Source organism: Haemaphysalis longicornis, unplaced genomic scaffold (assembly GCF_048455015.1).
Source record: "Haemaphysalis longicornis isolate Haplotype H1 unplaced genomic scaffold, Haemaphysalis longicornis Haplotype H1 scaffold_10, whole genome shotgun sequence".
NCBI lineage: Eukaryota > Metazoa > Arthropoda > Arachnida > Ixodida > Ixodidae > Haemaphysalis > Haemaphysalis longicornis.
In genome coordinates this window covers 75740053-75884231 of record NW_027526204.1, presented here as the reverse complement: position 1 = coordinate 75884231, position 144179 = coordinate 75740053, and the positions used below count along the sequence as shown (strand labels likewise).

General features: G+C 47.1%; 3 protein-coding genes and 3 long non-coding RNA genes across 6 annotated transcripts; all 6 read right to left on the bottom strand.

The window, feature by feature from the left end:
* Positions 1–22417: 22417 nt before the first annotated feature.
* On the bottom strand, positions 22418–23669 carry LOC144157809 (uncharacterized). Its single transcript, XR_013319872.1, has 3 exons — positions 23608–23669; positions 23346–23425; positions 22418–22516 (listed from the first exon to the last, which is right to left on the bottom strand). It is a non-coding gene; the product is annotated as an uncharacterized LOC144157809 (long non-coding RNA).
* A 2407-nt stretch (positions 23670–26076) lies between these two features.
* LOC144159904 (peroxynitrite isomerase THAP4-like) lies at positions 26077–27925 on the bottom strand. Its single transcript, XM_077691560.1, has 2 exons — positions 27651–27925; positions 26077–26247 (listed from the first exon to the last, which is right to left on the bottom strand). Exons 1-2 carry the CDS (start codon positions 27810–27812, stop codon positions 26077–26079), a joined length of 333 nt encoding a protein of 110 aa, XP_077547686.1. The 5' UTR covers positions 27813–27925.
* A 4947-nt stretch (positions 27926–32872) lies between these two features.
* Positions 32873–56693, bottom strand: LOC144157808 (chitin deacetylase 8-like). The gene is made up of 4 exons (XM_077688555.1): positions 56368–56693; positions 53710–53895; positions 44398–44643; positions 32873–33259 (listed from the first exon to the last, which is right to left on the bottom strand). Exons 1-4 carry the CDS (start codon positions 56562–56564, stop codon positions 32896–32898), a joined length of 993 nt encoding a protein of 330 aa, XP_077544681.1. The 5' UTR covers positions 56565–56693; the 3' UTR covers positions 32873–32895.
* Positions 56694–62443: 5750 nt separating this feature from the next.
* Positions 62444–63945, bottom strand: LOC144157807 (uncharacterized). Its single transcript, XR_013319871.1, has 5 exons — positions 63854–63945; positions 63502–63600; positions 63152–63250; positions 62798–62896; positions 62444–62543 (listed from the first exon to the last, which is right to left on the bottom strand). It is a non-coding gene; the product is annotated as an uncharacterized LOC144157807 (long non-coding RNA).
* Positions 63946–66261: 2316 nt separating this feature from the next.
* Positions 66262–124564, bottom strand: LOC144159903 (apical endosomal glycoprotein-like). Its single transcript, XM_077691559.1, has 9 exons — positions 124395–124564; positions 109291–109440; positions 107680–107957; positions 102396–102474; positions 88334–88486; positions 79531–79734; positions 76538–76638; positions 71893–71986; positions 66262–66401 (listed from the first exon to the last, which is right to left on the bottom strand). Exons 1-9 carry the CDS (start codon positions 124510–124512, stop codon positions 66262–66264), a joined length of 1317 nt encoding a protein of 438 aa, XP_077547685.1. The 5' UTR covers positions 124513–124564.
* Positions 67704–69514, bottom strand: LOC144157806 (uncharacterized). Its single transcript, XR_013319870.1, has 3 exons — positions 69431–69514; positions 68409–68507; positions 67704–67802 (listed from the first exon to the last, which is right to left on the bottom strand). It is a non-coding gene; the product is annotated as an uncharacterized LOC144157806 (long non-coding RNA).
* Positions 124565–144179: the final 19615 nt, after the last annotated feature.

Genomic DNA, 144179 nt, shown 5'->3' with positions numbered 1-144179 from the left:
TATTTCTCGCACCCCAATGCTACTTGTCTCACCACATCCGATTGCCTTTTCTACCCATGCTACCTGAATGCCTTAACCCCGTTCCTGTGTTTATTACATTGACGTCATTTGTAGCTTCTCGGGCCATCTCTTTGCCACAGCAGCCGTGAGTCCTCGCTCGCGGCGGTCTCACCCCACCGACACGACATCACCCAGATGCAGGCGATACTTGACGCTATTTACGCCATTCCCAGGCTCCAACCTGCCCCTATACCGATGGCCTCGCACCGCGTATTACCTAGGGCCCACCCGTAAATACCAGAGTGAACTGTAAACTTCCACATACGTCATGTAGGAGTACTTACTGGCTAACACACCTAAAATAAGCCTAAGACAAATATTCACTCGTCGCGCTAGGAGCTTGTGATAAAAAGCACCACCGACCGAATCGCAAATCCCAACGTCTTCTTCGACAGCCACCCAGTACCCCGTGTACCCTCGGTAGTTATACCGGGACCACACATCTCCGACAACCGTGGTGGCTTTGCGATTGTGTAACGACTCGAGTCGGCATTAGACAAATAACTCGACTAGTAGTTCGTATTGCCCAGCACCAGTTGAGACACGACTGCAAGTATATCACTCGCATTACAGAGAACTTGCCGGATTTGTAGGCTTCCGCACGTGACCATCAGGCCTGTAGTGTTAGGTGGAGGTTATGCACGAATAATTGTCACTCGTGTATCGTTGCGCCCACTGCACCAAGCTGTAGACTACTCCAATCAGAATTCCACAATGCCTGCCAGCACCATCTAGACGATATTGAGTTCTTGAAACAACAGTGCCCCCAGCTTAAGGGCACGGGGAACTGCACTGTACAAAGCTTCGGTTATCCCAGTCTTCAACCTCAAGACTGTGGGGCCGGCAAACCACCTCCCCTACAAAAGTACTTCACGGGGACTCGTGTATCCTGCGGTACGCCTTCGAAACACATCGTTCGCAGGAACACTCATTACGGTCACTTTGAGGGAACTATATGCGAGTCACTACGCCTGTCGATACAAAACTCGGCCCCCGGTACCCGATGAAGCTGGTATTGCGTTGTCAGTCATTGTAGCCCGAACTACGTTTGCAAACTCAATGACAAGCAAGAAGCCTTTGCCGAAATATTCACGGCCACGCTACTCTAAGAGCTATGCGTACCCTTTAAGGTCACCTCATCTTCCGCAATAGCTACTTCACCTAGGCGCTTTCCACGCTATTGACCTCCTCGAACTCCTGGAAGCATACAAGCCAGAAGTCACCGCCCAGCAGCTTCTTTGTCCAGGCAGTCATCCCATCTCGATATCCCGTCCCAAATCGCTTGCAAAATCGCTCCATGTGGTTAGCGCTTAAGTGCAGCGGGAGAGTAAGCTGGCGAGCTGCCACAGGGGATGAGCTACAGCTGGTATGCCGGGCGCAGTTGGCTGCAGCTACTAGGGATATTCTAGACTGTAAACGACTCCACCATCTGCAGTTTGGCTAAAAATAAATGTTCATTCTCCTTATCCTGTCGCAAGCTATCACCACCAACGCTGCAATACTTAGTCACACCGAGTAGATGGGTTGTGCAGTCCGGGCATCCACAGCGCCTCTTATTCGTCTTGACACAATCTTCATGTTTGTTGTAGGTAAACGACAGTCGCTGTACTCCACCTAGTGTTCGTTCATTCGATCGTGTTTCTCTTGGGGTCGTTCATGTCTTTGTGATGCTCACACCAATCGTTACGCGCAAGTGTGTAATCGATATATTGTACCGCTTAGGCATTGTGTGCTGGCGGGCATCAACTTAGGCCGCCTAGACTTGGTCTTCATTTCTTCTTAGACCTCGTCTCAGTGAGGGCAGGATGCATCTCGGCCGACCTTTAGATAAGCAACGATGGGTGTGTCGACTGCGTTTTGAGGTCCGTTGTGCCGGAGCTCAATTTGATACTGTTCGCTTGCCCACGCTCATAATTGATGCATTATGTTGCAAATCTAAAAATAACTACTGCTCGCGAAGGGCCTTCGCATACGACCAGTTATCTTGAAGGACTTCCACTGTTTTTTTCTGTGGTGCGTACCGACAATAAAAGTGGAGCTCTCACGCGTGGCGTCAGGCGTGTAAACCACGCTCCAAGAATGCACTCTTGGACTCGAGTTTAACTACGACTGACCAAGAGGTTTCGGCCATGCCTTGTGTTTTTAAAGAAAAAATAGCATGTCGCGCGAGGCAGTTGTTCACTAGCTTGTTTAATGTGCATCGTCATGCAATACGAGGAAGCTTACTATATTTTGGTGCCTGTTGAAATGATGGGGTAAAGAAAATATTCCAGGTAGCAAAGTGATAATTTGAACACAGACGTTTGGCTTCTGCAAACACAAGGGTTGAGCTAGCAAATAAATTGCTCGCATGACCTGAAGGGCCATGAGCGCGACTCCTGCGTTACGGGTGTGGCAGGCTATTTTCGTTACTTTTTGTTAAATTAAACAACACCTGGTTAACTCAAGCCCTCTCGTACAGTGATTATCTCTTTAGTTCTTTCGAAATTAAACCACTGTTTTGTTAGTTTTCCATCTAGATATGCTGGTTTCAATTTGTAACATTTCAGAACAAACCACTTCGCATTTTTTTAAAGCAGCACTGCTTCCGTCTGTCTTCCCCCTCATTTGTGCACAAACATTCTCCTCCTGAAATTATCTGGATATGCATGACCCGCGTAACCTGAGCTAGTATTCAGGTATATCCTGTACACGAACGCAAAATTTGTTTGATAATACAGTGAAAACACAAGTAAATACCTTTTCTCGACAACAAATATTCGCCCATAATTTTTCAGCTTTATGCCCTCAGGCTACAACTATAATACGCGGCGCGGCATTGCGGGGGACTGCGGTATAACATAAACGACTAGGGTATTTTGAAAACGACACTAAACACTAAGTTTCTTTCTAGTTCTTACTGATTGATAGCACTGCTCAAATCCGTTTCCACTACTTTTTGACAGAAAATGACGCTTTATTTTGAATTAAAAATTCTAAACTGCCATTCTATTGTTTACTTTTATTTTCATGTTATTTGGGGGGAACTCGCACGGGAAGAGAGAACAGATACGAACGATTTAAAACACGATGCAATGGAAAATCTGCCGCCTCAGAGAAGCAGTTTAAATTATTTGCGCTGTTTTGTGCTACCGTACCTGAGTTACGGTGCTTCTTTTAGCTGATGGAGCCGGTAACTTAGGAGTTTCGCAGGTAAGTGTTGTATGCAAATAATTACGAACACCAAAAAGCGGCAGTATAGCTCTCAAGTTGACTCTAATATGTTTTCTAACGCTACTTTTTTTATGCGCAACACAGTGCGCATAAATTCAAGTTGAAACTTTTTTACCAGATAATGCAGTGAAACAGCCACCCTAATTATATTTTACGGCTAAATTTCATTCGTTGTTGAAATCTAAGTCCTCAGCAGGTATTCCTCACATACCGCTTATTTGGAGTTTCAATGTTCCTGCTTTCATGATTCTTTTAGAAACTGGTTTAATCTCCACAAATCTTGCCATTTCCCAATTCGCGATTCGCGACGTCAGATAAAGTAGTGCTGGGAAGTCCACAATACCATCCCGTAATATCGCACATGAAAAGAGCTGCAGAATGTGAAGAATCTTTTTCGAAGTTGCAGCGCAGACTACGCAAACGGTTGGTGATAACTTGCGCTTTCGGGACCGTAACCAAAAAAGGCGCCCATTACCTGTCACCGGACGTGGCGTAGAGGAGGGAATAGAAGGAGACGCTAAACTGCCGGCAGCTGCTCAGAGGATCCTCTGAACGTCAGTGGGAGGTAGCGAGTTTCGCATTGTTGTGTCCACAGAAAAACGGCCACCGTATTTTAGTGAAGTTGTGGGCTGTTATAAGCGTGACTTGGACTTCATACCAACCGAGGTAAAACAGACCACGCTACAGTTATATTTGCATTAGTCTGGTGGGTTTGAAAGCGTATTATTGCGAGGTAAAACATAGTACCCTGAGTGACAAAGCTGTTTGAGCGTAACATATTGATGAAGTCTACACTTGTACGATGTGCCATAACACTAAAATGAAACACAGGTGAGTGACCAAGCCACAAAATAAGTATTAAGTTTAGAGAGCGCAATTTCGTATTGTGTTCAAGGGAGCCCGAGCGATCCAGAAACTTTCTCTTTGGTGTTGACCCGGTCAGTGACCTGTCTATCATCGCCCGCAAGATATCGTAGAGGAGCCTTGATCAGCTTATGCCTTAAATATAATCTCGCGTTTCCGGTGAAGGAAGCTCGTTCGGGTGGCGGCCAGTCACAATGTGTACTACCCTACTTGACAGTAGCTTTTATTTGTCAATCTCACCTCAGAAACTTTGACCATAGCCGCACATTCAGAATCGAATTGTAAAACATTGAATGCATATGACAGCTTAGAGGGCCAGATAATGCGCTACAAATAAAACGCGAAAAAGTTGCCTGTCTTCCCCAATTTGCGGACTGTTTGGCGTTTCCTGTAAATTGAATCTACCACCTCGTGCATTTAAATTACGTCTGAAAGTACGTCTGAATACTTAGGAAAATGTGTAACATTTCAGCAAACGTTAAACTCGCAGCTAAACAAATATCGCGAAACATGAATGCGTCCCGGAAGTAAGTTTCCACAAGCAGGCACATAAATTTTTGGCCAGCTTCAGTCCCTACTGTTTACCTTTGCATGTCCCGTTGCTCCACTGCATCCCCGTTTCACAGGTGCAGTATTCCCAGGGCTCCTTGCAAGTCGCGCCTAGTCTGGCGCAGGCCTCTATTTTTTCTTTCGTGCAGCCTGGTAACAAGTCAATAAATGAGAGAAAGCAGTGGCAGTCACAGCCGTGCATTTCAGAGTTCGCGACAAATTCTGGTCTACGGATCCGTCGGTTAGGACAGTGCAGTTTTGAGGTGGTGGTAGGTGCACCCGCCAAGCAGGTGATAGCCTCTATATTACAATAAACTCCTTTTTTCTTGGCAACTACATCCAATCACGAGTACGGTTTCTCAGCAAATTGATGTTGTACCGCAGAAAAATTCCAGTGGACGAGGACAAGATAAGAGAACAGAAACAGCACGAAGCGCTTTGGTGTTCTCCGCGGTGTCTCCGCTTCGTGGTGTCTTTGTTCTGTTCTCTTGTCCTCGTCCACATGCGCTACGAATTTTTCCGCTATATCCAATGAGACAACCGAAAATAAACGTGGTTAAGGAGTTCCGGCTCTTTAAAATACGCCCACTTCGAGGTGAGATGCGTGCATCAGGACGCAGCCAAAGAGTTAGTTTAAAAAGCGGAGCGCTTGTTACTAGCCACAAGTTCGCCATTGAAAGCAAAATATTAAGAAATACCCAGCGCTCGTGAGCGCGTGCGTCGCCGCGATTACCGAGCATCCTCGGTGCACGCATGGCATTAACAAGAAAAAACTGGCCGAAACACCGAGGAGCGAGAGAATGTCGAGTGGTCAGAAGCGCATGCCTCGCGCCGACCGCCGAGTCCCCGGCTCGCGCAGTGGCCTTGGCAACAAACAAACACTCCACCACTACCCTTAATAAGCGCTCCCACCAATGAAAAAAAAAAGGTTCAGCGCTAATGCTAAAGGTGAAAAAACACCTTGCTTGGAAGAGGCCACCATGGGCTCCGTCTTCATTAATACTCAATATGGATAATTGGCGACATAATTACGAGTGCGCCTGTCCTTCGAGAAATGACTCGCAGATCCCGCTACCGGTGCCTCTAGTCGATGAAGAAGAGATGGTGGAAGTCTAGAACGCTGGGGATGACTTTGCATCTACCAGTCAGTGCGAAGAAGACGACCACATCTTCGATGTATGTGACGACCATTACTAGCACCGGAACTGAGCAACTAAATAATGACTTTATGTGCCCGGCAATGCTCACTTACAAAAGTAACGTCAGTGAAATCTTGCGTGCGAGCGCAAGCTTCTCCGATTTTTCACAGCGGACACACAAATTTTAATGAGCAATAATGCGCTTTCGTTACGCAGAAAATATGACGTTGTGCATCCAGTAAATCCACTATCTGGCAGACGACGTAGTTTTACCGGATATTACTTACGGTAATAGCCACGCAATAACCATGATGCCGCAAAGAGGCCGCGAGGCGGAGGAAGCATGCTTTCAATGAGAAACATTTTTTTTTTGAAAAATGAAAGTAAATCTAGGTCGACAATAAAATTATGCAGGTCTGACCAGTCTCCCCACTGAGGCTGCAATCACATTAATTTCCACGCCCCATTTCCCCATTCAACGTTATTTGCACGCTTTGCCATTATAGAATGTACAACCCGCTCCTAAGAAAGCAGTCAAAATTTGTGATCCCTTCGGGCCACAAAAATTAGGTAGGGAAAGCAACAAAAGCTTCATGTATACTTCAATGTTCACCAAGGCTCCCAATCACAAGGCTTTCCTCCATTTTAAACATAGGCACATTGCCGCATATAACATCTCTTTTACCCAAAGCAATTAAAGTTTATACAATCTTTGCCTAGGAAGGCAGGTGAACTTTGCGATCCCTTTCGGCCTCATAAATGAGAGAAAAGATAAACAAAGTAAGTATAATTTGTTCCAAGTGATATTGCTGGGGCCGAGGCTTCTATTTCGTCTCGCTCTAACAACACGTAATCATTTCCACCATAAAGCAAATCCGAATGTCCGATCTCAGAAATACAGTTTTCAGTCGTTTCTGCTCAGGTACATCAACCTACACATATTTTCTAGGTCTTAAGGACCTGGCGATCATTATAACGGGTATGTCGAGACGTTCAATTGCTGCGACAAATATCAGAGTCTTGGCCCACTTATAGGAACCGATTCGTTGTCAATCATGGTGCAATTTGTCCTCATGGAGGTTTATTACTATAAACAGGTCTTGAATAAAATTGCAATGACCCTCACCTTACGCCCTATGAAGCAGCGCAATTACAATAATTTATGCAGAAGTAATAATTTCTGGAATATTTCACTCACATCGCCACCAAAAGTAGGGCAGCCGAGGAATTAATGGGCAAGGTGCTGATGCGAATGGGGTTTATGAATTTAAATTTTCAAATAACTAATAAAAAGCCGCACATCTAGATGGCAATGGTTTTATTGATGGCACTCTCTGCATGAAACAACCACAGGCTCTCCGCAATATGTGATTCAATTAAACGTTTTGCTTTATTCATGTATATAATTTTCCATTAGAGGGAGAACAAACGGTTGGTTCCTAGAATAAATTATAAAGCGAGATGACATCACGGCTGTTTACCTATGCATGTGCCATTGATCATCTGGAGCCCAGGATTACACACGCAGTCTCCTTCAGGCTCCTGGCAAGTGGCTGATTTTCTCCGGCACTCTTCTCGTTTCTCATCCCTGCAGGCTCTTTCTTCATTCAAAAAAAGAGAACGGAAGTGACACAACAAAACACCTTTATGATTTAGCCACGTTTTGGTCATTTCACAGATCAATGCTCCAAGCGTCAAATATATGTTGCATGAACTTGCTTAATCAGATAATAGCCACAAAACATTTCTCTTAAGACTGATCGTGATCTCAAAAGCCAAAATCAGAAGAGTCACGTAGTCATGGGCGCTCTAAAACCAGGTATAATTAGCCTATTAAACGTGTAAAAGAATCGAGCTATCAGGGCAAATGTTGCAGAAAAGACTCAAATTGAAAATTATCCAGCTACTGTGCATGCGAAGACGCATTATAAAATACTGAAGACTAATTATCGCGATTGCTCCACCTGCAGTCCACGCGTAGCAGCAATATTAAAAGAACGAGTAATGGTAATACAAACTAGACGGTTTAAATGGGAAAAACACGGCTCAGCAACAAACGTGACAACCAGAAAGAGACCCAACATAAGCACTGTTTTTCTTGGTGGTGCCTTTCGTTGGCGTCCTGTAGTTTTACCAAAATATTATACCGACTTTCCAAATGACTTTACCCTTCGTTTTTACCCAATGAGCACCCAGGATAAGGCACAAAGAAAGTCTTTCATATCTGTTCTTACCATTTTCGTTCGCCTGAGCAAGTGATAAATGTATCAGAATCCTTTGATGTAGCCCTCGGCAAGAATCACGAAATGGCGAACGTGAATGAGTACCTGGTAGCTCAAAATATGTTCAGCCAAGCATACTCATTGCCTGCTTACCTTTGCATATTCCATTGATCCACTGCAGGCCTGGATTGCAGACGCAGTATTCCCCGGGCTCCACGCAGGTTGCATTTAGGGCAGTGCACGCGTCGATTACTTGTTTCGTGCACCCTTGCACTTCTTTATTAGATAATCAATGAAAAAAAATGAAGCAATGAGAGACACGGCTTAGAGCTTTTGTCGCACGTTTTGTACTATACAGTACAAAACGTGCGACTTTACCCTTCACGTCAATATTTCACGTCAATATTTCACGTTCAGAACACCTTCATAGATACAGACTGTTCTTCCGCTTCTTAGGAGTTTCGGATGTCGCTTATGCCCTTACGGATGACTTCCGTAAAACTCTGTACCTTTAAACGAATAAATCGTGGGTGCGTGTGTTCGATTATTGTTTTGTCACCTTTACTGGTACAACGTGTTGTCCACCCTTCTAGGCCCCTAGTTACTCTCACCATTTGCACCTTCATCTCCCTCTACATACCTTTAACCGTTCTTTCTACGTCCTTCTTAGTGTTTAAAATCAAGAACCCAGCTAGTCCTTTGTGTATGTATACCTCCCGCAAGATCACTAGCTTATATCACAAGATAATGGCTTCTTGTATCTCTGAATACGTCTGTCATTATGTTCCAACGTGTTAAGATGTTGGCACACCGTGGTTAGCTGGTTAAAAGCTTTTTTGTCATCAATAAACTTCCTCCTTTGTAAACATGACTTCCTTCAGCATAAATGTCACCGCATGGCTTTTTATAATAAATTTTGACTATCTTTTCAAATAAATTTGTTTCTCCAATCTTGGCATTTTCTAATTCTTACGTTTCCCCAAAAGCCATTTTGTTCCCGGAGATATTTTTCCTGTCTCATTTCTAGGTTTTCGCCCCACCATAACCAGACCTACCTCATTATAATACTTTGGTGCTCAGTAATTATGTCGACGATTTTTTTATGCCCTCCTGTCAGGATAGCACACTTGAACTGAAACGCTTTTCTAAGCTCTGACTGCGTGTGCCTTACTGACTGCTAGCTTAGTCTCGTTTTCACCAAATTAGTTGGTTAAAAGCTTAGATCAAGCTTCGGTCCACCACTTGCTATCATTCGGTTCTTGGCCTTGACCAATCCTTGAGCACAAACATACTGAGCAACGCGTTGATACACATATAAGGAAGTCGGTTTATTTTTTCTCCCGTCTGAAGTGCTTTCTCGCGGTAATTTTGTATTTGTTTTTATATTGACGCCGTGCTATGGCTAGAATACAAATGATCGTCTCCAGCGACAGACTGAGCGTAGGCGAACAAGTTTAAGTAAATAAAAAGAAATTCATGAAAATAATAAAGGTACAATTGCTTTTACATTTTGGTGCAAGATATTTCGATATGGGACGGTTTATAGTGCCCCGGTTATGTATCATCACAGCAATGCAATTGGGTATAGACATTATACTGTCTTTGAAGGTATCGGTTTAAGCTTGGCCTTTGCAACCTCATTTTCCCACATGTTGTGTTGCACAGTGAAGCATAGACCCCTCGGAGGCAGTATGGTTACAGCCCCACTTCATTCCCCACTCCAATACGGCCGCCTTTGTGCCGAGTGGTGTCTACTCCTCGCCACGCGGTCGCCTCTGCATCCCTTAACATTGCGCAATCCAGCGCGCTCTTCGGCGGCCACCTGTTTGGCGCTCTTGAGCCTGAACTGTGACTCACGTGGCCAGGCTCAAATAAAATATCATTGATGCTACCCACCAAACGGGAGTGCTTTTAGTCTGTGATGTCAAAACCACGCCGCCTTGCGAGTAATTCGATTTAGCAAATGTTGAATATAGTTAAAAACCAACGTGGCTTATTCCACCATAGCACCAGCTTCGCTGGACCTCCCTCTTCAGGGTTTGCAAGGGCTTTGATTTCACTTTTAGGGAAGAATGCGTTCGTTGTCCTCTCGTTAGGTCTTTCGGCCAAACCAATTACGCACTTGCCTCATCTATTCCTACAACATGTTCCAGACGTTTTCTACTGCCCGTTCACGGAATGTCATCTCTACTGAATTCACACTGAAGTCTCCATCACGTCCGTAAACGCTGCGTTTTCCGTAATTATTCCCGAATTTCTATACTCATTGAAACGGTCGGCAGCTAGAAAGGACGCATGCCCTTGTTCTCACCATAACATAAAAGTCTACTAGAAAATCTTGATCAATATGACAATGACCATGTTGGTAATGCTGTAGAATTCTTCCACATTTCTTGCTATTTGTGTAGTAGGCGCAGTTAATTACTTTGTCGCTGCACTGAATAGCGCAGGACGTGTGCGCTACCAAGCTCCTTATACACGCTACCAGTTACACTTCACCGAAATATATGCTTCACTCCGTAATGCACCAGAGCTTAGCTAACGGCCCTTAGATGCTGCGCTCACTTGCATAAAAAGTCAGATGGGCTAGTCGGTCTCATGTCAGCTTGAACGCAACACTTAAAATACTGTAGATATCCAGAGAAGTGCAGAGGAAACAATTAAACGTTTCGTGTTCTTGTTCTTTTGCGTGTGTCCATGGTTATGTACAAAGTATTAGGCGTTCCTAGGTTCAAACCCCACAGGCGGTCTGTCACGAAGCAGAAATTATCATCACCCGATGCTCTATTTTGGACCTGATCACTCCAGTGCCCATTTTTAGGCATTATAAAGGCGTGTTTTACACGCCATGAACGGGCAGGCAAAGCAACGTTTGACGCTTCTAAGGTCGGAAATATAGACACCATAAATGTTTACATTGATGCAAATAATTCAAATCGAAGCCGTGCGCGAGATCTATCTTGGGCAGGAAACACAAAATTGTATTGTTTATGCGCCCACACTTGAGAAAAGCCGTCCAATCGTACCGCAAAACAGCTGAACTAATGGCGATTGATCGGCTTGCACACTGCTCATATTAATGTTCAATGGCCACCCGCGCTTTCGCCAGCCTCGCATGTAGTAATACAGGCAAGAAAAGAATAGTTTAGAGCTGGGAATACTGACGCATCAAAGCGCTATACCCCGGTACAAGTCAAGAACAGCAATAGCTCGTGCAGTGTATCATTCCCCCGAAGTGGGGGACTCGGATGTCGGCGAGAGATTCAGCGTGGATATCAGCACTGGTTAAGAAGGTGATTGCGCTTAGTGCGTGACATTTCCCGCTTTTTCTCACGCAGTTTATTGTCGTCGCTGCAGTAATTTATAAGAATATTAAGTCTGAAAAACCACTGAAACGACATGCATCATGCTTAAAACACTCGTAATAAGGAGTTCTTTGCGCCACGTGGAGGAACAGCAAGCTGCGGTGATGAGGCGCGACGGGAACTTGCGTTCTCGTTGTTAAGTTGTACGTGAGTATAGTTGTTGCCTGCCTGACGATATTTAATTATGACGCAACGGAAACAAGCACAAAAAATAAGCGCCCATGTGTATGAGATTTCGGCGCACGTTAAACATCACCAGGTGGTCAAAATTAATCTGGATCCCTTCACTACGGCCCGCCTCATCACCTCCGTTGCGACGACGCGTTAAACCCCACAATCAGTCAACAAATAATAAGCGGAAGAAAACTACGGTTTATCAAGAAATAAGTACGATTTTATATGAGGACTGATAGGTAAATTAGCAATCTTCTTATATACAGTGATATCCGAATTGAAATACGCGACGTCTCAACACTGCTAAATACACTTCCACATAGTTTGAGTGTTTTCAAAAATTATTTAGCAGCATAGCAAATTTCGTGTGGAAAAGCGTGTTTTAGAGCCCATCGGCAGGCTTGCTCCACCGCGATGCTTCGCCGTTGCCTCTTGTATATGTAGTGATCTGGTAACAAAGGCGTGTTCGATTCTCAGCTGTTGCGTTGAAAACGGAGTTTTATTAAGGTATGTTTCTAGAAACAAGGACTTCACTGATTACGTTTGAAGAAATCTCTGGAGAGGACGGGGAACGTAGTGTAAGAATCACCGTGGAAATTGTGGAAACAATAGCAGACCACCACCATTTGGAAACGTTTTTATTAAAAATTGTACCTGTTGTCACTGATAATGAACCCCTCATTTTACAGGTGCTAGCGGTTGTTTTCTGGGATTTCGGTGAACTGAGGACTAAGTGGAACCACATAGAGCCCTGAACAGTCAGTGGTGTCCCATAACGTGAATACCGATCTCCAACTGTACCCGAATGCAAAACGTAAAGATGTATAGTTTTTATGTAGGCGCCGGTATTGACAATAAGCAATAAAAATTGGCATTTATAGTCATTTAAAAGATATTAATGTGGCAATTCCAAAAGAGGCAATTATTGCTACTGTAACACCAAGAAAGCACTTCTTAACGTGTAATTTATGCTCTTATATCAAATTGGCATGACAGGAGCGCGAAGAACAGTATAGCCAGTTGCCTAAAATACAGTCTCTACTGATCACCGCCCTTGCTGAGGTTATCTACAGCAGCTAGGAAGGGAAGGCAGTACAAATGCTGGTCGGTTTATAAGAAGTCTGTTACCGAACACAATACCAGAAGTTACAGATCCTTGAGCATGTAAATACACCCATAAAGCAAAGCAGTTGACTTTCAGGTACACTTCCCGCAATTACAATAACAAGAACCCGGATAGAACTATGAATGAAAAATCAAGACAAAGTGACAAATAGAAAAATAAACTGTATGGCTAATGGTATAATAAAAAAATTTTATTGATAAGGTCTCAACAAAGCAGTCACCCTAGACTGGTTGAGTACTTCAAATCATGGAGACCTTTTCATTCTAGGCGTGGAAGGTCTACTGCTACCTACAGCAGAAAATGGCAGAGTTATTGACGACAAGAAGTCAGCGCTTCCTGGATCATAGCAACTGGCCGCCACTGTCACGCTTCTTGGTTTACTCAATCACCAGTAAATCTTCGTTACCTACTCGGGCACTAACGATCGAGATCGCGACGCTATTTCGGACACTAACTGCACACGCAACATATATTTCCACTTTAGCTAACATTTCACAAGGCTATACTCTACTATTTGGTGCACGGCTTAAGTGTAAATATTTTTTTAGGTGTACAGTGTTCAGCAAGAAGACAGTTTTCTTCCACTACGACCAAAGCAAGCACCATCCCGAAGGTGCAGAGGCTACGACATGACCGATACTAGATTACCAGACAGTAAATGTCGTCTAGATCTTGCTCAAATGTGCCAGTGGCTGAAACTGCCACTGGTGATCAACTTGGCCTAGTCGAAGTGGGCGCGCGCATAGAGATGGATTAGGGCAGAATTAGTGCCGCATACTGTATTGTGGGATTCATTAGAACTAAGTAATCTTGCTGAGAAAGCGTGCTCATTATCAAAGTATTCTCAGTATTTTTTTCTGCGCGAGTCCACATGCCGCCTTCGAACATTGTTGCTATTTCTTGTCGAAACATTGGTTCAAATAAATGGCATTACTTAGCATGGTCTTTCCTTGGCCTTCTTGAAGACTTATAAGAAGTCTGTAACTGGGCTTTGCATGCGTCGGGGTGACTGCGGCTCACATTACTTTGCAAGCCTAAGGTGTCAGACAGGCCAAAATAATGTTTCAGTCCTCAGCTCCGTGACCTCGTCTATCGGTGTTTCCGTCTGGGCTACATTCATTATCCAGCCTTCCTATTCACTCCTCGACATAAATCGCCTAGAATAACTTACTTGCTTTGGCGCTTTTACACTTTCAGGAACACTAAAAGTAGTATTGGCATGGAGTCATTGGATCTCTAAACATTGCATTGTTGTTTGAAAATACGCCTATAAGTTGCAAATTATCGACCTATTGGAGAGAAGACACAAATTTCTCTGAACGATTTTAAAGTTCAACGCGCCCAAACATACACCTGGGCTATAAGGCGCACCGTAGTGGAGGATTCCAGATGAATTTCGACCACTTCAGTGTTTCTAACGTGCGCGAAAACTCGACACACGCGTGTTTTCCCTTTTCATCAAAAGAGTAGTGACCACGGCCCGGAACAAACCCGCGTCCTTAGATTTAGAAGCAACGACTACAATTTATACTGCCAGATATTCCAAGAGTTCGGTTGACAATGCATTCGGCTGACAATGCGAACGCGATGGAGCGGAATAAACACCGCTCCTAATCCGCTTGCCTTGTGCAGTCACTTTCAAACAAAATAGAGCACTTGCGCTATAAACGGAGCTAGACGTATTCGTTTGCCTCCTGAGTATTGTTTCTTGGCAGGAAATACCTCATAAACAACCCCGCCTGTATTTCCTTGTTAAGTGTTTGTTCACTTAAGCAAATGCACATCTCAGCTCCAGTTACACAGGCTGGTAAACATCTTACAAGACGTTAAAAATGTGGGAGCTACCGTGCATAAATATTCACGCGGACGAAAGTCATGAGTGCTTACCTTTGCATGCACCGTTAATCATTTGTAGCCCCGCTTTACAGACGCAAGATCCTTCGGGCTCCTGACAAGTAGCGTCAATTCTACTGCACTCATTTTCTCTTTTTTCGGTGCAAGCTTGTGCTTCAATGGGAAAAGAGGAATCGAAATGTGTCAGTTAAACACCGCTCAGATTGCAGAAGGTAGCGTCGGCTGCGAATAAAAATAATGACGGAACCTTGGAGGCGTTGGTTGCTACTTTAACCTGCTGCTTTAAGGACTTATGCGGTAGGGCAGTCATCGCATCTTCAGCTAGCCGCTTTTAACCTTTATATAATAGTGCAACATTCGCATCTTTCAACATTTATCACAAACAGTATCTAGAAAATTTGTGATGGGTAAAGGTGTTTTAAATCCACAAAGTGGTTTTTGTATCACAACATACATTCCCACTTGCGTCGCCGGAATAAGTAAAGTTGTCATTCGGGAGAGCTCAGACGTATTTTCATGGTATTAAAACGCTACGGGAAAGAACAAAAAAATGTGGACAGACACACTAGCGCACAAAGCGCGTCCCCGCGTTTTGGTGCCTTGTACCTCCACACGACTTTTGAAACTCTAAAAGTAATCCGGTAAATTTACAAGAATACTGCAATTTTACTAATTGAGGTGGTGTGCATTCTTAAAACATAATTTGAGCATTGAAGGCAAGTTTTTGAGTAAAATACTCCTCCCCTTGTATCGTGCGTTACATCCATAGAAATGAGCGGTTGCTGTCCAAGCGTGGATGCAAAAATAGTTTTATCGGACATAAAACTAAGAAAAGTGCCTAGATTTTAATTTCTTAGGTTTTTCTTTTAAGAGCAGCAAACGTGCACAATATGAGCCTCCGGTTCACCGCACACCTAAAAACACTATGATAGGAAAGCTTCCGTTAAATATTCATAAATATTCTATCAAGCTACCGGCATTACGGTTTGCATTTGCATGTCCCATTGACCCACTCTATCCCGGTCTCGCGGGCGAACTATTCCCCGTGCTCCTCGCAACCGGCGCCTATTCTAGCACAGGCATCTATTTTTTTCTTTTGTGCACCCTGGTAAACAATAACTATAGAAGGAGAAATGAATGGCATTCACTCCCCCGCATTTGGCACTTCACGATAGGTTGGTGTCTACGCACATGTAGATTTAGAGGTGCTACGTTTGGTGTCGTGAGTTATCACTTATCTAGCCTATCCTAGACTATAACTAAACTACAATATTTTTGTGCTGAAACTATAGATCCCAGTACCAAACGCAAAAATCAAGATGGATAGTGGTTCCTGGTGTTTAGAACCAGATTCTGTAGTAAGATGCGCGGGTGAGAAGGCGGCTTTCCGGTTGATTTTTCACGTGGTCACTCATGTTTAGACTTGTAAACGCCATGACCATTCCATGACTGTGTTTCAATTTTAGAAGCAATAATGCGCTTGTATTCACCAGCAATGAAGATTCCGGGCAAAGTGGCAAGTAGTGTCACTAAATAAGGTTTCAGAGTACCGTCACTGAGGTACGCAAGTGAGCAGCGGTGGCCATTTTGGTGCTTATCAGTGTTGCCAGATTGTCTCTTCTACCTTCTCGCCGCTAACTTTGACCGGGTCGCCGGGGTCGCTTGTAAACAACATGGTGGGGCTGGCGGGGCCGTGCGGCCGGCGGTGGTGCCTCGAAGTCAGAAGCTACTAGCTAATGGTCTCAAAATAATACTTCATACGCACAATCTTTTCATTTAACACGCCGACGCTACACAGGCGAAGAGGCGCGTCGTAGTGTAGGGCTCCAGATTAACCTTGAAAGCCTGGGGGATCTTTGACGTGCGCCGAAATCTAGAACGCACGGTCGCTTTCGCTTTTCGCCTGTGCAGGATCTTTCAAGTGCACTGCAAGTAATGTATAGTAACAGAGTGCCAACACCGCGCAAGCATTTGTAGTAGCTCACAGTAACCCTTTATCTGCCCGGTTTCTCCGAACTTTTGCGGCAGAAATGTCGCATACGGGCGCTGCGAATTAGCGAAAAACGGTTATTTCGGCAAAGGCAACCGCGCCTAAGATAAAATAACGCTCGGTGCAATGACGAGTGATCCACCTAAACGACCGTTTAACTTGGAGGCGAGCGATAACGATCCGCAAGCCCAAATATTAGCAACTTAGCCGGTGTACGTCACCATTCGATTTGTAGCGTCAGTTTGTGCGCATGTAGCTAATTTTCCGGTTGATTTCCGAAAAGCAAGTTTTCCGCGGATTCTGCCAGTCACCTTGGAAATCACTTTCAAAAAGCAGGCATTAAAATTATCAAGAACACAAAAGACGAGCTGAACCCGCCCCATGCTTTGGATTTTTTTTTTCGGGGGAAACTGCGAATTGCATCCGCAGGTATGTATTCCGGGCACAATCCCTACTCTTGCTAGTCACTAAATAACCTTATGCAGTGAAGCTGGCTTTTACCCAGCAACAAGCGCAGGTTAAATTTCGGTTAGCAATATTAGAAACTCATAAACATAATTTAGAATAGCTTGGTAACGTTTTTCTAGTCTGCAACTTAGAGGACATACCTAAGATTCTTCTCTTATCCCCTCACAGCCTCCTCTTTCCTTCTGGAACAGGATGGCGATTCGCATGGTATCTTAACTATAGCTGCAGTCTGTGTATGCATTTATTCTGAGGGCCTGTTAAACATGGTAAATGCATTCCTGGTTGTACTAGTGTCACTAGCTAGTAGCACTATATAAAGTTTGCGACACCACTTGCGGCTAAATTTCGATGAATTGAATTCAAAGGACTTGAACATGTTTCATTTGTCAATAGTTTCCTTTACAAAGAAAATGCAACTCAGTCATCAAGTGCCAAAATGGATGCTTTCAGGAAATAAAACTCACCAGTAAACCCTACCTGATGACAAAACCCCCATATAAGTGCTGGTTTTTGTACGCACTGAATTCAGTGAACTTTAGTGAGCGGCTATCATTTAGCGACTAAGAAAAATTCAGTAATGCAGCCACCTCTTTTTCTGATAATGGACGTTACTAGTGTCACTAAATAAATTTAGTGACACTAGACGTTACTAGCTAGGTGATGCAGAAAGATGCTTGAACTCTCATTTGGCTCGAAAAGTTTTTAACACTTCAGCCCGTTCAGCACAAACGCCCAGGTCATTTGTAGCTCCAGTTAATGGAGTGCAGAAATGGTTCTCATTTTCTGGGAGTATTCTTTCATTGCTGAAAATCAAAATACTATCAGAAGGATATCAACGATGAGCAAATGAAAGCAGAGCGGGCAAAAAAGAACAACTGAATGTAAAATCAATATTTATTGAAGACAACGGCCTCAAAAAAAGAACACAACCAATCACAGTTCAAAAAAATCTGGAAAAATTCATTATGAACTCTAGCAAGCCTTTCCGAGGACGATGAGGACGATTCCGAGGACGACTTATGCCAAACGGCATACTATCGCAATAAAAAGAAGAATGCCTCGAGATCACAAAAACTATCATAGCAGCAGAAAAAACCACACTTTCCCCTGAAAGAAAGCAAAGTGATTGCCATGTAAACAGGAAAACTCTGCTGTTTATTGCATAACTGAACACAAAACTGGTACAAAAAGTAGAAAGCAAAGACCCCATGACTTGCACACACACACAACGCATTTATCCAACAAATATTCTGTACACAGCACACATTTGGGCGCACATAACAAATATATAGGTTCCAACATCCAAAATGCAACACACCGTGAATACACAGGGGAACCGAACGAGTTACTAGACCGCCCTATAACGCTGGCTGAAGTCAAACAAGGACTTGCCGCTCTCACCCGCAACACAGCTCCGGGCATAGATCAGGTTACAAACCAACTCCTAAGAAATCTGGACGACTCTGTTCAAGCTCTAACGAAATTTTACAACAAACACTGGGAATCCGGCACCCTACCAGAAGATTGGAAACACGCCCACATAGTACTCATCCCGAAGCCCAATAAACCTACGACCCTAGACAACTTGAGACCGATATCGCTCACGTCGTGCCTAGGGAAACTCCTCGAGCACATAATTCTGAACCGTCTACAGCCATACTTGGAAGATCGCGAACTTCTTCCTGAAACAATGTTTGGTTTCCGACCGAAACTATCAACCCAAGATATTCTGCTACAACTAAAGGAGGACATCATCCAGCAGGCCTTTCCACACGGCGTCAGGGCAATTTTGGCGTTAAATCTGAAAGGAGCCCTTGACAATGTAGCCCATCATACTATCCTCGAAAATCTAATGGAAACAAACTGTGGCGTACGAACGTACAACTTCATCCGATCCTTTCTGACGAACCGAACGGCCACAATAGGAATCGGAAATCTCCGCACAGACACCATAAGAACCCCGAACAAAGGCATGCCACAAGGCGCTGTACTCTCTCCAAGCCATGATGAAGCTCCCATCGAAACTGCACGAGATTGAAGGCATCCATCATGCTATTTATGCCGATGATATAACGATTTGGACCAACACGGGATCGGATGGCGAGATAGAAGAAAAATTGCAAAGAGCCGTACACACAGTGCAGCAATACGCACAAGCGAGTGGGCTCCAATGCGCGCCAGAAAAATCGGAATTCTAGTTAAACACCGGCGACGAGGGTTCGCATATGAGCAACCCCAGATCACACAGAGTTTGGACGGGCAAGAGATTCCCATTGTCGATCGAGCACGCATCCTTGGCTTGCATATACAGCAAAATGGGGAGAGCGGATATACAGTTCAACGAATCACACAATCAGCAACCCAAATATTGCGAATGATTGGCCGAATTACCAACAGACATCACGGGCTCAAGGAATCAGACGTGACGAGACTTATTCAAGCCCTAATTATCAGCCGGATCGTGTACGCAGCTCCGTATCTCCAGCTCAAGAATTACGAAAAGGAAAAGCTTGATACCATCCTCCACAAGGCTTACAAACAAACAAGTCTACCACCCAGCGCAGCAACTGGCAAGCTCCTCTCCTTAGGCGTCTACAACACGGTGGAGGAGCATATCGAAGCACACCTTGTAAGCCAGCGGGAACGTCTCACGCTCACTCCTACCGGAAGACATGTACTCCGTCGTCTGGGATATTCAACCAACGCTGGAGGGCACACCGCGAAGACGGAGACTTTACGCCTCGAGCTCAGAGAGAAACTGAACGTGGCACCAATACCTCGGAACATGCACCCCGAGCATCATACAGGGAGAAGATCGGCAAGATCCAAATATATTCAGTGCAGATTCGGCAGTCACCCAGATTCGAGGTTCACGGACGCAGCCAAATATCCGCATCGGTCAGCGATGGTAATTTCCGTCATCGACCCAGACCTGCAGGAGATAGCTTCGGCCTCCGTCAACACAAGCAGCCCAACTGAGGCAGAAGAGGCAGCTATAGCCATGGCCATAGTATCCAGCGCGTCAAACCAAAAACACGTACGCGTCATCACCGACTCTCAGGCCGCCTGCCGAGCTTTGCAGGGGGCAGGGTCTCTTCTATAGCGCACCGCATTCTCGCCAGCAAGGCGCCAGAACACCTCCCAAGTGTTACAATATTGTGGACTCCTGGACACGACTCTCTTTGTGGCAATCAGCGAGCTAACGCTGTCGCCCGAGCCCATGCTTCCCGGGCGCCACTGGAGAATTATTACCCGGAGCCCATAATGCTGCAATACAACACAATTCTACAGCACCAGCGACTCACCCGACAAGCCTTTCCTCCTCCGCACAAATCCTTAACAAGAGAAGAAGCGACATTCTGGCGTCAACTGCAAACAAACACCTTCCCGCACCTAGGAAGGCTCCACGCCATGTATCCTACAATTCACCCTTCGAACAAATGCCCTTTTTGCACAACTCAGTATGCCTCCCTTAACCACGTTACGTGGGCCTGCCCCGACATTCCAAACATTCCCCGAATACCCAACCCAACTCTTGAGCAGTGGAAAGATGCGTTGCTCAGCTCGGACCCGGAAGATCAGCGACGGCTGGTACGACGGGCCACGAGTGCAGCCAGAGCTACAGGGGCCCTGTAATAGGGGCACCTCCCCTCTTCAAGCAAACGACACCCTTACCTAACCAGCGTAAAATAAAGTTATTCCTCCTCCTCCTCCTCTACCAAGTGAAAGGCAACCAAGTGAAAGGCAGAATGCCCACCTGTGGCCATCAATCTAGCGAACAATGCAGACAACCAAGGAGTTGTCTCTTTTTTTTTACCTTGTGTCGAACACTGTCCAGTCAATCTTCACACTGTGTTTGTGCGCGTCACATGCGCGCAAGCGACATTGCAATGGCTTCTCCCACACCAGCCAAAATGACGAAGTACGAATGAGGACTTGGCAGCGAAGGTAAAAGTATTGAAGGCGCTGAAAGTATGAGAATCGCGAAAAGAAGTGATGGAAAAGTTCAACATTGAGAGGAGCCTCTGAGCCCTAACGTCAAGAACCAAGACCAGATTATGCACCTGGTTCGAACTTCACGTCTTCAATACGCCTCTGCAGCGTGCGCTCTGAAGGCAAGGGAAGGACATCTTCCTTCAAAAAACTCCGTTGCCACATGCCAAACGGATCTGCAGAAATTTCTGGACAGTTTCATTTGTCCACCTGTTGCCACGTGCGTCAGATTTGGCAGCATTGTGTACCTGGTCGGGGGCCAGGTGTGGAAGCTTGTTGCCTGAAAAACAAGAACAAGTGAACAAAGTGTCCCATACACTTAGTTTTATTTTTATTGATGACAAACTACTGAATTATGTATGCGTGCCAGCAGTGCAAGCTAGGACATATTAAACCAAACAGTGCCAAGATTACAAACTACAGTAGACTCTCGATAAACGGAACTTCAAGGGACCGGAAAAATTAGTTCCGTTTAACAGGAGTTCCGTTTACTGAGAGAGATGTTCTAAGGTGCAAATTTATGTGCGTACACACTTCTAAGGGCATTTCATGGAACTCTTACCACTAGAAAGTGACTGTAGCTGATAGTTTTCAGAAAGCAAGAAAACTACAAGAGGCGTAGGCACAGCATTCACAAAGTTGATTTGGCAACAATGAGTCGCTGTGCACTACAAAATGCGTCAATTATTTTTGTTTGAGTCCTTGGAACTGCATCTTCACAGAGGCTAGAGGCCTCAACTTCACGAGTGCTTACGAGCCACCGAATTTAGAGTCTATAATCGAGACCGAACAACTGGAACAAGAACTGCGATGTTGCATTCGTTGCGCTAACACGGCTAACCACTTACGAGACGAGGCTTACGAGGCCAACAAGGCTAAAAAAGCATGGAGGGAAAAAAAAAACAAGAACGAAACAGCCGGAACCGTAAAATGCTGATTCTCATGCCAGTGGATTTCACAAGTTTCATTTCTGGTTCCGTTTACACGGTGATGCGGAAATTTTAGTTCCGATTACCGAGAATATTTTTACATTATCTGAATACAAAACCAACCAAATTCCAGGCGACTGTTCCGTTTAAGTGGCAATTCCGTTTAAGCGATTTCCTTTTATCGAGATTCTACTGTACTCAAAAATACGTCAACAGCATTACAGCCAAAGTACCGCCAAATATGATAAGTCCAGACACTGCAAGTTTTTCGGCACCAAATTATCGTTTTCATTGCTACCATAATTAAATTTGCTGCTCCAAAATGACTGTATCGAGTCATGCCCCTGCACACCCTGTTTACAGCTTACCTGGTTGTACCAGCAGCATGCTAGCACAGTCACTGAGTCATAAGGACAACATGCAGATGCAGTTTAAAATCGGATGCTCACCAACAATCGCTTCTAACTGCGTTTCAAGCTTACGAATGTGTTTTTGCTGCAAATCCAGTTTGCGCCTGAGGTGCTCCACGGTATCTTCGTGAGAAGATTGACGTCCACTGCACGGGTCTTCCTGAAATGTTAGCACGCAGACTCTAATAAATGCACACTGAATTGCTGCAGAGCTTTTAAAGCGAAAGCTTTCGTAGCGCGACCGATGGAGGCCTGTGGAAAAACCAATGCAATTCCCCATACACCGGTCGATTGACCAAAAAGCTGTGATCAATGAACACACGGCGTGGGCGTGAAACTGGGCTTCCACTGGGTCAAAATGGTTACTTAAAAACCGTGAAAAAGTGATGGTTCCAGATCAGACAATACACGCATTGATCACAAAGGAGGAGTACAACAGCATACCTCTATTTCATAAACCACGTTATCGGTATGCATTCAGATCCTTCTTAGATGCGGTTACTTATTGCACAAAAATTTTTCCATGGGTTCATTCTGTGTTCACGATGTGGGTCTTTGAAGGTTTCACGGTCCATTGGGCGTGCTTTTAGCTTTCGCGCTTGTCTCAACTTTAGGAAACGATGGTAAGTTTATTTTAAATTTTAGCATGCTTGGAACTTCAATAACTGCGAATAACAAGAAATGCGTCAGGAGGGAAAAGTTTTATATCCCTGTTTCAACTTTAATTGAAAGTGGGATGTAAATATTGGCCACGATACTGAAATGTATCATCACAACACCGTGGCAGTGCGTACCTGCTGAAGTGATAGACTGCGTCAACAAAGTGCAGCCCTCCTCCTACCAGTTAAAATGCGAGTAGCATTTGCATAGCAACTCCAGGTTCTGTTGTACTATATATATATTATTAGGTATTGAGAGTGCATGCTTTGCAGCTGCCTTATGAAGTCATCTGCTTTTAGGCAGCTAAATTAGATTACTTGTTTTATTACCGTTTGGGTGCCTTGGTTCAGCTTCAAGGTAGCATGTTGGTTGTCGTCACGTCCGGCACAGTTGCACCTCACTCCACTCACTGAAAGTGCAGAGTGCAAGTTAGACGCTTCTGTGCACATAAACATAACTTTTACGCAGGGATTTATCCATGCAACACAGCGCCGATGGCACTCAGCTTGACACCATCGACATTTATTGCCATTTTTCGTACTCAATCATTCTGGTTATAAGCCATGGGCCTTGCATGCTATGGTGCCTTACCTTGCTCATCAGGAATGGTCCATGCATCCTGATACCCTGTCTGCGGGGCAAGTTCACCTGTCAAAGGTTTGCTGTTAGAATTCGATTTCTGACAAGCAGAAAATCAATGGTTTATAAGTCGTGAATACTTACTAGTCGAGCTTTCAACCTCTACTTCCATTGCCGGCAGTGACACACCACTTTCGTCGGAACTAAAGCACGGGGATGAGGTCTTCGGGTACTGCACTTCAGTGATGCATAGGGTCTCTGAAATGCAGAAAAAGAAGATCATAAAAGTAAACTCAGAATATTCATTTTCATGCTTTTTTAAACACTTCACGTCGGAACTATTAATGGCCGGGCCTATTAATTCAAGTCAGTGCCACGGGCCGGGCCCGTGGCACTGAGCCCGGGCCCGCCGATAATCGACTTCAGGTGGCCCGGCCCGGCCCGGGCCCGTGCGGTGCTTTAGTCAACATTGTTCTGCTCGCATTCATCGACGCGCAGCGAGGCGCCACAAACTCTGAACTCCGAGCCGGCCGGTGTCCCTCGGAGGGTGAAACATGCGTTTTGTGTTTGTTCTTGTCTGTGCGCGCTTCTCCTTCCCTCTCCGAGCCGAAGACAGCCGGAAAAGGAATTCGGCCCGTTTCTCCCGCTGTCGTGCAAACCCGGAGAGGTGTTGAGTTACGTTTCGCAGAACCGTGCCGCGCCTGGGTCCAGAGACGCCACGACCAACTGTGTGCTGTTACCAGCCCTCGAGACAGCACCACTTTTTTTACGGAGCTAAGCAGAGGAAGGAACCTTTCTTTTCTCGGCTTTTTTCGACCTTTTCCTGTTTTTCATGTATCCTTAATTGAAGTTTGCCTTTAAGCCTTCCACTGTTTACCCGTCATCTTTATGGATAGCGGACGCATCGACCCCGTCGAACAGCGTACCACGAGGCCAGAATAATTGTTGTCGCTTCATAATTTCAAAATGCACTGTTCATGCTTCCTACAACTGCAGACCTGAAGTAAGCCGCACAACAAAAGCAAGTTTATCTTCTTTTCTTTTAAAGCAAAGGCTTCGGCAGTGCTTGAAGATGGTCTGACTTCATGCGAAAAATTAGCAAAGAAGTTACCGATGATGGGGCTAATTAGTAATGAATCAGTGGCACCTGTTTCATTTCAGGTTGGGACGATGCAGCATTGAAGCTTTTACCTCAGACCTCTTCACATGCTTGAACTAGTGTCACTAAATAAGGTTTAGTGACACTAGCTTGAACCTTTAACAGAGTGCTTGAAATTTTCACTAATTACGCTAGCTGGCATACTTTACGGACAAGACGAGCACGGCTAGGTGCCCAGCCTTAACCTGGACTACTTTGGTTGTTTTGAGGTGAACACACGTACATGGAATGCCACGTGCAAGGTACACCTTCAACTGATGTCTAATGATCAAACGTGTACCGTGATAACATACTAAAGCTTGACATTCGGATAGTTAGGCACCACAATTTGAATATTTCTAAAACAGCGCTGAGCGAAGGTGTATGGAGTGACAAACTAGGGCGCTATGATTTGTCAATTGTTTCTGGGCTGTTTTTGAAGCAGTCAAAGCGTGTATTGTGCTCTTGTTCTGCTTATAATTTCTGCTTCGTCTACATAAAAATGAAACAATTAAAATCTTCGGTTGAATCTTTGTCGTTGCCACGCCTAATTTCATCCTGTACATACCTCGTGACTGCTTCCACCCATACTGCTTGCCAAATCGCTTAGCTTCATTGGGGCTCAGGTGAAGGACGGTCATGCATTCAACGCCTGAGAACACTGTCGCCAGAGCACATCACCATCTCTTATACTCCTCAAGAAGCGCACAGCAGGCCTAGGTGGCATGTAAAACCACCGCCTCATCTCACACGCCAGAGCCACATAAAATATCGTCGCAGCCTTGGGTGGAGACGTTTTCCTAACTCAAGCCGCAGCGGTTTGAAGCAACGCAAGACATAAGAAAATCCCCGCACAGCGATGATGCTGAGATAGCAAGAAGCAAGCCGCGTTATCCATGGCGCTGTACGCACCTGCCCAACCGTACAAATGGAGTTGGCGCCATTGCGCAGGTAGTGCCGCCGTGTGCACCCTCCAGAAAAACATTTGTGGGCAATTCATACTTCCTGTTCACTGGACAGAAATTACACATATGAACAGAGTACAGCCTGCGAGACAATGCCATGTCTCCTGCTCCATTCCTCCATTCCACACATACCTACATCTTATGAAGCTATGTTCACTTCCACACACACATATGCTTACCTGTCTCAATTGGCTGAGCTTCGCCATCCAATGGAGGAGGCCATACTCCATGTGCTTCACCTGGGAATGGGCTAACGGCAACAGAGGCAGCAGAGACAGCAGGTGCATCGGCGGCATCCAGTGTGTCTGAGGTGCCAAAAAAATAAAAACCACCATACATGTCATCGAGATAATGCATGGTACAATGCTCAGCAGTGCATCAGCTAAGTGACATACCGTGGGCTTGTTCACTGCCTGGCCTCCTCGGAACCTTCCCCTTGGCCCGTTTCTGCTGGTTGTTGGAGGCTTCGAGCGTTGGCACAGCATTCCACTTGAGGAGCTTTCGGCCATCAGCCCTGCCCGCTTCAAATTGGCTGTCTTCGAAGTGGTCCTAACAAACAATTCAATACAATAAGCAAACAAGAAAAGTCAAATGCAGAACATTGTGCGAATGCTTTCTCGCTTGAATGTCTCTCTGTCAACTTCACATGAAATTGAAACTGCTAAATTACGCCCCACAATACGTCTAACAGCCTTATTCGGCAGCATCATGTCGTAAATTCCGGGTTTACAAGCCACAGAACAGATCGCAAGCAGTATACCTGCAATTAGTGATCAAGGCATTTTAGAACATGCCAGAATGCTAACGCTCAGTGGCATTATAAATGTAGGCTGCGAAAATGTCTTGAAAATTTTAGTGTACGCGTAACTTAGTGCACACAGAATGCTTTTCTTTTGTTCTTATTTGTTCTGAGAGTTTCATGTTATACTACAGAATGCACAACCTAGTAGAATTTATCTAAAGGGAACAGGCCAAGCTTTATACCAGAATTGGCAACAGAATGGGGTGAAGGCGTTTGTGACATTAATAACACATCTGTGGGGCCTACTTGGTGCCGCATAAATGAGTGGGAGAGCGCCTAAACATTAAAAAACGAATGAGGACGAAAGAACACGGCGAAACAACACGCGCGATTTGTAAAGTTTAAGCGCTTTCACTCGTGACAGTTCGCGGTGTACATCAAACCAAAACTTCCAAAATCTTCTGGGGAGTTCCGCACTAATTCCCGTGACCCCTCCGTGAACGCTAAACTGCCGAATTAAAATTTATCCAACCATTTTGGATTCTCGTAATGGCAGTCGCCCAACGGGATGGAACGTCCCACGACATGCAAACGTCCGGGGCGGGGACGAAATAACTTAAACGGATGGCGGTATTTATTTTGGCAGGCGCCTCGTAGGCGTTGGGAATTCCACCCCTCCATATCCTGAGACTATGTTAATTCCCTGCGAGGCCACATGCGCGCATTTCACCTTCAATTTCCGCGTATGTGAATTCTATGCCTCTATGAACTCTAAGACAGGCGTCGTCATATGCGTGCCGGATTGTGAAATTGCCGTACTCGCTCGCTGGCGCGCGGCCCGAACTCTCTCACCGTTTCCTTCCCTTGCATACTATTTTCGCCCCCCTGCACTTTGTAAATTCTCATCTGTTTAACTACACCTCCTGCGTCCACATCTCTTGCCTACTTTTATTGCAGCACAACTCCGCGAGCACCCGGCCGACGCGTACGTTGTCGGGCCGCGTTGGCGAGCGAGCGAGTACGGCGATTTCACGACGCATATCGCGGCCCGAAGACCGCGGTCGGACGTTCACGGCGGCGGCGGCCGGTCTCGCGAGTTCATTAGCTGCGAAGCGCTCTGCACGGAATTCTCGGGTAGGGGGGGATTTCACAACGCCTACGAGGTGCCAGCTTTTATTAACTATCGCGAATTCACTTCAAACAATCTCACCTCACAAATCCTGGAGTACGGGGTGGGCACGAATTCATCGCGGCTGACGAGTTGCAGCCACACGCGTAGCCGCTCGCCGTCCTTTTTCCCCAGCGGGAAGCGCATGAAGCGTTTGCCATCATCCTCGGAGTTGTAGCAGCCGAGTACGCAGCAAAACGGCATCTCCGGACACACTTCTGCAGCTAAAATGCTGCGAAGCGTGCCAAGCGCGGGATGGTTTGGTTCACGTTCGGAACGTCGGTCGCGCGCAGTCACAGGGCAAACAGCTAGGACTACCACAGTTGACCGACTGAAAACACACAAGCAACAAAATGGCAGCGCCCATGAACCGTCGCAGTGTAAACAAATGTCACGTGGCGCGAACTGACCAATGATCTTGGCGGCGGCACGGAACAATGGGAGAAAAGAGTGCCGATACTCTAAAACCTTATTTAGTGACTCTAGTTGGGACCGCTTTGAATAAACGCCCTTGGTTGGTGTATTTGCCTCTTAAGTTTAACCCAACCAGACAGAGTTCTATCGAAGATGTTCACATTCAAGTCCCTACTTTGCAACTATTTGTAAATTGAAAGCGATTCTCCAACCTTTGGAAAGTGAACTGGTATAACACGTGAGGCCGAAGCAGCCTCGACATAGGCGCTATTCCGGCGAAATTCAAAGGCAGCGGAGAGGGACCTTCCGCACACACTGCATCAAGCACTGCTGTCAGAAGACATCCACTGAGTAGTTGCCACCCTCACTTGCCCAGTTTACGTGGCTCCGTCCTCACATGCATCAAGGTAAGGCTAGGCATGGCAAGGCTAGGAAGGAAACTTTAAGTCAGTAAAAAAAGGTTTCCATCTATCTAATAGCCGCAATGTGCAGTAATTGGAACAACACATCCCGGGACAAATACAAGCAGATGACATGGTGCACCTAGCAGATAGCGAGCAGCGTCTGCTACACCTGACGGATATGTGCGGGGAGGAAGCCACTGAGGTGGGCGTATGGTTCAGCACAGCAAAGCCGCGAGTTCTGGTCTTTAATGACGACGCTCGTAACAAATCCGTATTCGGTTAACGAGCAAAATTACCGCGGGTAATTTTGTTGTGTGGGGATATGGATAAACGAAGACCAGGCCTATCTAAAAACGCATGAAGAGTGTTTAAGAACACAGGGAAAAACAAACGCCTTTGTCCTAAGACATGGGCATTATGGGGATATAATAAATATGAAGTAGTCAGAAGAATATAGAGGGCGTAATGGTGCCGGCAGACACATTTTGAAACGCAGCACTGTTTATAAAAACACATAATAAATCTAAACTAGAAGTGAACCAGAAGGTGGTAGTTCGATTGCCTTTAGGAGCCAATAATAAAAATACAAATTGTGCAGTGAACGGAGTCATGGAATGGGCCCCCTTTGAAGTGAGAGAAGAGATGAGCAAAATATGTTTTGAAGGACGACTTCGAAATATTGATGACCAGACAAGGCGGTCAGAAGGTTAGGGTATCCTTACATAAAAGCCTGCACACGCAGTGGACAATAAGAACCAGAGGGCCTATGGCCAAATATATAAAACCTGGAAGCGCTGGGTAAACGAAGAAGCCAATAAAAAATAAGGCAAAATAATCAGACACAACTACCTGGGAACAAAGGATGGACGCAAACAAGTGCTTTAGTCATCATCTACATAGTGGGGAAGTGGGAGATCACGAGGGAAAAGTTCTTCGATAATACCTAAGGGAGTGCACTGATTTTTGAAGCTCGGGCGGGTTGCTTGCTGGCAAAAACGCTAATCCGTCAGCAAGTACAGCACGAACTGTGCGCAGGTTGCTCAAGGGAGCCAGAAACCATGCGACATATTGTAGCGGAGTGCAAAAGTCTACAAAAAAAATTTGCGTCGCCGATGTCAGTTCAACAGGCAGGTGGCGTATGGCTCTTTGAGCTGTAAAAATCTTCACACATTGGGCTTTTTCGAAGTAGGTTGCACGGTTCTGATATCGCAGAATAATTGTTGGGAGCGCAGGTTCACAGTGCTTCCGGCACTTTTCATGAGTACTTCATTCTGTAAGTACTATGCGGTACAGTTGTTGGTTTAGAGCAAAAATTTTAACACATGGTTTTAAAACAGTCAGAAACATCATCACACACTCGGAACTCACCAATTGAAAGTTATGTTTCTTGAAGAAATGAAGCCAGCCGAGCAACGATAAACTGAAGCCGGGAGTATTAACATTTGTTGCATATGATTAGTGTAAGGTCCACTTATAAAGTCATCGACCACGTGCCCAGGCCACGCGTGCGGATGGAAAGATCCCCGCCGCTCGGTCTAGCGGCACAGCATTGCCACCGCTACGCTGGGCATCTTAGATTTCTCTGTGCCCCCCCGTTATGAGCATTAAAAGCAAACTTACGTGACGAAAAAGAAAGCGACATTTTACAGCCGAAATATTTCGCAGAGGGGGGGAGATGATCTGAAAACAGACACCAGCAGAATTTGAGGTTATGAATGGAGCTCGAAGCAAAAATTCTCTGGTGTGGCATCCCGAAAAGCGGATACGCAAAAACGCAGACAGGAGCAAAGTGCAAGAAACTGCCTCCATCTCCAATCCCCCCCCCCCTTTTTCATTGGAAATCCGATAGCAATTTTCACGTGGAGCCAAGTTTACGTGCTGGAACACGCATGTGTTGTGGAGAATACTGCCCGGGACATCGCCCATAGTACATGGCCCAGAGAACGGTACATAGAACATGGCCATGTTCTAAGCATGGATGTTATTCGAAACTTAACGGGACAAGTATTTTGTTTTCACACAAAGACGCGCGCACAAGGGAGATATCCGAAGCCTTCTTTATCAAAAAGAATGGTGATGACTGCATTAGTTCCCCCTCGGTGTGCTTGCTGGATTGTGAAGTTGATTACCTTGACCGCGCATGAGCTACAACTTTTAGTGTGAGCAAGAGTGTTGTGCGCATGGCCTATGTCACGGTGTGTTAGTACGCAGGCTTCTTTATATGTTTTTCCAATTTCTAATAAAAACTTCGGTTGTTAGTAAGCGCTCGTGTTGTGTCCTACCCTTTGTCCTGTCTAGTTTGCGCTGCTCCCACAGAATGAATGTATACCAACTGGCCCAGTTCTCGACCTTGTTGAAAGTCGCAGTGTTGTTATCCTCCCAGATTAAAAAAAAAAGTAACGAGATGTGGTCAAGTTGGTATGGAGATATACCAAAATAAAAAGCCTGAAATCACACAGACCAACAGGAGAACATTACAGCACAAGCGCTTACTATCAACATATGTTTTACTTAAACAACAACACATAAACAGCAACATCGTGCGTACTTTTCTTTTTTAATATGTCGAACACATATAGTCCTTCGCCTCCCCCCCCCTCCCCCTCTGCTAACACATCCGGTCTGGCTGCGGAGCACTGAGGAGAAGCAACTTCTGCAAGGGTAAACACGGGCGGACGGGGAAATGCGGTGAACAGCAACATCATCCCAGGATGCGACTGCAATCGATCATTGCCTAGATCAGGAAGGAGGAGAGAGGGCAAGAGTTACAGACGTACGGACGCACACGTCGGCCTCGATGAGCTCGCTATACAAAAGCCACCCCATTTAAAACCACTGACGAGTGGCCAAGAAATAACATTTCCAGACCAAGAAGCGAGCAATTACCAAACAATGGAAAAGTTAACGGTCGAACGTTACTCGCAGGCAAATATTCTAGTTTAAGTCAAAACGCAGCCTCGAGAAGTTCACATCTTCCGCCCTCACTTCGCATTCATCGCTCGCGGGAAGAGGCAGCCAGCCGCCACTCCACCCAGCAGCCCTATATGCGCCTGCGAAACATGCCCACTGTACACGGCCCGATGCCACCCGCATTTGAGCCACCATTGCCGTATTTGAGAAACGCGCGTGCACGCACGCCCGTTTATTCTCGCTCAATTCGAGGCACGCAACCACGCCGGAGCTTCATAAAATGGCGGTCGGGGGAGGGTGATAAGAGAGGTTGCCTAGGCGAAAGCGCGCGAGGGAGGTTCTTTTTTTCTTAAATGACAATCATATAAAGCGCCCAGGAGGCACAAGCGGCAAACAGCCGGGAATCAGCGACGGAAAAAACATTCCAACCGTAGCTAGCTGGCTTTCTCCATACGTCCACTTCTCCAACCTCTTCTTCCTCTTTTATAACCCTTATCAAGCCGAACGAAATTACCACTGTTTTATTTTCTCTACATGATAACTCCAATCTCACCTACAAACTTACCTTGCAAGCCCGCATTTCTTATTTCGCCCTCGAAAGCACCAGCATTCTGACAAAATTAATGCCATCGTTTGCCAGAAAAAGAATTTCAAGTATACATTCTGTCTGCAACTTTGAACAAACTGGCGCAACCAGCCACATGAATTGCTAAGACATGATAAGGCTAAAACCTACGGGAAAGTTTTTTTCGCTGGCTTCTTTTTCTGCCCTGTGTGTCACGCTACAATGTTTGTAATAAATAGTTTGTGATAACCACTGAAATTTTCCGGCCTGGGTTTAACACTAGAATTTTTCCTTTTGCATATTTGTGGCGTCAGGAGATTGAGAAGCAAAATACCGTATTTACGCGATTCTAAGGATTCCACGATCACGATGGCCAAAGTAAGGGAGGATGCTTAGATACTGAAAACCTAAATTACCCCCGCACCCCCCTGCCACATTTTTAGCTCCCGCATCACGACGAAACGGGTGCAAGTAACCATGTATTATTTGGCGAACATTCAAAAGACCATTAAATACAGACAGTGAATCGATAAATTGCGCATGATAATCAGTCGCCTTCACTACCATTGGAGTCCTTGTGCCAGTTGGGCCGCTGCTTTCAGTATCCCCAGCAGGTCGTCTTCTGAAGGGGCTTGTAACTGAAAACTTCATAAATGGCTTGGCCACAACGCCAACTCGGACCCGCTTGCACGCATCTGCAGTCAACCTTGCGATGGTTGCTTTACGGCTTATACCAAAAATGTCACTAGTGTTGCCTCAAGAGATGTAAATATACAATAGATGTCACTTAAATGGAAGAGATGTAAAATAGATACAAATATACAAAATATGTCAATAGCTTGCATTACGTCTGTGCATTCACTAGACCTTTATAATGTCGTGTCATATCTTCGCAGTGCACATTTGACACTTAAAAGCGCGCGTGAATACTGCACTATTACTTTTTTAAATGTCAGACAAAATACTAAAAAGACGTCTCAAAATATCGTTTATTTCAGTTTCCTAAGGGGTTGTTCACCCAAGGGTAATTTTTTGGACACCGAGAGCATGTCCTCATGTAGCGCTCGCCTCCTGGTGGAGTATTCTTGTACGAGCACGTCGTCGGCCTGGCACAGGTGCTCGGTCTACGGACGTTCTGTCCTGTGCATGGGTGCTTAGCGTAAGCGCTCAGCGGCTCCGGCTCCTCCATAAAACGCAGGACCTCGGAGGCGGTCACCAAATACACGTCATCCTTCTGCAGCAGCCAGTCGACGAACCGCAGGTAGCCGGCCTTGCGCTCGGGGTGTTTCAGATACGCCTCGTGGAGAAAGACAGGGAAGGGGGCCCGGTTGGTGGTGTAGAATTCCTCGAAGTTTGACCTGCACGTAAGTATTGTGGTATGGAATTTAAATGGTGAATGTAGATGGGGAATGCCTACCCGATGTTCCCGCTGAGCAAACTAAGCTACTGTTTAAATTACTGAAAGAAGTGCACGGACGTACGCTGGAAAGTACGAAATTTCAATCGGAAGTCACCGCTTACATAAAAGCTATCAAAAATGGACAAAAAAATTGTGAAATCAAAAATGACCGCCATCCAGCACAAGGAGCTGGAATAAAAATGTGAGGATTTTCCCTTGTTTGAAGAGCAGCTATCGCAAATGAAACAATCCCTTGCAGGCCTACCCAACCCCACCAACAATCTAACACCGCGTGTCGACGATCTTGAAGATAGATCCCGTCGTAACAAGTTATTATTTCATGGCATTCCATACGCTAAAGAAACTTTGGAACTGATAGAAGCAAGACTAACATCTCTGTTATGTTCCGTCATGGATTCTTTTCAACCCGACGCAATAGAACGTGCGCATCGTTTACGACAAGTCTCGACCTGTCATTGCTAAGTTTTCAATTTCAAACATAAACAAAAATACCCAAGCTTAAGGACAACGCTGTAAATGAAGATTTCTCTGTTACCACTCCTATTTCCAGAAAAAAAATGATCGAATTCGCTAAAAGTCAGCCTGGATCCCGTTCTTTCCAACTCAACTACAAAAGATTACTTAAGAAAAGAAATGTTACATCTACAACGCTAGCATTCACACCTCGCTGGAAAGTGAAACTCGAGACGTCCGCTCCAACCGTACTATCAATGGACCCTCCCATGCCTTATCGTAGGAAAATGAGGGAAGTGGTAATCTTTGTTCATCGTTTTCTTCACCTAAAATTTACAATCCTTTTACCAATGTAAGAATCGTACTTAACGAACATGAGTCATTGCCATCGGCGATGGGCCCGTGTTTCGCCGAAATTATTGCACTAACAGAAACATGGCTTTCCTCTGATGTGCATGACACGGAAATTTTATGCAATGCCCATCACTTTCCCATCTATCATTGCGACCGTACTGAACGTCGAGGCGGGGACTTTCGTTTAGCTGTATCAAAATAGAGAGAATGGTTTAAGGATACTGACGAGGTTTGTCGAGCAAAGAGCCTGACATGGTATGTCACGTGAAAAATGAATCGTGTGAGAAAAAAAACAAGAAAAGGAAAAGAAAAGCAAGAAGAAAAGAAAAAAGATGGAAAAATAGGAAAAAGAAAAAAGTATCGTGAGAACTGGAATCGCAACCAAGTTCAGTAGTTCGGTATAAAAACAAATGTTGAAGTATATTCGAGGAAAGGTTCGCTTCAAGTTGAAAAGAGTTCAGAGACCGCTGAGTAGCATCACGGGAACGCGGAACATTCAGCGTTACAATAGCAGTCATGCTGAACACACACACGAGAAATGTTCACTTTGATATTTCACGGAGATTAAGAGTTGAAACATAATGAACGCGGTCCTATATCATACGTATCATCGATGTTCAGCAGTGTCAAAAAGTGTTGACTAGACCTGAACTACGGAGTAAGCTTGGAAAGACTTTTCTAACACCTCAGGCCATTTTAGCACATGAAAAAGGTCCAAGCTCATCATGCAACGTAAGACGTTATGTGGGTAGTTTGCCCAAAGTCACTGTCAAGGAGAGTCTGGGTGTACCATACCGTTGACACACACAAATGGCATGGTGGATGTCTTCTGGACATTTGCAGTCTTCGCACAAGGGTGAGATGGTCTGCTGAAGCTTAAAACAGAAAAGGCGTGTGTAGGCGACGTTCAGACTTATGCGGTGTACTACAGCGGCGTCGTGCTTGTTGAGACCGGACGGCAACTTGAAAGTACATTCTGGGTCGAGGGAGCAGAGCAGTGCATAGCGACGTAATGGAGAAGCCCATATAGAAAGCTATACCTGGCGCGCAACACGGGACGGCAATGCGGCCACATCTTTCCTAGAGAACGGCACAGCCGCAATAGGAACCTCGTGATTGTGAGCCCGGGAAGCTGTAGCGTCTCTTGTGGAATTCCCGATACACCGCAATGTGCCGGAATCCACTGGAGTTCGACGAGCTGGTGAGCACTGACGGCGTGGTAGTGTAAAAACCGAATGTCTCAGTGTAGCTGTTGATTACGAAAAGACTGAAGGCATTGGAGGGCTGCGCGGGAGTGTGTAAAAATTGCCCATTGACTGGCCGGCTCGGTGGTGATGTATTGAAGAGCCGTACGCATGGCGTCGAGCTCAGTCGCGGTAGATGGTGTCTTCTGGATGAGTTTTTCATGATCGTGGTTCGCAACGCCGGAATATAAACCACAATCGTGGAGGAACCTTCGGTGACTGAGCCATCAGTATATATGTGGGTACGGCAGGCATATTTGCTGTGTAGCAGTTGCAGAGTAAGAAATCTTAAGAGCTGGAGCAGGAAAGTCTGCTCTTCGCCTCATTCCTGGAACAGTTGTGTGAATACTTATGGGTGGGAGCAACCATAGCAGGTACAAATGCACATGTGGGGCCTTGTATTGTTGCGGCAAGAGGTCTTCAAAATATGGAGTACGGGTCTCTGCCAATGGGTGGCTTAGTTGTATCGTCACAAAACGTAAACACGCACGAAGCAGTTCCTGTTTACGCAACGCTATCGGCATCAAACGTCGACAATAAATTATAGTCCCCACAGTGAATGTGGTTTTTGGGACGCAATACACACACGCAGTATTCGCGCCTGCATGCTTTCCAAAGCCTTTATTTTTTCTGCTGGAAGGGGAAACAAGGCAGGAAGGCTGTAGCGTAGTAGAGGTTCCCAGAAAGAATCGTAGAGGCGAAGAATCGAGTATACTGTGCAGCCGCCACAGTTGCTAGAACTCATTCAGAAGGTATTCAAAAATGATGAGAACTTTTCCTTCAAACTTGGGATGTTTGGTGTCCATGTCAATAATCGTTTAAATGTGACGCCTAGAAATTTGCGATTTGCAACGTACGGTATTGGGATTCCCATTCCAGTGAGCTCGTACCGTGTAATGTCTCGCTTCGTGAAAGCGAGTGCCGCTGATTTTGTCGCGGATATTTCTAGTCCGCGCTCCGCAAGGAACGATGAGATCGAATCTATTCCCCGCTGAAGCCTCGCATGGAGCACACGCCGATTGCGCCCAGAGCACCATATGTAAATATCATCTGCGTATACGGAAATCGCAAAAGGTCATGGCAAAAACTTTTCGATTCCGATGAGGGAGATATTAAAAAGTTCTGGACACAATACACCACCTTGCGGAACGCCACGAGTTACGCTGTGCTTCTGTGTGTCGCCGTCAGGCCTGGTCATATAGGTGGTTCTGTTGCTGAGATAATTCGACGGCCTCCAATACCTAACAAATTCATTTGAAAGCAGATAGCGTCATGCGTGGCAGAGTCATACGCAGTCTTGACGTCCAAAAACACCGCTATGATGGAGTTACGCTGTGCTTTTCCGCGCTTGACACAATTTACAAGGACGACAACATTGTGAATGCTGCTCCTGCCTTTTCAGAACCCGGACATCTGTAGCGGGTGCATATTTCTGTTGGTGAAGTCCTAATCTAATTGAAGCAGCCCCATTTTTTATATGAGCTTGCCTACACAGCCCAAAAGTGCAATAGGTAGGTACGACTGAATGTCTGTGAAATGTTTGCCTGGTATTTATATTGGCACATTGCGAGAAAACTTCCATGTGGGCTGAAGACGACCAGTCATCTAGTAGTGGTTGAAAATAGCCAGGAGAAATCTCTTGCCCGCATACCGTAGATCAGCGCGTGCAGTGTAGGTTATGGCTTCTGAGCCAGGGAATAAGACTTGTAAACCGATGATAAAGCCATGACGAGTTGCGACATTGTGAGTGGGTCATAAAGAAGGGGATTTTTATCGGATGGGCGTCCACTACCCGGTAGCGAAAGTAGCGGAGGCGATGTTAATGCAGCCGCAATTCTTGTACAGAACATCTCCGCAACGTGTGAGATTCCATACGTGTGAGATTGTGAGCTTGTTACGCAATGAAATCTAAATAAATTGGTGGAGACACGTCTGTGGTGTGCGAAGACTTCCGGTCAGGCTCAATATTCCAGTAAGCGGATTCAGGGCGCCCAACTTTGAGCCGAAAGACTTCTGCTTAACTCAAGCTTAGTCAATTTGCACATGGGCCGCTGAATGCGCTTTTGCACGCGCCTGGATGCTCGAATGTCCTCAAGTGCCAAAGTTTTCCGCACTCTTCTTTCTGCTCGCCAGCGTATGGCACCAAGCCTTTCAAACTCTACGTCGGCGACGTTGTATGACTTGGGTTATATGAAAGCCTTCGTGCTCGTTTCGCGCCCTAGCCATCGTGCTTACGAAGTCGTCGTAGGAGAACACTGATCCCAGGCCCTTTTGGACTGCTGTGGAGAAAACCTCCCAGTTTCGGAATCGAACCTGTGTCTGCATCAAAATATATTCCATCCAAGTGTGTACATGTAACAGTCATTTAGAAATAATTTGGACCTCCATGATGCCTCACCATCAAAATATAGTCTGGTATTTGCTATCGACCTCCTTCCTCAAGAACGTTTGTGAACGATCTACATAACGCAATCAACTTAATGTCCACACATATCCTTTCCTGGTGCCTTTTCCTACTGGGTGACTTCAACTTTCCCAATATTTGTAGGAGCACACAACCGCCCTACTTATCGCCATTTTCGACTGAAGCAAGTATTTTTTATATTTCTGCTCTGTATTTTTTTCTAAGCCAATTGATAACACAGCCGACTAGAACAATAACACTGCAAGTACTTTCAACCTTATCTTAACGAACCGTCGTAGTTTTGCTTCATATGTCACTTATTCCCCTAGACTGAGTGATCATTTGCTGTTGACTTCCAGAAAATGCAAAAGAGAAAAATATATTCGTGACTACAAGAACGCTAATTTCAAAGCCATTAACAACGAACTGTCAGCCTTTACCGAGACATTCTTGCTGCACTTTGATAACCAATCTGTTCAATGTAATTCGGATTTATTCTCCAATAAAATTCACCAGCTAATGGATAAATACATTCCGAATCATATAGTTACATGTTATTCCCACGCACCATGGTAAAACTGGCATATCAAGCGCCGGTCTAGCCGTACGAAGTCCTTTTACATATTAGCCAAAAATTCCCCCACGTGAAATCGCTGGTATACTTATCGCGTCGCTTCAGAAGTCTACGTCCGTGCCATAAAAATGCTAAAAAATCGTTCTTATCTAAACTACTGCCATGTATGTTAAGAAGTAACATTAAGAAATTTTGGCGCGTTATAATTCACCCGCTCATGATGTCATTGCCCTCTTGTGCTCCTGTAACAATCCTGTGCTTTTTCACGTTTGCGCGTCTATCTTAAACGACACCTTTGTAGAAAGCTTTTCTACCACTAATGTCGTTAAGCTGCCGGCCGTCGAACATTTCGGATAAATTGTCCTCTCTCAAATGATTGTCGATACTCTTCGCATTTCCAAATTATTTGACGGTTTACAGAATCATTGTTACCCTGCTTTGGATATAATTACTGCAAAGTTTCTGAAAAATACAACTGCCTAATGTTCTATACTACTAACAAAAATTTTCCAACAATCACTGGATACATTTACGTTACCCGCTGCGTGGAATATCGGGAAGGTGATTCCTCTGTAATAAACTGTAAATAAATACGATCCCGCCAATCACCGCCCAAATTCACTCCCCAGCACATGTTGTAAAATGCTCGAAAATGTTATGTTTTCTAATCTGGTTAATTTCCTTCAATCTAACTCATTTTTCACTTCGGCACAACACGGTTTCCCGAAATCATAACCTTATTAAACTCAAATGGTTACATTTAAGCAAGGTCTTCACCGTATTCCTGATCGTTCATCTAAACAGATTGTATGTTTTTGGACTTTACCAAGGCATTTGACAAGGTCCCTTATACAATTCTCCTTTATAAACTAAGCCAACTAAATTTCTATGATAATCTTCAAAATGGATAGAATGTTTTCTTACTAATCGTTCACAATTCGTTACAGCAAATTGCTACAACTCCCCGAAATGAGACATACACTTCGGTGTACCTCAGGGGTGAGTCCTTGGTCCGCTGTTCGTTTTAATTTACATAATTGATCTCTCCATCCTGGTAACTTATTAAATCCACCTTTTTGCTGACGATTGTGTCGTCTACAGATGAATTAACGTCGACAACGATTGCGCAATTCATCAGTCTGATCTTACTAGTATCGCTAAATGGCCTCATGATTGCCGAATGGAGCTCAACACTAACGAAAGCAAAGTCATGCATGTATCCCGTACAAACACCACTCCGTCACTTGATTTTTTTTAATAATTCCACTTTAGAATTTCTTGTCTCCTATAAGTACATTGGCATTCACATCATATCTAACGTGTCCTGGGCCCTCACCATCGAATACGTTGTGGACAGTGGTAACCGTATGCTGGGGTATATCAGGCGAAAGTTTTTAACGCCCCCTCTGAACTTAAACTGGTGCTTTTTACAACACCAGTAAGTCCAAATTAGAGTACGCCGTGCGGATATGGGATAGCACTCACGAAATACTAACAACTGCACTCGAACTAGTACAGAACAATGCAATTTGCTTCATTCTCTCTAATTATATCCGACGTGCAAGCATAACAGCAATAATAAAAACACTTGGCCGACCTAAGTTGTCTCGTCGAAGGTTTTTTCGTCTAACCCTGTTGCATAAATTGTGTCACTACGCGGAGCTCTGGAAAATAATTCCACCACCTCAATACATTCCAATCGCATTGATCGCTCTCACAAAGTTGGTCTTGAATCATGCAACACAAAAACCTTCTGTCATTCATTTCTTCCCCATACATCCGGCAAATAGAACCCGTTTTCCCGTGACATTGTTTATATTATTGAAGACCTCAATTTTCGTGAGAAATTAGCTAATAATATATATTCAGGAGCAATCTAATGTTTTTTTGTTATACTGATTCCACTGTATTATTTTTTTTGCTTTGTAACCCACTCCCCCCCTATAATGCGTCTGGCCCTGAGGAGTACAAAAATAAATAAACTCATAAAATAAATAAATGCTCTCGTGTACCCCATTTGAGAACCACTCATCAAAGCAGCAGCACGTCAGTAGGTACTCTTCACGGATTCTCCGGTGGTATTTCAGAGCTTAACTTCTTACGCAGACCACGAGCTCATTTTCTAACTTAATACCTTGCGCCTACAAGCTCAAAAGACACATTAAGTGGGTCAAAACATACATGCAGCTTCAATGGATTCCTGCTTGTTGTGGTACTACCGGGACCGTTACGGAGATCACTGCAACATCGATCGCGCATGATTTACGCGGGACAGTTTTACATTGGCCGTTATCTAGACAAAATGCTTCCTGTCTTTCGTCAAAAGTTACCTGGATTATTCTGCGATCACGGAGGCTGCTGCGCCGCAGAAATATACAGATATATATATATATATATATATATATATATATATACATACACATATATATATATATATATATATATTAGTATATATATATATATATATATATATATATATATATATATATATTGCTCACACACTTACCAAGAATGACGACGCTGTTTTTTTACCACGTGCGGCTGAATGTCCCTTACACAAGCGTTTCCTATCAATCGCGAGGACCTAAACTACATTATATGTGGTTGCGTGCGGTATACAGCATCTTGGGAGACCCTACTACTGTGCCTGGGCCAGTCGTTTTCTAGAATACCAACACTTAGTGACGTGTTAGGCCCTGGTATACCTCTAAACGACAATCGCGATCGACAAAACCTTTACTGAATTTCCTGCGAAATACAGGACGCCATTACAATTTTCCAATAGGGCTTCAAAGTGACCCCATCCATCGTCATCACACACATCATATTAACCTCATCGATTTCCTTTCTTCTTATTCATCTCGTGGGGCAAGCTTGACGCATTTGCCTGGATAACCTCACCAGTGCCGATAAAGATCATTCTTTTCTCTTCTCTCCCTCTTTCTCCGGCGATGTTAGTATGAAGGCAGAAAGTACTCAGCTAGAATATTTGGAATTCAATTGGGTGTTCTGTCGTAATTTAATACCATAGTCCCCTTGGGGCAGACTTTGAAATACTTGCTGGCTTTCTTGCTGCTGTCCGAGGTGGCTTTCTTGCTGCTGTCCTGCAACACTCTTTGAGCAGTGCAAGTAAACCTGCGCGACGTTTAGATTACACTGCCAGGAGTACCTGAGCCAAATATTACACGTGCACGTGAAGCGGTGAGCGCGCAAATCGATGTGAAAGACGCGGAAAAACAAACCGCTCTCTCTTCAGTTGTCCTCATTATGCATGGCCTAAGGGACGTCACATAGGCCATGGCTGCCCGATCGGCTGTCACTGGTCAACTTCGCGGCTAGATTCTCCCATTTCCGTCGTCGTCATCGCTGTGTACGAACCTCTTCTATGCCTGAACCTGTAGGCACAGTTTTGCCGTTTATTTTGTATTTTGAGTGCGCGCGGAGTTTGAGTGATGAGCTCAATACTTCCCTTTCAACGGGATTACTCGATTACAAACGTTTATTGCTTCAAAAACGCCCTACCAGCCCGAGCGCGCACTTGCGAGCAGGCACCCATGCCTGCTTTTTTGTGGCACCAGACCGGAAGTAGGCCCCTCCGCGTTGCTCGAGAAAAGGAGAAAACTACCCGGCATGTGATATATCGAAGACCGCCGAAGAAAACGCCGCGAGCCGCCCCCCTCTCCGGGAGAGAGCGCGCAGCTTTCGTCGCCTTGTCCGCGTTCGGGTTGAGAGGGAACGATTATGCGGGATTTCTCATCGCGCGTAGTTTCGTTAATTGTGAACGGATTTTCATAATTATTGCGGGAAAAGATTTCTGGGACAATAGACTTTATCTCAAAATACAGTACTAGTAGTCGATGGCAAGTGTTGCAGGGTCGTTTTAACTATCTCTTAATCCAGTATAAAATAAGCCTAGGCTGTACACGTATACCAGTGGACGCAAAATCGTGTAACATACAGATCAAACGTAGTCAAAGTACGGCTGAGCAGATATGGAGTATTCGATGAAATACCCATGAAAATGAATGTCGGTCTGGTATACCCTCGAAGTATACCCTAATGTCCATCCTTTACCTATATGCATACGCTGAAATTTCATTTTAGGTGATGCCCGCGACCGGTGGGTTGGTATTCAGTTGCCAGGAATAAAGTGGATTCCATACCAAAGAAATTTTGCGTCTTGCTCTCTCCCTCTTTCCATCTCGTTGCAAGGAGCACAAAACATAGCAACTTAACATTTCTATCTCCAAATAAAACTAGAAAAACGGCTATTTTCAAACGAACAAAATCTTTCAAAGGAACACAATATTCATATGAATGTTGAAAATCGCGGAAGACGAAGAATATAACCTATAATTTCCCTACAGGTGGCTAAGGCGTACCTAAGGTATTTTCAAGTGGAAATTGGAGCACAGAAAAATTGACAAAGACACAGAAAGACCAGACGGGACTAGCGCTCACTTACAACTGTGTTTATTTTGCAGAAAGCATCGAAGTATAAGAGTCGACGGAGCCCATTATCACGTTTTTAAAAGATCTAAAAACGCTTGCTCTTTGCCACGCAAACATACCGAAGTGTCGCTAACACACTTGTCAACCATTCTTCTGATGTGATAAGCCTCCATTAATTCTCGCGCTGTCTTATCACGGCTTCTGCCTACAATCTTAATCTCCTGAAACAATGGGGTGCATTTTTTGTTACTACACTCACTGCAGTGGGTGGGGAAGTGTGCCCCCTTTGCGTTTGTTAGCGAAAGATAATGTTCCCTTGCACGGTCATTTCCGCATCTTCCCGTCTGACCGATGTACTCTTTGCCGCATGTCAGAGGAATGCGGTAGACCACTCCAACTGCGCAGTCCACGTACTGATTAGCATGCCGATGCTGTTTTAAAGGTTTTTAGGTATATAGACGATTTTCATATATTTTTGAAAAAACAAGATTTGCCCACGAAGGACTCTTCAATAGACAGCGTTTTGTCAACGTTCCGACGAGTGGGCAAAGGCCTATCCTTTACCCACGAACTTCCTGACCAAGATCACTTACAGTTTTTACATATTAACATCACCTTCTCGCACAACCATGTCTGCTGGTCTTACCAGCCTAGAGCCCGAAAATAGTTTCTACCTTATGATTCAGCTCATTCAAAGACCATCAAGAAGACAATAGCGGCGTCATGCTTACAGTCATCCCTCCTGAAATCTTGCATCCATTCCGCAGACAAAAGCTTCAGAGTACAGGTTACTCGGCTTGAAAAAGCCGGTTTCCCTTGCACGGTACTAGTCGCAGTTGTTGAAACCCTCCTCCAGAAGCTTAACGGCAGAACTGACCGCAGAACTGAGCCAGCCACGAAAGAAAAAATGGCGGCCGTGGTGCCTTATATCCACAAGGTGGTTCATAACTTGAAAAAAGTCGCCACCCGGCACAACGTACCCGTTGTGTTTTCTGCTCCCAAAAAGCTTGCGCAGATATGTCCACGAACTTGCGCCCGAGGCGACAAGAAAAAAGCTTGCCAAAAGCGGCATGCTAATCAGTACGTGGACTGCGCAGTTGGAGTGGTCTACCGCATTCCTCTGACATGCGGCAAAGAGTACATCGGTCAGACGGGAAGATGCGTAAATGACCGTGCAAGGGAACATTATCTTTCGCTAACAAACGCAAAGGAGGCACACTTGCCAACCCACTGTAGTGAGTGTAGTAACAAAAAATGCACCCCACTGTTTCAGGAGTTTAAGATTGTAGGCAGAAGCCGTGATAAGACAGCGCGAGAATTAATGGAGGCTTATCACATCAGAAGAATGGGTGACAAGTGTGTTAGCGACACTTCGGTATGTTTGCGTGGCAAAGAGCAAGCGTTTTTAGATCTTTTAAATGCGTGATAATGGGCTCCGTCGACTCTTATACTTCAATGCTTTCTGCAAAATAAACACAGTTGTAAGTGAGCGCTAGTCCCGTCTGGTCTTTCTGTGTCTTTGTCAAATTTTTTGCGCTCAAATTTCCACTTGAAAACATGAACCAACTAGCCCAACAACACGTTTTATTAAGTACCTAAGGTAGTCGAAGGTGTCATTAGCGGTCACCGGCTGCGGCAGGCAGGCGTCAGCCATAGCGCAAGGCAGGATTCCCTCTGTGTGCTTCGGGAACAGCACGTTAATAGGCAGCACCCAGAGTCCAGGGTAGGAGCCTTCGGGACACGGCCACACGTTGCAGCTTCGTCGGAAGCCAAAGTCCATGGTGTACGGGTAGAATGGGCGCTCTCCTCGGACACGTTGGTGGACAAGAGTGCTGTCGTACCTGCACGCAAATTCAAACATTGCTATGAACAAGGGGTTGTTCTGTACGTTTCAAGTGCGAATGCACTGTATAAGCGACCCCAAACCATCCACCGCCGGCGGCGGCGGCGGCGGCGGCGTCGGCGTCCGCAGTGCTCCTCTATATTATAAAAGAAACAGCATCCGGCGCCAGGTTTCGATCCGAGGACTTTGCGGCCGCAGCGCGACGCTCTACCGACCAAGCCACGGATGCGACGGTGATATCAGTGTTAGTGACCGCCTTATATCTTTAACGCATTCAAACTACGTCGTCAGCGGCGTGCGTTGGCGACTCAGCGGCGTTATAGCGGCTTGATAACTGCGTGGTGTACACGTGATACTACAAACCCGATGGAAGAGATGGAAGAGAAGGCGGCTAGGCGGTGGGCTGCGGGGGCCGAGCGCAAGCGCCACAAGCGGGCCGACAACCGTGCATTCGCACTTTCACATTCTCCCCCTCGGGGAAATGCGGGGGAATTTTTGTTTTTTATTTTCAACCCAACAATATTGTTTGAAACCGGGCTCTTTGAGGTCCGCAAAGATAAAATAGTTTTGTTGTGAACTGAACAACTGAAATGCCCTTCACTGAATGCTGATGTGGTAGTTGGTACGGTGCAATGGTGTGGATGAACCTCTGAGGAGTAGCTCTATTCAGACAACTAAATGAAAACCTGAGTGTCCTACCTCGCCTTCAAAATCACTCATTTGTCGGTGACCGTAGGAGTTTGCAGCGCGTGGAACAATCAAGGAGGATTGGCCAGGAATCGGGCGTGAGAAGGGCTAATGCACCCGCTTAAAGGAGTACTGACACGAAATTTCAAAGCTGAGATCCTCTCTAGCAATCAAGTACAACGACAACACAAATAGGTGTCTGTGAATAAATGCATCTTTCTTTCTTTGTAGTTGTGTGTGTGTGTGTGATCTCTCTTTCGCGAACATTACCGAACCGCGCAAATTCAACTCGTGCATTCGCACTTTCACATTCTTCCCCTCGGGGAAATGCGGGGAATTTTTTGGCGATAGTTACTTTCCACTGTGATTCATTCTATACCCACTCGTTCCATTTCAAACCTATTTTTTTTGGTCGCTGAGGTGCACCAATTTTTCAGCGAGAAAAGAGGGACATCTTTTTTTTGCGGTATAATATGGCGGTATAATTGTGATGGTATTGGGGACAATTCCCCAAGACGCGCATTGCCGGAACTGGACAGGCGGTTGGGCCGAGCGGATAAGACGGAGGCGGCCATTTATCAAGACAGGACGAGGAGATGAGAATAGGGGTTCAGGGTAAACAAGATTGCGATAAAAAACTCATCCTAAAACCGACAAAGTTTGGCGAAAGCCCCTAAAGGGCCCATCTCCCCGCGAGGGGGACTCGAGTAAATGCGTCGCATAGGGGGTGGGTGTATTGCGTTAACGTTTAGTGTTTGGGGAGTTGGTGGTAGTGAATGCGTTGTATCAGAAGCTTCTTGACGTAGTTTGAATGAGTCAAGGATATAAGCAACATTCGTAGCCTTTCATTCTGTGTCGGCTTTGTGGCGCAGTGGGTAGAGCACCATGTACCTTGCGTTCCGCCCGCTGGGTCGTGGGATCGAAACCAGGCGCCGGTAAGTATTATTTTTTTATATAGTGTAGGGGGAGGGGTGCGGACCTGTTGTTGAGAGCGAGGAGGGTAGCGTGATGCGGGAGAGGAGGAGTGGGGGAGAGGGCGCGCCTGCGCGCTGAGCTGTTGCGGACGCACGGCGGACGCTACATGTGAGTTAAAGAAATGCTCTTCATTTAAAACTAGCACGCCTAAGTTCAATTAAAAAAGAAACCGGTAAACCCCGAAACTTCTCTCGTGCTGTGGCACCCTTGATGCAGTCGATGCGAATACCGTCTCGGTTATGGGCGGCGTTTGGTAGCTCGGTGCCGGGAACACAAGTCGCCGAGTCGATACCGGCGATTCATGGCGCGGCCGCCTAGAAGCACGTAGATACGGCTGGCGCTGCGACCTGGTTCCGTTTCCGTGCGTACTCAACAACGGCGTCCGCAGACCACGAATACCTTATCTTGCGCGCAGCCCTCAGAACTATACTCCTTCTGATGCACTGTGCTACGTAAGCCAGTCACGATCCCATCTTTTTCTTCTCCTCCCATCACTGGTATGACTTGGGCTATTCTGCCGGTTTGCTTCTGGCGGCATCTTGCTGGCGCATACCCACAGAGGCGGCTGTCCAACTTCGCTCATCTTTCTTCATATTAATCTTCGTCATCATACTTGATGAACCTTGGACGCATCGCCGCAGTCCTCTACCTCATCGCAATGCTCCCCCCTTAAGAAAGTTGTTGAGGATGACCGACACTCTTTCAAAAAAATATCACACAGTGAGATGAAAAATGACACACATTAAGGCATCGCATACATCTAATCATCAAAAGTTCAGTGGTAATCCCAAATAATCACCATGAAAAACTATAGACGCTTGTTACGAGTAAAGCTACACTCTGCTAAGTAATTCCATAGCAAAATTTCTACTTCCCCGAATGCACTGGGAAAGAATGAGTACTCTTGCGAGACCAGGTGAGATTATTCCATGCGAAGTGTGAAGTTCATTCATCCGTCTGGCGTTTGGAAAACGTAAACCGACGGCGACACCTGTTCAAATATGCTGCAGGCCTGTTCTTGCTCCGGAGGCCACTATAGCGGGTGCTTCACAAATGTGACATGATTTGACCTATTTGTTCACGGCGGAATAGATGTTCGGCCAATAAAATTTTCACACAATCCTGGCGGTTCTTTTCCGAAAGCATTGATTCACAGCTGCCATATGCAAATGCGGAGAGGAAAGCACTGGTTGTCAGGGATTGCCGGACCATAAGCTGCTGCGCACTGTCTGCCGGAAGGTAGTTGATAATTTCGGTAGGCACGCCCTTGCCTTTTAAAAACTTGTAACGGTTTCTGCTCCTTGATGTAAAGTCAATAGCCGCTTTCTGGAATCACTTCTTCAGCGCGGGATCTTCTTTTTCTGTGGCTTTAGTTACTCTCTCAATTTCAGTGATGGCAATGACCTGTCAGGGGCTTCTCGCTCTTCGTTACGGAAATCACCTTGGCGCCTTCAGAAGTCCTGGCGTTGATTAGGCATGGGTAAGTTTCTTCTGGGGTTTCAGAGGTGTGTTTACGTTAAGTTTAATAATGCTACCAGGTAGGCTCAGGATCACTCACATCTCTGACACCTGCTACATTACCTCTCATAACACAAGAGATTCTGGAATACCGTTGGTGAAGACTTTTCCCTTGTGGTAGGTCGTGCGCACATCTTATTTATTTATTTATTCAAAGTACCCCTAAAGGCCCTCACGCAGGAGGGTATTACATAGGGGGTAGTCAGTGCAGCAGAAACAAACATATGAACAAAATATATACACTGGGAAAAATAGAACATAAAAAGGACAACGCATGCGCGAACACAAATATGATATATGTAATGTTAGCTCGAAATAACGCGTAAAAAATTAACTGTGTACAAGCAACAACAAACAAATTTTTTTAGAAAAAGAACAATCTGTCAGAAATTATACAATAAATAAGCGATAGTTTTGTTTTCAATTCACAACTTCAGTGAGTATTAGTTGATTAAAAGTCAGTTAGTTGTCTTCTGCGAGAAAATCACAGTCGTTGCTTGCAGTCGTTCTTTACAATAACAGTGTTGCTGATATAGTCTTGCAGCAACACTGATATTGGTTTTCCGGTGCATTCCCCATCTACGACTGGCAAGTCTCTACCCACGAAAACAGTTTCCGTTTGTTTCTTGGTAATTTCAAGCTTTCCGCTCGCCTGGTCTTTGCAGAAAGTGACCTATGATGAGAAAACTGGATTCGCCGTGCACGGTTCCCATCAAGGGTGCACGCGCTGACTTTATCAAAGCAGTTCCACTGCCAAACTGGAACGCCTAGGCATTTATGACACAGCTGAAGAGCTCATGGAAGCCCACTCTGTGATTCAACTTTCCCGCCTTTCTACCACCCCTGCAGGCAGATGTATGTTAGATTCGCTCAGGCTTCATGCACCGACCTTTACTGACGAGATAGTATGCATTCCTCCCGACTTACACCATCTCCTACTCCTTCGGCCAATTCCCCGTAATATGCACCCGGAGCACAAAGTTAAACGCCGGGAACATCGTGCATGCGTGCTCGCCCGTAAATACACCATGGTCCCGACCACCGCATATGTGGACGCCGCTAATTATCGCCACCACAATGCTTATGTAGTCACCGCACTCTTCGACCTTAAAGCACCCCCTTACCAAACATTAACTATCGTAACGCGCTCCCCTGCCACTGTGGAAGAGGCGGCCATTGCACTTGCGCTCACTCACCGGCCTACATCAACAATTGTTATTTCTGTTTCAAAAAAGGCCATTCGAAATTTTGCCAGTGGTAACATTTCCCCGCAGGCTCTCAAAATTCTTCCCCAAAATCCTCCCACCTCCTACGCGGAGCTGATTTGGACTCCAGCCCATGCGGGGCTGGAAGGTAATGAAGCGGCTAATCTTGCAGCTCGAGAGCTAACCGTCCGAGCTGGGCCAAATCGCACCCCTTCTCATGGAGCCCAATCCGCCCGTGACAACCTGATAACTTTCCAGGAAATGACCTGCCACTACCGCCTCTCTTGCCGGCGCTACCCTAGACCCCACTGGTCGCTTTCTATCGCAGAGGAACCATACTGGCGCCTTATACAAACCAATGCCCTCCCTTGTCGCGCCAGACTACCTGAAATTTATCTCTCAATATTTCCTTCTCCCCATGCCCCGTCTGCGGAGCCACCGAAACAGTATCTCATACCATTTGGCAATGCCCCCACAACTCATTCCCTCTCAAATCTTCTGAAGATCACTGGGAGGCGGCGTTACGCAGCTCGGACCCTGAAGTCCAGCAAGGACTTGCTGAAAGAGCAGCTCAGGTCACCTGCACCCTCCAAGCGCTGGTCACCACTAGTCCTTAGCCCAACTAGTGCTCAAATAAAGTGTTTCTGTTTCTCTCTCTCTGCGGGTCCCTTCGATCGGCAGTTTTCAGCGTAATGGCCGGGCTTGCGACATTTAAAGCAAAGCACTTGTCGTTCCGACATGCGCCTGTAAAGGATGTGGACGCTTTTATGGAAGGTCCAGATTCCTCACTCGTCACTGGTTCTCTTTTGCCGCCTACCCTACCTCGATTCAGGTTTACACAACCGAGCTTCCAGATAATTTCAGCATACACCTGCCATCGTGCACGGCGATCTTTGGCCGAGTAGTAGTTGCCCTATGAAAAATATCAGCACAAGGAGCCTCCTCTATTGCAGCGCCACCTAACATTTTTTAAATGAGACAGTACAAAAAATTCTCGGAGACTCCGTCCGAATAGACAGTTCAACTAAGCAGCAACATTAGACACCCGAATATACCCTCGCTACCCTCGCATGGAGCGAAACTGGAAGGCGAACAGCTGGCAGTGTAAGGCCCGTTTGAAGCGCTGTCCTCGGCGGAACAGATATCTGGAGACTGGGTGTGACCTTTTGACTTGCATCTGAAGTTCCTATCGCAGAAATCGGGTTAGGGTTGGGGGAAATCAGGAGCGGGGTGCTTTGTTCGAGGATCAGAAGCGGACGCTCCAGGCGCCATGGCAGGAAGCCTTGAAGTTGGGTAACTGCGTAGTAGCACTAAATATGAATTTTGAGATGCAGAAACGAGACTAAAACTGTTGTAAACAGTTCGCGAATGGTCCTGGTACAAGTAAAACTACCACAGAACTTAGAACAACGTGCGCAAAGGCAATAAAACTGCCTAAAATCATAAAGTAGCTTTGCAACCAGGACTGCTTGACATTTTAAGCCGATTTCTTGGATTACTACTGTCAGACGCGAATCTGACGATTGAAAATCGTTTGCTTGTTAACCATTCACGCCCTGATAACAAAAACACAAACGCTGGTGCAGAGTAATTACGAGTGGCACGCATTCTTCGTTGGTAGCAGTGACGCGCGATGACTACGCCTCTTTTACACACCCAGGTGATTAAAAAGCGTGTACAAAATCACTTTTCTGTTGCAAACGTGAAAAAAAAACTGATTTTGAAAGGCCATTTTCTGATCTAACTCCGAACAGCTTTACTTGTTCCACCAACAACACCTAGAACACTATAAAAAGGCGCTCCCAAAGTATCAATCAAATTGATCGATTTTGAATAGCCGCGGTAGCGAAAGTGTTAACATCGTGTTCCTTGAGACATACGACAAGCTTAGAGTGCCAGCTTTTCAAAAACTGTTCTGCGATAATTTTATCGCGGACTCCTTCAAACGTCTTCGTACCTCTACTGTTTTAATCAACGGATAAAAGTAACGAACAAGGAGGAAAATGAACTGCGTTCCTGTTTCTCCATCTTCGGCCTTAGTATTGAAAAACTTGTTCTATCCATGGGTTCTGAATCTGAACCGGAAAAGGAGGCGCTATCTTCACTTTGTGAGAATCGAGGGAGTCCTCAGGACTTATGCTACCGATTACAGTTAGCGCTTCGCCAGTCAAGCACATGCTCAGACCAACTGCCCATTTGTCATGAGGCCATACCTGCGCAAGCGCAACCCTTTCAAATTGCTGTAGGTAGGCATCCATATTTTCTCTGTAATCATCAATTGGAAGGATGAACATGTGCAGGGTTATCTGCGTCAAAAGTTCTCAAGCCACTTGTGATGTTAAAGCGGGTCCTCCCTCTTGCTGATTACTCCTGGCTTCTCCCTGAAGTCGCAGTCTCAAGAGAAGGTTCGCATGTTCGCGTTGCAGACTGGCCTGTTTGCGTTCTTCCTGCGCTTTGGTTGCCTCGCACCCGGCCATACTTTTCTCTCTCAAACGATTCTGTTCAGATCTTACAAATTTCCGCAGTTCGGCATCCTTTAGTCCTAGCTGAGTTCCGATGTAACTATCTTGTCAAGCTACATATCTACGATGTGCTCTGCTGATCCCGAGTTCCAGTATTTTCCTTCTTGTCAAGCTCCATATCTACGATGTGCTCCGTTTATACCGAGTTCTAGTATTTTCCTTTTTCTAGGTGGTATAAAAGAGGTCCTGTTGCGGACACCAGTTTGATGGTATTGGTGGCTAGTCCTTGAGACTCACGTTGCAGAGACGAGAGAGCCGCTGGAGACGAGCGGAGAAGACAGAGGCGAGCATTTACCGAGACGGGGCGAGGTAACAAAAATGGTGTTACAGGGGAAACGCAAATGCCACAAACAAATTCATCCTGAACACACGAGGTTTGGCGAAAGCGGAAAAACTAACAGGTTTAAGTTCAGTTAAAAAAGAAACCGGTAATGAACAAAGCAGCTCACGGGCTGTGGCGCACTTGATGCAGTCGATGCTGACACAGTCCTGGTCGTCGGCGGCGTTTGGTAGCTCGATACCGGAAACATTCTGTCGCCGAGTCGATGCTGGCGATACAATGCGCGGCCTACAAGCAGCACGTAGATATGGGTGGCGGTGAGACCTGGTTGGCCTTTCGGGTGCCCTCAACGACGGCCTCAGCAGACCACGGCTAGCTCATCTTGCCGGCATCAATCAAAACCATGCTCCTTCGAATCCACTTTTAACGGTAACTTTTGCGCACTCGATACGGGGACACAGAAAAAGATGACACGAAGACAAACGAAGAATCCACTCTGCTACGTAAGCTAGTGCCGCTTCCCTCCTGCGGTATCTCGCTTGCGCATACCCACAGAGGCGAATGTCCAACTTCACTCGTCCATCTTCGTAATAATATTACTTCTCGTAGATTGTTCTCGAAACTTACATCACCGTGGCCCTCTACTCCATCACAGTGGTCTCGGCAATGCTAGCATTGTCTTGCATCCTCTATAATGTTTCTGTCGTGGACTACATTGCCGTTGAATCAGTTGATGCTTTGGTTCTCACGCTTCGTTTCTTAATTTCCCAATACCAATTACAATCCGCAATTCTCGTTCACTGCCGACTTGGTTGCCGGGCTGTGTTTCTCGGACAAAGTAAAACGAATGGAAATAGTTTGACAAGGATTCCTGGAACAATCCTCCTCCCTGTCCACAGACCGACAATGCAAAGTCATGGAAAGTCAGTGCTTGAAACGCTACATTGCAATGAGTAAAACAAAAAAATGGTCGTGTGAAAGGGTATGATATCAAGCTCATATCAAGCTGATATCAAGGCTCTAGCAACAGTTTGTTAGGGTAAAAAAATTGACCGAAGGCTAGTTGTTTTTTTTTGTAACACGCTTTACCGACAATTGCGCAGTCAGCAATCTTATTTCTGTCCTCTTTATAGAAATTCAGCGGGCGCCGACGCAACAAAGCGTAAGCTTTCTTTGGTTAAGCTATTTGTTTCCACCGTAACACAAAGACCCTCCGGCGGAGGGTATTACATAATGTGTACATCATATCACAAGGGTGAGACGATAAATCAAACTTTAAATAAAACAAAACACAAAAAAGGAAGACGGCCAAATAAATGACAGTGCATCGCGTAAAAAACGAAACCCTGTCAGAAGGAAAGAAAATGTTCTGGGAGTGCCATGTCGAAACTAATACCGCATCACACCCATGTTTAGTAGCGAGCGGAAAGAAAGATAAACAACAACACGAAAACTGAAACATAAATTTACAAATGAGGCAGTGAAAAGGTGTCAGGTCTGCATGTTTCTTTAAAGAGTATCTGTATATTTTGGCTCATTTGTTTCGATGAAAATGTGTAATAGGAGATTAATCGATTCTATCGCAGTTCGAGGTGTGAATGACTGAACAAATGCGGGTAAAGGACACGTGATGCGTGATGCTGTGTGCAGACTTTGTGTGATGCCGTTTGCTATGTTTTTATACAAAAAGTTAAGTTACACTGCTGTGGGTAAGAGTAATGTAGGCGGGTTTTATGTGGTACCTCGGCACTCACTGTTCAACAGCCGCTCTGCGCGCCATCAAGAACCCAGGAGTCATGGCATGAATTGGGCTGAGATTCTTTAAACCTCATAGATATTACCGTTTCTTGAAGAAAGTCTACGCCTTATGCACTGACCTGAAGTGCTTGTGCAGCATACTGAATCCCTGGTCTCCGCCAGTGATGAGAAAGGGTCCCCTGAAACCGGCGATGTCGGAGAATGGCACATTGCCGAAGGCTGTAAGCATGGCCCGCTGGTCCAAGACCTCCCGCTCCCACTGGGTGGTGTTGATAGTCTGCCAGTAAGAAGAGTCCATCCGGTGGCTGCGATACATAAATAGACATTCGGATCACCGTGGAAGCCTTACGTCAGTAAAAATAATTTCTGCGCGAACCGTTCCGGTTCTGGAAATGGGAACGCAAACAGTTGTTAAAGGAGCCATGAAGAGAAAATACAACTTCGTTTAATTTGAAAGAACTAGGATTAACTAAGAACTTACTAATTAACTAAGATCTAGGATTAACTAAGCCCAGAATCTACGGCACCACAAACTCTTTCAATTCATCTGCTCTCCCACGTGCTATCCGGTTGTGGAACAATCTGCCTGATAATATCGTATCGCTGACTAACCCAGAAACATTCCGTCATCAGCTGCACAAGCATTTTTACATGTGAAACCACCAAACAGGAACGCTGGCAATCCTTTCTGTTAGCACCATGATGTTTTCCTTTTTCTTTCTATTTTTTTTGCGGTTGCGGCTACCACACTAGATGTTATTATTGCTTGTTTTTATTGTCGTGCCACTCTTGCTAGCTGTTATCATGTTCTTTTTTTCTTGTTTCACTGACGTGTTGCTGTATTATATATCTAGTTTTTGTATAATTTCTCTTGTTATTTTTTGTCTATCTGCTGTTTTTGCCCCCCTTACCCAATGCCCCCGGGCCTGTAAGGTATTTTGAATAAATAAATAAACTAGGAAAAAAAAGCAAGAAGGATTTAAAAACTTTAAAATTTTGCGCCACAGTGACGTGTAATGAGCAAGAATGACGTCATACGGGCCAACAATAAAACATAATTTTCAGTGCGTTAACTGCACGTTAGCATTCAAGTGATGCATTCAAATGGAACTAGAGGCCCCATTACAGACGTCCAGTCATGTGTCGTCGCGACAGGTCAGTTAGGCGGCCGCCAACCGCACAAACAAGGTTCCCTGACGTCATAGAAAAGTTGCGGGGAATTGGCTAGGGGGTCGCGACTGCTTCACACGTTTTCTTCAATATCTCCGTTATTTGTTCGAAGGTTGCGATGATATTGGTATCATTGTTATCGGGACTAAGCCGTCTTTTTAATAAACCCAACTTGTATTTTGTCTTCATGGCTCCTTTAAGGTATTTTCCATAAATCCGAGGTCTCTAGCCGCGTTTGGAGTCACGCCATCGTACCAATCCGTAAACGGGCACAACGATTGTTACAACTCTCAGCTCGACACCAACCGAAGGCAAAAAATCATTCATCCTGGCTTGTGCAGGAGAAGCGCGAACATCTGGAGACGAAAGCTCCAAGACCACGAAACTGGCACGTGCGCAACCACCATGCGCCTTCTCTTTGGCTTCACTCTTCGGGCTCTGGTACAATACAAGAACGGTGCGCTACTATTTGGTCCTTATGCTGTAGTCCTTAAGACATAGTTTGAAAACTTGTCCAGGCTTAGGCGACGCGCCATTCCTGTTGAGAATTCGGGGGCAACACTTTGGCGCAGCCTCATTCATTTTCCAGAGTTTCACCGAGTTGCCTGGATTTCAAAAGGATTTGAGTACACATTCAAAATAAAGACCTCTCGAAATCACACGGTCTGCTTCAAAGAAATATTATGGTAATTAGATTGCCAGAAGCAACCTGAGGTCAGCATGCGCACAATACCCTATAACGTTCGAAATATACAAAACTCTTAACGAGAGAAAGTACGGGGCTATAGTGCTTTGAAGTAAAATTAAAAGCTTGACTTTCAGACCGTTGAATAAGTTTTCTGTAGAAAAAATTACAATTATTCTCAACACAAGTACCGCCGGCCCATTGTGGGGCTGTAAACATTCACGCTCATATACATGTATGTCAGCCAACCTATTAGGCTGCAAGAGTGCGGGGGATACATAAAATTTGAATGCAAACGCTTTCAGGCGCGCCTCCTCGTACTTTGCTGTTGAACGTCTGCTGAAGTTTGCGGCCGTGCACGTCACTACTTGAGCGGCCCCCTGGAGAGTAGCCCTGATCCGTTCCTCCACCCCCTCAGCTGTGTCCGTTCCATAGCGGTTAATTGGGGATTACGGTTCCGGATCACGCAGCTTAAAATGTTTATTGACCACCTCTTTTGTGAAGTTAACAATGCGCCTGAGCGAAATAAAAGTTTCAGGCTTTCGTCCTAAAAAACAGATTTAAATGTAAAAAAAATCTACATCAAAAATGTCTGAACTGTTTGGGCAATGCGACACGTCTAACTGGTCCGCAGACAATAATGTTGTGTCGCAATAAAAATAGTAATTGGATGCAACCATCATGCCATGCCACAATGGTTATTCCCGTTCATTCATTTCTCATGTTTGCGTAATCTTTCAACAGTATTTGTCGGCGAACCTTCACAAAACCTATTACTTTCTCAAGGCTTTTGATCTTGCTAAGGCCTTGTATCACGTAGTTTGTTAAACCAACATGACCCATCCTTTGTTTGTCGTCTTAATTCCACTTCCACGGTAGCAAAATCATCTATGGAATTTATATCGCTCACATAGGCGCTTACCTAATAGATTTCACGGCGATCTCACTGCCCCGTGAGTGTAGCTGGTTGACGGCTTCATAGTCGAGGTACTCCCCGGATACGAAGAAAGTCGCCGCGATACCGCATCCTTTCTGCTTGTTTTTTCTTCTAGATTTGTCCAGAAGTTTCTGGTAGAAGGCCATGTTGCCTACATTTACTGCACCGTCGAAAGTCAGCATCACGAACTGGGGCACCTGTTCCACTCGCAGACCGGACGGGGGTGCATCACTTGCGCACACGCACCGAGGGCGCTTGCAGACTTGTTCGTTGCATTTCCGAGTCCCTGGTGTAGCATGATGCCCAATTGTACTGCAAACTAATAAAGCTTGTGCAAGTACAGACATTTAGGTAGCGCTTAACACTTACGGGGGCCGTGTGTACCAATATTAGTCCCTGGCGTGTTTGTCTGTGAAACCTTGTCCTCTAAGAGTACATCACAGTGAGGAATACTCTGAATAAATTGTGGTGGTGGCATAGCCTGCATTTTTCCCACAAGAAGATCGGCCACAATCCTAGCTGACCGAAAATTATGCTGATGAAGATCGCGATGGTCATTGTGCAGCGTGATGCACGTGCATAAGTACACAGGGTACGAACTAGGCTAGTTGGGGTTCGCAAGCTGAGCATTCCTCTGCTGATGATAGTACTTTGCTCTTATCAATACACGATATACAATCCTTGATACAAAAATCCAATGTTGTATTACAGGAATTAGTCGCTTGTTCAGAATTAAATAAAATAAAAATGAACCCCCCTCAACCCAAAGCTATAGGTTTTTGCGTTAAGAATAAAAAGTTTATTCGCATGAAACGATATACATTGACGACCAACCTGTCGAAATTGTTAAAATGCACAAAATTGTTAGGATCCATTTCACTTGTCTTCCAAGCTTGGAAAACCACACAGACTACCTCTGTAAACAGCGTTCGCTTGTTCAGTGGTGCACTATACAGGTCATGGTTCTTACTTCCGGCAAAGGTTAAGATGCAGATTTGTTACGCATTATTTTACTCACAAGTAAATTACTGTTCCTTAGTGTAATGCAATACAACTAAGTCTAACATAATAAAGCTTTTTCAGCTCCAGAAAAGACGGGTTCGGCTGATAACAAATATTAGATGACCCACACAACAAAGGAGCCTTTAAAACATCATATTAAATAAATAGTGTACATTTCTGAATTTCGTTGATACAGACTTACTTATTATTTTTCTTCAACTAGCGTTAGAAATTTACTAACCTCTTTGGTTGGCTTGCAATACCAGATTTCGAATATAAACACGCGATGCCATGACGTCTGAAAAGCATCTTGTTTTTGTTAAAATTACAAAATACAAATGTTTCCCAATAACCTTCCATTAGTTTGGAACAAATATCGATATACAGCCAAATTCTCCCACAAACAAGTTCGACAATATTTTTGCGATTCGAAGTAGCACTACTTTTCATTACCTCTGTTTACTCAATTTGAGATTTCTTGCATACGTATTCCGACAATTATGTTTTGAATGACCTCCAGGAAATCGAATTGTCATCTTGTCTGTTTTGTGTGTTTTTTGAAGTATTGTGAATTGTTGGAACTGTGTAAACCTTTTATTTATTTATAAACCTTTTTTATTGTTGAATGCTCTTTTGCTATGTTCAAGTGTAAAATTGTGTTTTTGTGATTATGCTCGACGCTCCGCCTTGTAGTGGTTTCGTAGGCTCCGTCAAGCTGCTTATGCAGCTTTTACCCAGGAAACCACCCAGTTGTATCTGGAAATAAATATTGATTTTCAATGATTTGATATGCTTTGATATGACTTGATATGACAAGGAAGACCGCATTTTCTGTCCTACATGCGTGTATATAAGGATAGAGTGGAATACATGTAAGTTGGCAGAACTTTACGAGGGAGGCCTTCAGCCTACATGAGATATCAACAGGCCCGTCATCCCCCTGACCCACATTTGAACGAACGTAAAACGATAATAAGTTCGTGTCTCGCATTCATACCATTCTAATATGTATTGGGTCCACAAAACGCGCATAACACCTCACCCAAATAAATAGAGAACCACTTTTGTGGCCAAGTAGGATCGTCGTCGAGCTTCTTGAGGAAAAAATAGAGTCTTGGCTACTACGCCTGCTAGTGGGAGTATTCGCCAATGCGGTGCATTACTTAGCGGGGCCGGTTTCACAGTACTGACGCTTAGGTTACATTTAAGCATTGCCGGCTACTTGTTTACAAATATTACCCCTTAAGGTGCTCGTCTGTGAAACCATCTACTCTAAGCCGTTTAGTCCATAGCCGAGGAGTACTCTCACTAACAGGCATGGTAGCATAGCCCCTGTTTCCCGCTGCTGCACCCACATCTGCTGCCGCAGAGAAGCCAGGCCAAGCTAAGCCTACCAGGGTTGACCGAATAAAACGCAAAACCAAAATGGCGGCCCCAATGAACCATCGAAGTGTAAACAGATTTGACGCATTGCGAACTGATCAATGATCGTGGCGGTGGCATGGCACAGTAAGAGAAAAGAGCGTTGATACTCTACGGCCTTATATCGTGACACTAGCCGATCGCAACCGTGAAGCCCGCCGATTCGACGATTACCATTTCATACCCGCCTAAATCAACATATGTCATCATCACCATCGTCATCAGCCTGTCTACGCCCACTTCAAGGCAAAGGCCTGTTCCATAGATCTAGAATTATCCCGATTCCGCGCTAACTGCGGCAATTTAACCCCGCAAACTTCTTGATCTCATCTGCCAATATCACTTTCTGCCATGCTCGCCATCTCTAGGGATTCACTCTGTTACCTTTAATGACAGACGCGTATCTTACCTTCCGATTACATGACTTGCCCACACCCATTTTTTTCTTAATTTCTACTAATATGCCCATAACACACGTTCGTTCACTAACACACTCCGCTCTCTTCTTGTCCTTTAAAGTTACACCTATATTCTTTCGCTCCACTGCCTCCTGAGTCATCCTCTATTTAGGTTGAACCCTTTTAGCCATCCCCCAAGTATCCGCCCCGCAGGTGAGGACCGGTAGGATGCAGCTGTCATACGCTTTCTTCTTCAGGGACAATGGTAGGCTGCCGTTCATTATCTGAGAATGCCTGCCGAATGCGCTACACCCAATCCTTACCCTTCTAATTATCCCTACCTCATGATTGGCATCTTGGGCGACTACTCGGCATAAGTATATATATTCGCTTACCACTTCCACTGCCTCGCCACCCATCTCAAACCGTTGTGCTATATGGAGGATATGGATCATAACTTTATTTCCTGGATATTATTTTCAGGCGCACGATTCTACACTGCTTGCCCAGTGCGGTAATCATGATTTGCAAATCTTTCCCAGAGTTACTGAACAAAGCAACGTCGCGAGCAAATCTGAGGTTACTGAGGGTTTCTTTATTACTTCGTACGCCCACTTTTTCGCAGTTCAATGTTCTGAAGACCACTAGTAAACATGCTGCGAATAACATCGGAGGGATTGTGTCTCCTTGTCCATGAAAATAACGGTAAAATTCCTATAAGCAAGGGCGTCACGCCCTTGCTTATAGGAATTTTACCGTTATTTTCATGGAAGGCGATGATAACTGTGGACCCATGGTAGATATCCTCTAGTACTCTTGCGTAATACTCTAGTACTCTTACGTAGGCGTAATGACCCCAGGTCGTTCGGCCTTGCGTGTACAGGTTTGCCAGTTTTTCAAGTACAATTTCTCCGCCATCCTTCAAGAAGTCTGCTCTTATCTGATCCTCACCAGGTTCTTTGCCCCTTTCATTTCTTTTGAGCCTTCATACCTTCTTCTGTAGTTATTGGTAGGATGTCTATCTTCTCTAAACTACTTTCGTAGCCGGTGTTATCCTGGATGTTCTGTCTACTTTGCAGATCTCTATAGAACTTCTCGGCTACTATGACTATTTTATCTCCATTTCAGATGAAATTTTCTTGCTTGTCTTTAAGTGCATACATCTGATTTTCCCCACGCATGAACGCCTCTTCACTGCTTTCAGGCTGTCTCCGTTCTTTACAGCATATTCGATCCTCTCCATATTACACTTCCGTATCTCAGCTGTCTTACTCTTATTAATTAACTTCGAAAGCTCGGCTAGCTCTATTCTGTCAGCTACGATGGAGATTGTCATCCTTGGCCGCTTCGTAATTAGATATTTCGTCTCCTGGGAACGGTTGCCATTATCCTGTCTGGCCATCGTGTCCGCGACTTCTACTGCATACTCCGGGATAATGCCTGTAAGCTTGTCGCTGGCTTCCTGTGTCTTAAACTCTGCTTCCTCGGGAAGACCTTAATTTCGGTTCTGCAGCGCCATCCTAAATTCTTCAAACTTACGTCCTACTGTTATCTCATTGATCGGCTTCTTACGTACTGGCTTGTTGCGGTCCCTCCTCAAATCTAAGCTAATTCGAGATCTTACCATAGGGTGGTCACTACACCTTACCCTTCTGAGGACTTCCACATCCTGCACGATGCCAGTGTTATCACATAATATGAAGTATATTCCATTTTTATACTCCCCATTCGGGCTTCTCCACGTCCACTGCGGGCTCTGCCGTTTGCAGAAGAAGGTTTTCATGATGCGTACATTACTCCGTTCTGCCAACTCCACTAGATGGTCCCCCAGTTGTTCCTACAGTCCAGACGATAATTTCCAATTGCCTTGTCTCCATCCTGATTCTTGCCTACTTTAGCATTGAGGTCTCTCATAACTACGGTATGCTGTGTTTTTACTTTAGCCATTGCCGAATCCGTATCTTCATAGAGGCGTTCAACTAGCTGGTCGTCGTGGCTGGATGTGGGTGCGTAGCCCCGTACCACCTTCAGTTTTAGCTCTTATTAACCCTACTTGCAAGACCGCCTACCCTTTCGTTAATGCTTTAGTATTAATCTATGTTGCCAGCTATGCTTTTATTGACTAGAAGTATCAGTCCCACTTCTCTTCTGTCTACTTGACCATGGAAACATAGGACGTGTCAATTTTTCGGCACCCTAAAAGTTTCACCTGTCATTCTACCTCACTAGGCCCCATTACATTCCACTTAATGCCCTCTAATTCATCAAACGGCACCCCTAGACTCGCTTCGCTGGATAATGTTCTCGTGTTATACGTTGCCATGTTCAGATTCCAATGACAGCCTCTCCGGATCTAGTGATTCTTAGCACCGCCTGCTGCATCACAGCTCTTACGGCCACCATGGCCAGTTGCTTCCCAGCCACTGGAGACTAAGGGCCGTGGGTTAATCGCCATATTCATGGGAGGTTGTAGCCATTACTACAACAGGGATCCAATCCTGCTCTGGTGAGGAAGTGCGTTACCGGCAATTGTCGCCGGGGTCATGCCGCACCCCACGCCTCATTCTGCAATTCCATCAACACGCAGATTTTTTATTTAATCCTGTGGCAATTGTCCGGCACCGGGATTCGAACCACGGTGCTTCTGCGCGCGATGCGGGTGCTCTACCTGTACGCCACCGCTGCACCCATATTTCCAAAATATTGAGCGAACGGTCTTTTTTGAATTATAAGGCTTCGTCTCGAACACCATATCCTAGATTTCTACCAGAAATTTGTTCATCGAAAGCCTCATCTTATGAATCAAAATGAACAATGAAAAGGATTGTTGTCATCGACTAAACCACCAAATTATATAGTTTTGTTTTACAGAGGTGACAGTAGATCAATTTCGGTCCATTATGTACCATCATAGTTTCTAGAAGTGGCAAAAAACACTGCGGTTGCATATTCCGCTGCCGTGCTTCAGTCCTGGTGCAAGGTGCCTCTGAAAAGAAGCGTAAATAGTGAGCCGTCCACTGAATATATTACAAATGACTCGCGCGAAATTTCTTTTCTGCCTCATAAGGCGCCCTTTTGAACGCCGTATCCAAAATTTGTGGAAGACATTTCTTCATGGAACGCCTAATCTCATAAGTAAAAATAAAGAATCAACAGGTTTGTTGTCATCGTCTAAACCTTCCATTTGTAGCATTTCTTTTTATAAATGCGACACTTGTTCAATGTCAATATATTACGCACCGTCATGAGTGCCAGAAGTTCCAGTGAACTCCGAGGTTGCATATCCTGCTGCTTGGCTGCTTTGCCGCTTCGGTGTTTCAGTAGTGGTACGAGGTGCCTCTGAAAATAAAAATAATTAGTAGGCTCTCTACTGCAGATATCACCGATGACTTGACCAAAAGTTTTTTTCTGCTTCACAAGGCACCTTTCCCAACGCCTTATCCATGGTTTTTAGGAGAAATCAATACATTGAAAGCCTCCTCTCACGATTTAAAGAAACAAATCAGCACGTTTTTTGTCAGCGTTGAAACCTTCAAATTATACAATCTTGTTTTACAAATGTGACAGTAGATCAATGCCCCTACATTACGTACCGTCATGGGGGACGGAATTGGCCATTAACTCCGCGGTTGCATTCTTCCACGTTTGGCTGCTTTGCCGCTGTGGTGTTTCAGTCCCGGTGGAAGGTGCCTCTGAAAAGAAATGTAAAATTCTAGGCCATCCACTGCAGATATCCGAAATAACTTGATTATATTTTTGTTTCTGCCTCACAAGGCACTTTTTCCGACACCTTATCCAAGGTTTCTAGGAGAAATCTCTTCATTGAAAGCCTCATTTCACGATTCACAAAAGGAAATCAACACGTTTTCTGTCATCTTTGAAACCTTCAAATTATGCGATTTCGTTTTACAAATATGACAGTAGATCAATTCCCCCACGTTACTTACCGTTATGAGGGCCAGAAGGGGCTGTTATATCCGCGGTTTCATATTCCGTTGGTGGGCTGCTTTGCTGCAGCGGTGTTTCAGTCCCGGTGGTAGGTGCCTCTGAAAAGCAATGTGAATTTGTGGGCCATCCACTGCAGATATCCCTGATGCATTGATAATAATTTTTTCCTACCTCACAAGGCACGTTTTCCAACGCCTTATCCAAGGTTTCTAGGAGAAATCTCTTCATTTAAAGCCTCATCTCACGATTCAAAAAAGACACAGCATGTTTCTTTTGAACTTTGAAACCATCAAATTATCTATTTTGTATTACAACTGCGACAGTAGATCAATGCCTACACATAACGTACCGTAAGGGCGGCCAGAAGTGTCAGTTAACTCTGCGGTTGCATATTCCGTTGTTTGGCTCTTTTGCTGCAGCGATGTTTCAGTACCTGTGGAAGGTGCCTCTGAAAATAAATGTAAATAGCAGGCCGTTCACTGCATGTATCCAAAATGACTTGACCAAATTTTATTTTCTACCTCACAAGGCGCCTTTTAAACGCCTGATCCAAAATTTCTAGGAGAAATCTGTTCATTGAAAGCCTCATTTCACGATTGACAAAAGGAAATCAGCACGTTTAACGTCATCGTTGAAACCTTCAAATAATGCAATTTTGTTTTACAAATGTGACAGTAGATCAATTCCCCAACGTTATTTACCGTTATGAGGGCCAGAAGGGGCTGTTATATCCGCGGTTGCATATTCCGTTGGTTGGCTGCTTTGCTGCAGCAGTGTTTCGGTCCCGGTGGTAGGTGCCCCTGAAAATAAATGTAAATTTGTGGTCCATCCGCTGCAGATATCCCAGATACCTTGATTATAATTTCTTTCTGCCTCACAAGGCGCCTTTTCCAACGTCTTATCCAAGGTTTCTAGGAGAAATCTCTTCATTTAAAGCCTCATCTCACGATTCAAAAAATAAGCAGCATGTTTTTTGTGAACTTTGAAACCACCAAATTATCTATTTTGTATTACAACTGCGACAGTAGATCAATGCCTACACATGACGTACCGTAATGGCGGGCAGAAGTGTCAGGTAACGCTGCGGTTGCATATTCCGTTGTTTGGTTCCTTTGCTGCAGCGATGTTTCAGTACCGGTGGAAGGTGCCTCTGAAAATAAATGTAAATAGCAGGCCATTCACTGCATGTATCCAAAATGACTTGACCAAACTTTATTTTCTACCTCACAAGGCGCCTTTTAAACGCCTGATCCAAAATGTCTAGGAGAAATCTCTTCATTGAAAGCCTCATTTCACGATTCAAAAAATAAGCAGCATGTTTTTTGTGAACTTTGAAACCACCAAATTATCTATTTTGTATTACAACTGCGACAGTAGATCAATGCCTACACATGACGTACCGTAATGGCGGCCAGAAGTGTCAGGTAACGCTGCGGTTGCATATTCCGTTGTTTGGTTCCTTTGCTGCAGCGATGTTTCAGTACCGGTGGAAGGTGCCTCTGAAAATAAATGTACATAGCAGGCCATTCACTGCACGTATCCAAAATGACTTGACCAAACTTTATTTTCTACCTCACAAGGCGCCTTTTAAACGCCTGATCCAAAATTTCTAGGAGAAATCTCTTCATTGAAAGCCTGATTTCACGATTCAAAAAATAAGCAGCATGTTTTTTGTGAACTTTGAAACCTCCAAATTATCTATTTTGTATTACAACTGCGACAGTAGATCAATGCCTACACATGACGTACCGTAATGGCGGCCAGAAGTGTCAGGTAACGCTGCGGTTGCATATTTCTTTGTTTGGTTCCTTTGCTGCAGCGATGTTTCAGTACCAGTGGAAGGTGCCTCTAAAAATAAATGTAAATAGCAGGCCATTCACTGCATGTATCCAAAATGACTTGACCAAACTTTATTTTCTACCTCACAAGGCGCCTTTTAAACGCCTGATCCAAAATTTCTAGCAGAAATCTCTTCATTGAAAGCCTCATTTCACGATTCAAAAAATAAGCAGCATATTTTTTGTGAACTTTGAAACCACCAAATTATCTATTTTGTATTACAACTGCGACATTAGATCAATGCCTACACATGACGTACCGTAATGGCGGGCAGAAGTGTCAGGTAACGCTGCGGTTGCATATTCCGTTGTTTGGTTCCTTTGCTGCAGCGATGTTTCAGTACCGGTGGAAGGTGCCTCTGAAAATAAATGTAAATAGCAGGCCATTCACTGCATGTATCCAAAATGACTTGACCAAACTTTATTTTCTACCTCACAAGGCGCCTTTTAAACGCCTGATCCAAAATTTCTAGGAGAAATCTCTTCATTTAAAGCCTCATCTCACGATTCAAAAAATAAGCAGCATGTTTTTTGTGAACTTTGAAACCACCAAATTATCTATTTTGTATTACAACGGCGACAGTAGATCAATGCCTACACATGACGTACCGTAATGGCGGGCAGAAGTGTCAGGTAACGCTGCGGTTGCATATTCCGTTGTTTGGTTCCTTTGCTGCAGCGATGTTTCAGTACCGGTGGAAGGTGCCTCTGAAAATAAATGTAAATATCAGGCCATTCACTGCATGTATCCAAAATGACTTGACCAAACTTTATTTTCTACCTCACAAGGCGCCTTTTAAACGCCTGATCCAAAATTTCTAGGAGAAATCTCTTCATTGAAAGCCTCATTTCACGATTCACAAAAGGAAATCAACACGTTTTATGTCATCGTTGAAACGTACAAATTATGCGATTTTGTTTTACAAATGTGACAGTAGATCAATTCCCCCACGTTACTTACCGTTATGAGGGCCAGAAGGGGATGTTATATCCGAGGTTGCATATTCCGTTGTTTGGTTGCTTTGCTGCGGCGGTGTTTCAGTCCCGGTGATAGGTACCTCTGAAAAGAAATGTAAATTTGTGGGCCATCCGCTGCAGATATCCCAGATACGTTGATTATAATTTTTTTCTACCTCACGAGGCGCCTTTTCCAACGCCTTATCCAAGGTTCCTAGAAGAAGTCTCTTCATTTAAAGCCTCATCTCACGATTCGAAAAAGAAAGCAGCAGGTTTTTTGTGAACTTTTAAACCAATAAATTATCTATTTTGTATTACAACTGCGACAGTAGATCAATGCCTACACATGACGTACCGTAATGGCGGCCAGAAGTGTCAGTTAATTCTGCGGTTGAATATTCCGTTGTTTGGCTCCTTTGCTGCAGCGATGTTTCAGTACCGGTGGAAGGTGCCTCTGAAAATAAATGTAAATAGCAGGCCTGCATGTATCCAAAATGACTAGACCAAACTTTATTTTCTACATCACAAGGCGCCTTTTCCAAAACATGATCCAGAATTTCTAGGAGAAATCTCTTCATTGAAAGCCTCATTTCACGATTCACAAAAGGAAATCAATACGTTTTATGTCATCGTTGAAAACTACAAATTATGCGATTTTGTTTTACAAATGTGACAGTAGATCAATTCCCCCATGTTACTTACCGTTATAAGGGCCAGAAGGGGATGTTGTATCCGATGTTGCGTATTCCGTTGTTTGGCTGCTTTGCTGCGGGGGTGTTTCAGTCCCGGTGGTAGGTGCCTCTAAAAAGAAATGTAAATAGCAGGCCGTTCACTGCATGTATCCAAAATGACTTGACCAAGCTTTATTTTCTACCTCACAAGCCGCCTTTTCCAACGCCTGATCCGAAATTTCTAGGAGAAATCTCTTCATTGAATGCCTCATTTCACGATTGACAAAAAGAAATCAACACGTTTTATGTCATCGTTGAAACCTTCAAATTATGCGATTTTGTTTTACAAATGTGGCAGTAGATCAATTCCCCAGCCTTACTTACCGTTATGAGGGTCAGAAGGGGCTGATATATCCGCGGTTGCATATTCCGTTGGTTGGCTGCTTTGCTGCAGCGGTGTTTCAGTCCCGGTGGTAGGTGCCTCTGAAAAGAAATGTAAATTTGTGGGCCATCCGCTGCAGATATCCCAGATACCTTGATTATAATTTTTTTCTACCTCACAAGGCGCCTTTTCCAACGCCTGATCCAAGGTTTCTAGGAGAAATCTCTTCATTTAAAGCCTCATCTCACGATTCAAAAAGAAAGCAGCATGTTTTTTGTGAACTTTGAAACCACCAAATTATCTATTTTGTATTACAACTGCGACAGTAGATCAATGCCTCCTCATAACGTACCGTCATGGGGGCCAGAAGTTGCATTCAAGTCCGCGGTTGAATATTCCGTTGTTTTAATGCTTTGCCACAGCGGTGTTTGAGTTCTGGTGGTAGGGGCCTCTGAAAATAAATGTATTTAGTAGGCCGTCCACTGCAGGTATCTGGAATTACTTGACCAAAGTTTATTTTCTGCCCATAAGGCGCCTTTTTCAACACCTTATCCAAGGTTTCAAGGTGAAATCTCTTCATTGAAAGCTTCATCTTACGATTCAAAAAAGAAATTAGCATGTTTTTTTGACATAGTTAAACTTTCAAATCATATAATTTTGATGTAAAAATGTGACATTAGATCAATTCCGCCATATTACATACCGTCATGGGGGCCAGCAGGGGCAGTTAACTTCGCGATTGCATATTTCGTTGTTTGGCTGCTTTGCCGCAGCAGTGGTTCAGTCCCGGTGGAAGGAACCGCTAAAAAGAAATGTAAAGAGAAGGCCGTGCACTGCAGGTATCACAAATAACTTGAGCGCAAATTCTTTTCTGCCTCATAAGTCACCTTTGCGAGCGCCGCCACCAAGACTTCTTACAGAAATGTCTTCATCAAAGCCTCATCTCATGAGTCAAATTAAAAACTCAGCAGTTATTTTGTCTTTGCGCAATCCTTCCAATTATAACATTTATTTTTATAAATGAGACACTTGATTGACGTCAATACATTACGCTCCGTGGCGGGTGCCTGAAGTGGCAGTAAACTCTGCGGTTGCATTATCCGTTGCTTCGCTGCTTTGTCGCTGCGGCATTTCAGTCGTGGTGGAAGCTGCCTCTAAAAATATAGGTGAATAGTAGGCCGTCCACAGCAAATGTCAGGAACCTTTTTAGCCAAATTTCTTTGTTCCTTCGCAACGTTCCGTTTCGAACGCTATAAACAAGTTTTCTATCAGAAACTTCTCCATCGAAAGTCTCATCTCATGAGTCAAAATAACAAATAAACAATTTTGCCGTCTTCATCGAAACGCGCTAATTCTCCAATTTAGTGCTACAAATACGGCATTAGACCAATGACAATGTAGTGCTTACCGACGTGGATGCCAATAGTGACAGTAAACTCCGCAGTTGCATAATCGGTTGCTTGGCTGCTTTGTCGCTGCTGTGTTTCAGTCCCGGTAGAAGGTGCCTCTGAAAAGGTAAAACAACGTAAATAGAAGGCCGCTCACTGAAGATATCACACTGGACTTGAGCGAAAGTTCTTTTTCGCGTCATCTTGCTCCTTGTCTAACGCTCTATCTAAAAGTTCCAGCAAAACTTTCTTCGTCGATAGCCTCATCTCAGTGTTAAAATAAAAATCTGCACGTTTGTTGTCATCGTATAAACATTCCAATTATGTCATTTCTTTTACTAATGTGATACTAGATCGATTTCGCGTACCATCATGGGTGCTAAATTGCATCGGCAATTGCATATTGTATTTAAGATGCAATGTAAAAGAATGCAAAAGAATACATTGGGTAAACAGGGCGATGTCTCAATTAGCGCCAGAGCGAGCATCAAAACACCCTCAAGGGCACGCCCACGCAACATTTATCATCTTCGCTTTGTTGCTTAACTGTACCACTGCTTTGATTGCCCCTAAAAACAGGAGAAGGAGGGTGATACCTGATGTCTTACGCATGCAGAAAAAATTCAGAAGATTGTCGGAGTTGGCCACCCAATATTTACTTCACTGTGAAGTGGCAATCTTGAAAAATGCTTAGTCTGTGTTTGTTCTGCGCACACGTGAAGTATACCCCATTATTTGCGTGGTCAAACCCGCTGTTATATACGTTTTCACAGGGCAATAAATATTTAAGTGTATACACAGCGCTTGTGTTGTCGTCTCCTCTTGTATCCTGGTTTTGCGCGCTGCTTCACCACAATGAATCTGTACCAGCTGCACAAGTTTTCGACTTTTTTGAATTTCTTGTACAACGTCTTTTCTGAAAGTCGCATCTTATGATTCTCTATAAGAAATTACCACGTTCGTTGTCATCGCCGGAACCTTCTAATTCTATCATTTGTTTTTGCAAAAGTGACTCTGGATGAATGACTCTAACGTTACGTACCGTCATGGGGGACAGATGAGGCAGGAAATCCTGCAGTTGTATATTTCGTTGCATTCTTCCTTTGCCACTCCTGTGGTTCAGTCGCGGCGGAAGCCGCCTCTGAAAAGAAAGGTAAATGGCAGGTTGTCTTTTGCAGATATCACGAATAACTCCAGCTGCTTTTTTTCTTCGTACACATCCTTTCGGAGGCCCTGTGCAGCATTTCTTTAAGAAATCTCTCAATCATAAGTCTTACCTCATGAGTCAAGACACAAAATGAAAACATTTTTTGCATCGCCGCTACCTTGAAATTCTATTATTTCTTTCCGTGAGTGGCGCTGCATGAATGACAATACTTTGCGTACCGTCATGGGTGACAGAAGTGGCAAGAGGTGCTGAAGTTGTAAATTCCGTCCCTTGGAGTTTTCGCCACTCCATTGTTTCCGTCCCGGTGGAAGCCGTCTCTGCAAAAAAAGTTGATAGTAGGGCGCACTTAGGGGATATCCGGAAGAAGGTGACCGAAAGCTCTTGTTGGCCACATAAACTGCTATCTCGAACGCGCTGTCCAAGATTTCGGGCAGAAGTTCCTCATCGTACGCCACGTCTCACATCAAATTAAAGTAACGTGTTGTATTTCAACAATTCGCACGAGCTTTGGTAGAGTGTACTTACTGTCTAAGCCAACTTACGACTTGGCGCCGCACCTGAAGGCAACATGTATGCCAGCTGTGACGGCATCATAGCGAAGGTCACCAACAATAGAATTCTTCTTAAAACGTTTCCTTGCTAAATGTATTCGAAAATACGTAAGAAATTCACTGCACGGGAATAAATGGTGTGAGTCGCCTTGCTTCAGCAATAAAACAGTATTCCACACCTTAATTTCAGTTGGTCGAATCTCTACCCTTTACAGAAAATCTGAACAAGCTTGTACTATTGGTTCAATGCTGGCAAAACACCAGAGCTGGTGGTCGACCTAGCTTCACCACACAGACTGCGGATAACAGCCGAGAGGAATCAGCCGGACCCAAGGCGTCAAAGCCGTTTTGGATGGCAATGTAAAGCAAACAGCGGTGAGGTGGGTAGTGTTTTATTTAGTAGTAATCTTGGTCTTCCATTTCAGCAATCTCGTCCGGTGCAAGGGCCTCGTAGCACCAATCATCTTGCAGCGGGTTTTCACCTCACTGGACCTACGCTTCTTTACAAGCTCGTCTGGTAGCCGTGCCAACGTGTGGACCGGAATGGACTGGCTTGGGAGATTCGTCCTGATCGTCTTCGCCGCTGTGGACCCACTGCGCATCAATCGCTGCACGACGACGATGACCAAGATGGGATCTACTCACGTGCTGCAAGCCAACACGCAAACCTGGACGAGGCGGGCGCTCTTAACCAGGCGCATGCCCACGTGCGCTAGGGTATTCTTTGCTAAAGCCACTACGCGAAGGTAATGCAGGGTTCCTCGCGCCGGTTTTTACATCAAAGCATTCCTAGCCTTGTCGAGCGGAGTTTCTCCATCGCCACCAGTTTGAACTTCATGTTGCCACAACGTCTCCGTAGCCTTGGCAACTCTTCACGTGACTCGCCACGCCGAGCTATGCCTTTGCCCCCTCCGCGTGCGCTGGCAGCCACCCACGGTGGCGTCTTGTAGCCATTGCTTGTCGCCATTGGCTCCGCGACCAATTTTATACTTGTTGCAAGCTGTTAAAGAAACCTTCTACCACATTATTGGAATAATGAACGAAAAATAATAGTGATGACACCATGAACACCCTTACCTAAGGGAAATTTTTATTTGCACAGAAAGCTATTTGGAAATCTGGTTTTACAGCTGATGCAACAAGAATCGCGACATGTGACGTAGACCAGAAATTAATGTCAAGGATAACAAAGAGTCGTAAACAATTTGGAGCATGGTTTTTTTTTCGAATGCTGATAAAAGCCTACAGCTGAGATATCATTACTACCGCCATGCCTTAAAATATTAGGTTAAAATTTCCCGTGTAAGACATTTTGCGACATCTGCAAAGGAAAAAGATGGGTGATTTTACATTGCTTTAAAAGTTAGTATTAGTACCATCGCCACTTCGGGGCTTCAGCTTAACCCTCTCTTTTGTTTCTTCCCTCTCTTATTTCCTCTTCCTCTCTACCTAAAAATATAGTGCTCCCACTATGCCTCCAGGGAACATTTTTGAACAATGGAACAGCGACTGTCGCTAAAACATTCATATTTTTTATAACTGTTCCTTTATAAAGTGAGCGTGTAGTTATACACGGGGTAATTCTACTTAATGTATATGCGGGCGCTCCCATGTTTGTATTTTGCATCGATACGTTGCAAAAAATCACACTAGCTGAGGTGCCCCTAATTAAAGTGCCACAGTGGTTGGCTTTTTGCCATGAGGAGGCTTTTTGCCGTGAGGGGGTGTTAGGAGATCAGCTACGGTAGAGCTGACAGCAGGAAATGAGTACATTGTAACCATTACCTGACTTGTCACCACAGGAATATACTTCGATGTCGTCGATGGCGCAGAAAAACGGGCTTGTATGATTGTGTGACGAATAGCATTGAAATTGAAGCTGCAAGAAAAAAGCAAACAAGAGAAAACTCGCAGTTGCTTCCAGCTTTTTGTCAACGCATTAAAGGGAGCGCCGCTGTACAGCCACGCTCAGGGCGTTTGGATAGTTAATGTACTAAGCGCGGCCACCTCTCAGAAGCGAGACAGGGAGTACCAGCCACGGGGCACCGGAGGGGAGGAGTTGGGAGGGCGCTAAATCGTTGTGCTATTAGGCACGACGCCACTTGTTCAAAAGCAGCCTGTGGAGGCCTTTCGTTCCCATGAATATGAGGAACCTTCCTTCCGCTATGGAACTACTGCTGGACCTAATTTAAGGTTTTGGGGCTGGGGACCAACACCACTTAAACCGGGCAGCGGTGTAAAATGTACGACCACTGCATGGACTGCCAACTCACATTAAATTTTCTATCGAATAATATGAACTAGTAAAGTATCAAACAAAAACCCAACATTGATACCACAACCGCTAAACAGATAACGTTCGTGAGCTGCGTAGGGGTTACAGTGGTTGTACTTTATCCTTCTCCAAATTACGTAGACAGGATGAGCTCACGCGCCGCTCTTCCTTTTTCTTCACCGAAACGCGCAATACATTTCATCACTCTCTCTTATGTTTTAGATGGAGATTGCGTACCCATCATCACCATCCATAATTGACTCATGTGGACTGCTTCCAATTTCTTATACAAAAGTTCGTCACGGTTTCCAGAGAAGCTGCACATGCCATGGATCCCTGGATATTCCCTATCCGACCAAAGTGCGTACGTTTTGGCCACAACGACGCTATTTTGTGTGCCTGCTACCGTCCACTGAACTCTTGATATGCTGCCTGCTACCGTGGTTTTTTGTACGATGCTTTAAACAGTATACTTGTTCGTTACCCTGCTGCCTGTATTTTGATATTGGGCGATTTTAATCTTCCTTATATATCTTGGACCGGTGGTGATAACCATGCAAACTCCAGCGCAGGCGAAGGAAATTTGCTTCTTATATTTGTAACGACTTTCACTTGACACAACTGGTGAAGGAACCTACACGTGTCGCTCTTATTTCTTCCAATTTGGTAGGTCTGCTCCTTACTACAATCGCTGATAAAATTTCTTCTCTTCATTATCTTCCCGGGTTAAGTGATCACAGCATTCTTAACTTTACTTACGATGTCATCTACCCAAAACAAGCAGCTACTGCTAAACCATAAGACATTATAAATGCAAAGATGTGGCCTCAATAAATGCGGAAATGGAAAGTTTCACTGAATCGTATCTGCGTGACTTTTCTTTGCGCACTGTGGAAGAAAACAGGAGAGCATTTCAGAATGTTTTTGAATCCGTCGTTAATACATTTATTCCACTGCGCACAATCCGATCATCCTGCCGTTCTCAGTGGCTCACCTTACCTCTTAACCGGCTGCGAAACAAAACGAAACGGCTGTACCGTAGCGCAGTGTTATCCGATAGTAGCGAAAGGTGATGAGGCTATCAAATGTAAACATTGAATACAAGCTTCGTCTTCTTAGCAAAACGTGGCTTTTTTTTACTAAAACTTTGCCCTCTTTGCTCCATACTAACCCTCGCAAATTCTGGTCAACCGTGAATGGTTTTAAGAAGGAAATGATCCAGTTGCGTGATCATGACGGCAGTGTGATACCACCGAATGAATGTTGCATCGCCTTGTAAAAGGCCTTTGTTCTTTCTTTTTGTAATCGCGTTTCTGCTTCGTCACCCAAAATTGATAATGTGCTTGAATACTTACGCCGTAATTTTGGTCTTGCTGCTATGTCTTTAATTCTCGTATAATATAAAACCCTTGTTAGATCAAAATTAGGATATGCTTCATTGATTTGAGACCCTCATACGGTGGTGTTGTCTTCATCTTTGGAAGCCACTCAGAACCAGCCTGCCCGAATCCTTGTCACAAACTAGTCATGAACCGCTTGCATCAAGTCAATTAAGTCTTCTTTAAACTCAGTGACCTTGCTGCTATAGAAGAAAAATTTTGCGCTTGTGCCCTTTTCATAAAATTTACTAACCCGATTCTAAAACAAGCTCTCCTTTCTGCTTTATCCCATAACTCCGCACGCAATGATCACAGGTACAAGGAAGGGGTTCCTGACTGTCGCACAAACCCCTACTTTTATTAGTCCATGCCCAAGACCTGCGACTACTGGAACCACCTCTCCCCGCCTCCATCGCCAGCATCCCGGATCCTACATCATTGAAACGGTTGTAACTAATCTTGTATGAAGTATTAACGCCTTCGGTCGTTGAGGTTATTTTAATAAATAAATAAATAAATAAATAAATAAATAAATAAATAAATAAATAAATAAATAAATAAATAAATAAATAAATAAATAAATAAATAAATAAATAAATAAATAAATAAATAAATAAATAAATAAATCAACTGTAGGAGGACGCGTTGATAGTGGAACTAAAGGAAAGTGAAAAAGGATAGGCACGATTTCAGCACGTCCTGCACGGGTTATGAAATAAATCCATAGTGTTCGCGCCTCACAGCAGGATGAATTATATCAACCTTCATTGTAACGTAAAGCTCGTAGCTGTGGGAGCTGCGTAGGTCGGGGCTGTTGCCAAGGTATACACACGCCTGTGGACATCATGTCAACGGCTATCTTCCGTGTGGCTGGTCCTAAGGGCTGTTTGTTGTGGTGTTTAAAGTGCCGAAGCTACACAGGGGCTATGAGGCGTGCCGTAGGGCAGGGCTACGGCTTAAATTTGACCATCTGAAGATCTTTAAGGTGCATCAACATTTTGGCACACGGCCGTTCTTACTTTTCGCCTAAATTAAAAAATAAATTCGAATAAATATAAAGTAGTGAGGAATAAGTACACAAGAACGTCCTCTTCAGCTTAGGAAACGAAATGCTAGAAGAAGTAACAGAACGTAACAACGTTGTACAGATGGTTAGTACTGACCCCAACCACGAGACAAAATCCGGCGCAGAATAGGTACGGGATGGGGACCTCTCGGCAAGTACTCCCAAGTAATGAAAACGAGCTACCTGTGTCACTCAAAAAAAAAATCTACAGCCAGTATATACTTCCGGGGATGACATACGGAGCAGAAACTTGGCGGCTTACTTAACAAATAGAAAGCAAACTTAGGTCCGCTCAACAAGCAATGGGACGAGTAATGTTAAGAATAACACCCACGTACAATAAACGAGCTACCTGGATCAGGGAACAAACTAGAGTTGGCGATATCGTAGTCCAATTCAAGAGAAAGAAATAGACATTGCCTGGCCATGTAGTGAGAATAAACGACAAACGGTGCACAATTAGGGTGACCAAGTGGATATCAAGGGATGGGTCTAGAAGAAGGGGAAGGCCGATAACCCATACGATGTAGGGATGAAATACGGAACTTCGGGGATAAGCTGTGGACTCGAGTGGCGCAGAACAGGAGCAGTTCGATGTCAGTGCGAGAGGCCTTCGTCCTGCAGCGGACCTGAGCAGGCTGATTATGACGATTCAAAAAGCAGCCAGCACGGCCGAGATCAAATCTGTATCTTTGGGCTTTGCAGCACCACGCCTTGGCTACTGAGCCACCATGGCAGGTGATGGGTCTGAACCTAGGCAAAACAAGCCGGCGTTGCTGGCTCCGATGAGTGAACCGATTCGTTGGGGCGGACAGGGCTTCAGCCTAACTAGACGACGCGGTTGCCTCAAGTACCACCCTACCCATGACCACAACAACCCACAATCGTCATTATACCACGGTAGACGTTATTTTGTATACAGACTAAAATCTGAGAAAGTCTGAGGGGATGCCGTAAAGTCAACAAAGACATGCCGCCAACACCGCCGCACCCTGACATTTGCTCATGGAACTCCAACACCATGACGCCACCGTCTGAATTCGCAACAACAGTTACGGCGTAGAAGATTGGCGCTGATGGTGCCAACGGCAGAGCACCTGCAAAAAGTTTGTGCCGCCATGAGGGTCACCCTTATTTGTTATAATGCGGACGTTGGCAACCTGTGGCCCCTTGTCTTCAACCGTCTTAAAGTCAACGTTCACGGAAGTCTTCGAGCGCCCTGCTTTTCGCGCGCTTCGTGCTAAGTAGGGGCTAAACACCGGAGCCTACGAGTAAAGGGAATTAACACTTATGAGCTAATCATGGATGCGGTCTATCTTTGCAAGCACCTGAATCCTGCAATAATAGAAGACAAGATGATCCAGCAGGTCGTAAAGGACATTCAGGACGACAAATTTCAATGTATGCTGCACGACACTTTTGACCCCACCGCTGACGTCAAGAAAAATTCGAGCAATCCACGGCTTCGCTGCATCACTGGTCATCTTAGTGCAGGTAAGAGAATGTACATTTTAAATGATGCAAGAACTACCGTCAGACATTAAAATCAAGTCGTGAAGAATTCAGAAAGCACTATTCACCATCCATTCAAAAACAACGCGCGCGTACCTGCTGAAGCTTCAATCCGAAAGGCAGTTTTGCTTTACTGAACGGTCTTTAACAAATACTGTTTCGCAAATCGGTGTTAATATTAGTCTTGTTGCTACTTACCCTGTGGTCGTTTTCAGTGCCATAGCTTATTTCGGCTAGGCTCCATGTGCTCGGCAGCAATGAAGAATTGTAGTTCCAGAGCGTTTCACCTCGTTCTTCTGCTAAAATGTTCGGGCAAAAATTGCACACACGCGGTGAAATTCTTTGCACTCGGGATTCATTTACAAATCTATTTTTCTCTGGCCTATTTTTCGCATACAAACCGCGTAGAAAACACGCGGTCTGTGTGTGCCGCCCACGCGCCTTTTTGATACACGAAAGCACCTTTCTCTGCATGGGTGATTATGGCAAATATCATTTAGAATGCTTTTATAATGAAACTCCTTCTCGGGTGTTTTTGTAGTTTCAACCGCACAAAACTTCACAAAAAGGAAAAATGAATTCTTCGCCTTGAAAAAATCTAGAAATATACGTAGTAGAACCGCTCTAATACGAGCTCTATGGAAGATTGTGTTTAAACAAAATTTGTAGTATGCCTAGCTCAGGGTAATTACACACATTATCCCGCCCCTCGTGAACGGGGCTAACTAAAAAAACCGGATGTCTATCGGCGAAGCGCGGTGCCACCGACGGGGTATTCTATTGCAGGTCTATCGCTCGGATATATCTCGTATAGAGAAACAGGTGCTCACGCAGCCCCTTCGCAGGACATACGTGCCATAGAACACCCCTTGTCAACGTGTCTTCCAAGAGTACTGAAGAGGTCAACTCAACGAAACGCTGGCATTAGGCTGCGGCGGTGTGTTTGCGTGCCTGTGTGTGTATATACTGTGTGTGCATGTAGGGGTTGGAAGTGATCTGTGATGGTACGTGAGTCGGTGCAATGCGCACCTCCGGCTGCAACAACGCGGCATGTGTCAGGGCTACCGGCTGGAAGAATGGAGCACGTGTCAGTGGCGGCCTGGCTCTCGCTCCAGAGCAGGGGAGAGAGGAGAGGGGCATGTGACCGAACACACCCATGAAGGGGAATGGCCCCGCATTGTCCTCCAAGCGGGTGAGGCTGGGGTAGAGAAAGAACAGGTGCGGCACGAGGCACGGTGAGAGAGCGAGCGAGACCAAGCTTGGAAAGAGACGCAACGCGGATGGAACGGGGCACGGCACTGGGGGAAACGTCGTAAGACTTCTGGTCTACGTCCCAGATCGAGGCAACTTCGTCGCCATCCACCGCTACGGTTCCGGGCGTCGTCACCTGGGCTCTGGGCGTCGTTGCTAGCACTGAGTCGGCCTGCGCTACCGGTTACCGGGCTCCGGCGTGCCCAACGGTGCGTGACCGGGCGCGTGGAGGAGACGAGCCCTTCGCCGATCCGCCTGAGCTCCTCTCCATCGTCGCAACCTTTGAAATCGCGTCAACACCGACGAGAATCGCTGCGAGGGCGACGTCGGCGACCCGCGTGCAGATCCGGCTGGTAATTTTCGGTTATTTTGTTTTGCGTGAGTTACCCGTAGCGCAATAAGAACATTTACTATTTCCGAAAGATCTCATGATGACGTTCCTTTTATCTTTATGTTACAAGCTAGAGCAATGCACGGGTCTGATTTCAAGTCCCGAGCCCGCTTTGTGAAGCCCGAACCCGACCCCGACCCGTAACACCAAGCCCGGGCCCAGCCCGGGCATTCATAAGTGAGCGTTGTCCTGGCCCATCGTCTCAAGCCCAGACCCGGCCCGGTGCCGGTAATTTATTTTGAGAATAAGGAAGGCATGTGTGTGTGTGACCAGGGCCGGTCTTGACGCTAAAGATAATTTCTGTATTATATTTGGTCCAGTGCGTTCGTAATGGGCAATCAGACGGAGCATCTAGTCTGTACAAGCACGTGGTGAACTGCAACGCAAGAAATAAAGATTTCAAAGAGCACGTAGTTTAGCTTCCACCGTCTGCAGTTGACGCCACATCGGCGTAATAAAAGCTGGTATTCTTACACGAGAGACACCATTACCTTTTATCACTAGACTCTCAGAAACTTCACGTGGCTGTCTCGATCGCAAGTTGGTATTGCTAAAATTTTCAGTACCCCATTTGCAGTACCCCTGCAGTGGTTGTTAAGCGGTGGTGTTTCTCTAGCACGCGCGTTTGATTTCCAGCCACGGCAGCACCATTAAATTGGTTCTACATCTAAAACGCACGTGCACCTGTGCACCTATGTGCGCCTATGTGTATGTGCATCTGGAGCTGTGCACCTGGAGTTGTGCACTATGTACATAGGTGCACAGCTCCTTGTTGTCTTAATTCCTTCCTCGCTAGGGGATTGCTTGGTGACGTATCTTTGGTATGTTATACATCAAAATATAAAATCTTGATGCAGTACATGAAATGACAATAAAATTACAGTATAGTGAGTATCAGACCTAGAAAAACACGTTTATAAAACAATGTGTACATCTAACATCAAGAACCGCGTAAACGTAAACTCAGAATATTCATTTTTGTGCCATTTTCTTCACTTCACGTCGGAACTATTAGCGGCTGGGCCCATGAACTCAAGCCCGACCCTGGCCCGGGTCCACGGCGTCCAGCACAAACCCGGCCCGGGCCCGCGGCACTAAGCCCGGGCCCGCCGATAATCGAGTTCGTGTGGCCCGGCCGGGCGTTCGGGCCGGCCCAGGCTCGTGAAGTGCTCTATTACACACACGTACGTAATCTCTCGTTGTCAGACATGCTCGTTTGGTTAATCACAGCAATTGCGACACAGTAGTGTAACTTATGAAATTTAATGCGTACAAATTACTGCATTTGTGTGTAAACTGTGATCATTCTGTGAATTTTAGACCTGTGCTTTGTATAATACATAAGAAATGTAGTGATGACTTTGCTATGTGCTATTTTTCTATTACATTTGTGCTATTATGCTTAAATTTGTGAACAGCCGTGTTACTACGGACACATTAAATGGGGTGGCTGAGGCCTCTGTCAGGCCACGTCCGCCTTTAGTCTCAGCCTCCCCTTGGTTTTGCAAAGAAATAGAAATAAAAATCAAAATAAGAAATAAAAAATTACCTGTGGTCGCGTTTTGCTGCGAAGCAGTCTCTAAGAATGATTGCACGTCCCGAATAAGCTGCAGCCGGAGACCACGGTTAGGACTGGCTTCCGGAAGGGAATAAAAAAAGCGTAGGCACCGGTTCGGGTCCTTGCTAAGAACCGGTGAGATGAGCGCTCCGGAAGCTTCTTCCCCTTTTGGTATCCAAAAAGCTGTGTAAGCTCCTGAAAAGCGAGGTAGACCAAAAGTATATATCTTTTCATCCTTTCATCTGTAATAACATCAGGACATCTTCTGGGCTGTGTTGCACATGCGCAGTTACATCTTCCTGTCGAATGCATCATAGAGCTGCTAGCACAGCCCGCTGATAAAATGGCAGCTCCCAGGACGAAGAAATTAAAAAGGTCTATACTTAGGTCCAATGTAAGCACGTTCAGGTCAACTAGTGGTTGAATAAACGGGCCCATAAAATAGAGAACCTTTCCTTACATCAAACGTTGGCGTGTAAAAAAACAATTACAACGTTTTCGTTTCAAATAGAAAAGCGCTGTAAAAACCACACGGTAATTACGCCAGATTATAACACAAAATAATAACGTGATACAAAGACACCAGGAAATCGATTATTCATGCGTTTTCTTGCCGCTGATTTTATGCTTCTGTGCGTTAGTGGAATTTTACACTAAACTATTGGGGGGTGAATATTCATGAGTATTACGCAAAGAACGATTGAAATTTTTATTGAATGTTTAACATTTCTGTATTTTTATAGGATGAGGTTTGCTACTTGCGAGATTGTTTATATATTTGGTAAAATTTTTATTTGTGTTATTTTTACGAAGCACACCAGTAAGTAGCGACCGAAGCTGCCTTCAGGTAGGTCACCTATACATTCGCTTTTGCATGTAAGGGCAATCCTTTGAAACTAAAAGGAAAATGTACTGTCTCCCGTAATAACCTGTGAGATGTAATTGTCAGTGGGAAAGTGTGCCGGCATTTATTAAACATTTTTTATTCACTGGAGTTTATAACTTTTATTTCTCTCATGCGGCCACTGAGCAATGCAGTGTATTCTTATATTAATACCGAGGTTTATTTTCACAATGTAACGCAATAGGCCAGTCAATTTTTCTTGCTATGTTTTGCTGCTTTGTCAGCCATTTCAGTTTGCTACTTCGCTGCCAAGAGTGCCGCTGTGGCTTTTATTGTAACTTAACGTTATTTATACCTGGTTTTATATTTTGATTGCACTTGTTTAGTTTTGAATATATTTGCGTTTCGACTATTTCAATTGCTCATCGCTTTTATGGTTGAGAGGCTTCACAGCCCCTAGTATCCCTAGGAAACTGTACGTTTCTTTGTAGATAGTTCGGAGGTATTCCATTGCTTTAAAGTGCGATCCGGGTTCCTCAAAGTTTTTTCTGGACTCCGATTATCTGTATTGTTTGGTTTGTTTATTTGGCCGGCCTTATCTGAAATATGGAGGAGGCTACTTGATCAGCCTTATCTTATTGTGAGCCGCCTTTAGGGGCTGTGAAGTCTACCTGCGAAATGCGTTGAGTATGTTACAGTTAAACCTGGATATAACGAAGTTGACAAAAATTCGCAATTTTTCATTACATCCGGGTATTCGTTACATGCAGCTTTCGAGTTAGGGCTCGCGCAAATGAAGCAGAGCCGAAACCAAAATGCTAGACATAAGTGATGGTGAACTATGTGTTAAGAATTTATTCCACAGTGAGAAACCATATTATTTCCGCCTGCTTCTCCCTCACGAGCTGGCACCGCACGACACTCCAAAGAAGCAAGCTCACTTACCCAGTATTCACAGAGGTAACTTTGTATCCCTTTGAGACTTTTCGGTGCCTTAATCTGTTTCAAGTACCAAACTTATGCTGGAAGGGTGCCTTTTCGGGAACTTGATGCTCTTTTCCGCAATCATAATTGTTGAGCCGTTGCTAGCTTGGATACTGTATACCAGGCGGCAACGTTCTTCTTTCTCTCCTCGGGAGACGGTATTTGAAAATGTGAGGTTGTCTTTAAAAGACAAAACTTCTCGTTCTCTGGCAACAGAACTCATCACCGACGAACCCACACCACAGATAGCAGTGGAGACTCGCGACTACACGTCGACAAGGAAGAAGCCTAGCACTTATCCGACACTACATTGCCGCGGGAAACGCACCGTAGTTTGCGGTGCGTGCGGAGATCGCTAAAGTAGCGTATTGCAAAAAACATTGCCTCATCAGCGTAGCGGATTCGTTACAGCAAGGTTAACCGTCGCAACGCCTTCGTTACATAGAGTTCGCAAACACATGGGTTGCAATGGGGCGAGAAATGTGGATTTGAAAAACTTCCTTTAATGTAGGAATTCGTTACAAAGAGGTTCGTCACATCCAGGTTTAACTGTATGTGAAATCTCTCTATCTGCTGTGTGCAGCTCCCATATATCCACCCTACTGCTTATTTTGTCTTCTGCCGAAGCGCGGTTTTACCAGAACATTTCTTGCGGCAGAAAGTATGTACAATGTTTCAACCTTTTTATCGATCTTTAAGTTAATTGCTGTGACATCTGCTATGAACTGTCGCGGCATGAGCTAGAACACTGCAGTAGGTCAAAAAAACACACGTGAGACGTCGTAGGTTGCACTTCTTAGAAACTCGATAGCATCCCTTTGAAAACGACCGTTTCTCGTGTTCAAACTACTCTTCAAAAAACCTTCAAACAGTCTTCAACATTTATTGATATGAGGATAGCCTGCATATTGTGCTTCGTGGAACAGTTCACGTGAACTCTTTTTTAGTACTCGGTTTGCGTGTTGCAGTTCATGTATAAGTATTTTTATTACCGTACACTGTATGTACTCCTGTCGTTCCGCCAAATTGATTTTATTGTATTTGATGGTTTTATATTGCTATGACATATGAAAAGGGTGTATTTTTCAGTGCCTTTTTTTGCATATACCCTCTTAGCTCACACGCCGTTCTTTGCTCGACGGGGGCAAGGGCCCTGTCAAGCTGCTTCTTGCAGCTTTTTTCCTTGCCCCTTCGATGTACCTTTTTCACGTCGATGTACCTATGAGCGAAATAAACTTTTGATTTGATTTGATTTGATTTTAATGTTGGTGATTAAATATCGTTGAAAAGTGTATGAAGTGTTTCGGTCACACTGTTACTGTGACTGTGAAAAGGCAAAAAAAATGGACTGTAATCCACTCTGTGAAGGTGGTTGAACGCTGAAGATGTAAATGACACACACAAGGATTACCCATACGGCGTCTCTTGAATTTACCCACGTGGCTCTGCAAAGAGTGAAACCAGAAAATTTGCCAGCCTTTACCTGGGATTTGCGAAGGGCGGCGTCCCCAACGCAGCAGCGTCAGCAGAAACAAAACGGAGAGAAGCTTCTTTCGAAGGGTGACGAGGAGGGCGGCACGCGTGGCTATGGCGTCATCTCTCTTACGGCCGCTTTCAACTAGTCGTCGCGGAATATTTCTGCGCCAGTCACCAACCTTGGCCTGCATTTCGCCTCGGCTTCCTGTTAGCTGTCTTCTTGCCCTCTGTCAATGTGACCATCATAGACAACTTAGTCACATTGTCGGAACTACTTGCTGCCTTGTCTTCCGTAAACAAGGCTTCTGCAACCGGCCCAAATGGCACCCGATATGCTGCTCGGTCGCACCTTGGAACAAAAGCTAAAAGCTTCCTTCACGACACTTATAACCACTGCTGGGAAACGGGCCCTCTCGACACGGCAGGAAGCATGGTCATCTTGTTCCTCTACTCAAGCCAGCAAAATGTTTACTGAACTTGGCTTATCCACCTATTGTACTCCGAAATTGCATGCGGAAGCTGATGGAGGTAATTGTCCTTGTTCACTTAGGCTGGACCTTGACAAACCGGGATGTGTACTCCCGAGCCATCACTCTATTCCGGCAGTTTCGCAGCAGCATTGAACACGTGCTTGCCCTTACCTACCACATACAGAGTACAAAGCCCTGCGTCGCACCGCTCGAACAGTGTTCATTGACATTAGAGCAGCCTCTGAATGTGTGGAACACGAGGCGATACAATCTGAAATGGAACCGCTAGGCATCGAAGGTCCCATATATACATAAATATTTGATTACCTCTCCGAAAGCTCTGTCTTAACATTCACGAACGACGGTGAAACTGCCTATCACAATGTCACGCGAAGTGTTACACAGGGTAGTAGACTCAGCCCAACCAAATTTAACATCAGCCTGTGAAGTTTTTGGAAAAAAACTTTTCTAATGGGGGGCATATGTGAGGTGTGACGCTCGTGATGATGGCGACGACGATGACGACACCGTGGCGCGAACTTACCCACCGAGTGCTCGTGGTGCCAGTGCGGCCTGCGGGGATTGCCCTCAGTGTGGCTGCGCCGACTGGGAAGAATTTGCAAGGCACACATGGGCTGGCGTGGGCCAATGAGAAGTGACCACAGTCGAGCAGCTAGGGAGACCAGGATAGAACAGAGGAAAATGCGGGGAGTGCCGTTGCCAAGCGCCCTCCTCTGATTATTGGTACTGTGGCATGTCTTATTCGCCACAGAATTCGTTAAAAGAACCTACGAAGGAGTTTTCCCCCTCACCACAAATTCGCGTTCCAAACAGGACGAGGGCGTTTGCGCATCGGAACGCCACGGCAGAGTAGGTCACTTGCGCGAGTGCGCAATGAACGTTCAGGATTTAATTGCCGCAGGGGAGCGTTTAGGGTGACGCGATGGAGAGTTACGGGCGTAGGTGGATGATGCTCTCGCGAAGGCGTGAGCTGAAAGAGCAGCCGAGCGCGAGGCTACTCCAATGCGACTAGAGCAGGAAGAGAAGAACCTGCTGCTCAGACTTATGTTAACAGAATTTGGGAAGCTCTGGGTTAATGGGCGAAGAGCTCTCAGAGTGCGTGCTCGCGCAAGAAAAAAGAGAGCGCCAGAAATAATCCCAGAGCTAAAAGCCCTTAAAAAGGTAGAAGAAATTGAAAAGGGAAATTCGCACCTTCGAGAACGGCTCTCGAAAATTCCGTCCAAATAGAAACGGATGCTTCAATCGGTCCTTGACACTGACACCTCTTAATAAGGGCACGGGACATTAAACTTAAGTGCTTGCTCACCTGTTGAACCCGAGATTGAACATGACTACAAAACTGGTCTGCACGACATTCCTCGTCAGAAGCTCCTTGGTGTACTAGAAAAGAGGCCTGCCCGACAAGAGGTTGTACGATCCCAGGTTTCGCCCCAGATAGTGCCGATGAGTTAGTAAGAATCCGCGGCGCGAGCTAACAAACCAGGTATCCATGCGAAGAAGGCTTCGAGAGCGCGGAAAACCAAAAAGGACAGAAAATATTGTGGTCACCGCGAAGAGTGGAAGGTTAAAGCACATTGGCTTTTCAGAGAAAGCTTCCACGAAAACAAATGTAAGCTTTCCCGCATGGTGCCGACAGACTTTCAGTGCGTTCCGAACGGATCGCGCCGCTTGTAATGTAAACGGAAAGGATAGTCCTTACTCTGTTAGGCGGATCTACAAAGGCTGCCGAGAGTGGCACCACAGCCTCTGGAAGAAAAGGGACCAACTACCTCACGGATTGCATTTGTTTGACTTCTTTACCATGAATAATCAGGCTTTCCCTGTGTAAATACAATCGTTAAGTTTGTGTATTGAGTGGGTATCGAATGGCACCGCAAATCACGCGGTGTTTTCATTTTTAGGACTCATGAAAGACGTTTGGTGTATGACTGTCGGTGGGGTTCCGCGATTGTACGTGACGATGTGTGACGGTACTGTGGAAGGCATCAGCCGTTACGAGTGCCCACAAGTAATTTTTGTCGCCTTCGTGTGAAGTTTTGGGGAAAAAAATTACACCATCTTCCCACGCGGGAACCCTGAGGGGATGCAAAGCCGTGGAGTAGTAGCGTGTTAATCGGTTGTTAGAGTAAAGACACGTGCAGTGGCGTATAAAATGTCTTCTTTATCGAGTAGTGGGGAACGTTTTGCGGCTTCTCGTTCTCGAAAAGTGGAATGCGCTGTTCGACGCTGGCGTTTCGAAGCATTGTCACGTTGCCGAACGCCATCTGGATCAGCTACTCGGCGCTGCCGTTTCAAAGAGGCTTCTCATTCTCGAAGCGAGGAATCCGCTGCTCGACGCCTGTCGTTTACGTTCGGCGTCGCGAGCTCTCCTCTGTGCAGCCTTGTCTTCGGAGGTGGTCGCGGTTCTGACAGTGTGCTGGCTTGCACTAGTTGAAGGTGTGCCAGCCAATTCGCTGACGGAATCGTTGGCGTCCATTTCCACTCATCGGACGGCGCAATACCGAAGAAGCAACTGAGCGGAGTGCGCACCGGGTTGATTTGCTGAGCAGAGGGAGTGGAGAGGAGGAGCAGCGCACATGCGCGTGATTGGACAGCTGGTGTGGAGAGGGGAGAGGAGGAGCAGAGCGCGTTGCGCACATGTGGTGTGGAAAGAAGGAGGGGAGAGAGTGGTGTTATCACAGGTGGTGCGGAGAGGGGGAGAGTGCGGACGCCGGACGCCGACGGACGACGGAGGGTCGACTAGGAGATGCTTTGCATCTTTTCTAAGAGCGGGGGGGACGTGTGTGAGGTGTGACGCTCGTGATGACGACGACGACGATGACGACAGCGTGGCGGGAACGTACCCACCGAGTGATCGTGGCGCCAGTGCGGCTTCCGGGGATGGCCCTGAGTGTGGCTGCGCCGACAAGCGGCCACTGCCGACCAGCTCACGTCCTGTGGTTGTGGTTGTGGGTGGCGGGTTTCAAGGGCAGGAGGATGCAGGTGGTGCGGCACAAATTGGCATCGATTATATTGGTTGTCCTGAAGATCAGTTCACGTTCACGCACTCGGAGTGGGGGGGCGTGGAAGTCTAAGTTTGCGTTTACAGTCCTTGCTGGCTGTTGGATAAATCTAGTCCGCAAAGCTGACACTTTGGCTTACACGTGCGGTGCGGCACAGGGTTCTATGCATGACACTGTTTGCATATGTCCACTTGTGGATTGGGGCAGACGTCCTGTCGGCGCCCGAGGAGAGCACAACACAGGGAGCAGCACTGGTACGATCGCCTATAAGGTTTGCAGCGTGTGAGTATGCCGTACACCCTTACGTAGAATGGCAGGTGTGGGCCTTCAAATGTGATCACTGCTGTGGTCTAGGCGCCGAGCATTTTTGCATCTAGGATGATTGGTCCAGTTGTGACGATGGCTTCGCGCAGTTGGTCCGGTGTGATGCCGGGGTCAATGGCATGTATAATCCCTCGAACGGTACCGGGCGGTGGTTTCAGATATGCGGTGACCAGGAAGGTGGTGGTTCCAAGCTGCAGGGTCGTGATACGCCGTAGAGCTAGTACGCAGTCTTCGTCTGGTGTGCTCAAAGTGACGAGATTTGGCTGAGCTTGTGGTTGCGTGATGACTTGAGCGTACAATCGGCGTTTTGGGATCCCGCTAGCTTGTTGGATGCTGCGCATGAGTGGTCTGTCGGGCCATGCCGCGATTCGGAGTCCCGAGCGGGGGCGAGAGACGATCTTATAGTTGCTTTCAGGGAGTTTGGGCGCAGGCGGGATACGAATTAGGGGTTTTCAGTGCTTACTTGTAAGACCCGCTTGTGCTGCAGGTGGTGGCGGCTGCTTCGGTGACTGGTGCTCTCGTAGGATTTGTCCCCAAGGGTCATGTTTTGGGAGAGTTCGGCCGTTGAGTGTGTCCAATTCAATTGTTTCTTTGGCAGGGGGGCACATCAGAAAAGGAAAGCATGCGCGCTGTCCATCCGATCGTGCGCGAGCAGAGCGAAGGCCGGAAGCCGAGTGGGATTGAGGAAAGTATTGTTGAGTTCAATGCAAGAGGAGCGCAAGGGAAGGGACAAAGCGTGAGGCGTGGGTGTGGAGAGCGTAGAAGGGGCTAATCAGGGCAGATGCGGCAGGCAACTATCGCTATGGACGACATTTGCAGTGAAGCAAGCAGATACGAAAAAAATGTGCTTAGAGGCAGAATTGATACGGCCAGGTTCCCTTAGAACCTCGTGTTTCTAGGGCAGAAGCTCTCAGCGCTCTCAGCACTATGGAAACTTCGAAAATGATGGAGTGGGCGGTATCACACAAGCAATGGCCGGTACCCAGCAGGCCACTTTTTCAGTGCTGCAGGAATCCAGTTAGGTAGAGTGGAGCATACGCTGCGAAGATGAAGCCACGTGTGGTTGGTATTCCCGAAGTGCAGCATGCGTACAAGTAGCAACTGAGAATCATTGGCCAGAATCTGAGAAAACACAGCGTGTCGCAAAAACGAACATGGAAAGGCCTGCTAAACAGGCCGGCAGTAAGCGAAAGGGCAGAGAGGATGCTGCGTGTTACGAACTGAAAAACGGCAAATGCATGTAAGTGCCATGCTGTCAAAGCTGAATATTTTTAAAGGCCGTTCTCCAAGTTCAAGATTCGCTTTCAAGGCAGACGATTTATGTTTGTGATAAGGTTGTTTTGTTTCTCTTACCCATGCGGGTCTTCTTCTCCGGTAGACACGTCAGAATCTACAGGAAGTCGCGGCTCTTAACCGACATACCCTATGTAAGTGAAAACCACGCAACTTGTTGCGGGGAAATTTGAATGTCATTCGGCATGTTTGCTCACGCGAAACATTTTCTATCTTCGCAGCACAACCTTCTTCACAACGTGGACTGTTTAGGTTTTTTCTCATTTTGTTGACAGAAAAACAAGAAAAACCAGTTATAATTTCGTTGCGCTGTGCAAGCGTCAGCCCGCAGCAGCAAACGTCAGCTTATACAATAATATTCTTTTTTTACTTTTACATACCGATCGCGGTTCCGGTTGTGTGATCCCGTTGCATGATGTCTGATTGAGGAAACTTCCGAAGCACGATATGGCGCCACATGTGTTTCTTGTTGGTGGCGGCATTTTTGTACTTGCACTGCGAGAGGTCGAACGAGCACGAACCATCCGCCGGGGCTGAAAAAACAGGTGGTGGCGAGTTCATGTACAGTGCATTTGCCTGTGTTAAAACCTGCATTTTGCGTTTTCAAATTTAGCTGAACACACACCCAATACACACCTTAAATTATATATATATATATATATATATATATATATATATATATATATATATATATATATGCAAAAGATGTGAACAACTTTGCGGTAAACGTATTTATTATAAATCGCTGCAACAGTTTCGGAAGTAGAACTTCCTTCTTCAGAGACAATCTTACAATGCACACAGAACCCTTATGCACACTGCATGCGAGGGATTTGTGTCTTCCTCTCCCTCTTCAAGGAGGGGAATACGCCAGAAAAACAAATCCGGTAACAACACGACACTGGCCGGGCTTAGTGCTTAGAGGGAGAGGTTAAAAACTCAGGATAAAAAAAAAAACAGGAAAGGCGGGGGTTTTAGTGAGAAAGCGGCATGGGTGTGGGAAGAGAGCGGGAGCAAAATTTTCTGTCGGGCCGCTGCGGCTGTGATGAAAATGAAACTGGCAACCAAAGTACAGACAACACATGTACACAGATGGGAAGGGCGCAGCGGTGGTGTAGTAAGTAAGGACGCGGTCTTGGCATGGCACTTGTCTCATGGGTTAACACCGAACAGACCATTAGGCGGAGATGCATTGTTTTTACCAAGAAACCGGTGATAATTCTACTTTTTGTGCCCTTTGAACGTTCGCGACATGGCGGCAGCACGCGGCCGCCAGCCGCGAGCCGCAGAGCGGTCAGACCGCGCGAAAGACAGGGATCATGTTACACAGGGGCGCGGTGAGTTCGGATAAGGCGACGAGCGCAACGTCCGTCCTTGGCGGCAGCGCAGAGCAATGTAAACGCACACATACGGCGCGGAATGCGTGAAGTTGAATGGAGGGCCGAGCCAGAAAACCACTAAATTACGCCTCTGCTATGTCTTAACAGAACGCGACAATTCCAAGGTACGGCCAGACTAGCACTTCCGTTCAACGCAAACTCCCTCTCTCTTCTAGATTGTCCCAACGTGGACAGCATTTATCGCGCAGCATGTCGAGTGCGAGGCTTAGGCGGCTTTTTTGGGCGGCGCTCCCGCTCGGTAAGCGTCCGTTGTCTGAGCTAATGGTGGGTGGTCCTGAAGAAAAAAAGTAAGTGGCAAAAAAATCCTGATATGATGGGGGAATGCGGGTGACACACTGCGAATCCACGACCTATTGTCAATCAACGTCCGTGGTCCTCCGGAGGCACGACTTGCTGCCAGCGCTCTCATGAATACCATGAGTCAGCGTTTTGACCTTATAAATAAGATACGATTCTTTCTGTTCGCGGTCCCGTTTAGAGTGAAAACTGGTCTCTAGCAGAATGACTTTAATTTGGTCGAGTGAATGTCCTGGGAGGCTGACTAGTCTTGAAATGGGCAAGTTGGGTTGGGTTTTAGCGTGGGAATAGTGGTTATTAACGCGTTTACGGAAGGCTGTTTCTATTTGTACGATGTACTGCATGCCACAGATGTCGCAGTGAAGCATGTAGACGACATTATGTCTGTCACAGTTTAGATCCGCCTTTATTTTGAATACGTAATCTCCGGAGCTGACTTTAGCAGTAGTGGTGGTTGTAATGTGTTAACAGACCTTACAACGCGTTTTCTTGCATGGCTGGCATCCCTGTTGAGTGCCCTCAATGGTAGTCGTCTTGGCTCTGACTAACATATCTTTCAGGTTTTCTCCGCGGCGATGAACCACTCAGGGGGGGGGGGGTTGGGAATATTGAAGACAGTTGACTGCTTTGTCGCAGTATATTCAAATGGCTCGAAAGATATTGTTAAGCTTAGGCAACGCAAATGAGTGGGTGACGCGAAGATTTGTCTGGCTTCCTTCATTCCTGGGATTCCCTCCATGTATAATTTCCTCCTGATTTAGGTTACGGGCTCTGTTGATGGAGTCGTCGACCACTGCTGGTGGGTACTTTTGAAAAATGAGGGCATTTTTGAGTTGTTGGGAGTTCTGGTCAAAGTAGGCGTTGTTAGAGCAAATTCGGAGGTATCTGTGGGCGTGGGAATAGGGAATGCTCATCCTGCAATGCCGTGGATGGTCACTTTCATAGTGCAGGTACTGCTGCCTATCTGTGGGTTTTCTATATAGTGCTGTGATCGTGGTCGTGCCCTCCACCTCAATGGCGACGTCGAGAAAGTTTACCAATGTCCTTGAGATATTGTGCGTAAAAGATAAGGAAGGGTGGACCGCATTGAAATCGGAAATAAACTTATGTAAGCTTGCCTCGCCATGCGGCCAGACAAAAAAGATGTCATCCAGAAATCGCTTGTATATGAGCGGGCGAACGGGCTGAGCTTCCAAGAAGGAAAAAGCTTCGAGGACGTCACCGTCGCCCTGGAACACCTACCCCCAACCGTGGAGACACTGGTGCTCCACGTCGGAACTGCTGATATAGCAGAAAGTGAATGCTTGAGCCTGCCTCTTCCTCGCACCCCGAACCGGCGCCGACGAGAGAAGACTGGCGATTTGTCAGATTCTTCAACTGCGAGGCCTCCCATTTTGTGCGAGAGGTCCACCGCCTATGCCAGCGGAAGGAGTTGGGGGCAGACGTGCGCTACATTGACCACGCCTTCCACGAACTACCGGCACAGAGGGTTTTTGCTGCTGACGGGCTGCCCGCAAGTTTTGAGGGCGTTGCGCTGCTGGCGGAGCACTTTCGCAACGCTATCTCCTTCAGGGCGCTCGCCTGGCAACAGAGACCCTTCAAACCACGACCACCGAACAGTCCAACACCAGGTGCAACACCGGCACAGCGAGAATGTCAGCGGGCTTCCCCTTCTCCACAGGTCTCTCCCACCACAGCTGTGACCCCGAAGACTGCGCCACACCGGTGTAACGGGGCACGCCGTGCTTCCCTTCTGATGACTGCCGCGGGCGTTCGTAACGACTGACTCCGCACAAGTAAAAGTACGCACGACACGACCCTGGCCGCGCGCCTTCCTTTTTTTTAGCAAAAGCATAGATAAGCGCGTGCGCTACAATTTGCACAGTGCTACTTTAAAATCATATGTCAAACATGTAAAATACCTAAAGAACTGCGGCTACGGCTGACACCGGAAATGACTGATCTAAATGCAGATAAAATGCCACGGTGGAACAGTATCCTCGGGGGCGCATCCTTGCAGCTAATGCAGGTAATAAAAGGACACGGTGAAAGAAAGTCATTAGAATTACAACGATTTGGAACTGCTCTTAGGAGCAGTCCGGAGATATCTGAAGTGGAAAGAATGGAACTCAAGAGATACGAATCACAGAAAGAAGGAGATATAATGAACCAAAAATTAAAAAGATGCGGAGAAACAATATCCCCATTCCAGATCATTCCTTTAGAGAGCCGGGAGTTGGATGATCAGGAAGCTAAACCAGAACTAAGGATCCTTCCATTCCGAAAAATCCCACTGCTGTACCTTTGGGTGAGAAGAAAAGCGTATGGCCTGTGCGTCAAACCACATCTGAAAGTACAGCCCAACCAGGATCCAACGTTGTCAACCTATCGGACGTACCTCTCCTAGAACCGGAACTTAAACTGCTAACAAAAGCTCTCACATTTTGTCTCTCTACGGCTAAATTTAATGAATTTTAGCTGTACCGAGATTTAGACAATTTTGCAAAGAACGTGCTCCTTCGTAAATATTTCTACGACCGGGAAACGAAACCAGACAAAAACGTTCCGGGAGCATCATACAAAAATGCTGGACATCGAGCGATTGTCGGGGCAAACATCTCGAAATGTACATACCGGCCGTTCAAAAAGACGTGTTGAATGCATTAAGGAAAACAAACCCTTTCCGCAACAACCTATCAACCGATGAGCGCAAGGCCCTTTTCCCCCTCCGCCATCGTGATGACATTGTTTTAAAGCCGGCGGACAAGGGCGGAGCATTAGTCGTAATTTATAAAACCGACTACATTAAGGAACTGCTCCGACAACTGAGTGATGAGATTTTTTATGAGGAACTTCCTGCGGACCAAACACAACAGTTCGTATCGAAAATCACCCGTGAACTCACATGACTTCTTCAAAATGGTGATATAACTAAGTACATGTTTAAAGCAATGACGCCCACCCAATCAGCAACGTGAACGTTTTACCTAATTCCCAAAATTCCCAAAACTGGCAATCCAGGCCGCCCTATTGTCTCTTGCAATGGTACTCCAACAGAATCAATTACCAGCTTTCTTGATTTTACTTTGAAAACCGCAGTTCCCACGATTCCGGCCTATATCAAGGACACAAACCATTTCTTGAAAGAGATGTCTGGACTGGTTATCCCCCCTGGCAGCTTCCTGGTTAAATGAATGTCTCATCGCTGTACACCAATATCCCCAATTATGAGGACTGTGCACTTTTAAGCCCAATTTTTAAGCGTAAATAATTGTTTTTGTAATTATGACACGCAGAAACTGCTCCTGAGAGTACGACCGTTCGCGTTTCAAAGGCCTTTGAGATCCTCAAACGTCAGTTGGTGGTGCTCCTTTGACTCAAATGGCATTTCAACAAAAGCCTTTCAAAAACGTCGTGTAGGAGCACAAAGGTGTCATTTGAGTCAAATGACATTCGACCCAAAGGCCTTCGAACCGCTCTGGTAGCATGGGTATTAACCTTCTATGGCTCCTGGAGCGACAGCGTTACCGGTGTCTTCCTGGGTCGGCACGAGACAAGCACGCTTCCCCTTTAAGGGCTCCTGGAGCGACAGTGCTGCCGGTGTCTTCCTGGGCCGGCACGAAACGAGCACGCTTCGCGCGCCTTCGAAGTTTCATCGTTATCGGCAGCGCCGTGCGTCGGCGGGTCTCGGTGGGCCGTGATTGCAAGCAGCCCACAACCATCCGGGGAACGTGCATCGACCTCATCTTCAGCAACTTTAGGGTTCATTCACTACAACAGCCCTTGAGTTTACATTTCACAGACCATAAGGCGGTCATATTCAAAGCGGAACGCCAACTACAGCTCGACGTCAATTACGTTGAACATGATGATGATAATGCTTACATAAAGACAAACTCATACCACGTACAACGACTCTCTCTCTTGCTCTCTCTCTCTAATGTCTCTCCAATCTAACACCCCTCACCCCACTCCAATAAAATTACACCATCTTTCCGTAGGGGAACCCTGAGTAGTATGCGAAACAGCCATGGGGTCAACACAATTTCCCATTTCGTAGTTACCGTAAGTGAAAGATGTGATAGTTACCATGGAAACAAAACCGTAAATATAACGGTAGCTACGTACCTCAACCTCAAGAAAACGACGAACTGAAAAAGAATGGGCACTTGAATCGAACCCATGGCTGCTTCGCATACTGCTCAGGGTTCCCCTAGGGGAAGATGGTGCAATTTTTTTCAGTGTTCTTTCTCCCCATCGTTCGCTCGTTTACGGCGTCGCCGCAAAACCCCAGTAACAGCCACCAAAGTGGTTGCCCAAAAAAAAGGGACATAAAACATGTTTTGATGCCGCGAGACAACGACGGAGGTTTTAGGGATTGCAATAAGGGGGTGGGTCTCCAGAGACAATGGTCCTCATAGATATTGTTCTGGCATTTAGCAAAGTATATACCAAATCTGTAGTATGAACATACAACAGCCAGCCCAGGTCTCTGTGATGGTTTCGCTAGAGCTCGCGCTCAAGGCAGAAGTAAGGGTAGGTGGACAGTAAGGTCCACTTATGAGATCAGTGGCCAGGCGCCCGGACTGCGCGTGAGAACTCGCCACTGTGTCTGGGGGCCCAGCACTGGGGACTCTACGCCGCAGCCGTCGCCAATTCGTCACGGTGCGCACGGGAGACGGATTGTCTGGCACACCGAATGCCACGGGGATGATCCCCCATTGAGAACGCAGACGGCGCCGCCGGGTTCCGCGTACCGTCGATGTGACGCGTGGAGGTGGTGGGATTACCGGCGACGAAGCGCGCGCCGCGCGAGACACCATTGTTAACGCTCCCCGGCCGGCATAGTGCACTCTCGCCGCCTTTCGCTCTCACCCCGCAGGGTCGCGCGCACTTGCTCGTCCGCGAGCGTGCCATTGACCCAAAGATGGCGGCGCCTCATTGAATATTCCGTAGCGCGCTGAGTGACTGCTGTCTACGTGAATTTGGGCACTTCCTTGCGCATGTACGAACCCTACAGGGGCGTTCCCGAGAGAAGGCCGAATTTGTTTTGTCTGAGCGCCGAGCTGGGCAGTTCCCGGCGGGACAAGGAGTCTCTACCGTGAAGCTACGTTGGGAATTGTGAGCCCCCTAGGATAAAGGTTAGGATCGCGTCCGAAGTTTAGGGTGCAGCGCCGTACCGGGCAACTAGACAGATCCTGCGGCGAGACAGGGTCTCGGGCGCCGTTTCTCGAGCGGTTTGTGTACGCTCCAAGAATAGGAGAGTTAGACGAAGTTGAGACGTCGAGTAATTTGTGCGCACTCGGAGCTAGCGTCTAGCTGAAGCTTGAAGTTTTTCCTTTTTCTACTCATGTACCCAGTTTCCCTACTGTAAATAGCTGTATATAAACTCTTCGTTCCACTTAATCAACCCCAACGCCTCGAGTTCGTCAATTCGACCACCGTCTCCAAGAACTTCAACACCATCGCCCTGCCAGCCTCCTGTCAAATCAACCGGAGCCCGGGCGATTGGATTCCTGATCAACACCGGACTTCAAGGAAACGAACCAACAACCATCTTTACTGGTGCAGCCGACAGGATTTGGCAGAACAAATCACCAGGCCACAACCAGGGGCAGCAGGCAGACGCAAGCCCGCCTTCATCGGCGGCAGCCGAGCTCCGCGCGGAGAGGAGCGGCAGAGCCAAGCCAGCGCACGGGGCCAACGACGCGGCAGCCAACCACCGAAGGTGTGGGTGAGTGGGATTTCTCGCTCTTCGTCGTGGTGGCGCTAAAATCGCCGCGGTGAGCAGACGTGTCTCACATCGGCTCCGCCGGTTATGATTATTTGTGCCGAGCCAATTGGAAATATTGACAAAATTGTGCTATACGGCAACGCAGCTCCACCTACAGACTCGATCGACACCTACCTTGGTGAGCTGCATCAATTTTTCACCGACTAACTGGGGAACATAGATCTCCCAATGCGGCCGGCTTGCTAGGCCTAACCTAGGCCTAGCGCGACATCGGGCCGGGCGTACCGACGGCGGCCGCAATGATGGACATGGCAACCACACCGGAAGAGACAACGGCGGCAATGCACACCGGCAACACCTTATCAATCGAAGAAAGCTCTCAAGCACCAACAATACACGTGAACCACGACGACGGACGTATGGCGGTGGCAGTAACCGGCATAGACCCATTATCGGCGGACGCCGAGGGATGGCAGGTGGCAAGGCGACGGCTGCGACAACGAGCGACCGGGGCGGTTAGCGGTGAGTCGGTCCTTGCTACTCCTGCAGCCTCTAAAAGTCAGGCGCGTTTCGCGAGGCAAGTCGCAGCTACAATCACCAGGGCAGAACGCATGTCACATACGCTGCCGAGAGAGGAAATCAAAATTATACTTATACCCCGTGGAGGGCTAAATGTAGGCCGCACCGAGGCAACCAAACTCATGGCAGCCATTTTCGAGGCTGCGGGAACCACATTACAAGAGTCCAGAGAGGACACTATGTGCACCAGTGTTGCCCAGAACATCATTGTGATAAGTCCCCCGCACGAGTGCGGAGCACAAACACACGAAGGTATCGGCCTGCTGAGAATTGAGAGTAAGGAGTATGAAATCAGCGCCTACTCGTCAGCGCCCGATGGCACCACGAAGGGTGTCATTCGAGGTATCTCTCTTTCAGACACAAAGCAGGACTTACAAGCGAACATAGTCAATGAATCAAACCCACTCGCGCTTGAAGCGCACAGGATCGGCAACACCACCACAGTAATAGTACCATTCGCGGGCACAAAGGTACCTAACGTCGTAAAGTATGGGGCTATGTTAGTGAGATGCAGCTTATATAGACAACATTATGAAGTCTCCCACTGCTGTGGCAAGTTAGGTCACCGCACAGATGTGTGCCCCTCTCCAGACACCAAGATATGCTTTGCGTGTGGAACGCCCAACCCGGGCCCCACACATGAACAAGTGTACAAACCCCGCTGCAAGCTATGCAATGGGGCGCATCCCACCGGTGTAGCGGGATGTAAAAATCGCTACAAAATCCCACACGTGGTCTCCCAGCGCCGGTTGGAGCGCAGGCGGGCGGTAGCGCAGCAGCCGCCATTGGGCCTAGCTGACTTTCCGCCGCTGCAGCCGTGCGAAAACGGTGTGAAACGTTTAACGCACAAGAACGCTGACGTCAGCAGGGCGGCAGCTGGCGGCACCTCGGCGGGTGGCGGCGCGGCGCATCGCAGCGGAGATGAAAACAAGCCTGGCCCGGGAGGGGGCGCGGCGTGGGCTGACGTGGCTGGATCGCATCCGACGGGAGGAGCCAACCCGCAGCAACCCAAGGGCAACCCAATGCAGCCATTTCCAGAGATGATCCAACTTCGCAATGAGAACGCGTGCCTAAAAGCGCAACTCGCAGAGCAAGACCGGCGCCTGCAGAAGGTCAGCAGGAAGCTAGACATGCTCCTTGCTGACCGACACCAGGACCCAGCGCGGACGCTACTGTCAGCGCGAGGGCAAGCGCACAAACAAGCGCAAGCCCAAGAGAAAAACTTAGAAGAAATGCATACACAAGAACCGACACATACACACGCCACAGGACCGCAAGCTGTAGAACTACCGAGGAGGCAAGACAGGATGCAAACACATCCCAAGAACCCGCACCCAAGGCAAAGAGGCGAGCTACATTACCAAGTGCGGTCGAAACAAGCCACCAAAAATTGGAAGAGCGTATGGACAGATTTGAAGAACTAGCCCAAAAGGGCCAAGAATGAACCAATAGAAGACTGGCAGCGCTGGAGGCGGCGACAGCGGACATCACCGTCCGCATGACCAACATAGAACGGATATTAACACAGATACAACACGTCATGCAACGACCCAGCGAGAGACCCCAATATCACCCCAATGAATGCCGCCCCTCATGGCCCGAACAGCGGTAACGCGGGAGCTCGTTGTGTGGCAATGGAATGCGAATGGCCTGCGCGGAAAGAAGGAACTATTGAAACAGTACATCAGGCAAGCCAGCCGGTGGCCAGACGTCATTCTCCTGCAAGAAAGGCACAGCGAGGCTCCCCTGGGCCTGCCGGGGTACCGGTCCTACGCCAGCCCGGCCAGCGCAAGAACAATTGGGAAAGGCGCAGGGCAGGGGGTTAGCACCCTGGTGAAGAAAGGACTTACATACATCGAACATGACTCGCTCCACAACAGCGCCATCGAACATCTGGCTATCGAAGTCGTCACGGGCCGCAAACAAAAGGAGAGCGTCTTCATCGTCAACACATATAGCAACCCGAAACAATTCCAGCAGCGTTTCCGAACCCTAATGCACAAGGTGAAGCAATTGGCAAAGGACAACACTGCGCTCGGGTGCGGAGACTTCAACGCATCGCACATGGCGTGGGGATACCCGAAATCCACAGCCAAGGGTCACAGCCTTTACGAAGAGGCCATAGACACAGAATATCAACTGTTGAACGACCCATCGACACATACAAGACACGGCACATCCACGCAACGCGACACCAATCCAGATTTGTCATTCTGCAGCGCTGCCGGGGCTTCCTGGCGGAACACGGGCGAGACACTGGGCAGTGACCACTGCGTTCTCCAGATTACGGTGCCACTGCGCAGCACAGCACCGACTCTCCGCAAGCAAACGATGACAGACTGGACCAAGTACAGGCAGAAGCTCGATGCTCTGCCCAAGCGCATTGACAACATCGACGAATGGATGCGCACCCTCAATGCAACGGCACAAGCGGCCACGACAGAAGTGGAAGCGGACAAAGGGACCCCACAAATCGCTAGCCGGCTGGCGCACCAGCTCGTCAGGGCAATGGGGCAGTAACTTGAGATGTACGATGGGTCATTTCCCACCTTCAAAAAAGCTACTACTATGGCCTCCCGCCATGACATCGGAATGTGCCCGAAAGCCATATCATGTATTGGTGGAGGACTGTTAAGAGTGTCTGCATGTAGTTGTTGTATCAATGTGTATGTGATGTTGTATGGGCCTGGAGCTGAGCACTTACACGTTTTCAGAGCAGCGCTCAGCTCGTGTAGTGAAAACAGAGCTGTAAGAAGTCTGTGATTTGTTGTTGTCGCGTAGGGACTTCTTTTCGCAAGAGGTGTGATGTTTCAGGAAAGTGTTTGTGCAATTTGCAGATCTAGACACGTGTTGGAAGTGTTGTACAAGTGTGTTAGCCTGGTCTTCGAGTGTGTCCCCTGTTATGCTAACCAGGGGTAGGCTGTATGTCTGTTGTCCTTTAAGGTTACGTATTTTTGTACATACCTTGACTGTTTCAGTGTACGAGTTAATGGGTATAAGAAATCAGTGCTAATTCTCCTCATTTGCCCCTCCAAGCACACGCTTTCCAAAAGCCTTTGCCCTTTTCAACGAGATCAGTTTATTGGACGTGGGATACCTGCGAAGAATACCCCACGCCTTCTTCTAGGTCTCTAGCACCCGCCTACAGTCCTCAGTCCACCAGGGCCTCCTTCAATTGCACGGAGCACCGGATGCCTGGAGAATGGACCTTTGGCGGCGTCGAGGAGGTACGCCGTGAGGAGTTGGGCGGCTTCTTGTAGCTGTGTTATGAGTGTGTGGTGTATTTCGGATGTTTCTGTAAATGTACTCCATTACGCTCTAGCTACATTGAACCTTTTATGGGAAGGTAAACTGTTTCGGCCTTTATATATGTATATTAATGCGGTTGGAAAGTGGTCACTACCATACTGGTCTGTGCCAACATCCCCCTCCATAGATGGAAAGAGTGCTGCAGCAAGTCGAATCGCGATTAGGTGTTGTGTCCTATATAATGGTATGTAGGCTGGTTTTTATTGAATTGGCATGTTCCCGAAGAGTTTGGACATTTTTTGATAAGGCGACCTTGGGCATTCGTGCGAAAAAACCACAGAGGGCATTATGTGCGTTGAGGCCACCTAAAAATGAATGGTGCGGGTATCTCATCTAGAAGGCCCTCAAAATATGAGCTAGAAAGCTGGAAGTCAGGGGGGATGTACAGAGAGCATAGTGTTATTACACTATTGAAAATTATGGTACGAATAGAAACGGCCTCAAGTACGGTCTGTAATTGGATTCTCTGACACGCCGAGTACTTTCGGGCAATGATGGCTACACCCTCAGAAGATATACCACCACCATGTCTTTCTTTCTAAATTCCATGTAATTATTCAAGAAATTTGCATGTTTGGAATTTAAATGTGCTTCTTGTACATACATGACACTTGGCTGATTGGAGTGCAGTATCTCGTTCAAATCGTCAAGATTTTTGAGAAGGCCTCCACAGTTCCATTGGGTTATGTTTCCTCTTCCCATTATTTAGTCTAAAAGCTACTGGAGTGTGTATGTTTGTGTGTTGTTTTTCGCGGCAGTGACTGTCGTCTTTTTTGGCTTGTCGGGAGGCTTTGTCATCGGGACACGTTCCTTGCGGTGTGCCGCCCACAAGAGCAGTCGGACGTACATTTCGTCGTCGGATGTCCTCAGTGTGCCCGACTAATCGGGCTCCTCGAACCGTGCACCCTTTTGGGTGCGCTTTGCCTGCCCGGCAACCGGCGAGGGCGTCAAGAACACCTTGGATGACAATGGTGGCGCATCAGGGGTGGGAGCTGCAACGGATTCCTCAATCTCCTTCTCCTGCGCGCCCTGACATGTGGTTTGGGATGATGGAGGGAAGTTCTGGATGCAGCATCACTCCCAGCAGACATGGTTGTCGCCACAACCACGTCTGGTGCAGCAAGCGGTGTGGGGACGGGATGGGCGGCCAGAGGCAGCCCAGCGGAGGGTGGGAGCTGGACCAGGTCAGACTCGCTGAACTGGGTCCCTGTAGAAACCCGATGCTGCTCCGCTCCACGGCGAGCTGCGTCGGCGTACCTCCCCAGAGGGTAAGAGGCGAACCTCTCCCGCGCCTCTGGGAGGTGTTTCCGTGACCTTGATGTTATCTTTTTTTTCAATCTGAAACCTTTCCCACTTTCGAGAGTATGAAGCATGTTGTCCCTGGCAGTTTGCACAGACGAGAGTTTGTGAGGGACAGTTGTCTGAGGGAGAATCATGTTGGGCGCACGTCGCGCATGTTAGTCGACCAAGCCAGGAGTTAGTGCCATGCCTAAACCTAGGGCGTTTAAAACAGTGGCGCGGTTTGGGGATGTATGGTCTGACGGGACAATGAATGAAGCCTGCATTTACTGAATCAGGAACTGTGCAGTGGTCGAAAGTCAATGTTAGATGTCTTGTTGGAATTTCCTGGGTATCTCGACGAATCATGATACGCCTCACTGCCCGCGTTGCGTCGGCGCGTTAAGCCCCCCAATCAAATAAAATCCATCAATCTGTACGCTCCACTGCTGTCACACCTTGGTCTCTAAGGCATTCCAGCAGATCTGTTTCACTTTGATTCATCAGATCAGGCTGAGATCACACCATGGAGCTGTTAAGACTGGGGTCGGGTGTGACCTTGATGTCCAGATTTGGGATGCGAGTTTGAGTCAAGAGAGTTGTAGCTTGTTGCTTGTCGATTTCTACAAGACATTCTCCGGTTCTAAGTTTCTTGGCTTTGTAGGATTGACCAACACTGCCCTAAAAAAGTTCGGGATCAGAAAGACAGACATTGTGGCAAGGGGGCTTGACGTGTCAACGGATTCCAATATCAAAAACCTTGGGTTGTTGTCCCGCTTTGGAAACTTCTGGTTAGCAAAGAAGCAAAGGGTACTTCGGTGAGGCTCCTTTTAGGGGCCGATCTTTGGATTTCGAAAATTTGGAAACCATAGGCATACAAAAAAGCAGGGGACGGGATACTTTCTTTATCAACCTCACCCTAACAGCTGGAGAGGTCCCGCAGTTCCCAGCCTGGTTAATGGACAGGGAGCCCATCTCCCGGAGCTTGACCTTGCCTTTGACCGCCAGCGTTTGCGGTTTCTAACCCTCCACCTAACACACATTGTCACGGTAGGTTACAACTTATGTTAGGTGGCTCGGGGACCGCGGTGTCACCAATACCGTCTCCAAGACCATTCCGGGTGCCCGATTGTGGGGACCCGCGTTCTATTACGCCGCGGGTTAGAATCCGAGATTTTTTCGCATGCTCACTAAAAGTGTATTTATACGCACTTTAGGGGTGGTTTTTCTTGTTCCAAGACGGCGCAGATTGAGAGGGGATGTTTCCCCTTTGAACTTGGCTGAACAAAGAAGTTAGGATGGCAGGGTGCAATTTTATAAGACAACCATCATAATCATCATGATCGCCAGCCTATCTACGCCCTCGGCAGGGCAAGGGCTTCTCCCATAGAACTCCAATTATCCCGGCGCTGTGCTAACTGTGACAGTGATAAGCTAATGCTCGTCTTTAAATGATGGCTAGCCAACAGCGAAACGACACGGTACGATGCCTCGCATTTTGCGATCTTTACGCGACACATGCAAAAAATTTTAATTATTCCCGTAAACGTGAAAAATGTAGTTTCCTTTTTCCCATACCAAAACGAGCTAACAGTAAGGTACTTGGGTAGGCAGAGCACCTCATAGTAATATGCAGCATAATATGCACCCGGCCAGCAAAATTGCACATGGAAAACATAAGCTAGGCAACTAGGTTTTGGGAGTGGCTTTTTTAAATGTCCTTGAGATGTCTGCTGCGATGTTTATCGTATATAGACGCGCAACCATGTGTCTGGTAAGATAAAGCAAGCTTTCATAGTTGAAGGGCCCATTGTTAGAAGTGGAGGGGAAATATTGTCAGCTTACGTTTTGGACATCTTCCCGGCGAAATTGAAAGGTCATCTAGAGCCACGGTGCCGGAAGTATAATCAGCCCGAATCGTTATCTGCACAAATACCACACAACAGGACAATTGGCGAAAAGTACGTAATGCTCGTTACAAACCAGCACTTCAATTTATTATGACTTCCAATTACCCTGTGCAATAAAGATAAAATATAAATGCGACACTGAATCATTGTGTGCAATGACCTACTTAACACCACTGCGAACATACTACCCCACAAGGCACCTAGATGCTCAAGCACTGCGATCAAAAGGGCAAGGTAGGACAAGCACGAGACACATAAAAAAATTAGACTCTGAAATGCGCTCTTCGTAGCTAGATTTCGCGAGCAAAGCATGTCGTTTTGCACTGAGGGATACAACCGCGTACATAACATTTCGGAGTTAACCTGACGAAAGGGACAAACAAACGATTTTGTGGAGTGTACGCTCTCCATTCCACATGAAAGATCTTCACTTCCAACATCTGGAAAGCTTGCAGGCTGGCTTTTAGATTTACCAGACTTACATGTGCTGCCAAAGCGACGGCTTGCAACGATGGTAGTGAGCCACACGACAACATACGTTTACGTGTACAGGAGATGAAGAAAGGTATATTTAAAAGCTTGTCCCAAGCTTAAGTAACCATACAATGGCGTCTTTCCTATTCCTTGATGGTGCCTCTGAATCCCGCAGTGATGCCGACGGAGTTGTTGGAATAGTCTGTACTGTTTCTATATTCGCCACAACTGAGCAGAAACGACGCCCATCATCTTTTTCCACTACCTCGTTTCCAGTTGCTTAAGCTGCTCAACACGTACGTGCCGGAACACAGCCACTACGAAACAGTTTTTTGGCCGAGGATGATTTTGACCTAAGAAAACAGAAAACCACAAGAAAAAAACATGCAATTAAAAAGTGCTTCACATTGTCGGGAACCACGGGGTCGCAGCGCAGCGCAAGAGAGAGAGTACGAGCGTGGCAGGCTTTCGGAATCGAACTGCCCGTGCCGTGCTGGCGCACCAAGCACGCGCAGCTCGTATCTTTATTCTCGTCTTTCAGAGCCGGCGCGAAGGCGCCGGCTAAGAGCGCCAACTAGAGGGCGCTACAGGGCCCCCTGCCCAGATGGAATGTCGAACGTCACGCGACGGCGAGGCAGGCGGGCGTTGGTTTTGGGGGCGAGCAGTGGAGTGTTTAGGCCTGCGATGTCGGCGCGGAGTTTGTTGGGTAGCGTCTCGAGGTAGGCCCGTTTGAGGCGGTCCAACGAGACGACTTCTTCGCGGCCATTCAAGAGGATAGTGGCAGACTTCTGGGTCTTGTTAAGCACACGGTGCGGCCCATCGTAGGAGGGAGTAAGAGGCGCCTTTACAGCGTCCCGCCTGAGGAAAACGTGTGTCGATGACGCCAGGTCCGAATGCACAAAGATGCGGTGGTCAGAAGACCCAGGTTGGACCGGTCGCAGGTGCTGTATGCAGTCCTGCAGGCATTGGAGGTACTCAAGCGGCTGGGGCGAGGAGGCCGTAGGGACGAACAAATCGCCAGGAAGCCGCAGGGGTGCGCCGTAGACAAGTTCAGCAGTTGAACAGCCGAAGTCGCGACGAAGGACGGCACGCAGGCCGAGAAGCACTACAGGGACGTGATCGACCCAGTGCTCTCAATCTAGGCGCGCAGTGAGAGCACTTTTTAGCTGGCGATGGAACCGCTCAACGATGCCGTTGGCACAGGGATGGTATGCCGTGGTGCGGCAGTGTTTAGTGCCAAGCAAGCGGCTGAGGGATGTGAACAGAGTACATTCAAACTGCCTGCTTCGATCCGTGGTAACAATGCCGGGCAGCCGAAACAGCAAACCCATGTCGAAACGAAGACTTTTGCGACCGTTTCTGCCGGGATGTCCGGAATTGGTAGGGCTTCAGGCCAACGGGTGAAGCGGTCAATAATTGTGAGAATGTCCCGCAGTCCGGTACCAAATGAAGATGCACGTGGTCCAAGCGACAGCTAGGTGGCAAAAAAGGCTGCGTTGGGGTCTTAATGTGGCGGGTCACCTTGGCTGTCTGACAAGCGAGGCACGAACGGGCCCACTGGCGGACATCAGTGTTGATGCTCGGCCAGACGTACCGCTGTGTAATGAGGCGCTGCATGGCTCGGATGCTCGGGTGGCAGATGTCGTGGAGCGAAACACAGCACGACGAAAGGCAGCCGGAACGAAGGGTCGAGGCGCCACCGCTGACATGTCACACCACAGTGAGCCAGGCACGAACGGATGAGGCACAAGTTCAAACGAAGGGACCCCGGGTGGCCCCGCAGTGCTTGCAGCTCAGGGTCCTCAATCTGCGCCTGAGCTAGGCGTTCCCAGTCCACAGGAGATGCAGCACTGCCGATGGAGGTAATGCATGAAAGCGCGTCAGCAGCCTCGTTGTCGGTACCTTTGATGTGCCGAATGTCCGTTGTGAATACCGAAATATAGGCGAGCTGACGGAGTTCTTGTGCGACGTACTTGGAGGAGTTCGTACGGAAAACGCACGCCAGATGCTTATGGTCCATAAGAACGCGAAAGGACTGGCCCTCCAAAAAGTGCCCGAAGTGCTGCATGGTAGCATAAATGGCGAGCAGCTCACGACCAAAAACGCTGTAGCGCGTCTCGGCAGGTTGGAGCTTTCGAGAGAAGACACCCAGCGGGTGCCACTCGGAGTCGATTCTCTGCTGGAGAACAGCGCCGATTGCAATTCTGGAAGCATTCACCATGATGCGAGTGGGGACGGCGGTTCTCGGGTGGATCAGAAGTACCGAATCAGCGACGGCTGGTTTAGCAGCGTTGAAAGCGGCTTGAGCTACGGGAGACCAGGAAATTGCAGACGAGGAGCTCTTGGTTGTGCGAAGCTCAGTCAGTGGATGCAGAAGGTCGGCACAGTGGAGTATAAAGCGTCGCGAAAAATTCACCAGGCCTAGGAACTCACGAAGCTGGCGGAGGCTGGTAGGTTCTGGGAAGTCCTTCACGGCTTGAACGTGAGACGGTAAAGGGCGAATTCCCTGCGCCGAGATGTGATGCCCCAGGAACTCGAGCTCGGAAGTCCCGAAGACGCTTTTCTGGGCATTGAAAACCAGGCCAAATTGTTGGAGGCGTTGAAAGAGTTCTCGGAGGTGACGCTCATGATCTTGTGGAGTGGGACTCGCGACGAGGATGTCGTCAATGTAAGCAAACACAGCCGGAAGCCCACGCGTCACCTCGTCAATGAACCTTTGAAATATTTGAGCTGCATTGCGTAGTCCTAAGGGAATGCGCACATACTCAAACAAGTCGAAGGGTGTAGTGATGGCCGTCTTCGGGATATCGGCAGGCTCGACGGAGATTTAGTGATATGACTTGACAAGGTCCACTTTGCTAGATTGTGCACCCTTCCAAGTGGCTTGTGAAATCCTGGATGTGGGGTAGGGGGTATCTGTCGTGAACAGTCTGAGCGTTGAGCGCCCGGTAATCACCGCACGGACGCCAGTCTCCACTTTTCTTTAGAACCATATGCAGTGGAGACGCGTGGTTGCTGGACGATTGGCGGATAATACCTAGCTCCAGCATGTGCTCGAATTCACGTTTAGCAGCCACCAGACGCTCACCGAAGAGGCGGCGCGGCCGAGCGGCTACTGGTGGACGACGCGTGACGATGTGGTGGGTAACGCTATGCTTGGGCGGCTGCTTTAAGTTGCAGGGTCTTGTAACCTCAGGGAAGTCTTCGAGGATTCTTGCGTACCGGCATGAGGGAAGCAGCGTGCGGATGCCAGTTGGAGCGACAGTAGACAGTACGCCCAGGATGGAAAAGCGCGTCCTCTGTCAATCAGGCAATGGTGACGCATGCTGACGTCTAGGTCAAAATGGCTCAGGAAATCGGAGCCGAGGATGGGCTGATTGACGTAGGCTACTACGAAGACCCACCGGAAGGCACGTCGCAAACCAAGGTCGAGGTGAGGGACCGCAGACCATACGTGGCGATAGAGGTAGAGTTCGCTGCACGAAGTGTAGGCCCAGGTGACTTAGAAGTACGCTCATCCTTGGTGTCTGGTAATACACTGACTTCAGCACCCGTGTCTCCAAGAAAGCGCAAACCAGAAATGCGATCCGTGACCAGGAAAAGGCGGCCAGGCTGTAAGGTGAGGTCACATGCCGCCATCAGTGATCTCTCGTCGCGTTTCCCGGCCAGCTGCGTGGGAAAGTGCAGTGACCGGCGCGGTGCTGGAAAGTGCGATGGTACCAGCAGATAAACGAGTTTCGAGGGCTGCGCGAGCAAGAACCGCCCGGGCCAGACGAACGACGGCTAGGACGTGGCGAGATGCCGCATCGTCGATCAGAGGACGTCCGAAGCGCTTCAATGGAAGCGGCGAGTTGATCGATACGAGTTTCTAAGCGGGAAACGGCCGATGACTCTGCTGTCGAAGCCAGGGTGGCGACTGATGGAGAAGTCGCGTCGTGAACTCTATCAGAAAGCTCGGCGGCGCGGTCGAGGGTCAAGTCACCGGCAGCAGCTAAAACGATGCAAGTGGACTGCGGCAAGCGCTGCAGAAAGAGCTCCTTTAAAAGTGCACCGTTCGAGTACACGTTGCTCGCACCCACGAGCTGTCGCATGGTGTTGAGCAGCTGGGAAGGGCGGCGACCTCGAAGCTCTTCGTGGGTGAGCAGGTGCCGGAGGCGCGCGCTCTCGGACGCTGTGGTTCGGTCCAGAATACTCTGCTTGAGCCGCTGGTACGGAGCATCGTTAAAAGGTGCACCGATGACGTCTGCCACTTCATCAGCCACCTCATGAGGCAGGTTGCAAAGCAAGTGGCGAAACCGAGTAGTCTCCGAGGTGACGCGGTGCAGATCGAAGACGGCTTCGACCTGGGCGAACCAAACATGTGGGTTGTTCCGCACGAAGGTGGGCAGACGGAGCTGTATGACTGGGACGTCCAGCGGCCGCGAGGAAGCGTCAGGCAAAAGAGGGCCCGAAGGCGCGAGTTTGCGGGGTTCGGTCATGTCTTAGGCCGGAGTCACCACTGTCGCGAACCGCGGGGTCGCAGCGCAGCGCAAGAGAGAGAGTACCAACGTGGCAGGCTTTTGGAATCGAACTCCCCGTGCCGTCCTATGGATGTCTGTTTTTGAACTTAAACATCCCTCCTCACTTTAACCATTTCTATGCTATTTCAGTGCCCTGTAGCAGTATATTTATTGGCTGACACAGCTACGTAAGCACAAAAGTGCGCAGAATTTAAAACAATCAATTGTGTAAAGTAGGAACCTTACCTCGATTTTTCTATGTCGCTCTTCTTCGTAGACAACTTTTTGCCACTGCCTGCGTTCGTTAATCTGACCGCGAAAGAAGAGACGTTCCTCGCCAGTCCCCCACAGAAGAAAAGAATTTCGGCCGGTGGAGGTCGAAGTGAACATAACATTCGGGAGCTTCACAGCGGATATGTGCAGCCAGGCGGTAAAGCAAAGCGGACCCCTTGCCAAACCTCGCAGCACAGCAGCTTTGCGATCGCTACGGACGGGAAACACTGCCAGACTGTACCAGCCATCACCTGCGCGAAACACAAACACCATTTTTATGGGACGTTCGGGAAATACAATATTTTCACAATTTGCCCTGCGCTTGTTTTTCGACGAAGATTTGTACTCATTGCACTAACTGAAAGCTGGCATTTTTTTGCAAATTTCACATTGTGCATCGTAAGGGTTTCATACAGGTTCAAGTGGGGACAGGTAGGGGGGGGAGCTTGCACCGTAGCCAGTACTTGCATATGCGATGGGCACCCTATTGGAGAAATAAGTGAAACCTCCTTGCTTGCCAAGTGATTTGATATAATTTATTCGGCAATGCCAGCAGAAATATGCAACAAATGTCAGTTCTTGATGTTGTCTATGAATAGCAAGACTAAATTTCATTCCTACGGTCTTTTGATTGTTACTACCATGCCATCTGACTCTCCTGTTTTATGTTCTTATTGTTTTGTATTTTATCTTGCTTACCTATTACGTGTATTAGCCCTCCAAGTGTTTTATTTCTTATCTAAGCGCGGGTAGTAGCGTTCTGGGAATTATAAGGTCTTGAATGTAGTGTTAAGTAAATTATTCTAAAGTGAAAATTGTTTCATGTATCGGCGGTCAAGCGGGTGCCTTCCTCGGAAACCATCAAGCGGAAAAATTACCTTTCTCTCAAAAGATAATTACAATGACTGGTTTCTAATGGCATACTGCGCGTGCACCCCTATTATACACGGATTCTTCCCGCTATTAGCAGCACTATGCTGATGCCACCGAGCGCCTCTTGAAGGATTATCTCATTGCTACAATTGAAATTCAGGCGCTGAATCCGCCCCGACCCAGTAGCTGTGGAGCTGGCGTGATCAGAAAAGTAACTGGTAATCTTAAAAAAACTGACATTCCTAATGAATTGCCTTTGACCGCCCCACAAATCTACCCGCACATTGCCGAAAACATGACAAGGCGAGCCTTTTTTTGTGAATCAGAAAACCCATATCCAAGTGCGCTATCAGGCCACGGACCAGCTACTGGGTGTATGACTATGTTCAAACACCCAAGAATTGAACAAAACGTTAACACTTCGGTGAGTCTCAAAAGATCAAAAACTTTTGCAGTGATGCCTAATGATCCAGTAACGGCGATATTCACGCGGCCTGTACTTAGTATTAAATGATTGGCTGCTCAAACTACGGCCCAAAGCACCAATCTATGTTTGATTGGGGTTCCGGACGCCGTGACTAGATATTTTCTAATTCAAGAGTGCGGATCATGCTGACTCTCTGTCGGCTAAATCAGTTTTTAAGAATGCTCTGACTTGTGGCTCAAGGAAAACTGGAAAAGGAATGGTTCCAAAGCCATTTCGGCACTTGCCTTTGCCCGTAGTGTGGTCTGTGAGAGGGCCCCCCTGAATTTTTTTCGCCTTCACTCGCTTCCAGCAGGGCTGTCCACGCACGCACACAGACGTCCAAGCAGGGCAGCTGCCCTTCTCGAATGTGCAGGTATCATTTACAGCCCCGTTTCCTGCAGCAACACATAAACAAGCTTTTTACAGCCGTCGGCAACCGCTTCGCCTACATTCCGCTTAATAGTGGAAGTAGGGGGTTACGAAACAGTCGAAGGAAAAACAATGACCTCCAGGAAGTAGGTAGTCATCTAAGTAGGAGAGAATTGTTTACAAAATCCCGCTACTTTCACTAGTGGTGAAAGGCTGGATAACGTTGATGGTTAGTGAGTTGGGCTTCCATATTCTTGATTTCTCAGCGCACACAAAAAACAAGCGCGATAGAGAGAGCGAGACACACAGGCGCTGACTTACACGCCAAGTTCATTGCTGTGACATCTGGCATTTATATACAGCAGAAATCTATGCAACAAAGACCTTGTGAAAACAAATAGCAAATCTACTACGACCTCGCTACCGCCATGTGCTTACACACCGTGTAGATAGGTGATTTATTTTACCGATAGGCTGACAGAAGGAAATATACCCACTTTTCTTTGTTTACTATTTCGTAGGCCTCACTAATTTTCCTTGTCATTTAGGCTTATTTTCATACAATACTGCGGTACTATTGAAGGCAGGCTCGCACCCAGCGCAGTCTCTATAATGTATTCCTAGATGACCGTTTTTGCACATTTTCTCGTAACTGCGTTCCTTTAACCTATCATCAATACACCTCCCTGTTTGCCCAACATATTCTCTGCCACACATTAAAAAGACACTGTAAACTAGGTTTGGTGCACATAGAAGGAATTGTCGTAAATGCTTCTTACTTTAAACCAGACGACTACGGTTATTACTATTACTCGCCTACAAAGTCTCGCAAGCTTATCAGGAGCAGAAAAAAAAAACACTCACATTGGCATGCCCAGCAATTCTTTTTTAGGTTATGTGAAACCCTTAGTATGCATGGCAATACTGTAATCTTCAATATTGTTTTGTTTTTCGTGTCATTTTTGTGCGTAGCCTTCATTTTTTTCAATAAACCTTCAGCAACGGATGTTAATAGATGTCTGGGGTAGCCTGCATTAATTAAGCGATCAAATGGTCAATCAAACTTACGCGCATCGTATGAACGCATGACTTAACAAGTCAATTTTAAGGAACAGAGTAGTAATTCCTGTTCTTACTAGCTTTCAATGCACCGAGACATACACCAGAAGCTACTTCTTGCCTCGAGGTTCGAACTTCCAACAAATGTGCTCGCCACCAAAAGAAGGGATAAGAGCGACAAACCGGACACATCCGGCGTCGGGTAGACGCTTTCTGCAGATTTCCCATCGTGTAGTGTTGGAACGCAGTAACACGAGAGCCAGCCGGGCTAGGCTCCACTTTGGCCGGGCCGTGCACGACAACCCAAAGATTACGCCGCTGTGACCGCTCGGGCTCATCAACCGAGAGAGCAAGCCCAATTCGCGCAACGCGTGATTCCTCGCACAGAAGGAGGTGCTTATATTCGCATGCAAATGTATATTCCAAGTTTTTTGTGATAGGCCTGTTGGTACATACTTTGAAAAAAAAAACGGTGGAACCCAGCTTTGAAGACGCGTGCACTAGGAGAGAGCAAGACAACGCACACGCTGGAGGAGATGTAAGAGATCCATATTGACGCCCCACCGTGTGTGTTGTCCTGCTCTCCCCTCGTATACGCATCTTCCGTGTTGGTTTACACCGTTTCTTGAAAGTATTTTCCAAATTTGTTTCTTAAAGTATGGGAGCCTGCTTAGAATCGGGGGAAGTTATATTGGCAAAAATACTGTAATTTGTTGTACAGACTTTTTGAAAACCAATAATTGAAAAAATAAGAAAAGTGAAATATTTGCAAACACGGTTTGACAAAATATGCGTCCAGTACATCTCCCCAAAAAACCCAATGATGAACAAAACGATCCCCGAAAGAACATTGCAAACGCGAATAAATATGCATCTTGTACATCGCTCCCCCCTCCCCCCCCCCCCAAATCCAAGACTAAACAAAAAAGTACACAAAAGAACATTGGAAATACCAATAAAAATAGCACGCATAGAACAGCAGGCTCATATCTTCGAAAAAGCATGTTTAGCATAGTAAATGCAATTCGTCGCTCGAATGGTATAAATTTACATCATGGGAACACAGGAAACAACAAAAACATTAAAAAATAAGGTGGTTTAAAAGTATGTTTCTACTCATAGCCATATTTACCTGCAAAGAACTCACACCCTACAGAAGCTGCCTAAGAATGCTCCGCATTACCGGACAATTCTATGAAATCCTGTATATCTTTGTATCAGGTTGCGCATCCGTCTCACACACCCCCTTCGATTCGGTAACATCCCTATCTATACACCGATGAGACCCATATGCGCTTCACAGATCGCGTGTACATTTATTTTGTCGCACGTATGTCGAACCTTCCCATTTGTCAAACCGGCCTATGACGAAACTACATGTGCCGAAGGGCCGTATCCTGAAAAAAAATGCGAGCATGCGGGACATCTAGATAATGCCTAAGAGTGCCGTCCATTGATCCTCCGCTGCGAATACACTGATGTTATGAAATGCGAACAGGCAAGCATGAACTGGAACACACAAATAGCGTGATTCCTTTCTTGGCAGGTAAACTTGTTGCGTGCCTTTATTACAGTAACAAAGTTTGCGAATGTGCATTTCCTAATATACTGGTAGCAGTCCCTTATTTCACATCCAAAATCGGTACCCTTTGATTTTGCGTGTTCTGGTTCATACTTTCGTGTTTGCGTTTCATTTGTCCATGAGACTGAACGTGTCTGCATCCCCGCCCGTGCCACATTGCAATTAATGTACGAGATTGAATGATGACACGGCCGAGTAGTCGCAGCACCACTTCCTTTGTTTAAAATTTCTTCCCATCTCAGATTTGTTGGCCATCCACCTTCACAGAGTGGAATAGATCCTAATTTTCTCCGGAGTTATACAGGCTAAACCAAGCTTTCATTTTTGCATATTCAGGGTAAGCTGGGCCAAGGCGCAATATTTTTTAAATACGCTTTGTTTGTAGCGTTGGCGTGTTTTTGCTGGCTATATAAGCATGACGTGGAATGCGCTGCACTGGTCTCCAACCATAAATATCGGGCTCTGCGTCATCACTGCTTGCCGTAAAGTGTGCGCCGTGTCACCGTGGCGAGAAAAATGCACCCAATGCCACACCGACTGTTGCCTAAGATTCAGCCGTATTTTGGGAATTACAAGGATATGTGTTCCATTTTTGCAACACCCCGTATTAAGGCTTCCCGCCTACTACTTGGACTTCTCGGTAATGTCGAGTGAATTGTGCTTTTGTGCTCCTTACTCCCTGAGTGGTTCACTTAAACTTTGTTGAAATGCAAAAACATTTACGGTGAAGCTTTTAATCCCGCAAGTTGTCGAGGTGGTGTACACGCTTTGATGGAGGCCTCACTATCTCTGTTAAGGTTCCCATAGTTACACTCGTTCGCTCGTTCGCTTTTTTTCATTCGTTCGTTCGCCCATTCTTTCGTTCGCTCGTTGCTTGTACTTTCGTACGCTCGCTCGCTCGATCCCTCTGGTTTTTGTTTGTCTGCTCGCTCGTTTCCTCATTCGCTAGTTCGGTCATGCTTCTTTGTTTTTTTTCTCCAAACTCGCTTCAACTCGACGATTTGCCGTTATCGTGTCATTTTTCTCTTCCCATTAGTAGTAATGGGGAGGCAGCGTATAGTACGTACTCACGGACGCCTATGGCGTGGAAAATTTTAAACTGTGCGGGACGTTTGAGCTCTCAGCTTAAACGTTCCTTGAGCCGAAACACCCCCCAAAATCACCCCTGAGCCGAAAGTCCCCGATTCAAGGCCATCCACCCAGTTTGAACGACATAGACCAACGGTATGTCGCAGCACGACTTCCGCAAAGATTTCTTGGCTTTGTTCAAAATTTTGTGCCATTCGGCTTCACTCACCATCCACCTTCACAGAGTGACACGGCTCAATTTTGATAGATAAATGTTTTTAAGGCTTATATTTCACGCCCGAACGTTCGGCATCGGGAAAAGCTTTATATGACTCATTCAAAGGTTTCCCTCGAATAACCCCGGCGTGGAAATGAATAACGGAAACACACAAGCGAAACTTTGAAGGTCAGAAGCGTGGCAGTCGAGTATAAAAAGGAATTAATGACTACATCAGTTAATATTTGATCAGTTACAATATATTGATTAGTAACGTAGGATTTAGGTGAAGTTGAACCGAGTAAGGTGGATCAAGATGAACTAAATGGATTAGGATGGATAAGAATTATATAGGCTAGAGTAATGGTAGATTAGTGTTTAAGAGTAAAGATTAGTAAGGTACAATTATGCTGACGAAGATGAATGATGATAGGTAAGGCTAGACTGGAGGAAATTATATGTGAATTACGACTTGACTAAAAATAAGGGGGATAAAGATTGGATAAGGACCCCAATATAGCATGGCTGTGGTGTTGACGTGTGGGCGCCTTGGCTTGTGTCGAACAGGTGCCCCTCATAAGACATCGATGGACTTTCGCCTACAAAGCACATACGACGACCTAAGTATCCCGAGAAATTTCTAAGAGCAGTCATGTTCTGACGTCGCGGGCTTACGCTTCAGAGTCGATGGCCGTACACGTCTCACTTGTGTGTTTAATCGCATGTACTCATGTTTTTCAATAACTCAATACTTAATATTGCATACGGACTGAAGTTTCGTGATCACGATGAAAGAAAAATCATTCACACTCTGTCTAATGACAGCGATAGTTGTGCGTCAAGCTCTCTCTCCTGGGGGGTTCCTTGGTTGTCGTCTGAGTTTGTACTTGGACTCTCAGGTGGATTGGGCTTTGAATGATTGAGCTCAGGCTATGATCACACGCAGTTTGGGCATTCGATCGCAGCGGCTTTGACTTTGACCCTTCGCCATTTGACTTCGCACGAAGCAAGCCTCATGTTCGAATATGGCTGCCGCTAGGCGGAGGGGTGCATGGTTTCTGTGCCTAATTTTGAAAGTCAATGTACCCCTCCCCAGGTCCAAACTGCTTCAGCCGTGTCGGATTGGCGTAATCGGATAGACTTCTGCTTCCTAACGCGAGGGACCCCGCTTTGATTCCGACCACCGGAAGCATTTTTTTCTGAGGGCGCCTGATGTGCCTTCTGGAAAACCCATTTGTGTAAATTTGCTTTCATGCAGTCCGTTTTGAGCGTAACGATTCGCTTTTGAACTTTTACTTTGGACTTTGAATGCGTTTTCGGCTTTCGACCAGAGAAAGCTAACCATTTCAACCATATCTCACTTCACCCATGATTATCGCCATCGTCAGAAAAAGTGGACTTTCCTGCATTGCGGTTAGGGGCAGCGTCGTCATCAACAATGTCTCTACCTTGTTTCGTTTCAAAAGTGTGCATATTTTCACGAAGCCAAAGACGACGCAGTTGTCTTCAAAGAAAACAAGTTTATTGGAGCGAACTTGTGCTCCCCTAACAACTCAAAGAATACACAGGCGGCGAAACAGCAGGAAAGAAAGTGGCGTGCGTAGGCAAGCGTAGAGAGTCGAATGCCGCGTCATCTGCTCTGCCGGCTTTTATCTTGCGGAGCGAGTGTTTCTGGAACCGTCGATTTAAATCCAGAACATTGTAGATCAAAGAAGATAATTCTGGGCTAGATACGTTAGAGCGAAACAGTCTACTTGTATGAACGAGATAGCCCGCGTGGCATGAAAATAAAGAATGGAAGACTCGTTTCGCTTGGGACGCAGATAACAGAGCCTAGCGTGGTCGGGCAGTAAACAAACAATAAATAAACAAGCCTATACTTGGTTGGCGGCAATATTTTTCAGGCGGCATTAATTTTCGCTCTCAAGGTAAAAGGGACCGTGAGGGCGTATACCACACGGAATCTCAGATATAACTGAAAGTGGTGAACAGCTGTATTCTGAGCAGCTCGCCATTCAAGATTCAGTAAAATTTTGGGCAGGCAGCAGGTGTGTGAGAAGTACCCTGGGACGTTTTTTTTTCATTTTGTTTCATTTTATCTCCTTAAAAGTCCCACTGAGGAAGCATTACATCAGCGGTAGGTACTTCAAAGACAAATTGTAAGCCATGCAACTCTATGCGCCGAAACCTCGGGAAGCTGGATCAAAAGCAATGCTGGATGCAACAACCATCAGGCGGGTGGTCGGGTGGATGTCTCCAGCTTGGTAGAGAGTACAAATGGCATCGCATCACCCGTGGCGTGCTATCGTCAACGAAGGCCTGCTTTTTAGCGTATCTGCAGGCAATAAGAGCTGACTGTTTCCATCGCACACGGTACGGCTTTGATAGAAGCATGAGTTAGGACAGTGATTCATTTTTACAATTATTTACAAAGCTCCCAGCCTCCCCCGCTACCGTCGTTGTGTTGGCCTTAAAATCTCTGCCTTTACTCCACTTAACTTATGAGCAGTCGGGTATGCTCGGGAGTTCACTGAGACCAGTTTGTCATCATAGAGGCACCCAGAATAACAAAGCAAGAATCAAAGTAAGGTGGGAGAGCTTTAAAAAAATCTTGCAACACTTTTATGAGCTTCTTTCCGTAATCCAAAATGCTTGCAGAACGTAGTCAAGCAACACATCCAGTACTCAGATTAGGGGGTCCCAAAGTAACTTAGCCAACAATTACTGCTCCATGTCAATTAGACAATTTGGAAACTTACTCAAAATAATTTTCTCTCCTTGCAATGTTCGCGTCCTTCTGATGCTGGAATTACGTTATCACAGAGGTGTAGCAGCTAATGGCCGCATTCCCTGCAGTTGCAGCAATGAACGGATATGATAGGCATTAAAAAAATTGGCTCCCTCTGAAGGTGGTTGGAAAGCAAAGCTTTAAGCGGCACTCACAACAATGGCCCATGCGAGGTTACTTGAATTGACACACAAGGCTCTCTAAAGATCAAAACCAAAGATTCGGCCTGCGGTTCCCTGTAATCCGCGGGGGCAGCATCCCGAATGCAGCAGCATCGGCCACGGCAGGGCTAGAGCCGCGGACGCCGTTGCTGTAGCCTAGCCGTTTGTCGGCAGAAAGGAAACAGAGAGGGGCGTCTTTCGAAGGGTGAAAAATATGAATGAAAAATAATAATGTAACGTCACTAACGGTAAAAAATAGTCTAACCATTCCCCTATGCCTTCTTTGGCGTTGTAGACTGCCGGGATTTCTTTCTGTATTTCCTAACGAGCCCCTCATTTCCAAACCCTATTATCGTGCGAAAGCTTAGTGAGGGCCTCGGTTCTGGCAGCCTTGATGCCAAGGTAGCATAAGAGGGTTTCCTACCAGTTACCCGCTTATGACAGGCTGTAGACGTTCGCGTCACGCCCCGGGGGTTGAAAAGAAGGTCCCCTTCTCCCCGTGTATTCTGCGTGGCGCTGACTACCACCCTCAAGCGTCAGATACAGTTGTAGTAAATAATAATACCCCAGAAAGTGAAGGAGAACACAGTCGCCCAGATAGCCGAATTGGTAAGGCCTTCGAGATCTAATCGAAAGGCGTGGGTTCGGTCCCCACTCTGGGCGCGTGTTTTTCTTTCTTTCTTTCCCACGTAATTAATATAAAAAAAATAATGTAAGACGTCACTGGCGGTAAAAAATAATCTAAGCTTTCCCCTATGCCTTCTGCCGGCATTTCTTTCCATATATATATATATATTGTAAGGAAGACCATCGCCAACACCATACTCGTTTAAATAATGTAGGAGCGTGGACAGCACTGGTCATTCGCAATACGTGGGTATGTGACACAGAAGCCACACATGGAAGAGGCACCAACTCGTGGATGTCCCATCGCCATCGCTGGGACGAAGAAGAAGTCTCGTCTCGTTGGCTCTCCGTCTCGGCTTGCTGGTCAGCGCGACTTGGTGCTTCGGTGCTACCGCTGCTGCTGGTGCGGCTGAAGAATAAAGCCTGAAAACCCTCTTATAGTTTTGGTGGAGGTGCAACGATCTTCGTTCTCTTACGCTGGAGCTCCGCAACCGGACACTCGACCCTCCCAGCATGTCTCGCAACGATGACTCCCGGCCTGCCCCAACACCCATCGTCTGCGCGGGTGCAATTCGTGAGCGGGACCCTCCCTCATTCAACGGCACCGACGAGAAAGACGCAGAGGACTGGCTTGCTACTTTTGAAAGAGTGAGTATCCATAACCACTGGGACGACCGCCTCAAGCTGAATAATGTCGAATTTTCCTTGACTGGGCTCGCAGAGCAATGGTTCTGGAACAACGCGGCACGTCTTAACACGTGGCCTGAGTTTAAAGACGACTTCATAAAATCATTCGGTCGCCCCGCTGCTCGAAAACTCCTCTCAGAGCAGCGTTTGCGTGAGCGGGCACAGAAAAGGGGTGAAAACTTCACTTCTTACATTGAGGATGTTGTCGCCCTGTGCCGTAAGATTGACAGTGCCATGCCCGAACCAGAAAGGATAAAACACATTCTGAAAGGCATAGACGACGATGCCTTCCATATGCTGTTGGCGAAAAACCCCCAAACTGTGGCCGAGGTCGTTACTATTTGTCAGAGTTACGACGAGTTGCGGAAGCAAAGGGCTCTCACTCGGCGACCCCTCGCAGAAAATCAGTTTGTCTCCAGCTTGGCCGCTGATGACGGCGACGGTACCTTGTTGCAACGGATCCAGCAGTTTGTGCGAGAGGAAGTGGCTCGGCAGTTGTCCATCATCAACTATGTGCCCGAGCAAAAATCTTCTCTCAGCCCTGAACTCAGGACCGTTATCCAGCAGCAAGTCGCTGACTCCCTCCCAGCTGCACTGCCGTCAAGCCCCGTTGTTGCCCCTGTGCCCTATGCCGCCACCATACCCCAAGCTCCAGCGACTTCAACCCTGCCTTATGCAGACTCTATGCACCCCGTGACGATGGCCGCTCCAATACACTTTGCCGACTCTATCCCTCAACGACCTTACGCTGAAGTCGCTGCCAGGTACATGCCTCGGAGCCCCGTCGTTTTCCCCACCAGCCGGCCTTTACGTCCGCCGGTGTTGTCTGGTCCCTCGCTCACCAACCCTTGGAGGACGCTGGACAATCGCACAATTTGCTTTGCCTGTAGGGCTCCTGGACACGTGGCACGCTATTGCCGCCGCGCCACGGTGACAGGACGCAACCCTGCCGCAGCTTCTTCCTACGCCCATTCCCCACTCATGCAGGAAGCCACCGCGTATTCGCCGATGACGTCTATGCCGCCCGATAGTCGTGACTTCGTAAGCCGTCGGTCTTCATCTCCGCGACGCCGCTCACTATCTCCCATGCGTCGTCGTCCTGTTCCAACGGAAGCGGAAAACTAGGCGCCGCAGTTCCGGAGGCAAGAACTGCGCCGTCGTCGATCTGCCCAAGGCCTCCTCCCTCTCCCGCAAACGTCATTCGTATTACCATAGATGGCGCTGAAGTCTTAGCCCTTGTCGATACTGGAGCCGCCGTTTCTGTCATGGACGCCAAACTTTGCCGCCGCTTGAAGAAGGTTAGGACGCCGCATCTTGGATTCTCATTACGGACTGCTACGGCTCATCCCATTGATCCAACTGGCATGTGCACTGCCCGTGTCGTTATTCAGGACGTCATGTATGCTGTTCAGTTCGTTGTCCTGCCTTCCTGTTCCCACGATGTCATACTGGGGTGGGACTTCCTTTCTGAACATAGAGCTGTCATCGACTGTGGCCGTGCCGAAGTAGAGCTCTTCCCGTTCATGGATCAAACCACCGGTGAACCGCCCGCTCCTTCTGCCATCAAACTGGTCCTCACGGAAGAAGTTAGCATTCCTCCTCATTCTGCCGTGCTAGCTTCTTTATCCTGCCCACTTCTGTCCAATGCGACAGTACTCTTTACGCCTTCTGACCTGTTTCACCAGCGACGTTGTCTTCGGCTTCCTTTCTCCCTGCTTCCCATTCGTAACTGCCAAACTACACTTCTCCTTTCCAACTACGGGTCGTGTCCGTGCACCTTGCAACGCGGAGAGTGCGTCGGCCATGTCGAGACCGTTCATTCTGTTGTCGCTGTGGCTGTTCCCGACGATTCAACCCCGCTTGAAATCAGTGGACTGTGTGCTCCTTCAACAGCAAAATCCTCCCCATCTGCAGACGTCTTCCTTCGCGCCATTGATGCCGACCTTTCACCGTCCCAACGAGACCAGCTTCTCGCACTGCTGAACCGATTTCGGACGTCTTTTGATTCTGTCCAGACTGGTCTGGGACGTACCACCACAGTCGCACACACCATCGATACCGGTGGTCACGCACCCTTACGGCAACGTCCCTACCGTGTCTCCGCCACTGAACGCCGCGTAATCGATGAACAAGTCGAGGACATGCTCCAACGCGGTGTGATTCGACCCTCCACCAGTCCATGGGCATCGCCGGTAGTACTTGTCAAGAAGAAGGACGGCTCTATTCGGTTTTGCGTCGATTACCGCCGGCTCAACAAGATAACTTGCAAAGACGTATATCCGTTGCCGCGAATTCATGACGCCCTTGATTGTCTACAAGGCGCAGAGTTCTTTTCCTCCATTGATTTACGCTGGGTTATTGGCAGGTTCCCATGGCAGAGGCTGATCGTGCAAAAACGGCCTTTATTACTCCTGACGGCCTGTACGAGTTTAACGTTATGCCGTTTGGCCTCTGCAATGCGCCTGCAACCTTCGAGCGGATGATGGATAATATTCTCCGTGGACTCAAATGGCAGACGTGCCTTTGTTACCTCGATGATATTGTGATCTTCTCTCCCGATTTTTCGACACACCTGATTCGACTTGAGCAGATTTTGACGTGCTTGACGACCGCAGGCCTTCAGCTCAACCTGAAGAAGTGCCGTTTTGCTGCCCGAGAGCTTACTATCCTTGGCCACGTTGTCTCTATAGCTGGTGTCCTGCCCGATCCTGCCAAGTTACGTGCTGTGGCGGAATTTCCCAAGCCGACAACTGTGAAGGCCCTCCGCAGCTTCATTGGGCTGTGTTCATACTTTCGCCGATTCGTTCGCAACTTTGCATCTCTCATCGCGCCTTTGACAAAGCTCCTCAGCAAAGAAGGCGGCATCTGTGAGTGGTGTACGGCCTGCGACGACGCATTTACTAAACTGCGCCATCTCCTCACATCTCCGCCAATCCTGCGTCATTTCGGTCCTGAGGCCCCTACCGAAATTCACACGGACGCGAGCGGAGTTGGTTTGGGGGCAGTTCTCGCTCAGCGCAAGGCAGGATATGACGAGTATGTCGTTGCTTATGCAAGTCGCACGCTAACAAAGGCCGAGACAAATTATTCTGTGACCGAGAGAGAATGCCTGGCCGTTATTTGGGCGCTTGCGAAGTTCCGCCCGTACCTCTACGGGCGCCCTGTCCATGTTGTCACAGATCACCACGCGCTTTGTTGGTTGTCCTCGCTCAAAGATCCTTCTGGGCGGCTAGCGCGCTGGGCTTTGCGGTTACAGGAGTATGACGTTCGCGTCACGTATCGCTCAGGCCGGCGGCACAATGATGCTGATGCCCTTTCGCGCTCCCCGCTGCCTCATGACAGCGACCGGGTCTCGAGCTCCGACTGCTACGTGTCGCCATTGGAGATCCACTCTATGTCGTCCGAGCAAAAGAAAGACCCCTGGATTTCCTCCATGTTAGACTTTCTGTCTGGCTCATCAACGAACGCTGCATCTCGGACACTACGCCGGCAAGCGTCGCACTTTGCCCTTCGCGACGGACTGCTTTTCCGTCGCAACTACCAACCCGAAGGTCGCAAGTGGCTCGTAGTAATTCCGCGCCACCTACGCTCTGAAATGTGTGCCTATTTTCACGAAGAGCCACATTGCGCCCATGCTGGTGTGCCCAAAACATACCAGCGTTTGCGCTTGCGGTACTACTGGCGAGGCATGTACCGCTTCGTTCGTCAATACGTCCGTTCGTGTGTTCGATGCCAACGCCGAAAATATCCTCCCCGCCAAGGAACTGGGCCTTTGCAGCCCTTACCGTGTCCAGCAAGACCATTCGACCGTGTAGGAATCGACCTTTATGGACCTCTTCCTTGCACTGCAGATGGCAACCGATGGGTCGTTGTTGCTGTCGACTACTTGACCCGGTACGCCGAGACTGCCGCCCTGCCTGCTGCTACCGCACGCGAAGTAGCCTCCTTCCTACTTCGGCACTTCATTTTACGGCATGGGGCGCCGCGTGAACTCCTCAGTGATCGAGGAAGGGTTTTTTTTTCTTAAGGTATAGAGGCCCTTCTTAAATCCTGCCGCACGATCCATCGCACCACCACGGCGTATCACCCTCAGACCAATGGACTGACCGAACGTTTTAACCGCACTCTGAGTGACATGCTTGCTATGTACGTCGCGGCGGACCATTCCGACTGGGACGCAGTACTACCATTCGTGACCTAAGCATACAACACCGCCACGCAGGCCACGACCGGCTTCTCTCCGTTTTTTCTTTTGTATGGCCGTGAGCCTTCATGCACACTGGACACCATACTTCAATATCGGCCCGATGAGTCAGAGTGCACGCCCATCTCCGACGTTGCCAAGCACGCCGAAGAGTGTCGTCAGTTGGCCCGATCGTTAACTACGGAAGATCAGCAGCGTCAGAAGTCGCACCACGACGAAACGACTCCCGCTCCTACCTACTCACCAGGGTCGCTTGTCTGGCTGTGGGTTCCAGTGTCGTCGCCAGGCTTGAGCAGTAAACTGCTTTCGCGCTACCAGGGTCCCTACCGCATCGTCAAGCGGACGTCTCCAGTAAATTATGTGGTTGAGCCTCTCACTCCGTCTTTCGATCAGCGTTGCCGCGGCAAAGATATAGTCCATGTTCAGCGCCTCAAGCCTTACATTGACCCCGTCGTAGTTTCATCTCCCTGAGTCGCCAGGATGGCTCTTTCGTTCCTGGGGGCAATTGTAAGGAAGACCATCGCCAACACCATACTCGTTTAAATAATGTAGGAGCGTGGACAGCACTGGTCATTCGCAATACGTGGGTATGTGACACAGAAGCCACACATGGAAGAGGCACCAACTCGTGGATGTCCCATCGCCATCGCTGGGACGAAGAAGAAGTCTCGTCTCGTTGGCTCTCCGTCTCGGCTTGCTGGTCAGCGCGACTTGGTGCTTCGGTGCTACCGCTGCTGCTGGTGCGGCTGAAGAATAAAGCCTGAAAACCCTCTTATATATATATATATATATATATATATATATATATATATATATATATATATATATATATATATATATATATATATATATATATATATATGTATATATATATATATATATATACAAAGTAAGGACCTTGAAAGACAGGGGCTGCAAGACGTTTAGTCGGTGGAGGTGCCGTCACGGAACACATGCTTCATCGAAGGTGAAGAGAAGGACCACGAGGCGGTGAGATTGAAGATGACGATGAGGATGACTATAAGAGGAACATGAGGTATGGGATAGCGACCAGTGCGTAACAGTAGTACCAGTCAAGTCAACGCTACCAACAGGATAGAGCGCAACTTACTGCTTACAATATATATGTATATATATATATATATATATATATATATATATATATACAGAGATAGAGAGAGAGAGAGGGAGTGAGAGAACCACAGATGTTTATGTGTTCTGCCTACCTACCAATTGTGGCGTTTTAGTAATTTTAGGTGAGTGTCCACGAAACCTCAACGTTTCTAAAGCACGTACTCAATTGTGCCAGTTTGTGTTTTCAGGTGTGGTCAAAAGTGGATGTCTGATTTATGTCTTTATGTGAACCCGAACGTATGTCGGCTTTATAACGGCCATGAAATCGCAGCCACTCAGTCTGAGGGGCACCAGGTTCCAGCGAAAACTGTGTGGGCGTGGGTACGCAACGACCACGATCATCCAAGGGTAGTGTTTTGTGCGGTATTCATTCAAGTTGTTGCGTCAGAACGATAAAAATTCTTGAGCGCGGAAATCTGCTTTGTGAGCTTGTATGGAAGATGACCGTCCAAGTATATTAGGCAAAATATTACCCATCTTGCCTCCTTTGTTCAATCCTCTAATGTGGGCAAGTGTCATGTGGGTACGGGTGTGGCTTTAGAGCAGCGAAGGAATGTATTCCTCGTCGCACCGTTTGCACCTTTAGGAAAACCTACAAGACATGATTAACTTACTTCTTTCCCTAAGCCATATAGCACTCGAGTACGCTACCTGCAGTCATGGTTTCGAATGCTCGTTGAATCTTGCTACAAAAAGTTAGGCGATAATGCGTTTTGGGAAGTTTTGTTGTCCTCTGCGCCTGTGTATATTATGGAGAACATGCGTGTTACATAGACGGGTTCAGCCAATGATTTCATCCCGACCACACGTTTCCGCAATCATCATTATTCTATAAGATGTATATGCCCGAAATGCTTCGTATCATAACTCCAAAAATAGTCCCCTCTCAAGAGACGAGGATGATTACAATAACATTAATATGATTACATTAATAATTTTTTCGTAACCCGTCGAAAATAGCTTCACCGAATGACAAGTAATTAGAAACAAAGTAGCGGAAAAGTATCTTGAATAGTCCTAATGAGGACATGATCACATTGGCACTCCCTTTAAACTATGTGTATATTACTGCATCATCTTAAGACTTATTTTTAGCTGTGCTCCCTCTATCTAATATTGAACTCATCGCTTTGTGTTTATAGTAATATATCATTCCGTGCAAACAACAATCCTAAACAGCTTCCCACAAGTTGGAAACTCCGTGCCTCGAAAGACAAAAAAGAAAACCGTTTGGCTCAGTGTTTACGATTTCCGCTGCAGAAAAATGGGAGTCTACCGACTTTGCCAGAGCATGCTTTTTTATATCTTATCCAGGGTCCGCACCAGTGCCGCATGGGCGACTCTCACAGGGCAACGGGCATATCCCTGGAAGAAGTGCCCTTATATTGTCCTATTTGCCGCTGCCGGTGTAGAACCAACGAAGGACAATATATACGCAGGCCCATTTTCTTACCTAGCGTCGATGTAGAGAACTTGTGCTGTTGGGAGAAAAGGTGAACGGGCCGCGCATTCCATCCAAGCAATACCAGAGTGCACCAAAGTAAAATTCCATCCCAGCCGACGAAACGCATGGCGTCGTCTCATACAGTTCTAAATTTGTTCTATCATAATCTATTCGTCCGACCGGTCTCTTGTACTCGACTTACACAAGCAATGCGATCCTCTTGCGAAATACAATCACGCCATTCCTTAGAAATCGAAACGACGGATAAGCCCCTTTGTTGCACTCTTATCTCGGTGATTGTATAACTGCATACAAGCTCTACGCCCATTTGCCTTGCTGATACAATCACAATGCTCCTGCTTTTGTACATTACTGTATTATATATACGTTGTACCTAGATAAAGAGGGCACCGTGGGTGCATTCAGAGCAGAGTTCGGCAGCCAACTTGGAGTCCTAAAGGGCGCACTCAAGCACCCTTATCTGCGATGGCGAACGCGGGCTGCAAAGTCGCTTTCCAGGCATAGAATATCTCCGCATCATGCCCTCGCCGTTTAGCAGAAATTGCGTTAGGAGAATCTGATAAAGGCTTGCCTGAAGAGACATTTGAAACACCCGGCTGCGTCGCTATTGTAAAGCTTGTTTGTTTTACGCCATTGCGGTACCTGCGAGGTATCTTGAACTATTGAGTTTAATTACCCCCCCCACCTGGTGCACCATAATGAATATAAAATCGGAAATACTCGAGAGTTAATATCGTAGACAAAGGTATGCCGATTGCCGCCACTATATCCCTAGCGTCGAAGCTTTCATTGCATTGCATGTAAAACATGAGACGACGTTTAGAAATCCAACCCTGTCTTTGTTACTCGTATCCAGCCTGCGGGGCTCTCCTCACAACCGGTGGCTACTGATTAATTAAACTCATAGCCGGCTGTTAATTGTCGGTAATTCTACCAAAAAGGGATGGTTTCGCACAAGTACGTCCCGTCTAGCAGTCACCTGCCGTCTTCAGATCCGCTTTACGTACGAGGGGCAGCGGATTCGTGTGGCTGTCCCATTACTAGAATCAAATGCGAAAGATCCCTCTTACCTCCCTCGCCTATCATTTATTCTCCCAAGAGGAGGGCGGAGTGCGAAACGTGCGGCACATAAGAGACGATACGCCACGTTTTATGCGAGTGCCCATGCTACTCGCCTGCAAGGAAGAAGCTGTCATCAGCACTGAGGAACTTAGACTCTCGGCGGCCATTTTCGGAGGAGAAGATTCTGTGCCACTGGCCTTCTCAGTCATTCGCTCAGAAGGCGACTAAGGAACTATTACGTTTTCTACGGGTGATGAACTTGAACACTAGGCTATAGACTGAGAGCCTCCAGTGTCAATCACTGTCAGTGCCTCAGTGCTGGGCATGCGTGTCTGGTCCAACTTTTCCTCTTTTTTTCCTCTCGCTTTTTTCCCATTTCCCCTTTCCCACGTGCAGGATAGCAAACTAGGCTCTAGCCAGGTTAACTTTCCTGCCTTTCTTCTACATTCTTCCTTCCTTCCTTCCTCCCAAAAGGAGGATCAACTATCATCCGTCCAAGAGAACAGTTCGTTCATCAGCGATGAGGGTCATACTGCCTTGAAGCGGTGGCATACCCGTCAGGGATTCCTGTCCCACCAACAAGCAAGATCTCGTGAGCCTCCTCCCGGTGCTTGTATGCTGCTCACTGATCGTGGGCCCCTTGTCCGTTCTGAGAATGGTGCCCAAAAGACATAACTATCTACGTTACGGATTACATTGGTGACGCTGCAAGCGCTTTCGCTCCCCGCAACCATGGCAGCTGTGAGGCTTGTGATTCCCGATTCTCACGCAATCGCTACCGCGTAAACGAAACTCCTGGACCTGACACCGTTACTTAGCGCCATCCACATGGTTGAACATGCCCTAGCTGTGAGGAAAAAGACGAGAGTGGCAAGGTAGGCCATGATTCGTGCTGAAAAGAAACAGTAGTGTGTTGTGCGATGAACGTTTTTCTCTGCTCAGTTATTTGCTCGCGGAAGGACCATTGTATTTTATAGCCTGCAGAAATGGTGCATTGACGCAATAATTACGATTCTCGCATGCGTACATTTTGCATAACTTCGGGCGCCAGGTGGAATGGGACGATAGCAGCGGGGCTCCTGAAACAGCGGCATAACAGCCACTTTGATGGTTGTCTTTTCATTGTCCTCACCTTAACCAAGTAGACTGTATGGAGACCGGCGGTTCTATAAGGCCGCTTTAATATGACCAGCATTCATTTTCTGCTATTTTGCTTTTTATCTTCAGTAACATAAAATTTTTATGCTATCTGCAGATTTTTTATTGTAATGTTCAAGCCCAAAGAATAGTCGTTGCCGAAACAGGCTTACGGGGTATCGGAATGGGTCCATTTGGGGACTAAATGTATTTCCGCCTTTATACTTAAATGTATTCCCGTCTTTATACCTTTTGTGGATCAACTGTGAATAAACCATGCAGACTATTTGTTGCTCCATTGCAGATCAACTGTTAGTTTGCCCTGTCAGTCACTAGAGACTAATCGTTGTTCCTCTAAGGATTAATCGTTCAATTTACCCATGACTCTCTATATACCAATTGGTGCTCTCTTAAGGTTAAACGTTGATGCTTGCACATTCCCCCATTGAATTATACGGCGGTTCGTGCAGTGTACTACATGGGTCGTAACTCCGTTCCGTTAGGCCGCCTACCCTATCTTCTCCGGTGATGACAGCAATTTTTTTTCAAAAATTTGATGCAAATTTAGGGGTGCGTAAATTACGCGGGCTAAATTTTTTGCGAAACATTTTTGAACACAGGAAACGGAAGCCAGTTGCGGGTCAACATTTTTACGATAGGTCTTATGGAAATTATCATAATAATAAATAAAAAACATAATTAGAACTCTGCACACCACCGGCAGCCGCTTTGCACAGTGACGAAAAATGCCGAGTTTTCATGAATTACGGAACGCGCCGGAAGGAGTTTGCTGCGAAGTGACAAGAGCTCGGCCAATAAGTGGCTGCCACTGTCGCAGTGCGGCAGTAACCTCAGGCCTTTTTTCTTTGTCTTGTGAGTACATTATGTGCATTTATTGAGAGTTTCTTCCTCATCAATATTGAACGCATGCTTGCCAACATCGCTAATATCAGCAAGTCTGCCACAATCACGTAGCAACGTCCTCTTTGAAAGGAAGGAAACAGAGGTACAAACAACCATCATCAGGTAGACTTGGCACACATACGACATGTTGCTGCTGCTAATTCAGGGTACTTTCAATGCGCGGGAAAAAAATCGATCTTTGACGACAAACTTCATGGGTGCGATCATTACTCGAGTGCGATCATTATACGAGTAATTATAAAGAAAGCAAAAGTAACCATGACAGACCACTAACAATATTTATTACCCGCATCAAATATTCACGAGAAAGAAAAGGAAATTTTCAAGCTTTCATTGTATAAAATCGTAAGCAACATGCACAATAGCAGTAAACTGTGCTTCACTCTGAGTATCGCAAAGTCACTAATTCGAAGGCCTGTTGGGCACACCTTGTAAAGGCAGTGTGAAACATCCAGTATTTGGATCTTCCGGGTTCATACGGCAGCCACAAGGCTGCTATCTTCAGCGCAAGCCGGCTCCCCTTGTACGATGTCATTTTCCGTTGATAGGACACAAATTTCCCCATGTCGTGGTCGGCAAGCGTGGAATGTCGTCACGCTCCTGTAAAAAGAAATAGGGCACCACAACAAGAGTGAGGGAGGCAAAGACGTTTTAGGCTCACAAAGACCTCATGACACAAACAAAAATAAAATCTACGGGCGCGAATGGGTGGTGTGTGAAAAAAGCACATAAACACTGGGTTTGAAAACGAGGGAAAAGGAAGCAAAATACGAACTACCCTATGTGGCCTATTTTGCCTAGTGCTATTCTCTACTTAGAAACAGACGCTTTACAATATTGCACGCTTATGAACTCGGCCTCCCTTGCTGTCCGTATGAGACTGGAAAAGAAGTTATTCATGGTAGGGCGCAAAACTGAGAAAAAGTCAAGTTTCAGCAGCCTTAACAAGCAAGGAATCAAAAGTGTACAAACAAAATAAAGCTTTATGTAGTGCAGACAAACCTGCCCTATGAGTTCTACCAAGTACAAGACGAGGGATGTATTAAGACCATGAACACCGTCATTAGCATAGGAAGGAATGTTTGGCACTACGGCAGTGTTGTTTTTCGACCTCAGCGGGAAAGGCGCCATTCAAATCAGAACCAGAATAGAACCTGCAGCATCAGGCTCCCTAACACAAGTTTTGAATCAGTGTCGCAAGGGTACACTTAACAGTAGGGCTATAAAGATGTCGTTTGAAAACAGCGCGGAAGACGGGACGGAGCAAGTAATAGACGACACAAGCGCTTGTGTCGTCTATTACTTGCTCCGTCCCGTCTTCCGCGCTGTTTTCAAACGATATGATGTACCAACAAGCCCTTCAGTTCACCCTTTTATAAAGATGTCTCGTCGATGTCCCAGTCGACAAACTCATGCACAACCGGCAAACGTCGGCATTACGGACAAACATATTTTCAATAAATTAGCTAGCATCTACCTATCTGTGGGTAAGAGCTCAGATCAAGACTACCCGGAATACCAGGGACAAAAGAACAAGGTGCTTGACGGTGCACTCGCGGAGCAGGAAATCTGGGCGGCTATGCAGGAGCTTACCAGACGTTCTGCTCCGGGGCCTGACGGTGTCACGAACCGCATGCTCCGTAACCTCGACGCTAAATCATTAAAGACCCTCACGGCAGAAGCGAACAAGGCCTGGATAACTGGCCAAGTTCCTAAAGACTGGAGAGAAGGAACATTGATTGCCAAACCGGGTAAACCCCTAGTGCCCGAGAACATGAGACCGACCTCGCTGACGTTGCGTCGGCAAAGTCGTTGAATACGGGGCTAAGGCAGGGGTCTCACGTCTCCTCGAGAAAGAAGATATCTTCCTGCACAATGTGGGCGGCTTTACACCCCTACTGTCCCCTCAAGACGTCATGTTTGTCCTCAAGCACCAAGTTCTAGAAGCATATTCGAGAGACTTCATTGGCATCCTAGCTTTCGACCTCACGAAAGCCTTGGATGTGAGTCCTCACAAATACGGGCTGAAGATGATATCGAAACGCAACCTCGGAGGAAACGTTTACACATGCATATGATTCTTCCTCAGAGACCGGATGGTTTTTTTTATTTCGGCCAAGTACGGTCTAAGAACCATGAACTCGGTCCTAGGGGCACACTGCAGGGAGCAGTACTGCCACCCCTGCTCTTCAATCTCGTTATGCGGGACCTTTCCCTCGAGCTGGCACCGATCCCCGGAAGCTTTCACGCTCTGTATGCGGACGACATCACGGTCTGGAGCCGCGGGGGTTCAGAAGACCAGACAGAAGAAGCCCTGCAAACGGCGCTGGAGATCACAGAAGAGGACCTTCACGACACAGGCCTGAACCTCTCGCCGAGCAAGTCGGAACTCTTCCTATACCGGTCCAACCATAAGGGCGGAGCGGGGTAACCACACCCGAATCAAGCGACCATCGAGCTGCGCATGAGAGACGGTTCCGCCACACCGAAGGTCGACGTCATTAGGATACTCGGTATGCTTATTCAAAGTCGAGGGAACAACACCAGAATCATCTAGAACCGAATTGGCAAAAACGAAGCGACGGTCCAGCTCTTGATGCGCGTCTCCAACTGCAAGGGTGGATCTTCCGAGCGCAACCTCCTGCAAATGTACGCCTTCCTCATGAGCCTCATAACTACGAGGCGCGTGCCAAGACAGGTCCCGCACGGAAGAGAATAAAGCTAGTACGCCCATGAGGAAGAGCATAACGAAGATGCTCGGTATCCCCATATCCGCAAGCACGGAGATGTTGGAACTAGGCATCCACAATTCATTGGTCGAAATCGCAGAAGCGCAAGAAAAGAGGCTCCTCTCCACCAGGGCGGGCAGGAAAATTCTTAGAGTAATCGGAAAATTCTTAAAGAAATGCCAGAAGATATTGTGGATCACACCGCTCAGTCCCCCGTTACGGTGAGGGAAACGTTCCAGGTAGTCCCGTTACCGAGTAATGTACATCCCCAGTATAACGAGGGGAGAAGGCAAGACAGTGCCCTAACCTTCTTACAGCTCGCAAATAAAGTATCAGCCAAAGCCGTGTTCGTGGTCGTCGCCCAGTACGCCGCTCGGGCAGGTTTGGCGTGACAGCCGTGGGCGTAAAAGGAAACCTCGTCACTTCGGCGTCCTTCTATGCACCAAAGGCCACTACAGCAGAGCAAATCGCCTTAGCCATCGCCATGACGGAAACCTGGTTCAAACAAATGTACACGGACTCCTTCCCGGCGGCAAGAGCCTCGTCTTCAAAGGATTCGTTGAAAAAGAAGTGGCCAGGATTCAATATGTAAGAAAAAAAAAGACGTTCCATAACATCACATGGTTCTCGACCCACTGGGACACAGTGTCCACGGCACTCTCCCCAACGCCAACGAGTTTGCTCACGATCGCACACGAGAAAACGTCAGCCGCAGCGATCGAGCACGCAGAGCTCCCGAGGCACCCAGAGAGCTCCGAGACGCGTTACTCATTTTCAACGAGGTAGACACACACTGCCAGCTTACACGAAGGACACTCCCGCTTGCCCACCCTGCCCTCACACCCCCAGAGTCAGCAGCCTTTATTATGCTTCAAACCAATCCCTTCCCAACCAGGAGCCCGTTTAGCTCATTTCACCCGGACATTGGCTCTCACAGTCCCCTCTGAGAGGCAGCTTACTGTAAGTTAGATCATATGGTATGGAAGTGCCCGGCGTTACAAGAGGACGCCGAACTCATCACAGAGAAAGAATGAATCATGTCGCTCCACAGCGAAGACTACTGCAGTCAACTCTGGGCTGTCCAGAAGGCCTGCGTTAGGGCGGAGGTCCTAAACCTCCCGCCACCCGCGCAGATGCGGCCCGCGTCTACTTTGGGCGATCCTCTGGGACGCTACGTGAGATCTTGCGGACTTAAAGGGGTACTGACACAAACGTTTGAAGGCGAGATAACTTCGGAGATAGACTGATGTAAACGCACATACATCATCTGCAAAATATCAGCGGCGAATGCAGCCTAGAACCTATTTAAAATCAATTTGAAGGTGTGTGAAATGCAACCGAGCAGCCAGCGGAGGACTTCGCGCAATCGACATTCGCGGAATATTTTTAAATAAACAACATCGAAACTCGTCACGAGTCTGTGTTGGTCGCTTCCGCACTGCCGGCATTTTTCGCTGACTCGACTCACCGACTCGACTCGACTCGACTCGGAGGTCGGAACGTCTGCTCTCGAGCAACGAACGACCCGATCGTTGGTGGCGGAGGCGCCCTGATTCGTCGGCTCATCGGGCAGCTGGCCGCGACCTAAATAGTACAACGATTCCAGGCACTCAATTTTTATAGCTTTTAATTACACCGGAGGCGAAAACGTGCCGGGCACACGAAAAGCGCACTGAGCGAGCCGCACAGTAGCTGCGCAGGCCGGCGCTGGTAGCTCGACGATAGCTTGCTACTGCTGCACGAAATAGAACCCAAGTTACCCAAGTCCCAAACATGGCAGCACATATGAGAAAGGCGTTAATGATGCGATGGCGAGTTTCATTAAAAATCGTAATCTGTCCTGCCTACGGGAGCGGCAATTGAATGTCCGCCGCAGTGCTAAGCCAAACACATCTGCAAGTGGACCTGCAGGCAGACCGGCCGGCTGCTCACAGCGCGCGTCTTCCCACCAACCGTCTCGAGCGTCCCGCGTCGTTGTCTAGCCGCGGCAGTAGTTTGCACTCGCCGTGCGTGCGTCACATCCACGGTCGCATTTTAATAAAGCGGCTCACGAAATCAGTACGCGGGGGCTTTTGTAGAAACTGCCGGCGGCGCGGATTCGACAGTGCTACGGCAGCTCTTCTCTGTGATATCCCTCCGACAGCCCCGTGGTCTGCTTTGTTCACACAAAATCCATCGCTTCGCGACACCCGCTGTAACCGAAACTGAAACCAGCCGCATTCAAAACGCCTCTAAATATAGAACCGTCGTACGCTGAAGCCAGTAAGGTTTCCACACGTGATAAGTATGGCAACAAAAAAAAACAAGATGCAAATTTTTTGTGTCAGTGCCCCTTTAATAAAGTTTCTTGTTTGTCTGCCTGCCTGTCTATTTTAGCCCGTGCGCGTTTCCTAAATCAGCTATGGCCCTGCAAGGGTCTTGACTACCAGTTGAATTGGCCTTTCGCAATTTTCGGCTTAAAATTATATAGAACTTTTTTAAAAAAATTGTAAGATGGGTTTATTTGCGAAGGCAAGGCAGCAGGACGATCAGCGAAGGCAGTCCGAAGCAAGCGGGGCCGACGGCTGGCTCTCACGCGCTCTTCTCGCGGTCCAGGCTGATGATGATCCCTGTCCGGCTCACTGGTTCTTCATCTTCCTTGAAGCTGTATTATCATGGCCAATCTCCTTGAAAGGGTAGGAGATACTTGTATCTCTTCCGCACTACAATCATCCCCCCGCGGCGAAGGGAGCCACCCTGGCGACTTAGGGGCACGCTACGACAACAGGTTCGTAATAACGCTTGAGGCGTTGCACGTGGACTGTCTCGCGGCCTCGGCGACGAAGGTCTGAGGACGGGGTTAGCGGCTCCACGACGTAATTAACAGGTGACGCGCGTTCGACAACGCGGTAGGGGCCGTGGTACTTGGATAGCAGCTTGCTGGAGAGACCGGGAGTAGTAGTCGGTATCCAAAGCCATACCAGGGAGCCGGGAGAAAAAGTCGCTTCTGGGCGGTCACCATCACGACGATGTTTTTGGTGCGACTGGTCTTCAGAAGTTAAATCGCGGGCAATCTGGCGGCATTCTTCGGCGTAGCTGCAGAGTCGAGAAATGGTCGTGTGCTCAGAAACATCAGGTCGATAGGGGAGAATGGTGTCGAGAGTGCAGGATGGTTCACGACCGTAAAGAAGGAAAAAAGGGGAGAATCCCGTGGTAGACTGCATCGCGGTGTTATAGGCATACGTCACAAAGGGAAGAATCGTGTCCCAGTTGGAGTGGTCGGAAGAGATGTACTTCGCGAGCATATCGCCTAGAGTGCGGTTAAACCTCTCCGTCATCCCATTCGTCTGCGGGTGGTAGGCAGTAGTGGTGCGGTGAGTCACGTTGCATTTTTCCAGGAGAGCTGCTATCACTTCCGACAAGAAGACACGCCCTCTATCACTTAGAAGTTCACGTGGTGCTCCGTGACGGAGGATGAAACGCTGTAGAAGGAAAGTAGCAACTTCGCTCGCCGTGGCAGCCGGTAGCGCAGCGGTCTCAGCGTAGCGCGTAAGGTGGTCGATAGCAACCACGACCCAACGGTTTCCGGCAGAAGTAGCTGGCAGTGGCCCGTATAAGTCAATACCGACCCGATCGAAAGGTCGCGCTGGACAGGGTAAAGGCTGCAATGGACCGGTTTGTTGCTGAGGCGGAGACTTCCGACGCTGGCACTCTTCGCATGCCCGAATAAACTTCATCACGAAGGTGTACATGCCTCTCCAAAACTAGCGCTGTCGCAGTCGTTCGTACGTCTTCAGCACGCCTGCATGGGCACAATGCACATCCGCATGGAAGCTTTCACAAATGGCAGTCCGCAGGTGACGAGGGATCACGAGCAACCATTTGCGTCCTTCTGGGCGATAATTGCGGCGATAGAGCAGTCCATCACGGATGGCGAAGTGCGCAGCCTGACGTCGCAGCGCTCGGGGAGCGGTACACAGCGTAGGATTAGAAAGGAGGTCGCAGAGTGAGGATATCCAGGGATCCTTCCGCTGTTGCCCCGCCATGTCCTCAAATGGTTGGAATGTCGGGGTAGAGTCAATGGCCATGAGCTCTGCCGTATCTGCGCCCAGAGGTGAACGAGAGAGTGCGTCCGCATCATTGTGTTTTCGACCAGACCGATATATCACGCGGATGTCATATTCCTGGAGGCGGAGAGCCCAGCGGGCAAGGCGACCAGAGGGATCCTTTAGTGATGACAGCCAGCAAAGGGCGTGATGGTCTGTCACGACATCGAAGGCACGGCCGTAAAGGTAGGGGCGGAATTTGGCAATAGCCCACACGATGGCCAAACACTCTTTCTCCGTGACGGAGTAATTGGATTCGGCTTTTGTAAGCGTACGGCTCGCATAGGCAACAACGTACTCGTCAAATCCTGGCTTCCTTTGGGCAAGTACAGCTCCCAACCCGACGCCACTGGCGTCAGTATGGATCTCAGTGGGCGCACGAGGATCGAAGTGGCGCAGTATAGGGGGTGAGGTGAGCAACCGACGTAACGTCAAAAAGGCTGCCTCGCATGCAGGAGACCAGGTGGACAAGTCATGGCTTCCGCCGAGGAGCTTGGTCAGAGGTGCAATAACCGATGCAAAATTTGGAACGAATCGCCGGAAATAAGAACAAAGGCCAATGAAACTGCGCAGGGCTTTTAGAGTGGTCGGTTTCGGGAAGTCGGCCACAGCTTGTAGCTTAGCAGGGTCAGGGAGAACACCGTCCTTTGAGACCACATGACCTAGAATTGTCAGTTTTCGGGCCGCGAAATGGCACTTCTTTAAGTTTAGCTGTAGACCAGCATCTGTTAGGCAATGCAAAACTTGCTCTAGACGAGTAAGATGGGTGTCGAAATCGGGGGAAAATATAACGATATCGTCCAAGTAACATAAACAAGTTTTCCACTTGAGGCCACGCAAAATGTCGTCCATCATGCGCTCAAAAGTGGCGGGCGCATTACACAACCCGAACGGCATTACGTTAAATTCGTATAATCCGTCGGGGGTCACAAAGGCGGTTTTTTCACAGTCATCGTCTGCCATCGGCACCTGCCAATAACCGGAGCGTAGGTCCAGCGATGAAAAGAACTCAGCTCCTTGCAGATAGTCTAAGGCATCGTCGATCCGGGACAGAGGGTAAACGTCTTTCCGAGTGATCTTGTTAAGTCGGCGGTAATCCACACAAAAACGGATAGATCCATCCTTCTTCGTAACAAGCACGACTGGAGAAGCCCAAGGGCTATTAGATGGTCGAATTACGCCTCGCTGGAGCATCTCATCAACGTGGCTATCGATGACGGAACGTTCTTTGGCCGAAACGCGATATGGTCGCTGGCGCAAAGGACGATGAGAGCCAGTGTCGATTCGATGAGAGACGGTTGATGTGCGACCCAAAGAAGTCTTCTGACAGTCAAAGGTAGATTGAAAACGCTGAAGAAGGGTCAGAAGCTGGTCGCGCTGAACAGGATCTAGACTGTCGTCTACGGCGGTAACGAAGGCAGCAGTGTCAAAAGGTAGAGGTCGGCTCATTGAATTGATCGACAGAGGGGCTAACACATCCGGGAAGTCGACGAGGTGGCTATCAACAGCTTCCACACGCCCAAGGGACTCACCACGAAGCACAGTTAATGGGGAAGGAGATGTATTGCAGACAGCCATAGTGCCTGCCCCATTCTCGATAGTAAGGACGGCATAGGGGAGAGAGGTACCTTTGCGGTGGCAAAAAAGATTAGAGGGCGTGAACACGACTGTTGCCTCGGAAATTGTGTCACAGGTCACTGGTATCAGAATAGCAGAAGCTGGCGGAATCGTGCAATCGTTGGCGGCGCATAGCTTAGAAGAAAGTGGAATACTGTCCTTTTCGGAGTCAAACAGAGGAAGTAAAGCAAGCTCGGCACGGGCACAGTCAATAATGGCGCTATGACGTGACAAGAAGTCCCACCCTAAGATGATGCGATGGGAACAAGAGGGCAGGACGAGGAACTCGATGATGTAGAGCTCATTTTGTACTAAAATCCGGGCGGTGCAAACTGCGATGGGCTCGACGTGGTGCGCTGTGGCAGTACGGAGATGAAAACCGGAAATTGGCGTCCTCACTTTTCTTAATTGGCGGCAAATCTCTTCGTCCATAACTGATACAGCAGCTCCTGTGTCAACCAAGGCGCAAGTGGGGATTCCTTCCAAGTCTACTTCAATCGTGTTCGCAGGGGACAGACAAGGGCTTCGGTATTTCGACGGCGCCGCAGTTCTTGCCTCCGGAACTGCGGCGATTAGTTTTCCTCCGGGGCAGTCGGACGACGCCGCATCGGCGAGATGGAACGGCGTCGAGGAGAGACGGACCGACGGGCACCAGAAGAGAGTTCGTCACGAGAAGGCGGAGAATAGGGCGGCTCAGCATGGGCGTCGTTGTAAGGGCGGTAAGGAACATACGCGTTATCAGCGTAGGCTGGCCGCCGGTAAGCGTCTCCTGGCGGCGGAATCCCACGGCGGCAATAACGTGCGACGTGGCCAGGAATTCGACAAGAGAAACATATTGGCCGGTTATCAGGCGTTCGCCAGGGGTTGGTGTGGAGCGGCGACGGGCGAACCTGAGTAAGATGTGGCGGCGGCTGTGGGCGGCGTCGAGGCACATAAGCCTGAGCCGGGGTCCGTGCCGCAACTTCAGCGTAGCAAAGTGGCGGTGCAACAGGCAAGGGCTCGGGAGCAGCTGAAATGGCGTCAGCGACTTGCTCCCGAATTATTTGATGGAGTGGCGACGACTGGGCAGGATCTTGTGTCGGCGACGACTGCTGCGGTAAACAAGGCAAGAGAGAGATCTGCCGGGCGACCTCCTCACGAATCAGCTCTTTGATGCGCCGCAGCAGGGACGGATTTCCGTCGACTTCCAGCGCACAGAGTGGGTCGTCACGCTGCGACAGTCGGCGACGAGTCAAAGTGCGCTGCCTGCGCAACTCTTCATAACTTTGGCACAGGCTGACGACTTCGCTTACGTTTTGGGGATTTTTCGCAAGCAGCATCTGGAACGCGTCCTCGTCGATGCCTTTAAGGATGTGCTTGACGGTGTCTTGCTCAGGCATCGATGGATTCGCGCGTCGGCAGAGATCTACCACATCCTCAATGTAACAGGTAAAGGTCTCACCGGCCTGTTGAGCCCGCTCTCTTAAGCGCTGCTCCGCGAGAAGCTTGCGCACAGCTGGGCGCTCGAATACACGAGTAATGTTCGTCGTAAATGCGGTCCACGTTGACCTATCAGCTGGGTGGTTCAGAAACCATTGTTCAGCCACGCCCCTCAAGGAGAAACCCGCGTTACTGAGCTTCGTGACCTCGTCCCACCGATTGTAAGCGCTTACTCGCTCAAAAGAAGAAAGCCAGTCCTCGACGTCCTGGTCGTCGGCGCCACTGAACTGCGGGGGGTCACGCTGGCGGATCGCGCCGGAGCAGATGACAGCCGGCGGGGAAGGTGGCGCGGTGTGTTGGGCATCACCAGGCATGGTTGACTCAGTGGGAGATGGTAGGGTACGACTGCGGAGCTCCAGTCTCGAGGGTAGACGGGATGAGCTGAGGCGGAGAACCCGCACACTCCACCAAACTGTAAGATGGGTTTATTTGCGAATGCAAGGCAGCAGGACGATCAGCGAAGGCAGTCCGAAGCAAGCGGGGCCGACGGCTGGCTCTCACGCGCTCTTCTCGCGGTCCAGGCTGATGATGATCCCTGTCCGGCTCACTGGTTCTTCATCTTCCTTGAAGCTGTATTATCATGGCCAATCTCCTTGAAAGGGTAGGAGATACTTGTATCTCTTCCGCACTACAAAATATGCACTGATGCGTAGATAGATACTCCGGCATTTTGGAGAGGTTTTTGTTACGGTCAGACCGCGAATGCAAGAGAAACTTCATTTTCCTGTTCTGTGTTGGCCCAGCAAATTACCGAGTACGGGTCTCGCAAAATATCAAAAAAATGCCGTGGTAAAAGAAAGTCTCTTGGGCTCCCTCGCGCCCATCACCAATCCTGATCATTAAATTCTCACCAATCCTCAGCATTAGGGTTTCATTAAAAGCACTCAGCAGAGCAGGTCTTGCAGCTGTCTCTCTTTCCACAATTTTACTGCAAGAAACCCGGGACCAAGGGACCTCCAGAGGTAAGCCACACGGAGACAATTTTGCCATATGTTCGACGGGCTTCTCAGCTCTCGGGAGCAAGAATGGAGCCTCCGTTTCAGTGAACCCACTGAGAAAGCTTGGGAATATCCAGACACATATCAGGTACGCCTTGGCGGCTCCGTATCTACTGCTATGATCACGCCGACCTTTTCTCCCTGAGTCCTGTCCCCATCCCTGTCAACATCTGTGACGTTGAAATGAATTATGGAGGCCCTATACGAAAGACGGTGGATCGGCCGGAAGAACATGACAGATGTTATCAGGAAGCTTCAAGACCTTCTCTGCATGGGGCAAACCCCTACACGTGAAGTGCGTATATGGACATGAATTAGTGTTCCATATCAAATGAACCTTGTTCCCGCCATATTGCCGAGCACAATGTATTCTTTCAGTTATTTCTGCCCCGGGGGAAGTGGTTGTTAAAGCCATACCGAGTCACTATTATTAAGACAAACACAACATGTAAAACTGGGTTTAGAAAAATATTTAAAAAGTAGGCCCGCTGGGGCTTGAACCCACGTACGTCAGCGCCAGTACCAAGAACTCTACCTCAAGGCCACGAGGCCCGAACGGCCCGCTCGTTTTAGAGGGAGCTCAATATAAAAAAATCTCAGGCATATCCAGGGACGACGCATGCGCTGTATCAGTGTATTCAAATATAGTAAGTCTCTCGGTTCCCACATGGCGTGTTCTAATTGGGCGCCGAAGAAGCTCCAGCGGGAGGAATCACCGCTTGCAGTGGCGGTGGCGCCCTCTCTATCTCTCTTGCGGTGAACTGGATTTAAGCAATTTTCACGCTCCATCTGCCCCAGTTCGGGTGCAGAGGGGGCAGGGGTCAACGCGGGCGCAGTGCAATGCCCGCCCTGGAAGTTCATCCTCGGTGATCAACGAGGCCTCGGCACCTGGTAAATATGCCTTTTCTTGTTTCGACCGACCACTCCCGATCAGGCCTTGCGTCAAGAGCCTGCGCGTATTCGAATGTAACACAAATTATAGCACGTCGAGAAACTGCTTCTGTTTGTACTTGACAACTTCTGTAGCGCTCAGAGAGCCCTACACAAATCGCTTAATTATGTTACTGTATTCTGAACTGATTTTATTCATTATACACTTTTAATACGGGTTTCGTTGTAGCGCAAGGCGTTGGAAAACGAATGTCCATGTATTTTAGTACCATGACCACATCAGAATACGACGACATGAGACGCCGACAGCCCATGCCCCTATGTTCGCTCCTAAATAAAAGACGCTTGGGTTCCCTCATGCCCATTCTTTCCCTCATGCCCATCCCAATGAAACATTACAGCATTTTTTTATTGGAGGAAACCGGAAAGCAATCGAACTTTTGATGGCGGAACTCGGCGACTCCGCATGGGGCATGTCACTAGTTATTTTTGTGCTTGACGAGTAAACGACAGGTTAGTTTTAAGTTTAGGCTGCTCGAAGTTCCTTCGATAAATGCGTTTATGCAGTAAATGCTCATTTCAAGTTTCGGTCAATTATCTCGTCAGGTCAGAGGTTTTATGTTCGCCCAACTCGCTTTACAGGCTATCTGAGACAAACATCGGGAGTTTACTTATGCGCAACAGCGTAAAGAGTTTACCAATAGCCAGTTTACTTCAAACGTGGCTGCTTCTGCCAGTACCACTCGCCCGCGTTCTTGACTGAAATTTCGATCATGTTGATCAGCTGTATCAGATCAGACATCTGCTGTTCAGTTGCCGGGTGAGTTTCATCATGGCACCTATGTTGTCGCTTTATCTGACCTTTTGCGACCCCTCCATGCCCAGATGTCCTGCAGACAAGGGGGAACTGTGATTCGATTCTTGCCAAGACGCACTTCACAAGTTGAGGAGGAAATCCTGGGTGAATCCGTAACTGTATTTTTCTGCTATTTGCGACAACGGACAACGAAACAGGTATGCACTGTTTGTTTGTCATGGTTCCACACGTATACGTAACAACAAAACAGAATTTTTTACATCTCTTCCTGACCCCTTTAAATTGTTTAATTTCTTAGTGAATAAAGCATTCCTCGCTGTCGGACAAGTGCTTGTGGCACTATAAAACACCAATCCAAAAAAAAACTTGTATTTTCACTTCATTTCCCTTGTAAAATCAAAATTTCAAATAAACTTAATGTAGGGAGTAATATTTTGAAGTACCCCAAAACAAATTGACAAAAACAGAATTATGCAGTAGCATTTTCACAGGCTAGAGGCAATGTATACCCTAACAAATACTGTAAGCGACCCTTTTCCTCGCTGCCCCAATATATTAAAAAGCTGCAAGCCTGGGTTTGCTTTATAGTGTATTCACTTGATTAAGGAAACACTAGAAATTATTGCAGCCAGCGGTTGCATAATCAACTGCAGCTGGGAAAATAACCCTTCAAAGGCATGTCTGAAAGCAAATTTATTACCGCAAAAGGAAGTTTTGCAGGCAACCTTCTTTCAGATGCAGGAATTTTGAGATATGCATTTAAGGGAACCCTATAATTTTCAACTAGTTGGGTGATCCTGTCTTATAAGCATTTTGTGCCTACGATGGTGCAACATATATCATCATGCCCAATACTTGCAACTATGAACTTCTAAAAAAATTCTATTTGAATTGTCAACTTGCTGTAACCAGTTGCTGGCAGCCTGACTGGCTGCAGAGCCAGAGTGAGCAAGTCGTTGGTGCGTCTTAAGGTATGTTTAACAAATATTTGGTCTAGCCAGAAGAAACCTAAATGCAGCACCCATTGTCGTGGTGTGCATTGTGCTGGAAGTGAGGTCTTGTGATTCTATTTGGCCAGACCTTCTCTCCAGCGGCACTTTACCGTCATGCTCTGTAAATTTTCTGTTACCTGCACTTCATTCCAAAATGAAAGGCTCCTTAACTTGCAACATCAACAAGGGCCACGAAATTGTGTTACGCTTGTTTTTATGCCTACCATGTGCACAAGAAAGTTTGTAATCTCATTAAGGCTCCATTAAGGCTTAGTAAGGCTAGACAGCTCAACGCGAAGAGAATAAACCGCATCGAAATAACGAGATAAGGCAGCCAGCCCTGGTGTACAGCTGCTGAGACGGTTGAATGTTCCAAATGTGCAAAAAGCGGACTGGGCACAGTCGGAGTTCGCACCCAACACAGCATTTCTGGCGTGATATAACCTTTAAGCATCACGGCATGACTAGGGTGCGAAATGTAGTGTGATGCATTAATGAGAACTGCCAAAATTTTCCAGTCCGATCGGCAAGATCATTAGTTTAGATAATATACTTCCCAGTTTTGATAAATTCACAGCTTGAGCCTGTTGGTTCACTGCCGCAGAATGATATAACACCAAACACAACAAAACATAGAGAAGATGACCGGCTAGCTTAAGAACAGGGGCTATATGCCTTTTTGTAACGATTATGTAAGGCCCTTGTTTCCTATGAAAAATTGTTTTGATGGTTTTTCAAGTTGATATATCTTGAGAATAAATGGTTTGGCGAGATGCATACCAAAATAGAGGCGCAAATCACTTCTTCTCCAACATTGACTTGTGCTCTGCTTGTCTTTTTGGTGGTTTTTTTTTTGTCTGCAGCTTCCGAGACACTGAGCTTTGCGAACACCAACCGGGCAGGCACTGCTGTTTCAGTCTGAAAGTGGTGATGGCAACACGTCATTCCACAAAACCAATTGCAGACCTCTCATAATTAGGCACAGATAAACACATGCTTATCCTGTCCTCCTAAAATTATCTTATACTGCCATAAAAAATATGGCCTAGTATGAGAAACTGACGTATGTCAAAGGACAACAGTAAATGAGGCCCAGAATGCTTGTCTTCGGTAAGTGCTTGTGCGAACCTTCAAAAGTTATACAGTGAAAATGTATTTAAATTGTAGTATTTAGCCTGACAAATAGCTTATAAGCTTTGAAAAGTACAAATTTAAGAATGGCTGCCAAAAGAACCATCATATAAAAGAAGTAAAATACCTGCCGTCAGCTTCATTCACTGGTCCGCAGCCTTTGCACCTACTCCACCGCTCGAGTGCCCGCAAATGCGCATCCTTCCGCTACCTGTTTACTTGCTGCCCGTGGCGGGTTGATGTTGAACAGCTACCTGGAAAAGAGGGCAGGCACAATTTATTTTCTTCATGCTGCTTACATTCATGCTGTAGTGTATTCTATACGGTGTGTGCACTGCTCACTCAGCCACACATTGGAGCCGATTTTGTTTGTGTGGTTCTAGAGGTGCGCGAGCCGTGCCGTAGATGAAGTGATTTGTTTCGGGCTAGCTCGGTGTCATGCCTGAGCGTCCGTTTCCTTATTTCTTGCACTGCTCCAAACGACCGCGGCTGGAGTTTTAAAAACATATTCTACCAAGATTGCGGCAATATTGTATGTGGCAGTGGCATATTCGACGAGCCACTCATGTTGCCATGTCACCAAGGCCTGCTGCTGCGCGCTTCTCATGGAGTGTGAGAGATGTTGAGGAGCTCTGGTGACAGTATTCTGATGCATCGAACGCGTGACCATCCTCAACCTTGGCTTCCAACCAAGTTAAGAAATTATGCGAATGGCCTGCATTGAAGTGCTTGCGAGGTGTGTATGCATTATAATTAAGTGCTGCAGTGGCGATTCGTTCATTTTGGCAGACGAAGACTACGCCGATGGTTTCCAAGTGTTTTTTTCTTCTGATTTACACGAAGTGGAACCTAGAAACAGAACAAGCTCACGAAACAGGCTTGGTCATTAGAGAACAGTTGAAGGTGTATAAATAGTTGGAAGCCCACAATTAGCAGTGGCCTTGTGCAGCACGTTCACTTTTAAACACTCAAAATAGCCCAGGTTGATGCTTAGTGCCTCAATGGGTGTGCATAGTTCGTAAAGTACACTAGATGAACTAAATATTGCAAGTTTCAAGCACTAATTAAGCTTTCAAGCTTGTGACGCGGCGTGAGATGACAGTGTCAACATTGCATCGCCCTTACCTGCAATCAAATGTCCACCGCAGATTTGGTACGGTTTCGCCTCATCGCCAATACCGTTTGTGAATTTGTTGCATGCGGCCATGCCAATTTTGAACGGTACCCTAACCTTTGCGTTGAAACAGTCGAAAACCCGGCGGGTTTCTTTTCATCATGCGGCCTATTTCGGGCCCGCGGTTGTAGGTTGTAGGGAGCATGAACAGCGGATACTGAAATTCCGAAGCAAAAAAAAAAAAAAAGGCGGCTACTCGTTACAAGGAACTTGTAAACCCACGAATCACAGAGAAAAAAAGCCGCCACCCACGGAATTATTTTTTCCAACACCATGCCGCATATTATGCTTCGCGTCAGAAAATGCGCTGTCCGCGTGGCAGGGTTTAACCGTACAAATGGAGTCAGCACCCTTGTGAGGGTAGCGCCGCTGTGTGGTTTAGGGGCCAGTGCATGCACCCTATATGCTACTGGGTCTTTTTTATGAAATCTGAGTTCGGATGCTTTGAGCCAAGCCTGTGATATTTGCCACACAATGGTCTCGAAATTATTTTAGGTCCTATTTTAATTGGGATAATATGAAGACTGCACGTTCGAAGGCAAGCTAAAGTTGGTCATTCAGGGTAACAGAGCGGATCACTAGTGAAGGCAGACGCGGCAGGGGCAGCAGAAAGTTAGATGGACAGATGAGATCAAGAAGTTTCCGGGAAAAATTGTTCGCAGTTAGCATAGGACCAGGATAATAGGAGATCTTTGGGAGAGGCCTTTTCTTTGCACTGGTTGTAGATAGGCTGATGA

Excerpts from the sequence above, each read along its gene's own strand:
- LOC144159904 (XM_077691560.1), bottom strand. The coding sequence starts at position 27,812 with ATGCCGTTTTGCTGCGTACTCGGCTGCTACAACTCCGAGGATGATGGC. Across the intron at positions 26,248-27,650 it reads CGTACTCCAGGATTTGTGAG|GACCACTTCGAAGACAGCCA; the intron begins GTGAGATTGTTT and ends ATTGTTTGTTAG.
- LOC144157808 (XM_077688555.1), bottom strand. The coding sequence starts at position 56,564 with ATGCTGACTTTCGACGGTGCAGTAAATGTAGGCAACATGGCCTTCTAC. Across the intron at positions 53,896-56,367 it reads ATCGCCGTGAAATCTATTAG|CCACCGGATGGACTCTTCTT; the intron begins GTAAGCGCCTAT and ends TATGTATCGCAG. Across the intron at positions 44,644-53,709 it reads ATGCTGCACAAGCACTTCAG|GTACGACAGCACTCTTGTCC; the intron begins GTCAGTGCATAA and ends ATTTGCGTGCAG.
- LOC144159903 (XM_077691559.1), bottom strand. The coding sequence starts at position 124,512 with ATGCGTTTCGTCGGCTGGGATGGAATTTTACTTTGGTGCACTCTGGTA. Across the intron at positions 109,441-124,394 it reads GTTCTCTACATCGACGCTAG|GAAACGGGGCTGTAAATGAT; the intron begins GTAAGAAAATGG and ends GTGTTGCTGCAG. Across the intron at positions 66,402-71,892 it reads TTCCTGTGGTGACAAGTCAG|AGGCACCTTCCACCGGTACT; the intron begins GTAATGGTTACA and ends ATTTATTTTCAG.